Source organism: Pseudopodoces humilis, chromosome 9 (assembly GCF_049639895.1).
Source record: "Pseudopodoces humilis isolate 2021_Gansu_Grassland_sample_001 chromosome 9, ASM4963989v1, whole genome shotgun sequence".
Classification (NCBI taxonomy): Eukaryota; Metazoa; Chordata; class Aves; order Passeriformes; family Paridae; genus Pseudopodoces; species Pseudopodoces humilis.
Window position 1 is genome coordinate 29652276 of NC_142208.1, and position 144179 is coordinate 29796454.

A 144179-nucleotide genomic window follows, 5' to 3' on the forward strand; every position below is an offset into this window, starting at 1 on the left:
ATAGCTGCCTTGGTGGCTGGGAATTGTATAATAGAGTAAAAGATGCTGATATTTTTGATGCAGATATTCTATAGTCAGCACATCCTTCACCTGTGCTGTTACACAGGAAATGTGTGCACATCCTCACAATGGCTGTCAAGAGTTTGGATTCAGGTTTTTTAAGAAGGCTGCTACATTTTAGGAATTTGGATTTAAAAATCAGGGAGAAACATGCGAAAAGGAGACTGGATTGCTTTCAGAATCCTGCAACAGCAGCAGATCTCAGGAAGGACATTGGCAAGCCCAGACAGAGGAAATGCACTGAGATTAATGCATTCACACCTCAGATGATCTTTGTCCATCCAAGATTTCTTGGCTTTGAAACACAGGGCAATGAAAGTAAATGTAGGGGCTTCTTTAAATCAGTTCTGCAAAAAGCATTTGTCATATGGGCCGGGTGCAGGCACAATGAAAAAGCCACCGCCACAGGAACACGCATTTGGTTTGTTTAGAATGGCAGCATAACATTTCTTATAAAAAGAAATGCTTGACAGTGTTTATAAATAGTGAAATATGTGTAAAAATACTCTTCAAATGTATTTGACATCTCTCTTCCAAAGGACTGTATTTTTGGCTGAGTTGTATTTTCAGTCTTTTGCCTTAAGCTTGCATATGACTGCTCTGTTATTTAGAAAGTAGTGGCCTTCTTTTTACTAATATAAAGAATGGGCAATTTTAAATTGAAATGTGCAAAACTACTGCCATTAAATTATAATTTAGTGCAGTGCTCAATGCAGAAGCAGTCCTCCTCCTGGAATAGCCTTCTTCCAAAGAAATTGAAAAGAAACAATCAGAGACGACAACTTTAAATCATATCAAATGGTTCACTAACATCATTCTAGTGCTAGCATAAAAATAGGTCTTCAGATTGCATGACTTAAACAAAAATGGGTAGTAAACAAAAAAAAAAAACTATGAAGATGTGCTAAAGAAACAGAAGGAGCACATGGTGAGGAATTTACAGCGAGGAGTCATGGCCTGGAGAAGAATAAGCATGGGGAGATAAGAATAGTATTTTTGAAAACAAGGTCATTGCAGAAAACGTTTCAGATTCCAGACTATGTTTATAGCCCTTGGTGTCAAGCTGCCTAAGAACAGATTCAGAAGGACTGACTTTGTAAAAGTAAATTTTCTCTGTCATCTTTTTTCTCACCCGAGGTGCTATCTGTCAAGGCCTATAAACTTCACCGTAGATAGATTATGTTAATAAGACATGAAATAATGTATATGGCTAGAAGGAAAAGTAGGGTGCTTGTATCAAATACATTTTCCTGTTCACTGATGCAAGATCTGAGGGACACTTTCTACAGATAAATGGGCTTGGAATTATGTTAATTTAAAACTGTGTTCCCAGTTACAAACAGACCATGCAGACAATGGACATGTAAGCAATCTGAACGTGGCCATAAATAACTCTATAATTTATAGTTACCCTTCCTTCTTGGAACTATTCAATACTGGATATCTAATCCATACAAGAGCAATACACTTAACTCTCATCATCTCAATTTTGCACTTGAGGTAACTTAAACAAAAGGTTATAAAGTCAGTTTTTTCACAGGAATCTATAACTCATTTTTAATAGCACTGCATGGGAGCTGTGAGGGTTCCCCAAGACTTAATGTCAGGGCAACAATAGTTCAGAAGTGCTCACTAATTCTGAATGGTTAATTTTAGATTTTCAAAGAGCCAAACTTACTGCTGCTTCCTCTGAGCTGCAGCTGCTGAACATCAGAAAGAGCATTTAGAGTACTTGGAAAGAGCTAGATGCCTATCTTGATTTTCAAACCCACAGAGGCACCTAATCCTCTGTTAAAATCACAGGAGATAATTGTAAAATTGCTTTTCAAAGCCAGCTGTAAAGTCATCTCCATTTCCAGGTCCTTTGACAACTTTACTGCCACAAGTGTTTTTCCCTGTAATAGGTATTTCTGTGTACTCGTGTGTTTGCAAGAATTTAGAGTCTGTTAGCAATTACAAGGATTTTTGCTGGAAAGAAAATTAAGTTTGCCTTGAGGTAGCACTCTTAAATCTGTGACTTCCTACAGGCATTTGCAATTTCAAGGACCTTGAATGGCTGGATACATACAGTTATCACAGACAAAGGGAAGCAGTTGTACTTACATTTGAAATCTTGCATGTTTTGCATAAACAGGTTTTATGTGGATACATACCATAATTTCCCATCAATGTGGTAAATTTTATATGAAAAAATACAATTTTAGATGAGTAATCACCATCATTATTCCTTTCAACACTGCTAAGTCTTCTCTTTATAGACTCTTCTTTTTGTGATGTTTGTTCATACGTGGCTGGCCCTTCTCAACCGGTAGAGCTGAGCAGGAGCACTGGAGAAGAGTGATGGACTGGCCTCTTTCTAGGTCCTGGTGTTCACCAGTCAGGGACCACTCCCCTCACCAAGTGCTACTGGAGCATATTTCTAAATCTGCAGGTACCTGAATTACTGCCAGCTGGCAGATGCTGTTATTCCTGCACAGCCAATAAGCTGCCTGCAGCTTCAGCTCCAGCTGAGGCCTCAGGAATAGAAGCAGGATTTTGAAAGTGTGACTTGGTGTGTTTTCATTGCCCATGCTTTCTGATCCTTTTAGATGCTCTGAGCACACCTAAGCCAAAAGCTGTCCAGATGTGTATGGTGGGAGAGAGAGGTGCCTGTCAAACTGGTTTTCTAACACAGAGACTTGAACTTGCTATTGAGATGTGGAGGTTGAGGACCTTTCCAAATCATGCTGAGGAAATACCAGCATTCTGCAGGCATATTTACCACTTCCTTCATGTCTCCCGTTCACACACTCATGGCGTGTTCACACAATATGATTTAGATATACCCCTACTTCTAGAAAATCCCCACATATTTAGGAATCCAAATGGAAATGTCTGCTTCCTCCAAGATCATCTTAGTTCTCATCACAGTTCTTGAGGTTCCTGTCTTGTCCAGTCAGATTTTCTCTCCATGCAGCTGGCATATGTGGGGCTGCTCTGGGTTATCCAGCCCTTCCCTATAAACTGCTTGAGGGAATTCTGGAACTGAGGACTCAGTTTAGCTACAAGGCTCACTGGAGACATGGAGAAAGTCATTGCCAGGGACTGAAGTGTTCAAATACCTTTAAAGGTCTAGGCTGAAGCCAGCTGGATTTCTTTTTATCCCAGCAAGAGGTCTTTTAAATACCTTCATGTAAGTAATGTCACTTGTCACAACTAATAAATCACAACAAGAAACCTGTAAAGCATTTTAAATCTTTAAGGGAAAGATCACATAAATTCTCTAAAGTACAAAATCTAATGAGAATTCAGAAGACTTTGTTAGTGTCAATGTGAGACAACCACCCTGAATGTGAAAAGAGATGCAATAGTATGAATCCATTGAGGGATGAATTTCTGCTCAGTATCTTTGTTTGCAGGTACACCAACAGGTAGACTCCAATTTCAGACTTGTTTGCCTGACAGCCATCCCCACAAACCAGCAGGCATTCCACCCCCACTAAACTAAAAACCTACAAAATTCAGTTTAAAAGGCCCAAATTAAATTCTTTGCAGAGTTTCCCCAGCAGAGGTTCCTTGCTCTTTCCTACTGAAAACAATCATTTCTGCAGGAAAATCCATGAGAACAGAAAAATATTATGCGTAATAGCAGAAGCTCAAAAGCTGCACAACATGCAAGTTAAATGCATGCCCATTGGCTCAAAGTTCCCTAAACCCTTGTATCCAACTCCCTCAAGGTTTAAAGTAGGGAAAGGATGCACATGAGCCTCTAAGCCTGTACTCTTAATGTAAAATCAACTTCTGCAGTCAGAAGTCATCCAGACAGATAACTTCAAAATCATGCTGGATCCAAATTCTTCAGGACTTTGAACACTTAAATCACTCTTTAAATAAGGCAGCAACCACTTTCCACAGCAAAAGCTTCCAATGACTGCAGTGTGTTACTCCAGATACCATGTACTCCACTAATCTCCTCAGGAGGTGATGGAGGCACAGAAAACCCTGTAAGGCCGGCTTCTGAAAGGAAAGGTTGCAGACTCTAGGGCAAACAGAGATGATAAAAGCATTCCTGGCAGCTGTTGCTATCTAAGCATTCTGGAACAGTCAAGGACATCTTCAGAATGGCACAATATCATCTTCAGAAATCCACTCCCATTATCTATTTTGTTTGTGCAGTGCTTGTTTTGCCCCTCAGCACCCTTGCATGACCCTCTTTAAAGCTAATGGATGTTAAACATATTCAGGCAAGAACAAAATGAAAATAAACTCCTTGCAAAACATATATACATAATCTTTGGGTTGACATGCAAGCCTGAATCCAGTAACATTTTTGGATAGGCATCACTTTGGTTTGCCCCTCCAGACCCAAATATGTAACACAGAACCAAAACCACGATTGCCAACATACTGGCAGTGAACTGAACATATGCTAAAAACAGAAACAAAACCACACACAAAATCCAAATTCAAGATCAACAAAAATCTGAACAAAAATCTGAACCACTCTGAGAGAACATAAGTTTGAGACCATACCCTTACATTTCACAAAAGCCATAATGCTCAGACCAAACCCTCTTTGTCCCAAGGCCTGAATTTTACAATAAATTTGTATCCTTAGGTTACCTTTTCTTCTCAGGCATAAAGGAAGCAGCCTGGAGGTTTCATTCAGTGCTCTCTACAAAACCTGTAAGCACTCAGCCACTGACGAAAATACTCATGCTTTTTAGTGTTATTCTCACTGTATCTGCTTTTGGGCATACCCATGCATGGCATTAAACATGCCCAAAAAAACTGTTGTGACAGGAGCTCCAGAAACACAGAGCCAGAGCTTTCTTAATAGCCAATGACACTGTTCCAGCTGATTAATCTGTGCCCTATGATGTGATCTTTTTCTCTCAGCCAAGCTGATATGCAAGCTTACCTTTATGGAGGAAATCAGCCAAGTTCTGCCTACAATTCCAGCAATGTAAACCTGAAGTCAGCTCACTGTTCCATTCCCAGTGTTACATTTTAGACCTACAGCTCAGTGAAAGGTGATGCATATCTCGAATCAGACACTAGTAATGCAGAAAGATTACATTTTAGATAAGCAACCATGTCCAGTGGTGCACAAGGAAAACAAAGGCAAGGAAGTTTCAGGAAGAATAATTTCAATACATGAAGTAAATCCCAAATGAAAGGTGTTGAACTCTTCTACCACCTGCAAACTCTGAGCAGTCAGAGCCAATGAGCAAGGAGTTCTCAAATAACTCTGGTGAACAGCTTCCAGCTTCACATCAGTGGGACAAATCTGACCTTTCTTTTCCCAAACTGTCTCATGTATCTAATACATAAATATGTACATAAACACACACATGATGATTGCATCTTGTTGTCTTTTCACATAGAAAAGATTTTCAGAAGCAAAAGGACAGAGGAGCCCCAGATTTTCACCTTCTTTTGGAAAATTTCTGCTGAAACATCATCCCTGGAAAGTCTGTACTTTTATCACATATTTGTTTTTCTTATCTTGTTAACTATCCCATAGAATTAGCTTGTTGAAAATTCTTAATGTCATTTTGATGCTATGGAACACATTAGTACTGGTGTTTTCTCTGGATGGCTCCTTTAATCCTTTCCTAGTGGCCCTTCAGTTTCATTTTTCTAAAGAAGTTTACAGCTTACTCAGAATCATGCTGCTCTTTTAATCTCTTGCTGAACCTGCTGTTCTCTTTGTGATAACTATGTTATGTCTTGAGCTACATTAAGATGACTTGGAAATTGAGAAACAGGATTAAATCTATGTTGTTAATCTTTTTGACTGTAACAAAGCCTAATGGGAAATTGGAAGGGATTCAGAGAAGACTGAAAATTATTAAGGTGCTTGGGTAGTACATATTTAATTATCTTCAGAAGGCAGCAGCTCACTAATGTGGGTGTAACCAGTGTTACTCCACCTTCGACACGAATCCAGGGAATATGGGATCAGACTCACGGTAATCGGAGATCATTTCTTACTGTTAAAAAAACTGTAACGAGATAAAAGGATGTAAATTGTTTATACTAAATACCAGAAAGTATTTTAGAACTTGAAATCTGATGTTATGAGCAGATGATGTCACCTAGGAAATAGTTTGAAGATAGAAGTGGGTGGCTGTTGTCAGCTGCCCACCCAGACTGCAGCCTGTCCCTAAGGCACTCTCAAGAAAGGCATGGCCCAAGCAGCTCCTGGACTTTGTGACCTGTTCTGCTGCACAGCTGGTATCCCACTGCCTGGAAATCAGCCCTTGTGCTCACTCTAAGGTGCTGCACATACTGGCTGCACCTGCTCCAGTTCTTCTTAATGGCTGTGTTTGCACAATTGCCTGCAAACCCACAGAGCTGGGATTTTTCTACAGCTTCTAAATAAGCTGGGCTACACAACCCAGCAGAGTTTAAAGCTCAATCATTTTTCCCACCTTTGAAAATCTCAGCCAAAATGACCAGTTTGGCTTCCACAGAAACAGCCCCTCTCACCCATCTGTGTAACAACTAAGATTCATCAGCTACAACACTTCTCCATTCAGAGCTGTTTAAGGGAAAAAGAAGGAGTCTTAATTCTGGAGTTTGTTTTGCCACTAATCTAGCATAACTCAACTATCAAACCACACCGTGACACTCCTTCAATACACATTGGCAGAAAGTTAAATTTCAACAAATGTGAGAGGAGGGAGGGATGGACTGTTCCCCACTGAAAACCCTGTCACGCTTTTTACATACTCTGTTTTGCAATTGTTATAAAACCATGCTGTGGATTATGGATAAGAATATTTTAGGCCAAATAAATAAATGGGACAGAGCAATTTCGCAGTGTCATTTTCCCTGCTCTCCTTTTTTTTTGAGCTTTGAACAGCTAAGCCCATTGCAGAGAGTATTTGACTTGGCAGTTAATCACCAAGGCAAAAGGTCATGTACAAAATCTTAGCTTCCAAGAAACACTCCGTTTAGCAGTTGCCACTAATTGACACCAAGAAAAGATCAGGCTCCAAGCACTCAGACACTCCATTTCTCCCCGTCTGTCAGTAAGTTAATTGCTGCCTCTTTCTCCACCTCAGGAGGGGCACTGGCCTCTGAAGCCAGGGTGCCCAACTTTTAAAGGGAGTCACACACAACGACCCAGACTTTTGCAAATGGCCCTTCAAAAGCTATTCTCTGGTTCTTCTTACAAAACACATTAAAATTGTGATTTTTATTTGCTGTCCCTAATTATGAGGCTAATCTAATTCTCACTAAATGTTACAACAGTTTTAATATTGGCTCCAGCAGGAGTAGAAACATGGAGTTATATTTAGCATCCAAAGGTGATCTACTGCTCACAAAGTCACGGAGTCTGGAACTGAGAAGAAGCTGCCACTTCTTGAAGTTACTGTCATGCTCCAGGGTTTACTGGAAGGAAGCTTCTGGTATTTTTCAAAGAGCTTCTTTGTGGATATATTTAACCAGATCCTTGGGAAAATCCTCCTAGTGCTAAAATTAGCATTCGATGAGCCTAAAAGACAAAAGTTTCGGTAATCCTAGGTAAAAGTACATTCAGCAAAGTTGGTGTTCAGCCCGGTTTAGCAGTCCTTGTCTTTAGCCAACAGCACACTGCCATCGTGTGGTCCAGACTGCCACCGGCAACTCTGGAATACCGGGATGCCTTCACAGAGCTTTCCTAGTTCTAATTTCTATTATGTCAATAATGTACCAAGTTTATACTTTCAGGGTATTTATTGAAAGATTCTTTCTAAATGAAGCAATTAATGTGAATCCCTCTTCAGGCTAGAAGAATCAAAAATGTTCAATAACATTATTCAAGATAAACTGTGTTTTGTTTGCTGTTTGCCCACTTTAACAGTGGGCTATTTCTAATGCAGACCACTGCCATCCTTCCATTTCCTTCAACTGATCCAAAATTTGTGGGTTATTTAAATAATTACATTTTTTTTTATATATGTGTCTTTACACACATAACTTTACTGATCTGTTCAGTTGCTTCTCTAAACTGAGAAAAAAAAAAAAGAAAAAGGCTTTCTAGACATTCCCTCAATCAATTTGGATCAGTCTTCTAATAATAACTTGCCACTCCTCTCCCAATTTGTGTTCATGCCTGGTTTTACTCCATCCTACGTGCAGAATCCAGCATTTGGGATTGCAAAATTTCATCCCATTTACCATTGCCCAATGGTCCAATCTAGCAAGATCCCTCTTCAAGGTGTCTTGTCTTTCAAAAGGGACACAGCTCTTCCCAGTTTGGTATCAGCAAGTGTGCATTCCACTCTTACATCCAGATCATTAATAAACATACTGAACAGAACTGGCCCTAAAATTGAGCCCTGAGGAACACTAATGATATTCTGGTGTGCTATTTTTCAGGAATTTGACTTTGAGAGGGTAGGTTTTCACTGTTTGTCACTCATAACTGTTACTGCACAATGAACAAGCAACAGCTCACTCTAAAAGGCTGGCTTTATTTTTATTCACCAGGATTGCAACAGCACCTCCAAGGGATGCTCAGTTGTTACTATCAAATAAACAGCTTTGCTTGGAGAGGATAGAATTCAGAGCTCATTCCAGGTGTTTGTTATGGCATGTTCATGGAAAAAGGTTTTCCTGACTCAGTCACTACCATGATTACGTGACATCCCGGAATGTATCAACAAATATTTTTCTGAACTTAAGTTAATAAAAAGTCAAATTTTCTTTCCTTCTGGCACTTCTGTTAAAACTCATTTATGTGCATACAGTTATGTATATAAAAATATACACATTTACATTACCTTTATATTTTCAGTTTCCTTTTTCTATAGTGTAGCCCTTAGCTGTCGTACTGGGAGGACAGACAGACTGAAATGTCTCACAGGTTGTTCAGTATGTTATGCCGTACGCTGTGTGACATCATTTTCCATTTTGTTCCATGAAATAGCGTTTATAAAGGAGCTTTTCCCAGAGCCTGGCCCTTCCCACCTGGTGGACACGGCGATCCAGAGGAGGGCGTCCTGTGGCTTTGGAAAGTGCCCGTGTCCCTGGAGCCCAGCCCAGCCCTGGCGCAGATCCAGTCTGAGCAGCCCAAGCTCAGCAGCAGGAGCAGCACACGGCTGTGAGGGCAGGCAGGTGAGAGCAGCACACGGATGTGAGGGCAGGCAGGTGAGAGCAGCACACGGCTGTGAGGGCAGGCAGGTGAGAGCAGCACACGGATGTGAGGGCAGGCAGGTGAGAGCAGCACACGGCTGTGAGGGCAGGCAGGTGAGAGCAGCACACGGCTGTGAGGGCAGGCAGGTGAGAGCAGCACACGGCTGTGAGGGCAGGCAGGTGAGAGCAGCACACGGCTGTGAGGGCAGGCAGGTGAGAGCAGCACACGGCTGTGAGGGCAGGCAGGTGAGTGCAGGAAGGCAGGACAGTGCCCTCGGAGGGCACAGCGAGTGCTCGCTGTCCCCCGGGCTCTGCGGGATGGCTGCTCTCCGCCTGGGAGCTCTGCACTCCCAGCCTTTCCCTTGCTCTTCCTTGGGCTTCTCCAAGCAAATCATCACACAGCCACCCTCAGATTTCAAGAAGTTTTGTAGCCTGGGGGGTCTGGAGTGAAAGGCGAAGATTTTAAACCTGGTCAGTTGTCTCAGCTGCTAAATACCAATGGCTTTGCAGAATTTTAGGCAGAACTCAATGAAAACATGTATTTAATATTGAACCTGAGCCAGTTCCTGCCACAACAGAGCTCCTATAGCCCTTTACAAAAAAGACTGTTCAAAATCGGACACTCAGCCTGTCGTACAATCATTAAAAAGATCTCTATTGTAAACAGACAGCAGATGGGACATCCAGAAGAGGAGCTGAGGTGGTCAGAGCTTGGTGCTGATAACACCAAGGTTCTGGGCTCATTCCCTGTAGGGGCCATTCACTTAAGATTTGGACTTGATGATCCTTTTGGGTTGATTCCAACTCAGAATATTTTCTGTAAAATATTATGAAATTTTGAGGCAGGAACCAACATAAAAAGCTTATCAGAGGATTTGGAGCTCTGACTTCCAAAGAAAATAGTTGCACACTCTGCCCAATAATTGATGAGATTTACTTTATCAATCATATGCCTTCAGAAACCCTTAAGAATCATGAAGGAAAAAAATCCTGCCTTTGAATAAAAGCTCTCTTTTAAGTTTAATGTCTTTCCTAGAGTAAAAAAAAATATTTTTAAATGGGAGAAGCTAGACTTGTTTAAAAAGCTTCACTAACAGCTGGCAGGACCCTTTTTGTTTAAAACAGTAAATATATTTCAAATCATTCAGTGATTAAAATAAAACGTATAGGAATGGGATATTTAAAGAAAATTGTAATGTAGATGAATGTTGCATTTTTTAAAGTGTGAAGTATTTTTAACATTATCAACGTCCATATAACTACATTATGCAGAAATAACTATTATAGGCATTTTTAACATTAAAATTATATTACTTTTCAATTATTTGATTTGGTAAGGATTTTTATTAAGTGAAAGCAAGGATAGCTTTCATGTCTTGTAATGCATTCTATTGTATTACTGAAGTCAACGGCAGGTTTTCCATGGACTTGAGTAAGAATTGAACTTTACAGTTCCAGAGGGAGGGATCTTAGTTCATCTTGATGAAAGGTGGGTACTTTGAATTGCTAAACATAGTTTTTGGTAACTTTTGGACAAATTAATATCTTGAGGCACTTATCAAAAGACTAGACAATGTCATACTCTGCTGCCCTGAAAACATACACTTTTACCTTTTCAAGGTCTTTTAAACCTGAATTTCCTGTCCTGACCTGTGAACTGTTATGATAATAGCTAAACATTTACAAGCTTTTATTTCTGTGATGTTTCATTTCACAAGACCTGCATTTCAACACCTCACATGCTGCTGCTGTGTCTGCAGCACACTTTGCAAAATGCTCTGAGCTCCTTTCAAATGAAATATAGTTTGGATTTAAGATGGACAAACTGACCACTGTAACATATCAGAGAGCTGGCATAGTCCATGATATCTGACCAATGAAAAATCCTCATTCTTTCCACAATATTCAGCAGATCCTGCAATTTTTCTCTCAACGGGAGACAAAATGTTAGGTTACAGAACCCTTAAAATTCCCTGCTGGATCTCACAGAATCTGCAAGTCCCACCCCGCAGAGAATGCCACTTTGTGGCAGTCTCTGCACATTCCCTGAAAGAATTTAAATTCTTTACACCAATTGAACGCATTTCTGTCTCGTCTGAATGGCAGAGTGAATGGAGACACTTGAGAGTTCTTGGTTGCAGACATTCTAATTGATCTCTTGGCTGCAGTATACTGTAATTTGTATGGAAATATGCATTTCTCTCTGGAGGCTGTCCTGCAGTGGACTAAGCATAGCCATGTCACCTAACAAGAGCACTTTATGAACCATAATTTTCTCCATTGAAATTATATCTCTCAACTTTGGACGTGCATGAAGAACCTTTCCATATACACACACACACAGGAGAGAACCTGTCAAAACATGTAGCTTTGATAACATTGACCCAAAAGCTGGACACTTAACAAGAGCTCTCGATGAAATAAATGGAGAAGAGACTAAAAATCATGTTTGCTTAGGCTAAACTGCTCTCCACACTATCTACAAGACAGCCTCAGCTGTGGTTCCATGGTGCTAATCTCATTAGATAGGCTGGTAAGTTACGCATGCAGAAACAGACTTCTAAGGATTGCTCTGCCAAGAGGGGGAATTGGCAGCACACAGAGCACTTCCCTTCCCACTCCCCATGCTGTGGGATCTGGTGAATCCCCAGCTGTGCTCTAAAGCAGACCTGTCAGGTCTCATGCACCGATTCACGCTTTTGTATCGCACTCTCACCACCGGCACTGCACATTTCTACACGGCGGTACCGCGGCTTCTCTCCCACTTTTGGATCCCACCCATCAGATGCAGGTGGTCAGTGTGCTCGGTGATTATCTGACCAGCTGCATCTGATGTGAGGGTCAAGGAGCAGAAGAAAGGTCACAGTCCTGGCACTGCAGCTGGGGAATATGCTCTTTAGCAGGACCCAGTGCTGACAGGAGCCCTGCTAGAAGGCATGCTCCCCTCTCAGGGCTGTTTGCTGCAGGATTCTGCTCTTTAATGACTGGACAGATGCTTATCACCTAACTTTGCACTGGAATTTGTGCCCCAGCACATGGAATCTCATCTCTGAAGACCAGAGACTTCAGAGGTTTGTCTCATAGGCTTAGCTTTCCCATGAAATTTCTGCAAGAGACATGATGAGACCTCAGAGATCTGGCTGGTATTTCCACAAGAAACCTTTTGTTGACCTTACCTTTACCCTTGTGCTATTACTGATCAGCTATTGGAGACACAGAAACAACAACATGAATTCTGATTATTTTTAATTATTTTTTTTTGTTAACAGAATAAAAAGGCAATGAAGTACTTACAATGAAGGTAACAGTTGTGGACTGATTTATGCTTACTTCAGAGTCTCTATTGGTGGCAGTCAAAAGTTACATTTCATAAATACATGTTTGTATACAGTTACTTAAAATGAAAAAGGCAAATTTTTCATTCCTGAGATTTTAAATGTCATCCACCCAAAAAAAGAACTGTTAACATTTTAGCTGCCCTCAGTAGAGGAGGCCAGTGACTGACATATTAAAAGCCTCAAGGCTGTAGTTATTTACAAACTTTGATTTACTAGATTCTTCCACATGTTTAATTCTGCTCCTCACCATAAACCTTCCCACTGTATTTCATTGACTAGCATTTTAGCAATAATTCCATTTATTCCTAACATTTCTTTTTCTGGCCTCATTTTTCATCACCTTCAGTACTATGCCAAGGATGAACAAGAGCTGGGAAATATCTTTATGCAGAAAACTTCCATTTGGTCTTGTGTACCATTTATTCCACACTGATGGATGCAGCAGGTTTTCACTGCTGCACATGACCCTTTGTGGTATTTTCATAAAACCAGGAAGAGCCTAAACAGTGGTATAATAAATTAGCAGAATTTAACTGTTTTCCTCACGAATATAGCCCCAAAATCTAAGAAAATAAGACTGAGGAAAAAATTAGATAGGCTGTGCTTTACATTAGTTAGAATCTATGGTTTACTTGTCAAAAGAAATCCCTTTGGAAGAATCTCCACTGACAACCACATTTTGTTTAGGGTATCATATTTATTGGAACATAGGTATCTGTTCTTTAAGGCATTAGATCTTTCATTATACATGAAAACCACAGCCCTCGCAGATAAGGAGAACTTCTTACCTTAAAGATTAATAATTTCTATTACATTTCCTCAATTTCAATTAGTAATGTGCAATTGCATTTATTTTAGGTACTCAGCCCTAAACACCTGTGAGGCTGGAAAATCTTTGTGCATTTTTAAAATTTCATTTAATCTATAGGTGCAAACACAAAAAAAAAAAAAAACCCAAACCCATAAGAAACAATAAACAGGCCACCCTATCACAAATAATCAAATCCAATTAAAATAATTATGTTCTTTTGTATGGGACAGTGGATAAATCCCAAGGACACAATTTGTTTAAAACTTAAAAATAGTAATTCATGCTAAAAGAAGCTTTTAAATGGAACATGTAAGTTTGGTCTCCATGTAATAAGGTAATAAGCAGTGGCAAAACAACATAGAAAAGATAAAAACTAAGTGTCAAATACTTTGAGAATTTAGAGTATGTTTCAAAGACAGGTGTATTAATAACCTTCTCAGTGTGTAAGAAAACTCTATCTGTATTCAGAGGAGTCATTAATTACACTTAACCTTCAATAGCACTCTGTCCACATTACTATTTTGCAGAACTTAAGGTATATCTGCTTTCTCTAAGCACTTTCCTCTCTACTTGTAGCATTTTCAGTTACCACTATTGACTGCTATGTCTGATCAAAGTGAAACAAATATTAGCCCCTGCAGATACCGTTCACCCTCATTTTTCCTGTGGTCAAATGAATCCAGGCATTCAGGAGGAAAATCAGCAATCAGAATTCCACACAAAATCGAAATCCTCAGTTATGAGGTTCCACCCAAGAACTTCAGCCTTTCTATTCCCATACTTTTATTTGCTATATTTCACCCATTATATGCCACTTGCTGCTTTTCCATGTGCTACCACAAGCTACAAGTGGGTTTGCTATTGTCATTTCACTAACCCTAAAGAAACTTAATTCTATCTTCTAAGCTGTTGTATGGGTGGGGTCTGAGGCACCTCCCACAATGTGGCTTCAGTAAAATAAAGCAGAAATAGATGGGAACTTGCTGGGCATTTTTTCTGTGTGTAAAGTTGTAACCTGCATGCAAGAAGATCTCAAGAAACCTTAAATTCTCCAGAGCCAAGCACCTCTTTTAAAAACATTCCCACCAGTTCACTGTTTCTTTCTTAATTTTGCTCACAGTTCTAACAATAGTTGCTCTTACATCAGTGGAAGAAAGAATGGGATTTATATTTCCTGGGCATTACTCAGCTTTGAGTAATGCATCCCCCTATGCCTCCACTTAGAAAGGAAAATGTTATTGGAAAGGTTTGGCAGATGAGCCACCTTGTGCAAAAGTCAAAGTTCGAAATATCTGGTTGCCTTTTTGTTCCCTGCACTGCACAGATTGGAACGAAGCTCAAAGGAACAGCCTCACTTCCCAGTCCTCAGCAATCTTCTCTCCCCTTCCTCTCTTCTCCTCCCAATTTTCCTAGTGAGTTATTCAGTACTACCACACCTGCACAAAGGGCAGCTTTAAAAAATATCTCATTATTACACTGTGCAGTTGTGATAAAAAGGGCATCTCTATTTAGCCTTACCTGGCTTCTAGACTTCAGTCAAAAACCAGCTCAATTTTAAGGATGACTCTTGCTACCTTTTCATATTTCATAAGATTCAGATATTACACTTCTGTCTCTATTAACTGATAATGTATGTTGCTCTGGATGTCCAGTACTTTATTTACTTAGTTTCTTGAAGAGAGAACAAACAATTTAATTCCTGAAAGCTTTCTGATTTTTCCCTCCACAATTTTTTCTTTTGTTTCATTCTGCTATTGAACGTGAAACAGATGGACAAGAAAAAAAAAGGATGGAAAGAGTGTTCTAATGGCCAGGATTAATTAATCAAAGAAAGATGAGAATAATGTTTCCTACTGGAAGGTTTGCAGCTCTGTATTTTGCTTAACTGGATCCTTAGCAAAAATCTAGAAATAAACACAGGACAAGGAAATTAATAGAATGCAGAAGCTTCTCTGTGTTTGGGATTGGTTCTTCTTCCTCCTGTTCATTTCCTCCACTCTTTGAAAATAAAGAAAAGATACACACCCCATGACTTTATATTTATTTCCAGTTAAAAGAAGATTTGTGCTTTTTTTTTTTTAGATACTGTAAAGGCTGAACACTCAACTAACCCACTGTGTTTAGGTTTCCCTGAGTGCTTCGCAGAGATTTGTTAAAGATATAAAATAGCACACCAAACAATGAAAGGGCTTGTTTTCCCAGCCATTTCTGTTGAAAGCTACTTGGTATTTGTTCCTATGCAACAAAAATTAAGTTTATGTGTAGGTGTTCCATGTTTTTACAAACTCTACACTCCTTAGTTGTTATAAGATTAAAACAATTTTCTCCCTCAGTAAATGCTTCCCTTGAAAACCACTGGAAGCACATAATTCATCTGTCCATTTATAGCTTCTATTTTCTTCTAGGCACCGAGAAACTACTGATTGTGATTGTTGTTTTCCCTTTTAAGAAGCTGATGCTGAACAAGTGACAGATAAGACAATTTAATGTTTTGGTGACCATACAGATCGATTTTTCATTTATTCTGAAGTTTAAAAGACAAAAAGGACAAACAACTAAGGTATGATTGCAGAGATTTTGTTTAGCAAATTACTCTTCTATACCCAGAAAATTTAACAGGCACTCTCATTAAACCTGCAGGGAGTTTTAAGGTAGCTTTAGTACCAGTATTTTTCAAAAAATGCATTCAAAGATTTTTTCCCCTGAACCATTTTCTTCTCTATGGAATCTATCAGAACAGTTTGGAGATACAGTACAAGTCTTTAGGTGTGAATAATAGAAAAAGAGGGAAAAAAAAGAAATTTATTACCACAGGCTGCAGAAGGTCTCAATAAAAAGATAAGTGAAAAGGGAACATTGTGGGGTTTCTGAATTGGATAGAGAAATGGGAAAACCATACAAATTTGGGAAAGTGTTTATATGGAAAAGGTAAGGATTGGTATTACACTTCACATGGTTTCAAACATGAAGACACTAAAAACTGCTGAAATCTGCTGTTCTGCATGAAGAAATTCTGGGGAGAGCAGGGGGCCTTGGCTATCTGACCTGGCTGTCCTCAAGAAGTCTAAGGATGAAGAACATGTAAGCCAAAACCTTCTTTCCATTTATTCTTCAGGACACTCTACTTGGATGCCAGAACTGTTTATCTGTACCCAGTCCCAATGTCAGGTAAGGTGGCACTTACAGGAATTTGTGTCGTTTTCATGATATTACACAAAAATAAAAACTGAGATGACTAATCAACACTGAGTAGTCAACAGAGATATTTAAATTGCTTTCAGTAATATCCTAAATAGCTTTCAGTCATACTTCAGTAATATCCAATTTTTTCAGCTTATTGGATTTTTGCAAGAAATTTAAAAATTATTTCAAGGATTTGACAGTGATATCCCAAGAAATTCTAGAAACTTCCTGGAGATACTATGTTGTGTTATATTCACAAGTCTTATTGCCTTCACAATGTTAAACATCAAGGAATCACTAGAAAACCCCCAGACTTTTAGATTCAGAAATCCCAGAAGTAATGCTAGAGATAAATCTGGTTCCAGAGATAGATAGATAGATAGATAGATAGATAGATAGATAGATAGATAGATAGATAGATAGATAGATAGATAGATAGAAAAGACATGAAGCTACTAAAAATAGCAGAAAATTCCCATCTTTGTTCTTATGGAGCAATTTTTTTCTGCCTGCTCATTTTACTGATGGGAGGTAGAATTTTGCATCCCTGGGATCAATATCTGTCAGAATAATTTAGAACATGTGTCTATAGACAGTAATTTTGCACAAGTATTCACTATGAGATTTTTCCATGGGCTTGACTGTTATTCTCATTATTAAAAATATTACAGATCTTAAGCCATATTAATGAACATGGTTCTGTACAAGTTTTGCAGTACAATAGAATTACATCACTATCAGTATCTTAAAAATAACCATTGACTCTCCTAGATGCCAGAAGCAGATTTTATTGCCTCATATACTACTCTTGACCACTTAATTAACTACTACAAAAGCTAATTAATTAGACATCACAGTCTCTAATCATTCTGGAATTTGCTCTATTATGTTCAGCTGGAATATCCTCTTTCCTCAACAGACCCCCTAAAGTTTAGATGAACACAATAAAGCACTATGGGGTTTTTATTTTCATCTTTCCAGATACTCAAGATCAGGGTTGAATATTTAGACTGATTTTTTTTTTTTTATATTTTTTTCCTATTTAACTCTGTCTTTATTACAGTGGATGTTTTTGTGAGCTTGAAAGGCTTCAGCCTTTTTTACTGTTAGTGTTCTAGCATTTTAACCTAACATTGACAAAAAAATCATTCTAAAGAAGGCAAGAATTTCACCAGCTTAACTCAATGACTGCCTGCTGCTTCTCTCTCACAACATGCATGTCACATGCACAGGTATTTTATCAAGTGACGTATCAATTAAACTCAAAAGCTGTACCTCCAAGATTCTAAACTGTTTTGTCAACAAGATGCTGCCACTGTGTAGAGTCAGCCAGTGTATCGTGGTGGAATGAAAGTACCAATGAGAAACAAGCTGATAAATTGGTTTGACTAATCATTAAAACCCATCCAGTATAATCGTTTTAGCTGATCTCGTTTAAGTCATTCCGTGGAGCTGCCAAGAGAGTTCAGGGACAGGTCGATCTTCTATTCGCATCATGCAAGGATCAGGCAGATAAAATCCGATCAGTTACCTGACCATTCTTGCATTTATATGTAATTATTCCCTGTTGTTTTAAAGCTTCCATCTGGAGGAAAGAAATCTGTTCTGCTCCTGACCTTTTCAGACCTCATGTCACTGTATTTAGCTTTAACAGATGGATTTTACTGATCTGATATGAAAATAGAAATAAAAGATTGAAAACATGAAAAGAGCGGAAAAATATAGAATCATTAAAACCCTGATTCACTGCTAAGTGCAGGTCAGTGGGTGAATCTTCACTGGATTCATGGGTCATTGGTCAGGCCTCACAGCTTGTTCCTGCCCTAAACTGCAAAAGAATTAAAGAGACTCCATTAAGAAGGTGACTGGCACTACCTTCCTCTGAGTGGGAGAGAACAGGAAGGACTGCTAGCACACACTGTGTCCCCAAGGTCACGGCTACTCCTAACACACAGCTCCAGGCTGAAGTGCCAGTTCTGAACAACACTCAGATCTACCTTGTGGCAGTGGGAGCAATTGCTCTGAGCACAGCAGATTCCTGCAATTGCTCTGAGCACAGTAGATTTCTGCACAAGAATTCTTCCTGCCTGTGCATGTCTTTTCATAAATTTCTTCAATTTCTTATTCAATTTCACTGGAAGCAACAGAAAAGTATTTCTTGTCCCCAGAGTGGAGTGTTTTTTGAGTTGTCTCTTGGATCAGAGATAATGGCAAATAAAATAAATAAATAAATAAATTTAAAAAGGAAGTGTTTAACATCATTAATAAGAAGGGATGCAACTGCTTCCTATTTTAGTCTTCCTGTTGAAAAAAACCTTACACACCCTATCATTACAATATAGCTACACCTATCAAGTGATATAATTTCCTTTATTGTTTCCTGCCCTTAATATTATTAACCAGTTGTCTGTTATTATCCAACTGCTGCCTTTCACTGCAGAAGTAGTTTCATTCCATAGAGACCAAAGTAATTCCTGCACGTAGAGACTTTATGTAAAGGGGGAATGGGTAAATTCATCAGCCTAAATTTAGGAGTAACAAGTCTTGGTTTTAAGTTCTATAAACCAGAAACTTTCTGGAAATTATATTTACCTTACAATAAAGAAATGCAGTACTTTATTTCACCCTTCATCAGTCTAATGCTTTGTGCCATTTCTGGGTAAACCAGTTTGAAAATCTTACTTCTACAATGGTCATCAATGTGCTTATGTTTTAAGGGCTATTTTCTCAGTTAACATAAACTAGCATAACTCAGCCAAAGTCAAAGTGCTATTGACTAACTAAGTGAAGATTTATGTTTTAAAAAGTCAATTCTGCAATAAGTTTGTGATCCAATTTTCAAGACTATTAAAACTGGCCAACTGTTCCAAAGCATATGGCCACATATGAGGACAGTCAGTGTGCTACTAAGAAACAGGTGAGGTCAAGGGAAAACTTTTTCTCCTATTTTTCTTGCTATTTTTAAGAAACTCCTTTTTCTACAATAGGGATGAAATAAAATTTTAAACATGTTCTAGACCTTTGTGACTGCAGAAGCATTTTATGTTTTTAATTGTTACTCAGGGTGTTTATTTAATTAATTATTCATTATAATTAATAATAAGGAATAGATTTGTAACAAAGAACTGGGAGGGGTATTATTTATGCAAGGATCTACACTTACTCCTTTTCCTTTCCATAACTTGGCTGCCCAGAGCCTGGCTTCTGGAACCTGTGCTGTTTCTGCACCACTGCCTAAGGTTTATTTGGGGAGGGGAGGGAGAAGGACTGCTAATGATCTCCCAGAGATAAATGAAATTGCTGATTTAGTCAAGCTCATTCTTGACCTTGACACAAGATGGGACAGGCAAAGGGAAGAGCTCAAAATAGAGTAAGTGTAAGAAAGGAAGATCAAACGAAAGCTCAGGTCTGGCCAAGACCCCCCCTACATTCAGCTAACACCTGGCTGAGTTGGAAAACATGACCAGCCCAACCTTCCTGTAGGAGCCGATTGAAGCTGTCAGCTCCCGGCTTGTCACCCACTGCATCAGGAGGCCCCTGGGCTGCCACAAGAGCCCTAATTAGGCAGAAATGGCACTTCGGCAACTGACCCGCCAGGACCTTTGGCAAAGCATTTAACATCATTAGTTAACATTTTTATTAAAAAAAGTGTGAATGTAAATGAACAGCCAATGCATTTCAATAGGGTTTGTCGGTGGCATTGCATGCCCCCCCACTCTCCCAACCACACACACACTTTTTTGCATGAATAGTTCACTTGTTTTCTCTAAAGGGGGATGGGGACGTAGAGACTGTTTTTCAAAGGGAACGAGACATGTTCAAAGCAGAAGCAAGGTCTTAAACAATCAGACACAAACTCTTGCCTTTTGGGAAGAGTGTTGGGGAGTGAACAAACTGCTAAATGCAATCCTACCTGCAACATGCCTAAGGGGATGTCTGAGAGGGAAAGCAGGCATAACCCACACCCGAGCACAGAGATACAAAAATCACATGTTCATCTGATTGTTCTAAGGGTATTCATTGTGTTCTTGTTCTTTTCTGTTACATCCAAGAATAGGTGCCTAATCCAGTAAGCCTGCAACCCTTTGCCACAGCTATCAAATACTACAGCAACGTAAAAGAATGAACATCTAAGAATATACTGTCCTCCTCTTTCTTTGTAATTTCTTTATTCATTGCACATTACCTTTGACAGAAGATTACCAAAAAATACTACTCAAGCATATTAGCAACCTACCTTAATTAAGTCCCTACTAGCAGCAGTTTATCTGTGAAAAGTTATTTATTCATACAGAAGAGTATGCAGCCTTGAGGCAGTTTATTAGGGCTCCATTTTTTCTCCAGGTTATTTAACTGGACAGTTTCTATAAATTATCAACACCTGCCCAAAATCCTGGGACAGATTTTGGAAATAAGAAACATATGAAAATCAAATTATTACAAATATACTTCCTAATAAAGAACTGGACAGGACTTGGAACTTGTACTGACCTGTGATATTTTATGTGTGCTTCCTATGAACATCCACCAATCCAGGTAACTTTTATTTTCTTTGAACGTATTATCTCCTTCTTCCTCCAACAGAAGCTACAAAATTCATCACTAGGGCTGATTCTTTAGTCAAGATAAACATCCTATTACCCCAGATTTTGGAATTCTCTCCCTCAGTCTATAACAGACATATGTTACCAGCAACACTTTTTTTCCAACAAAGAAAAGATTTTTTTATTTGTTAGGAAATCATTACAATCTATGTACATTCCATTACATTCTATCTACATTCTAGCTACATGGCCTACCACTTATACTTTCTAAATAAAGTACAAATGTAAGAAGAGATTAAAACAGATCTCTCACAATTTAGGACTCAGGTACTGAAGATACTGATTCAAAACCCACTCATCAGTCTTTCTCTGAAGCCCATGGAAGTTTATCCTTTTTCTCAGAAGCACATTTTAAAAAATGAAATGATAATCACATTGGCCTACCCAGAGATTCCAGTCCCTGACAGTTTCCAAATAATGTACATGCCATATCAGGAAAAAAAAAAACCCAAACCCAAAACTTGGCTGTGCATCTCTCCTGGTCTGGGCCGGGCCAGAGCTCATTTTCTTCCTAGTAGCTGGCACAGTGCCGTGTTTTGGATTTAGCATGAGAATAATGCTGATAATACACTGATGTGTTTAGTTGTTGCTGAGTAGTGTTTACTCTAAGTCAAGGACTTTCAGTTTCCCATGCTCTGCCAGTGAGGAGGTGATCAAGAAGTTGTGAGGAAGCACAGCCAGGATATGAGCCCAGGTTGCCAAAGGGATACTCCACACCACAGAACTGGAGGGAGTTGGCCAGGAGCCACTGGTCACTGGAGGAGATAGGCAGGGTATGGGTCAGTGGATGGCAAGAAATTGCACTGTGTATCACTTGTTCGTCTTTCATAAATGCTCTGGGATCTATAGATTATGTCAGGTAAATTCTTACTCTCTGTGTCTGTGTATCTATACACAAACAAGTGTTTGCACTCTCTTTTTAAACAAGTGTGTGTAGCCTTTGAAACAACATGGAATTCTAGATATACATTTTTAAATCATAATACTAAGTTTAGAAATCCATTTAAGATGCTTGGCTTGATCTTTTGACTCAGCTGTTGACAGCAGGTGAGCAGGTAATTTTGGCAGCATTGAAATAACTTTTGCCAGTGAATTAACAAAACCAAAATCCATGTCTTTCTTTCTAGAGCAGAAATAAGATGAGATAGATATTTTTAAAATTTATTTGCTAATGATACTCATCTGGTGACTTGTCTAGCCTCATGATGTAGGTTTTTAGCTTGAAAGCAGTATTAGAAAAAAAATAAAATAAAATAAAAATAAATCTAAAAATCCTTGGGAATTGCTCCAAAAGCAGAATCATACAAAGCTCAGAAAGTTGGTAACTGTAAAGAGCCTATATGTGACCCCTTTTCCCATCATACGACTATTTTCCAGTCTAGTTCTTAAATATGGCTTCTCCTCTCCCGCTGGGAACTCGAGGGTTGGGTGAAGGGAGAGAGAGGTGACAGCTTATTGAAAAGCCAGTGCTCCCTGCCTAGTTTTGGCACATTTTCTGCAGGTGCCTCGCACTATAGCCACAATAGGCTCTGGAAGAGAGGATTCAGACCTGTCAACAGCTACAGGAGGCAACCGCACGGCTTTGTCTTCCAGGCTAACTTCATTGTCTGCTGCTCCGAACCCGGCAGCACAGGCACCCGTTAATGAGATGAGCCCCTTTTCCCTCCGTTTGTTCCTCCCTCTGTTTCTCTTGCCTTTCTGTAATGATTTAACTTGATCGCATTGGTTGCTTTCTAGTGCGGATTGCTCCAACAATCAGATAAGATAATTGCCTGTAGAAAACTGCACAGCAACAACTATTACTTCCTTTGCTGAAAATGTCAGAGCAATTGAAAGCTCTTAGTGAAGTTCAAGAACAAGGAGGCAAAGAGGCAGCTCCTATATAGGTACCTCTCTGTGTATATTTAGCAAGTTTGCAGTGGCCAGCTCTCCTGGGTGATCTTGCTTTGTAAGCAACATTTTGAGCATACTTTATATTTTCATGACTTTTAAAACAACCTAAGCAATGTAAACATACACACCAAGTATTTCTCACATTTACTTCAGCTTTGGACTGAATTTTATAGAATTGCCTGGTTTGCATTTTCCCTCAGTTCCTATTCAATTTCTAGAGACCAAACTAATGCAATTTCTTATTAATCTTAAAATTTAATCTTAAAATATTGTCTTCATACAAAAGTTTCTGAGGTGAAATGACAGCTGAGAGAAAAGTGACATACCAAGAGAAGGTCATTTAAATATTGCACTCCAAATATAATACAATTAAAATACCAGAAATAGTTTGGGCCACTATTTAATTCACTTCTTCACCTGAAACACACACTGTCACTGCCAAAAACCACGTGATGTTATGCCCTGATGAACAATTCAAGAGCACAGACACAATGTTTTTTATCACTAAAGTATACAGGCTTTAGAGATTTTCTATGACATCAAGATCTCCATTTATTTGAATGACAGGACAAATAAGCAAGAAAAAAAACCACACATGCAAAAATTTACTCAGAGCACAATTGGAAAAACTGCACAAAACCTCATCCTTTATCCTTTTCCATTTCCCATTTTTCCTGTACTGCATATGCACTGTCAAAAATAATACACCATCACATAGCCATAGCCATCAATTCTTTTTACTGTGAATTTCATAAAGAATAAATAGCTTTTGAAAGCTTCTTAGAGTTCTGTGAAAAGAGTAGAGAGCTGAATCAGCAGCTGGATCATTACAGGCTATTCATATGCTGAGTTGCTGAGGAGCCAACATAGGGAAATTCCTTATTCTTTGGAGAGGAATTCCAACATAGGCAGCTGTATGACAGTTGTTTTTTGTAGCATCATGGAAGTACAGCACTCAAATCAGTGACTGATACCAGGAGAGATACAGGCTCCAGTCTTGCAATTTTATTCAACCAAACTCACACTAGTTTATGTAGAGAACCAGATGTACACCACATTGGATGTTTCAGAAGCTGAACACTATTTTAGAGCCAATTTCATGGTTACATTTAGCTATGTAAAGCTATGTGCAGAAGGACTTGCTCCTCAAATACTTGAATTAATCATAGTGTGAGTATCCAATTAAACTAAGCATTGATTTCTGAAGTCCATTTTATAACTTATTCTGAATTACTTAGAGGCTTTTGCTAGATGATAAGTTTTGCAGTAGTGAAGTAAAAGGATTCTGTAGATATGAAATACAATTTCCTCTTATTTTTTTCATGACTATAGTTTGAAAACTAGATCATTGCAAGAGGCATTTTTTTTTTTTTTAAATAGTGCCATAACTTGTTTGTCAAAATTGAAGTTGAAATTTTACCTAAAACTTCAACATGAAGAACTGTCATACAGGAAACTGAGAGTAACTGATGTCTCTTTGTGTCTGAAGCTTAGGCTAGCAGTCTGACTCTGGAGCCCTTGACACAAACTCACACTTCTGTGAGTGTGTTCCAGAAAAGCTGGAAGTGGTAATTGCTACTGATGCTTGTCCTGAAACAATTTGGCCTTTGAATGAACTCCCATTACAGGGCAGACTGGTGCAGGAGCTTCACAAACACTTCATGACAGTCCTGAAAAAATGACTCTTTATAAGTAGAAAACACAAAAGAAAAGCTCTGCTATCTTCTGACAAGGAGCCAGGGAATTTAAGATGTTCCTGTGCTCTTTTTCTTGATTCTTATCCTCACAGAATATGGGTAGAATTAAAGCAAAATTGAGAGCCATGCTGTTTATTAAGATGTTTTGCTGCAAGCAGGCAGTAATCCATCTCAGATTCAAGCCTAAAACCTTTCCACTTGTAGATCATATGCTTGATATACACATGAGGTGAGGAGTAGATGATGCAATAGCCCTTTGTGGATTTAAGCTTGTAAATGCCAGGATACCATTTAACTTTTAAAATAAAGCAATAGTAAGCACTTCTCAAAATCATTTCATTGTGTCACCTACTTAGCCATAGAATGTTCTAGTTTATGTGTGATGGACTGCTTCTCTTCCTCATGCATGGAGCAGGGAACTGAGAATTAATAAACCAGCACAGTCAAAAAAACCGAAGGTTTTACACTCTGACAAAGACAACTGTGTACATTTGATACTGCTCTTGGCTTCATCACTGAACATCAGCAATTGACAAAAAAGACATCTTCTTTTTTTGCTGAGGAACATGATGAATTTTAAGATATTTGGGCACATTAGGTGTAGTGATTGTTTTCTGGTTGAAGCCTGATGAGTTTTACACACAGTCCTTCTCATTGCTTTAGGTGCATTTCACAAAACATACAAATGCAAATTTATTATCTTCTTCCTGTTCTACAGGTCTTCTGTCAAAAACCTCTTTTTCTCACTCCTCCCCTCATGTTGTTTCATTAGCTATTTGTAAGAAATGGAGATTAGAAAGCAGAAGATCTGTATAAAGTTAAAGGTACATTCCTATCTGTGCAACAGACAGCGAGTAGACAATATTTTCAGTGGATAACAAGCATATTTTCTAATAAATAATACATCCTGACAGAAATCTGACACTGAATTCTATTCTTCAGCACAATTCCAGTTACGCTCCACTGAACCATAACTTTTCTTACACTAATATAATGAAATACACCATATCAATACACCATAACCAAACAGGGTTGTACAATTCCATCAGTGCAATTAATGCAAGAAAGAGAAGGACTTACTGGAGTGAGTCCTGTGCAAGGCACAGAGATGATTAAAGGGTTGCTGTGTCTTTCATAATGGGAGAAGCTGAGACAGCTGGAACTCTTCAGTTGGGGAAAGAGAAGGCTCAGGGGGCTCTCATCAATGTGTATAAATACTTGATGGGAGGGAATGAAGAAGAGAAAGCAGACTCCTCTTGGTAGATCTCACTGGCAAAACAAGAAGCAATGGGCACAAATTTTAAAATAGCACATTCAGTGTAAGACAAGAATATAATTTTTGCCATAAGTGCAGTCAGACACTGGAGTAGGTGGCCAGAGAGGTTATGGAGTCTCCCTCTGGGGACATTCCAAACCTCACTGCACATGGTCCTGGGCAACCTGCTTGAGTGGACACTGCCTGAGCAGGTGAGACGGAGTAGATGATCTCAGAAGGACTCTTCCAACCTAAATGATTGTGACTCTGTAATTTACATCATAGGATAGCTTCAGGAAAGAAAGATCAAGTTTTGTGAAAATTCATTTGAAAGTTGTACCCTTGTGCTCTAAGAATCTGACATGCTGTGTTAATATTAGACAGCATTTTCTTCTAAAAGTCATCATGTTAATTACCCTATTTATTTAATAGAGTTTCAGTTGTTCAGTTGAACCAAAAATATTTTCCAAAACCAAGCCACATTCAGAAGTAGAATATTTCTACATTGGTCCATATGTGTTTGAATTTAGAAGAACTTTTATCAGTGTCTGAAGATAATGAATGCAGGTTTTGTATTAGAAACATTCAGTATCTCTGTATTTGTATCAGCCACTTAATTTTAGAATTATCTTTGCTTAATTTTAGAAAACAGAGATATTTGAAATCTGAACTAATCCCTTCTGTGCAAATGCACCATGCCTGGTTATTGCTTCAAGAGTCACATCTCTTCCAAAACACTACAAACCCACCAGACTGACCTCATGGTCATGGAACTCTTTAATTTCCAGCCTTTCTGTCAGAAATGCTTTGCATTTACAAGTGTCATCGATTTTCAATACAAGTCAAAGGTGCACAAGCTCACTCAAAATCTTCTGCTTTGAGACAAGCCACACAACGAGCTTCTAATGGGATTCTCTCAGTACAAAAAATTTAGAAAACCAGTATTTTATGGATGAGTACACCCCCAAGCACTAATGCCAGTCAATAGATTCTTTTCCTACAAAATAAGGTATATTTCATTGCATAAGCTGGATGTCATTCAAACATATGTCTGTCTTATATGGAACTGTTAATATTATGAATTCTTCAGAAGTCAGACTTTGAAAAGCTTTTCGGTTTTCAATCACATCTCACTTTAAAAATGTACACAGAGTATGTAAGATCATTATTTCATTTTCTTCTTTTTTTTTTTTTTTTTTTAATTAACTAAATTAAAATGAGTCTTGAAGTGAAGAAAACAAAGATAACAACAGAAATAGGGGAATGCAGGGAATTATGCCTCCACAGCTCACACAGCATTACCCTAGCCCCAGGGTAACTATTTAAAACTTGTCTGTAGCAAAGAAGGGATCAAAATGGTTATAAATGTCATATGATTTTCATAAAATATCTGAAAATTTTGCAGAGTTGCCTAAAAATACTGTAACAGGAGGCAAGTTTTTTTTAAAAAACACAAAACCAAGAAAAAAACACAAACATATTTTTGAATTAAAGAAACCTAAATTAGTGAAATGGAAGAAATGAAGTCAGTTATAAATTCATATGATCTTATGGGCTTATCATGAAATGATAGTCAAGCTTTTGCTCCAGATGGTGCAATAGTGCTTGTGACATCCACTTTGAACTGCAATCTAGTTATGTGTCAAGCAGGAGAGTCCATTATTCACTGCATCAGTGCTGGGGAAAGAAGGTTAAAAGTTCAAGACATGCCCCAAGTGATTAAGGTTGTAAAAATCAGGAGATATACCATGGGGAAAAAAATGCCACTCTTCCTTTTCTTCTATACTCAGTTTGTTCCCCACCAAAAATGTGTTTAAGCAAAAAAACCCCAAAAAAACAACAAACAAAAAACCAGGATGATGCGGGAATACCACAATTCCCTACAGTAATGTACAAATTATCTTTTTATTTGAACTCCTTAAACCATTCTGCTACCAGGTTAATTTTACCTAGAAAGAAGCACAAAGGCTTCTCTTAAAATCTGTGCACAAGTTACAGGACTTGAGAACTCAGTTAACACTTTCTCACTCATTGTGATATTCTTTTCAGCAATTACATACTTGTAACTAACTCAGATTTCAAACTTTATTTTTCATGTGCCCCACAGATCACCAGTTCATCTGCACGAGTCAGGCTCCACTTCTGAGTCATGCAAACCTTTGCTCTGCTAAGCAGTAACATAACCCAGAAATTGCTTCTCACCACCCCTGACATTTCTGCATTTGGAACTGCAAGTGCCGCTTCTCCAATACTTGTGCAAATTTAGTTTTCTAATTCAATATAAAAAGAAGATGCAAAACCTGAAAGGTGAAGTTAAAAGCGTTTCAATTAAAAAGATATCTTCTGCAAAATTCTTCATAGTGAGGGTAATAAATGGAAAATATTACAAAAATAAAGGTGCTTTACTGCTCAGAACCTTTGAAAAGGTAAGAAGTAATTCTTTTCAGGAAGGTCTCTTCTCTCAACGAATAGAAAAGAGTAATTCCATTGTAATAAATTTTCTGTCTGCCATTTTCTCTGTGTTTATCTCTGATCCTGACTGCACATTTGTATAAACTGTATTATGTATTATGAGTTATAAATGTATTATGGCCACATTGCTGCATCCTCTTTGAAATTAAGTCAATACCTCAAATGCAGTAACTGATGTATTAGCACAAATTTTCATGTAAAGAAAATACTGAATATGAATTTCACAAAGCCTGAAAACATTCAGATTCTGTATATATTTGTAAGTGTGTTAACATTTGAGTGGGATATTGACAATGCAGACAAAAATCTCTGTAATCCATCACACTGGGGTCCTTGAACTATGTAGGATTAGGAATGCCCTAAAGTTCACAACAGTTATTTCAAAATGCACACACAAAGAAATCCTGTAGCAAACTCCTAATATCCAAGACTAAACCTAGCATTCATCAATAACCTGTGCATTATATTAAAAAATCTACACATTACAAAATCCATCTATATCCCACAAATTTGAAGACAAAATTCTGTAAACTCAAAACTCAGCTCAAAAACTTGTCTTTAAATACTGTGTGTTCCAAATCACCTTTGGAGTTAGAATGATAAATCAAAGCCTGTGAGCTCTCACCCTGCAGTTCAGCGGGCTCCTTTGGCCAAGGCCAGGCTCACCCTCGCACAGCAGGAGCTGAACAGACCCACAGGAAGGATCCTCAAAGTTTAGAAAGAAATTAGTACTAAAGCCCACTCAACTTGAAGTAACCATTGGAGCGGAGAATGATTACTCAAGGCAAATGAACTCTCATATGAGTACTTGGGGAATTAAAATAATAGTGCTGGGGGAGTTGGGGGAAGTCTTAAATAATTATTAGAAATTTCCAAATATGCAATATGTAGATTACTTAAGTTCTTGCAAGTTTTATCTAGACTAAAAGTCTAATCAAAATGTTGTGTTCAGCCATGTCTAAGGACAGAATCTTTTGTTTAATCTAATACATAAAGTTATATTTTGCTTTGTTACTGGAGTTTTTTTCTTTAGAGGATATAAAATATTAAGAATAAAAAGAAACACTGCAGAAGCATTTTAGATATAAAAAGAAAAATAATTAAAAAGCCTTTTTTTAAAAAAAAAAATTAAAATGCCTCAAAAGCAATAATATATCTGTAGAAGAGAATTTGTATCACCAAGGTAAAAAGACAATCCTGATTTTATTGGAAATGTCATGCAGTTTTTATATACTGAGAGCTGACTTGTCAGTGGAATGAGCACACATTACTCCTCTGTGAAATCCTGCAAGAACACAGATGGCAGTGAGACCATGATCTTAATTGATTTAAGAGTCAAGTTTATATCTTTAAAGACGCATTTTAGAACAGCAAAAAGCAAATCCTTCATGCGACCCTTAAGCACGTGGTATTATACTTGGGTTTAGAGCATGCCTGATTAGCACTGTGTATTTATACCCAAAGGAGATGCACATGAAAAAGGGAACACACATAACACAGTATCATAAACAAGGAAAAGCTGATCATAATTTGTTTATTGGCACAAGAGTTATAATCAAGGCTCGAGGTGAGAAAAAATTCCATACACTTGCTGTCAAAAGAAACATGACCCATTTCTCTATGAAACCAAAAGAAGAGGCAATCTAGAATATTTGGGACAAAATCTGTTGAGAAGACACCAAAATGTGATGTCACCCCTAGGAATGTCGTGATTGCAACCATACAGATGGGGTTTTAATGTATATGTTGATGTAAATGAAGTATATTCACTGTTTAAAACCAAAAAAAACAACCTACTACAGGGTGTCATTTGTACCCAGTCATTTTTCAAAGGCCAGAGTTACACCAATCACAGGCTTTTTCTCACTGGGTCTGTTCCTTGGCTCTTGCTACATATACTTTGATTAAAGAGTTTTTAATTACACTTTAGCCTGTTAGCACCATGGGGCCAATAAAACTAAGAGAAATAGAACTAAATTCTTTTCATTCAACACAACTGGTAACTAAACACCAATTAATTACACCCACACAAGCCTAATGAAGATAATGGGGTTGCAGAGAGTTCATGGATGGTATGAAGTGGCTTGTGGTATCCTAACCTTAATCAGTTAACTACTTTGTAATAGGGAGGATCACAGGATAAGCCACCCTCTTTCTACATGCTTACAATTACTATTACTGTTAATGGAAATTACATGGCCATACAGATAATTCATGTAACATTCACTTGATCAGGAAACAAAAATTAAAAATACTTGAGGGGACTCCCTGCTAGTATTTCCAACAGTTTATTGAAAACAACAGTGCAGGGTTATTAAATGAGTGTCATTCTGCTTCATCTCATTGCTTCACTTAAGGCAAATCTGAAGGATTTCTTCCAGGGAGGGGGCATCCACAGCATCTCTGGGAAAGCTGTGCCAGTACTTCACAGTAAAGAATTTCTTTGTAATATTTCATCCATATCTGTTTTGGTTTAAGGCCATTGCCCTTTCTTCTATTGCTTACACCTTGTAAAAAGCATCCATCATTCTTACAGGGAGCCACTTCAGGTGCTGGCAGGGCTCTAGAGTTCCCCTGGAGCCTTCTCTTCTCTAGGCTAAACAATGACAACACTCTCAGCCTGTCTTCAAAGAAGGGGTTCTCCAACCCTCTAAGGATCACAGCTGCTCTCCTCTGAACTCATTTTAACAGGCCTACATCCTTCTTATGCTGGGGCCCCCAGACATGGATGTAGTGCTCCAGGTGGGGTCTCAAACAATGGACTAGAGGGTCACAATCAGCTCCCCTGACCTGCTGCTCCTCACTCCCTTCCATGCACCCCAGCCCTTGGGCTGGAAGCACAGATTCCCAACTCAGGCTGAGCTTCTCTTCCATCCACACCCCAAGTCCCCTGAACCCCTGCCCCGCTCAGCTTCCTGTCCCCTGCAAACACCATGCTCAGGGGGAGCCCCATCCACTCTCTGTGTCACTGGCAAAGCCATTCAAGAGTCCCGGGGCCAAGGGCAGAGCCCTGAGGGACACCCTTCATCCCTGGTCTCCACCTGAACGTGGAGCCACTGACCAAACTCCCTGGCTGTGTCCATCTGGCCAGTTCCTCGTGCCCCACATAGCCCACCCTCCAAAGCTGGGGCTTGAGGTGTCATGTGGCACCATGTCCAAAGCCTCACAGGGCTCTGGACACATCAGCAGTGTCAGAGACTGAAAAGTTACAGGTAATGACTTAAACATTGTTATGTGAAGGAGTTTTCCCCATTATGGCAAAATTGTATAAAGAGGCTAAGACCGCTCAAGACCAACCCTCCTCCACCTGACTGCAACTTTGGGCTGTGACTTAAGCTGCCTAACAGAACTCGAGATACGATAAAGATGACACTACTGTTCAATTACCTCTGGTCTAGGGACAAGGAAAAAGACTAAGGGAGAACAATATATTGACAAGAAAGTCAAACCCACCAGCTGTCCTGAAAATAAGCTTGGGCTGGGCTTGGCCTTGGGGAGGCCGTAGCCCACAGGCTCATCTGCTGAGGCCACATCTGCACATATTCCCCCAAAACCAAGGAGGGAGGAGGAGAGTTTTGGGGCTGTGGCTGCTCAGAGGCAGTGAACACCCATCCTCCCTTACACAAACTGGCTCAGCTGTCAAACCCCCCACCCTGGGAAGGCCACATGCACAGGACATTCACACGAGGGGCAGCTGAGGAGGTGTGATAATCTATCAAAGACACCCAAAGCACTCCTCAGACTCATTGCTGAGTCCTTGCAGCAGAGCACTGCATGTGATGCAAAGGGATGCAAGAGATCCAGAGTCTGTTGCAAGAGATTGTGTCAAACTTGCCCTCTGCCAGGGCAAGTACCTGGGCATTCCCACCTGGTCCAAGTATAAGTCAATATTTTGAACTCCATGTTCTCCAGGAACCTTCAAAACCAAGAAGCCCTGAGGGAGAGCATCAACAGAATGTCATTGGCATCCACAGAGTGGTGAGGTTTTCTACTTCATCGCTCTCTGTCACTCTCTTTGCCCCTACCTCTTGTCTGTTTCTTTCTATCTGTTCTCTCGGTCCTTGACTTCTCCTTTTGCAACTTCCATGGTGTAGCTGCAGCACCTGCCAGTGAGTGGAGGCTCACTGGAGCTTCACTTCCAGAGAAGTGTGACATTTTCCCTAGTCTCCCTTTTATCTCCAACATGTTCCTTCATGATGTGTTTTGTTTAGAGCCTGTGGAAGGGCAGAAGATGGGAAACTGATATAGAAGCACTTACACATATCAGAAGGCATAGTTCTCACATTGGGTGGTATTACCCAGCATATGATCATGCTCAGAGACCACCCCACCAGCACCATTTACCTCCAGAAGCCTGTTCTTCCAGGAATATTTAATTAATGAGGAGCTTTCTGGGGCAAACCTGCGCATGTGACAAATACCTAGAACTATTTGACTATTGCCACCCAGGCCTGCACAATCCCCTCTTGAAGCAGTTGTGCCCAAAGGAGCAGCCACCTACCACATCAACTCCTCCTGAAGTAAGAAAATCTAATGAGGCATTTGCTACCCACTCTCCCCTCAAGAAACAGGTAGTGTCTGTTTAGAAACTTTTTCAGAGGAAACAGCTTTTAAAAAAGAGGGTTTAAATCTCTGGAGAGGTACCATAGTATTTCTAAAGGATGTGAAAGGAAAAGAAAATGATTCCTTAGGGATTTTTCTTCATTATCACCCCACCCGGAGAAGTGAGCACACAATGAGCAAAGGTCCACACATTGATTTTAGAGCTGGGGAAGCGTGCAGCTAACAGCTTTTAAGTATCTCCATTTTCAGTTACTTCAACAAAATTACCAGTGAACAGTGTAAGAAAGTGAAAGTTTTTGTAGGAAATTGCGGGCTAAAAATGATCATTTAGGTCGCGAAATGTTTCTTTTCATTGAAAGTGGAGGGCTTTCAAACGTAGGAGTTACTGTGGGCGTTTTGCAGCGTCGTCTTCACTAGACATTTCCCAAACCACAGCCTGTCCATAGGACCATAATCTTACATAGGTTTGTTGCTCGGAGACTTTTAAAACCGAGGAGCGCTTGGTCGGGGCGTCCTGATTTGGAAAGCCGTGACCGGGCTCTGAGGGACGCGCGAGCACCGCGCTGCACAGAGGAACCAAAACGGGCCAACCCGACCCACCTCTGCTCCCACCCCGGGTGTTCCCGGGCGAGACTGAAAGAACAGAGCCGCGGCAGCGTGAGGGCCGGGCAGAGCGCCCTGAGGAGCCACCGTCCCGCCCTGGGGCTGCCGGGGAGCGGAGGAAGGGGCGGGCGCTCCCTGGCTCCGTTGCCCGGCAGCGGCCGCGGGCCCGCGATGGAGGCGGGCGAGCGGCGGGGGCGGCTGCGGCGGGAGGCGGCTGAGTATTACCGAGGGCACCGTGTGCCGGAGCGGATGGAGGAGGCGCTGAACACCCTGTTCCCGCAGTGCCCCGAGGATCTCTACGGGGAGCTGGTAGCGCGGGGCGGGGAAGCAGCAGGGCGGCCCGGAGCGGCCTCTCCTGTCCCCGCGTTCCGCGAGGGGCGGCTCGGAGGGGCCGTGAGGTGCCCGCCGGGCCCCTGCCCCCTCCCAGGCCTTGACCTCAGCGAGGGGGTGCAGCCAGGAGGTCGGCGGCTCTGTGGTGACAATTCCGTGGTTTGCCCTCTGACCCGGGCAGGCATTGCGATGGTTCTGTGTTTGTGGCCCAGTGGCACCTGGGTGCTGCTCCAAGTACATGTCTGCAGCAAGCCGGGCTTCTTGTCCTTTGCTGGTTGCTTGTCTCGACACAAAAACAAAGTAGTCCAGAGATGGACTACTGTTTGTCCCTAACAAAACTGCTGCTCAGCAGTGATGACTCCCGGGCCAGCGGCGACAAGAGACTGGGTGCTGTTCCCTCCAGCTGCTTATGAAAGGCAAATGGGCTTCTTGGAAGGGTCAAGAATCAGACCCGTTTTATCTGTTCCCATTTGACAAAATATTGTTGACAATATTTCATAATGAAACCTCAATTAGTGGTGATACTGGAATTGCCAATACTAGAATAGTGAGCAGTTCTTGAAAAAGAAATTACATCTAGTATGGTCTTTGATGGGAGAGTGACTGTGGAATTGAAACATTTCATTCCATCGTACACTTATTCCCATCTCCAAGTGTTTTGCCATCATCAGTGGAAGGGACTGGAACTGCTAACACCTTTCTTTGCTTTGCTTGGTAGTTGGCATGTTCCTCTTCTTTGTAGCCCTAAGTGTTCTGTAGTTTTCCCATTTGGTAAGCTGTGGTTTGGTGACTCTCCAATACCAGATTAAATAATGAAACTAGTAAGGAAGTATGTACGAACCTCAGGTAAAAATGTAATTCTTTTTCTAAACCAATGTTGGTGTTCGTTAACTATGGACAGAGACCCAAATGTATTGAATTATGATAGTTCATCAGGCCCATTAAAGACCATGTTGGAAGAAGGACTCTGTCTACCAGAAGTTGTGGTTTCCACCTTTCTCACAGGGCTCAAAGATTTCTGGAATGTATAAATCATAGAATGTTAGAATATGCTAAGCTGGAAGAGACCTGTAATAGAAGTGTTCAGTGGTGGATTTGATTGTAAGATATTTCATGGAATAAAAGCCTCATTGCCTGGAAATTGACTTTTAATTGAGTTTTCTCTCTTTCATTTAAGGCTAACTACTTTTCTAAATTTTCAAAAGCTCCAGTAATATGCAAATTAGTTGGAAGAAAAATTATTGGTGGAGTTGGCCAGCCAACATTAGAAGTGGAACTATACTGTACAGTTAAGAACTATGAGAAGGTATGAGCTGCTGCTTCTTGTTCTATTTATTTTAGTAGAACAATATCTGGGAGAAGTACTGTTCTTTTCACACCCCAAGGAACGTTTTATTTTCCATCTTTATGACAAGATATAAATCCCTGTGACTCAACAGCCAGGAAAAGAAAAGGTGTCGTGAAAAGTTAGACAGTGGCAGCACCTATGAAAACTTTATTTTCCAGGAATTAGACAGTATTATCCCAGTGAGTGAGATCTGATAGTGTATCTTTGTATATTAATTTTTTTTTCTGTCTTAATGATCATGTAGGTTTTCCTTACACCCCATACTAATGTTATACGTTCATTTCATGTTTTTCTTTAATTTTCAGATCTTTGTATTTCTCTTTGTGTGACACTTTCAGAAAAATACAGTACAGGTAAAAAACAGTATAGGTAGAGGCACTTCTTTCACACTGAACTAATAGGTTGATGTGGGTGACAGTGAAGTCAAACATACCCATTTAGCACCTGCAACGCAGAATTGATGGCTCATCTCTTTCCCAACCTGAAATATTCAAATTACATCTTTGCAGCTCTAGCTATTGTGAAGTAATTATTTCTATTCCCTCAGTAAAACTCTGGTTCAGTTAATTCTTGAATTACATGTAACCTCATAGATATTCACAGGATGTAAAGTTAACACTGTTAGTGCAGGCAACTATGGGAAATTTGTAAATTATGTCTTCCTTAAGTAAGTTTTCTTAATGTCCTTTGTTCTTTATCAGTACAGAAAGATAGATTTGAATTATCTAAGTAAAACAAAAGTAACTGATTATGAGGGATGGCATTAAGCATGAATTCTGATGAATCATGGTACAACAGGCTACCAACAGCTGCAATAAAAGGTGTCCTAATGACTGTATGGTCCTTAAAATAACTCCATTCTATTCTGATAGCATAATATATGTATAAGGCAGATCTGTCAGAGGGGTTTTGCCTATGTAGTTATAATTTTAGGTAAAAAAACTTGAATAATGTCTGTAATTACCAAAGTATAAGAGCCTAAAAATAAGGTGTTGGATGAGAAAAGACAAATGGAGCAAATAAGATTTGGAGATATGTACTTTTAGAGCTGGTAAGGACATACTTCTCATTCTTTCAAATGACATTTCCAAGTTAAAAATGAAATAGTGTTCTAAACCTTTTGCATTGTTTTGGTTTTGGTTTTGGCTTTTTTTGTTCGTTTTTGTTTTTGTGGGTTTTTTTCCAGAGGATTTGTTCCACTGTGATGGCTACTTATTCTCAAATACCTGAAAATGCTTTACCTGAAACAATTGAAGCTGATGAGAAAGAAAGAAATGACTCTGTTCATACTGCTGTGGAATGGGTCAATGAATCACTGAGCCCAATGTTAAGGCACTTGGATCCTACTGATCAGTGTCAAGCTGATAAGATGCTTGGGTAGGTGTTGCATATTATGAAAATTTTTGCATTTATAATATTCACCATTAATTTATATTTTAATGAAAGACATGTAGAATATTCAGTATTTTCTACTTAAAAAAAAATTTTTTTAGGATAGAATGTCTGTCTCAGACTCATTTCACTACATTGTTGCCTGCTTTTCATAATTATGATATAAAAAGCATGCTGTTTTGTGCTGCAACACTGAACAAAGGCTGTAGCAAACAGACCTAAATGTTTTCCATGCAGACTAAATTTGGGGAAACCTCGGTAAAGGGAATAAGGACTCAGTTGAAATGTGAGTCTAAATAAGATTTTAATGCATTGTTTACACTATTGTATATATATCTCATATACTCAGTTTGCCTGAATTGGCTTTCTGTGACCCATGGGTGAAGATTTCACTTCATGCATGTAATTGAAATTCAGACACTTCTGAGTTTGCAGCCACACAATAACCAGTGTACAACTCACCTACTGTCTTAACCTAGGCCAGGCTGATGGATGTCATGAAGTTATGACAGGTTCTGTTACTACCCATGCAAAGGAAATAAATCCTTCATGCTCAGACTGTCTGCTCAGAGCTGATTTTCAAACCAGAGTGATTTACAAAGCAAGTACTAAGGTTTTCAATACTTGCTTATGGTCCTTTTTGTTTAATCATTGCTGCAGATGACTACCAAAAAAGAATGATATGATAAATTTATGGACTTCTCCAGCTTCACACAGGGAATCTATGGCAGAAGCTCAAATACAAGCACTTACCTACCTCCTAACATGTTCTTTAGCCTGCATCACATCTGTCTGCTTGTCACATGTCTAACAATATTTTGACCCAGTAATTTTTATTCCTTCAGCGAATACTTTGCAAACAAGGTAGAAGAAAAAGAGGAAATTGAAAAGCTAGAAGAAGAAGCAAAAGCGGAAGAAGAGGCAGCAAAAGTCACTCCTACCTCAACACCTAAGCAAAAAAAGGGAGGAAAACCAGGTTTTATTTCATTTAATTTTAGTATTTTCTACAATACAGATATTGATAAAGGTCCTAAAAGACGCCCTGGCTCATGTTCAAAGGGTTTGGTTACTCTCTCCTAACCTTTTTCATCACAGCAGTTTCTGCAGCAAAATGAGGGAGGGGAAAATACAGTTTCTTTATCATTCGCATGCATTGGTTGAACAGAGTTTCTGCCTTTGTTTTACAGTTGGTTTAGACAGGAGGTTATTATTCTTTAGAGTGAGGAATAAGAATGGAGGAGGATGCAAATGAAGAATAAAAATGAAAATGATAAGGAAAGAAAAGCAGATCACAGAACTGAGTGGTAAAAAGGAAATAGAATTAAGATAGAAGCTGAAAACAATTGAAAGAAGAAGGGAAGTTTCCTTCTAACTCTGGGAAAAGGAGGAAACACAGAGAAAAGCAAAAGAGAAAGAAGGAAGAGGGTGAGATAGGAGTGAAGGGTAGTATAGAGTAAAAGGAACTACTAGAGAAAAAAGGAAAAAATGGTGTGAGACTAGAAAAACAAGGTAAGAATACATGGCCAAAACCAAACAACCCAAAGGAAAAAAACCACCATATGTTATTTCCATCTATACATTAAATTTGGACAAAAAAGAGTTGTTGTCACTTGTTGGAAGGGCAGAAAATTTTGGCAATTTATTATTTCTTGTCAGTTTAGTTGCAACTATCATACACTGTCAGTTAAAAACCCCAAATGTTGTAAGTGTGCACAGTAAATTCATCTTTGACCTGAAATTTAACTTCTGCAGTCATTAGATCCATCCAGATATCATCGTGGTGTATTTGATATTTAAGTCAAGCTTCTGCTGATACATCTATTATGTATTTTCACTAATTGTGACTTTGACTGTAATATTATTGTTAGACTCGGTGCCTGACTATTTGGAACCAATATCAAACAGTCCCCAGTGCAATGGTTCTTAGGAATCAGATCACTTATTGCAGCTTCAGCAGGTGCTCCCTGTAAATGTTCATGTAAGCACTATAGACAATAAATATGGTAGTGGAAGCTGCTTGGTTTAAAGCATTTTGGACAAAGTTAGTGTATCTGAAAGGGAAATATATTCTTATGGAAATTAATGTGTAATATTTAAAAGACTTTTTTTTCTCTTTGGGAATTCCAATTGTAGTAGGCCTGAATTTTTTTTTCACATTCATTATTAGAAGAAATCAAGTATTTGTATTCCCAATCAGGTTATAATGTAATCTTCCATTTTTTAATGCAAAATCTGAACATTTAAGGAGCACAATAAAGAAGACTGAAAACATGCTTTCGGAAGCAACCTGAAAAATTATATAATGTTACTGGATTCATACACAGATAAATAAAAATACATATGTCAGTGGCTGAAAGATCTCCAAAAGAAACAGACTTGAAATGCATTTGAAACCAGAGTGAGGGCAGATACTCTGCTTACTTGTGAGGTCATTCCAAATAAAACAGCTGACAAAATTAAGTTTTTATAAAGTAAATTATTGTTTTTTAGTACTTTGAGTGCACACTGAAATGACAATACTTTATTTACTGACATAACTCTGATCCACAAGCATATACTTAGAACCAAAAGAATATTTAGGTACTGCTGTCTGTGTTGTAGGAAAGGCGGTGTCAGTGGAAGCACAATCCATCCCACCTGCAGAACCTGCAGAGTCAGTGCTGCGTGGCAGCTTGGCCATTGGGGCAACATCACTTGCCATAGCAAAGGCTGGGGCCATCATTTGCCATGTCCCATTGTACTTATACACTGCACTGCTGAAACACAATCAGGTACGTGTGGCTTTTGTAATTTCATTTGTTTTGTCCCAGTTATTGTAACTATTGCAGCCAGTTGTGTCAGTGTTATTCAATTTGCCTCATAGAATACACCCTTAACACCATTGCCTGTGTACTTGCAGTTTTTGAACCCTGTACCATAACTAAAATATATAAGAAATCATTCTGATTTTTACATTTTTATTTTCACCTGACCCTCCCAATTACAGGAGTCACCTAAAGAAATTACTCTACCACTCCCAATGGTTACTCTGTTGAACTGTGAAAAAAATTCACCTTCAAAACTGAAATTAGTCAAAGAAATTATGCTTATACCACCAGTTGAGTTATCACTCAAACAGGTACTGTTTCCTTTTTTTATAAATGTATTCTATAGACATCATACTAACTACATTAGTTCATAAATATATAGGTCTTTTCAATATAATACTTACAAACTATACTTTTCATTTTTTGTTAACTTACAAGGCCAAAGTTTTAACAGATGTTAGTGCAGAATTCTAACACTAATAACATTATATTAAGTAAAAAGGTTATTTTAAAGAAGAACCATGAAGATTTAAGTTAAAAACAGATGCTTGTATAGGGGAAAAAATTAGTGCATTGAAGATGTTGAGGAGTTGTGTTACACAATAATAGATTTTGCATGAGGAGATTATAAATATTGCCAATTGTTTGATACAGCATACAAAACTACAAAACCCATAACAATTTCACAGGAAAGCATAAAATATTTGGGAATTGCTTTAAAATGAAACTGTGACACTAGGAGGGAATACAAAAAGCAAGAAGGATGGGTGAGACAGATGGGATCAGCCCTCTCTCTTTTTGTTTAGTCATGTGTTGCATTAAAGAATTTATCTGCACAAGATGCCTCCGTTAGGGCTGTGATTTCTGCTTTGTGTGCTGCTGACCTGAACAAATAGCTGAGCTTGATTCTCTTTCTTTTTGCTTTTCCTTTAACTTTTCTGGATTGTTCCCCCGAGCTGTTAACAAGGTCACTAATTCTGCCCCATTCAAAGCCAGGATGCCTCCCAGTGCCCATGGGAGAGGAGGAAGGTGTTTGCTGCAGTGCAGAACACCAAGCTGTTTGTCCTGTGTTGTTGCCAGCTGTGACTGACTTCTGCCCCCTTCAGTATTCCTTTACTGGCACAGTTTGAGAAAATCTGAAATGTCCTTGACAAAGTTTGCACTCAACATTTACTAGCTCAGCTGAAAAGGAGAAAGAGCCTTGCATTAAAAGCAATGAATTCATTTAATTGGAGTGTTCCCCAATGTTTAAAATCAAGACAGTGATTTTTTATTTTTTTTTCGTGTTTCTTGGAAGTATTCTGAAGGTAAATGCACTCAGTCTTGTCAGAGTTCAGGAAGTCTTAGGCAGATTCACAATTGGGAGCAGGGATTATCACCTTCCCCTTCACAGATATAAATGCAGACCCAGATATTTTTTACTTGTTAGATTTCTGAAGGGCTTCTTTTGGGGAGGAGACTGCTTTCCTTGACATCTCATAATAAAATATTCCTGCTCATTTCACTGGTACTACCCCTTTATCATTGGACCCTTGACTGCATTTTGTGCATGGAGAGATTGTGTTAAGGAGTCCATAATGGTTTGGGCTTTTTTGAAGGCTTTATGTTCATATTTGCATTTAGAATAAGTATTGTCTCTCTTATGATTCAAGCTGCTGAAATGAATTAATATAACTTTCTTTTGAAGATTACTGTTGTTTAATTTCAGGGCATAGACAGAGTTCTGGATATTCAGAAAGAAATGACAAGACTGTTGGAGTCTCGGGGCAAAATGGTACAATAAAAAATGTGTTCTTACAGTGAGATTTACTTCATTTGATCTCTTTACTACCACTGTCCTTTTAAACATCCCCATGGAACACTTAGCCTGTTACAGGCTCATGACACAGAATAGAGGATGTGTTTCTCTGACAGATGAATAAAACATTGGCCATTTGGTGATACTAAATTTGAAAATTTAGAACAAAACATTGTTCTAAGCATAAGGCTTTCTGTTTACCTGAAGAAATATACTGTGAATGAATGGTATCAGAGGGCACATACAATATATATTCTAACCTTGCTACACCTCTCACACACAACATATTTTATTCCAGGTACTATTTCTGTAGCAGTAAGTCAGTCTCAGTGTGTGCATGTGCTTTTTGGAAAGCAATGTTGTGTTTCTCCAAGTCTAGATTCTCATTTCTGAGATCCCCTGTATTTTTATGGGCTGGGTGAGAATGTCTTGAGAAACAAATGATGGTTGGACAGATATCCACAAAGAAATAAACATTTTAAATGAGTAACCACCACAAAATAAAACTATTAAACTATTAAATAAAGCTATTTCCTTACTGTATGTAATATTTATAATCTCTTTTGACCAAAATTCAGTCAATCTTTCCTTTTTTCTTTTTTCTTTTTTCTTTTTTCTCTTTTTTCCTTTTTCTTTCTTTTATTTTTGTTTTTTTTCTTTTCTGTCATCTGTATATTTTTCCATGAAGTTGATTTCTATCTTCTTTCACTCCAACAGTCTGGTTCACAAGCAAACAGTAAGAAAGGAAAAGCACAAAAAGCCCCGGTAAGAAAAGAGATTTTTAACTCTAAGCCTTCAACAAGGTATTAACAGCAGCAGGGAATTTAAAATGTTCTTAAGAAAGGAAGCATTAATCTACATCACCATTTTGGAAAGGTCAAGGCAAGACTTAAATATTCCAAATGCTAATATTTTACATAATAATTTAGATTCTTCTGACTATACCTTTCGTTCCTAGGGGGCAGTAGAGGAAATAGGGGGAAATTTCTGGGATCTGGTAATTTTTCTCATCTGTCTGTTGGTATTTTATCCAAATGAGCATTTTGCAGGCCTGTAGCACCAGCAGAGAACTTTTGATCATGTAGACCATAAAACTGTTACCTGTAGGACTTGTGGACTGTGCTTTTTCCTAACCCTGGAAGCAAAACTCCCCTCTTTATCCTGCTGTATTCAGTGCCCAGATCCAGTCTGAGGTTATAGATAATGGCAGATACAAACAAGTAGCTAAAGGGCAGCACTCACAATATTGCACAGGACATTATTTTATATGGCTCAAATGATCTTTTTTATCCCTTCAAAACCGGTAGTTTGTTGATGAGTTTTCCAAATAGTGGGATGGAAATGCCATGCAGGTTTTGCTCTTCATTCTGAGATGATTTAAATATCAGGTGAGAATCGTTACTGTTGTTAAATATAAAAAAGAAAGATGAACAAAAGCTTTCCTATTTTATTGTTGCTTAAACAACAAAAAACTCATCATCATTTAAGATGCTTGCCAATGTTTTTCTGGTGGGTAGTTTCCATATTAGTACCACAATATGTACTGAAGTCATAAGGTAGAATATTTCTGTAAGATATACACAAGGAAACAATGCATTAGATTCTCTGAAAGAAGAATTCCATTTATTTCAGTAGGAGAAAACTGAAGGAGACAGTAGTGAAATGGAATTTAGAACTGATATAAGCACTGTGTTAGTTTGAACATTTTTGTGAAGGAGAAAAAGGAGAAACAACAAAGTAGGCAGTGAAGAAGAACTTACTTAAGGAAGTAAAACTAGACAGAGAAAAATGTTTTTGTATAATAGAATGTGACAAGGCACAGCATATGGACATCTTGAAAACCACATGAAACTGCACATTTAACTTCTATCTGAAGGAAGACTGCAGCATATTTGGCTGTCTATTGCTGCATCTTTATAATCCAAAATTCCTAGACTTTACAGTTAAAAATTAGTATTTGGAAAACCTACAGAAAGAATGACAACAGAAGGAAATACGTGAAATATTTGCTCAATACAACTCTGCTTGTGGCTGATGTCCAGCAATACTGTCCCTGAAGCAGACAACTGTGTGCAGCTGGGCTGGAGGTATTTCCCCTCTGTAAAATTTGTTCCTTCTAGAAGTCTTGGGAGATTCTTGAGGTTTCTTGAACACTCCCCAGAGTCAATATCAATTTTGTAGTTGAGGATTAATGAGTAAAAGCTATTTAAAAGTGGAAGATACATCTTTGTGACAAAGCGTTGGTCCATAGATAGCACTAGAGCATTTATGGCAGCCCAGTGGTTGTTAAGGGTGCCTTTAAAATAATTTTTTAAACCAGTGCTAGCCATACAAGACTGAGATCTGCATGACTAGACATATTTCCAAGGACTATTGCTCTCCACTCATTAGCACTTGATAATCCCTCTTTCCTAGAGAATTTTCCTGAAAGTTGCCAAGGAGATTTCTGAGAACAAATTCATAATTTGATGACTAATGCAGATTGAAATGACAATGAAAAAAAAAAAAAATACATAAAATATATATGTGTGTAAATAAAGTGATTATTTTTGTTTTTCTTTCAGCCATCAGCCTTAAAAAGAATATCACACTTAGGCTGCCTGACTGCAGGATATGATAATCTAGAACAACTGCTACTCTTAATGCAAAGAGCTTGTAACAATATCGGTCTGGAGCTAGGAACAGATGTGTACTTAGCAATAAATTGTGCTGCTCATGAATTAATGGATTATGTAAGTTATTCTTCAGTTTTGATTTTTTGGGGTTTTAAAGTAAATGTAGCTGCTTGTTAACATTATTTATTATTATGTTGCAAACTCACCTACAAGTTCCTAACTCCATTTTTTTAAGGTAGCAATCAAGCAAACAGAAAGAATTATCTCCGCATTTATAAATTCTGGCTGAATCTGCTTGTTTTTCCATTATATTGGCAACATCTCTTGTTTTCTTCAAACTATCTTAACATTTGCATGTATTTTTACTATGGTATGTTTATATACACGTTAGTGCCCATCTCGTGCATCAACATTAATTTTTTCATTTCAGTTTTTTAATGTTTTTATTTGACAAAATCTACTTATCTCCTGACAAAGTCTTACAGTTCTTGCCCCTTATTCCAAGATCAATCAGGTTTATCTCTAAGCAGAAAAAGAAACTTCCAATTCCATTCAGTACCTCATGAGCTTTTGTGTGTTTGGGTGTTCTGTAGCACTAAAGCTTCCATTACCAATATCTTTTGTAAAAGCAGTTTCTTTCCTGGCTGTGATCTGTGTCCTATACCAGAATGTGCAAAAAACCATTGAATTACCAGTAACTCTGTAACTTTCTGTTATTGAACTGTTAAAGCCACTAAAGCAGTGGATATCCTGGCACAGTTTCACAGTATGTCCTTAAATTCCTCCCAGGCTGCAGTTTGTGCTTCCCAGAATGATGAGACTGGTTTTAAATGAGTGTATTTTTATTTTTATTTTAAAGGGGAAAGAGGCAGGGAAAGGCAGTATCTTGGTTTTGAGCACTGAGGGTGCACTCCTTGCCCCAGCAATATTTTCTTTATGAAAATGAGGGGGAAAAAAATCACCTTTTTTTGGAAGAGAAAAATGTGATTTTTTTCACATGAGGTTAAATAAAAATGTCAGATATTGCTAACTTTATGCTACAATTGTGTCAAACTGGCAGCATTGCCCAGAAAATGCTGAAATAGACCTCTCTTCCCTTGGCAGTGGCATTGTTCAGAGACTTTGGCATGAGCCCACTGGAACCCACTTCATCCTTTTAGGCAGAGTTTTCTGTAACAATGTGCTGACAACTCAGACACAGAGCGAAGCTGATGAGTGAATGTCTCCTGATTGAAGCACACACAGCCCACTGCCTTAACAGACATGTACACTCTGCTTTTCTGGGTCCTACTTTCCTTATCACTTATGCTTTTTACTTTACTTTCTAGGATAAAGGAAAGTATGAAATACTCACTGGAACATTCAAAAGTCCTGATGAAATGGCTGCCATGTATGTGGACATTATTAATAATTTTCCTTTTATTATTGCATTAATAGATCCCTTAAGAAAAGAGGTAAGATACCACAGTACAGTCCTTTAAAAACTGATGGTACTGTTCAGTGGCATATCACTGACCTTTTCTCATTTTTACAAAACATGTAAAATACAAAGCTTCTGATTTTCAAATTTTTAAGCACAAAAACAGCACTAGAAAATGCATCTAATGATTTCTTTGAATATATTTTGAATATATTTTATTGGCAACATCCAAATTTTTCATTCCTTTTGACATAATTTCTGATGGAAAATCCTGGCATGAACAGAATACAGTCAGTGTACATACCTTAAAGAATTACAAGAATTTGCTTTTTTATCTGATTCTACCTGCTAAAACACTGCTATTTTGATTATTTTCCTTTTTATGTACACTATTCAAATTATAAGGTGAAATTGTAAAATTCAAGTATATTACAAAAATTGATGTGTAATGCAATATTATATTATATTAAGCCAGAGAAGCAAAAATTTGAACATTGTTGTCTATTCAGCCAAAAAATCACCAGAATATATTGTTGCTGCAGTTCTTTGTGATGGATATTTATAACCCAAGTCCTGTCACTGGCAGCATTGCTCGGCAGAATGTTTCAAGTGGGAGTAAGACACCCTGTATTTACCTCTGTGATCAAAGTTAGAGGAGTTAATTAGTGTGGCCAATCAACTACAACAATAAAGCACAATAATATTAAGCATGTTACCAAGCTATAGATGGATAAAAGAGATTGCATAACCTTAAATATTCACATTTATAAATAAGGTTAGATTTCCATGTGTTAAAAAAAAGAATAAACTTAATTACTGCAGAACCTACAATTGTAGGCCGAGTTCTGCGGTTGCACAACTTAATAAAAATTTGCTCTTGGTGTCAAGTTTCACTTTATCTTCTTAAAAATAAATACAGGGTGATCACTTTCATGAACAAAACACAAAGACTGTGATTGAAGGGAGAGGCACAGTGATGTTGGCTCTGCAATTTTGCCCAGTGCCTGAATCAATAATTCTAAAATTGATGAACTGCAAAATCCATCTGATTTTGTCCTTAATTGAGACTTTAAAAGTTCATTTTTTTGAGTAACTGCGTTTAGTATTACCCTACTCTGGTTAGCCTTGCCTCCCTGTGTTGTTTCAGTCTGACTCTCTGAATTACCACGTTCCAAAACACCAGGTTATTCCCCACTCTTGCCAGGGCTGCAAACTTCCTTGAGAATTCCTGTGAAGGAAAATATTTACAAGATGAGAATCAGCAGGAGAATTACAGCAGACAGTGAAGTGCAGTTGGGAACAGAGTACAGAGTTCAGGGAAATGCCTCTCCTCCTCCCAGATTTCCAAGGTTTAGCTATGCCACATCTTTGCCCCTGATAATTAGATCCTTGAGGATTAGTTCTGGTACCAATTCAATAATTCATTGCCAGACACCAGACCACTTTGGTGCTTAAATTTAAACATTTGTTCGGGTGTCAAAAACTTCATTTTCTCTTATGCATGTGCTTGAAATGCATACAAGAATGGCCCCTGATTTTGATTGCAAGTAGATAAGTACAAAAAAACCTGATCCACAGACCAAAAATAACCACTGGCAGAATTATAAAGTAGAGATGATTTTAATGTGAGAACTTTGCATTCTCTGGACACAAAGCAAGCAAATTAATTCGTAAATTTCTTCTTTCAAATTCTTTACATATCCTTGTCCTTTATTTAGCCTGGACCATGTACCATGTGGACAATGCATTAAAATAAAGAAACAAAGGCCCAGAAAAATGGAGCTTTGCTAGAAAAGAGAGCATTGTATTCTGCTGTTCCCTATGGGTCCTGCCATTGAGTCTATGTCTCCTGTTCAGTATTTTATGTTCAAACAGCTATGACACTTGAAATATTAACACAAAAATGAGTCCTTTGAAAAAAACAATAAAAAATTATGTTCCATCAAAATGAAATAAATTTCAGGAGGGAAATCAAAATAGCAGACCCCTACAGTTCATTTCATTTAAATACTTTAACTATATTTAGTGCAAATAGTGTTGATTAATTTCAGATTAAAATCTTCTTGTTTTCTAACAAAACCTTAAAACCCAAGGAAAATCCAAGTGGTATGTTTTTCTTAGGCAGACAGATTTAAAATACAGTATAAATTGTAATATGTTTATATGAAGGGCATATTTAGGATTAAACCCAAATTAATATTTAATTTTTACCTCCTTAATTAGAGTTTTCATTCAGTTTAGTTTTTTAAACACCAGTTGTTTGCTCAATTTGTTTATGCAGGACAGAGACCAGTGGAGTAGCATCTGTTGTGCCCTTGGTTCCAAATGCTACCTGATTGCTGAAGATGCTGCCACGCAAATTTCCAAACTCAAAACCGACCAAAACATAAACATAGCAATGTGCAGTGGTGTTGTCCTAAAATACATCAACCAAACCAAGGTGTCAGACCTCGTAGAACTTACTGGAATTCTGGATGGTGAGTAGGGAGAGGAGAGGCTGAAACCAAACCCTACGAGCCACACCTGTAAATATTACGTTTTTATTTAATTATTGACATTTCTGATTTAGAAAGCACTTGTCAGAAGAAACTGAAATTCAAGTTTTGATTCACAAATCCCTGTCAAGGGGCTTAAAACAGCAGTCAAGGCTTCAACTATTGTCAGCTAATACACCGTGAATGTTTTGAATGTGGGTGCCCTTTGACACTGCAGCTAAGTGTCATGCAGTTAGATATCAGAAATAAAGAGAATAAAAGAGATGTGATCAATTCATCTCAATTTTGAATAATTTTAGCATTAATAATTTAAAAATGCAGGCATGTACAAACTGTTGAAAATTGCATTAAGATAGATTATTGACTACGTATTATTGTGCCTTTGTGGTATTAAGAACCTGTGCAGCTTCATATGTAAGACTTCTCTTTTTATCAGGTTTTCTTTATTCATTTATATACCCAAGGAATAGATGGACAAATTTAATATAGCTTAGTATTTTTCTTGTTCCTTAAAAACCCCCAGAATTGCTTTATCAAAGCAAGTAAATAGCAACTAAAAGATTTCAGTCAGGATGGTAAATTCTTTTTCAAAGAGAAGAAAAATCATTACTATAGTGAAGAACACATTTAAAATAAATAGCAAAGCCTGATCAGACAGATCAGTGAGAGACAGAGACCAGGACAGGATGTTGAATGTTCCCTTATCCATCTGAAAATAAAACAGAATGCTAATGTAGCAAACTAACACAGTTCACATTTTTATCGGGTGGGGTTTACTCCTCTTTGTATTTAAGCTTGGACAGCCCAAGGGTAAAAAAGGAATGAGAAGTCCAAACAATTTCTGTGTCAGATGTATAAAATATACTCTAATGAAGGTGTTCCCTCCCGTTATATATAGGTCAAAGACATATTACCATATTAGGAAGTCCAGATGGAGAATCTTCAGATGAGAGCCTCGTGGATCTGGTAAGTACCGAAAGCTGTTCAATTGCAGAATTGCAAAAATACTGCTTTCAACATGTAGTATTTTATAAGGAGAAAGCCTTTTTGTGCTTGAGAAAGAAGCATTTTACAAAATAGGCTTTTTCTAGAGGGTTGTTTTTTTTTCCCCACAGAGCATGGTTATTCTTTTGAGTTTAAAGAGAGCACACAGGAAATTTGCCAAAGCAGGGAGTATATTCAAAAGTGTGTATGATCCATTTGCTTGCATTAGTTTATAAAAAACTGAGTTACTTAAAACATTCCTGCGTAGTAACAACATTTTAAGCAAATATTCTTAACACTACAATATTTAACCTTTTGCAAATAAAATTTCATTTCATATGCCAGCGAAAATTACTGTTTGCATCCGGCAAATCTTTCACTGAGAGGTTTTATTTCCCCGTTTTTCTGTGCGGAGAGATGAGGGTGTTAAATTAGACTTAGGATACCGTGTTTAATTATTGGGAATGACTTCACTTGCCCAAGTGAGGAGTTTTACCCTCTCTCTTTGCAGGCTGTGGGCCTGGGTGCCAGGTTCCTCAAGTTGGGAGGTCTCTCCCGCGGAGAAAGGGTGGCCAAATACAACCGGCTGCTGGCTATAGAGGAGGAACTGGCCGCGAATGGAGCGCTGCGTACGAGCTTCTTTCTTACTTTGTTTTCAGCCTGCCATGAATACGGGCACAAAGATTGGAGGGAGAATGATTGAAACTGCACCCCAGGAGGGAAGCGGAATCAAAAGGCTATAAATAAGGGCTGACAAAAAAAACCTAGGATAGCACTTGCCACAATGTATATTGTTGTCCTAATGGATTATCTGTTTACTGAATGTTAAAATAGACCCCTTCTTGAAGAGTAGCCTACATTAAGCTTTTTTTTCCCCCAGAATTAATTGGTTGGAGTCTTGAAGCCCACGGTGAAAAAGGAACAAAACAAAAAACCATGCATATAATGTGTCGAAAAGCTGCCAAAATGGAATTTTAGGCCAAATACCCCACCTCCCTCGAGGCCCGAAACATATATTGCTAACAAAACTTCATTTCACAACCCTCTTTTGTATGTTACATTTCCAGCAAAAATGTGTTTGGAAAGCTACAATTCCGTGGACAAGCCTTAAATAAAACCCAGGAAAACCCCAAGTTGACGATGCACATTCAGCCTTAGCCACTTGTATGCATCTGCCTGCCTGTTTCAGGATCTGCAGCTTGTTTTTACACTGTACCAAGGCTGTACTGTTAAATGCTTAACTGTTCATTAGAGCCACTTCTCACTTATCAGGTATCAATCAAGCCAGAATAAAGACATGCAGTCTGAAGGGGAGGGAGAGAGACAAGGAGAGGAAGAAAGGAAGGAAAGGGTTTGCAGGAATTGTATTATGCCTAAGAAAAGGAAACACAAAGCAGAATTAAGTCATTTTACCCTCTTGTTTGTAATAATTTCCAATGTTCTACACATAGGGTGGCAGCACTTGACATGCACACTAAAGAACAAAGTTTTTAGTTGGTTTTTTTTATTGAAAAGATTTTGAACTTTTTGAAATCTCCCCCTTGCTCATAAAAAATCATTGTAAAACACAGAAACAGAAATTCTTTTTTTTTGCTAATAAAGTAGTTTCACATAATGCATTTTTCAAAAATAAGATAATTATAGAACTATGAATTTTAACTGCCTCAGCAGTATTAATATATTATAACTCCTCAAATAGTATAGTCTAAACAAAGGCTCTCCAGTCTGACAAATATTTAGACCTATATCTGATGAAATGAAACAGCAACAATCCCCGGCACCGTTAATCATTTGGCAGAAACAAGACCCAGAACCTAAATCAACAGCAGGGCAGGAGTGAGAGCAGGTCTGAGCTGCATACCAAGCTCTTCATTTGGCCGGGCTGGAGCTGGGAATACCCAGGAGAGCCGGGAGTGCCACTCTGCGTGTGGCTGCTGCCTGCGAGGTGACACGGGGCCATCGGGAGAGCCCCGGGGCCATCGGGAGAGCCCCGGGGCCATCGGGAGAGCCCCGGGCTCAGGAGCGAGGAGCCGGCTCTGCATTGCCCGGCCCCTGTGCCGTGGCTGGTTCCGAGCAGCCCCGCTGGCCACGCTGGGCCAGCACAGCTGGGGCACAGCAGCCGCCCGCAGCTGGCACCGACACCGCGCTCAGACTCCGCTGGGGCGGGCAGCGCGTGTGGGGCACAACAGGGAGCTGCTGCTGGGGACCGGGGTGCAGAAAGAGTCACAGAGCTGGGAAAAACCACTGAGAACTGCTGGTGATGGGATCAGCACCGGGACTGGGGCTTTCATGAGGCAGTCAGCTGATGGGAACTCCGGTAACAGCACCAGTGCAGGGGGAAAAGAATCAGATCAGTGAAGAAAAGAGTGCAATAAATATCCCAGCTCAGACTGCTGTGCACCATGTCCCGATCCTGTAATCAAAGTGTTCCTTTCTAACGAAGGAGGGGACTTTTAAAGGTGTTTCAAGTCTTGTAAGCATCATGTGGCATTTCCAAAACATGTGTGCACCAGTGGACATTACAACAAACCCCATTACAGCAAACATGAGCTGCTTTTTTTTCCTTTTCTATTTCAGGTGAAGCAAAACTTGAATTCGTTGATTTTGCTGAAGAATCACAGCCAGAACAACTTTCCAATGTGCTTCCTGCCCCAGAGCAGGGTTAGTTGCCTCCACAGCTCCCAGCCAGCCTTGCAGATTCACAGCCTGCCTGCTCAGCTCCTAGAGAACAGCACGCTAACCTAGGCTGTCAACATTAACTTTGGGATAATTTCTAAGAAAAAGCATTTTACTATGAAACTCATATATTAACTATTCCTAAATCCATTTATTTTCAAGCAGTTCAGCCAAATATCTTTAAGAGATTTCAAATACTGGCTTCTCTTTTCCCAGGGACCATTGCCTTCAGTTGAAACCAAATTAACTGAGCAGTAACTATAGTCTAAAAATACCACAAAATTCTGTGCTGCATTTACAAACTGGCAAAACAAATACTGCTGTGTTAAGTCCAAAACTAAATGTGTGTTTTGGGAAAATCAGAATCTCCCTCCATACAAAGAGCAAGCTGTTGACAAACAGTAAAAAACAACCAAAAACCCAAACACAAACAGAACACCACATTTTACACAAAAACAAAGGCCTTGACTGTTACGCTGCTCCATCCCCCCACATCCCCTCAATGCTGCTCTGAGATCCAGCCTGCAGAGGAGATTTTGCTCCAGTTGTAGCCCTCAAGACAAGTGCATCAGTGCAAACCCCAAATGTTGGGCAGAGAGCTGCAACTGCCATCAGTAGGAAACCTGCTCCAGTCACCAGCAGTGAGTAACAAGTCAATTCCACAAGGTCTGGGAAACTTGTCAGGAGTCTTTTTAATAAGCAACAATGAAAAGTTAAAGAAATCATTTATGTTCTAGGTAACAAAACAGTTTTAAGTAAAAGAAATGCTTCTTGAAAAACTTCTGGGTTTTGTATCATTTGAAAATCTGAACATATAATACAGCAGCAATAATCTGAGGAAAAAATACATATATGAAATTTTGCATTTTAAGTTCAGTGTAACAGACAACTAAGTGAAAAATTAACAGCCAGAACCAACTGCCCCCAAGAAATGAAAATATCGATGAGAGACAAATTTCCGCAAGTTTATGAACTGTATGTAATTGAGTAATTAGATCAAGTCCAAGATTTCCGTAGCAAACATGCAAAAACCACCAAAATAGATAGGAAACCACCACACTCATTACTATCATTTTATTTTTAGGAAAAGCACCAGACAGTTGCATGCAGAGCCAAACCAACAAACTCAGAACATTCATCCTTCAATGCTATCACTGTTTCAAATAATTAAATAAAAAAAAAAATCCAAGTGCATTCAAGTACGTGCCCACCCAATTTCAGATACACCAATCTTTAGGTAAATCCCTGATTCCATTTGTTCATTATAAAAGAATGAGATACTGTGTTGAATTTAAAGAGACTACAATGGAATGTGAATTGGCAGTGGAGCAAATCAATGATGTTTCTGTCTCACCGTCATCATAGGAAATAAGGGCTGAGGGAAACTGGGATTTGTGTTATCAAATACAGACACCTGAAGTGTCACCTAATAAAGAAATTAATGCCACCAGTGTGTGCCAGGTTCAAAGCAAGGGCTCATTTGTTAGCACTGTGAGCTCTCAGCTGGGAGTTCTCAGAATGTTGATGATTCCCAATAACTTGCAGTCCTAGGATGAATCCCAAACGCTGCCCATACCCACCGGAGCCTAAGGCAAAGTTATTTTTGTGCAGCAGTAACAACAGGCTCCAGCTGCAGCAGTTCCAAAAGCTGCTATGTAACACTGAAACAAAACCCAGGAGCAAGTCCTCCTTTGCAAAGCTTTTAACCCAAATGAGAGCACTTGTCCCAGTCCACAAACCCCTGACGCTGGCTATCACTGCCAGAAATCTCGGTGCCACAATGAGATGCTGCACTGCCTCTGCATTTCAGTCTCCGTCCCCTGACAATCTGAGACAGAAGGGTTGTGCTTGTGCTTTTCATTTCCTCCCTATGTGGGGACAGCAGGCAGGGGACCAACAAGATCTTGGTTTAAGCAGATATCAAAACGTTTTTAGAGCAATGTGTCTAAACACATTTTTATTAATAATTAGTAACACCCCCCATACTGAAGCTGATGAGGGAGTAATCACTTACAGGTTCTAACCCAAACCTGTCCAGCTCAAGACGGATGCAAGGGGCTTCTGGCAAGCTTTGGAACAGACCTTTAACAAGGCATTTTCTCAATAAAAGAAGAGTTAAAAAAGCCTCTTCAAATCTATTTTTAAAGGTAACGGACGCTATCTAAGAAATTAATAACCATACCTGCAAAATTAAATTGGGAAAGGGATTTTGAGTGACACACAGTTATTTAACACTCCAGTGCATGTAACAAAAACTGCATACAGAAGACCATTTCAATCTGTATTATTTCTCTCTGGAGGTACAGACCATGGCCCATAGTAACACACCTAAGCAATTAACATGTCCAGATAATGATTCCCAAAAGGTACAGCCTTGCAGAGTAACAATTAACAGCTAGAACTATCTGTTTCTTTTATTTTCCCAACGTTAGTTTCTTTATGCAGTGGCTTGCTTTCTTCCTCTTTCACTTTGTTCTGGTTCAGGGCGTTTTCAGACATTTGATCCCCACTGGTGGACAGAGGATCTAAAACTACCACGGATTCTGTCTCTTTTTCGCTGCTAGAAACTTTTCTTGTCAATTCCGTGTGACTAGTTGATCTAGAGGAAAAATAATAAATACATAAATACAAATGACACTTCACATATTCAGAAGAGCATAAAAACAAAAAAAACATTTCTATTAGTAGCACATATGACCAAGACAGGTCTGCTAAGCTAATAAATAGATTTATGGATTTAGCAGCTGTTATGTATAGCAGCACACAAAATGCAACAGTCACATTCCCCCTCCTGGATCATTTGTTGAGCCAGGCCTGGAATATGAAAAATTAACTCAATGAAAAATGGCTTCTCCACACCTCTATCCCAGAGCCACCTGCCTGGGGGCTGCACTGCATAGCTGAGGCACAGCCTAACCAGGTGTTCCCTTGGCTGCTGCTGGTCTCACTGGGAGCAAGTGCTAACGACTTCTGGAAATTCACTACTGGCTTAGCTGAACTACCAAGGGCGTTTGACCCACACTCCGTGCTGCAGAAATGGGGTTACACCACCACTGTCTGCAGTGCAGGGATTCGTGTGGATAAAAAGCCTCCAAGTGGGGAGGAAGAAAAGGTCAGAGACACCTGGATTATTTGTCAAAGCTGGCATCAGCCTATGAACACTAAAAGCACTTGTCTGTATTCAGAAGCTTTGCAGTGGTGTTGAAAACGTGCAGGCAAATCCTTAGATTAGCTGGAATGCACCAGCAGAGAACATGGAAAACACTGGGAATGCTCGACCAGAACAAGGGGCAGACTGGGGTGTTCCCACTGCCACCCAAACCCTGCTGGGTGGGCAGACAGAGAGCCAGAGAGCACAGGCTTGTTCCTCCTGCACCCTGCATTCCAGAGCCTGAGCCCCCAGAACCCGAGCCCTGTAGAGCCTTTTCCACTCCCCTTTTCCCCTTCGTTTTTTTTATTTTTATTAAATTTTCATGCTTATTTATAAGGAACAGTCTTCCATACTGGTAAGGTAACACCCTTGAGAGGAAAAGGTAGAATCAAATGGAGGTCAAAGAAAGAAATTTAGCTACAGGATCCATCTGCCATGAACTGCCCTTTATTGTGACAGTCTTTGTCCTAAAAAAATGACAAAGAAGAGGTCACCCCACTCAACAATTACAACATTGGGTGGGGACCACACCAGTTCCCACCTGATGGGGAGAGAGTAAATGAACAGGTTAAAACCAAAAAATAATCACAGAAACAATAGTTGCTGCACTTTCCATTTCAGGAAGAATTTACTCAGCTTGCTGCTGCAGTGATGGATAGAGAAAATGAAATTCCATGTTCAAGCTTTAATTACAAGAATTGTCTCCAACATTAGAATTTTGGTATAAGTTAATTAATGCAGAAATTGGCACTAATAGATACAGTTTCAGACTCATTTGATTATCATCAGAAGCTAGTGATTTCAAAAGGAAAATAATGCTTATTTTATGCAAAAGTTGTCAATCATTCCAGAAAAATACAAGATGGGGTATTTTGAATGTTACAGCAAATTAAACTTTTTAAAGCAGTGTAACCAGAAGAGGGTTATTTTAAAAAGTGCTACTTTTGAAAAGCTGATTGCCCAACACTATAAAAATGGTCAAAGCCATAAATGCCAAGTTCATTTTTATTTCACTTTGGAGGTAAGTATCTTTCAAATCCCAACAGCTGGACTATTTAATACAATCTGGTGAATCAAAGTATAATTCTTCACTGGGCTCACAGCAGGGAGTCTGCATTAGTGTATGGCAGCATTCCAACAACTGATGCACAGCCAAACGCGCTGAAGTCTGTTTCATTTATAACAAAAATGGATAAAATGGCAATCATATTTACCACCTTCAAAGGACAGAAAAATGAAAGATGTCGATATAAAGTAGTTTAATGGAGAAAACCGGTGATTAAATCAGTGTTTGCAGCATAAAAATAAGAATTACTATCCGACTTTGTTGTACCAGTATTGCCTTCTTCAAATCCTTCACACTGGTGCAGCACCAGCCTGACAATGCTGCTGTTATAGCTGAGGCATTGTTAAAAATTATTAACCCTATTTATCAGTTATTCACAGCTTACTTTCAACAGTTTGTCAAGAGCAGAATGTTTCAGTGTGAAGAATGAATATAATTTTGGGGCTCCTTTCCAAAATATACCGTCTACTTGTACAAATAAAGCTGGGAAAAGCAATGAGTGAAGACAGAGTTTCACACAGTTCTGAAAAACTCAATTTTGTCCAGCCAAGGTATTTGCATTTAGTTCTATGCAAAGCTCTTCCCTAATTGCGATTGTTAATGCTGTTATCAATATTCTCGTTATTTGTCCAACTATATATATTTAAACCAGAAATTGAGACCCTTGTTCTATTGTACTCACACACAGTTGTTCACAAGTCTGCATGTACTTTTTTAATGACTAAACACATCAAATCTGCGCTGTGATATATGAATTTAGATGATAAATGCATTTGAGATTAATTCTATGGGATATGCAGTGTTCCATGCTTTGTTATGTCAGAGTATCAGAAGCAATCTGTTCTGTTTATATAGTTACAGAACCTACAGAAGGTGTAAATACTAAAGGGTTACTAAAGTCTGAAGTAGCACTGCTGTGACCTTTGCATGAAATTTACAGTAGGAGTACAAAAGGACAAACTAAGGATCAGATTGTCAACTGAGATGTGCATATTCTTTGTTTCCTCTGGTAATATTAGAACCTTGGCATTATTTAACCTGGGTCAGTGTTCTATTCATGAAATCATTGTAAGTCATTGTAATATGTATCCATTAGAAAACAGAATTTTATGTCAGTATTCATTGAGAATAAAAGCAAAAACTGCAGAGGTGTCTATTATTTCAGAATTCTTAACAAGGCAGGAGAATGAACCAGAGAAGACCACAGGCTAATACTGAGCAACAGTAAAAAATACATCAATTCCAAGTTTTGAAAGTCTGAGATGAACAAAGAATTCCACCACAGTACTACCAGTATTTGTCCAACAGTGATTACAGGGAATATAAACAGTGACACTGGTGAATTAGCCCTCTGTTCCCTGCTGATAGCACCAGTGCTACCTGCAACACCAGACATCTGTGAAGGAAGTGCAAGAAACCTTCTGCATTTCAGAATGCCCCTGCTAAACCCAGCTGGGTACAGAGATGGTCAGCATAGCAGCCAGCAGAACAGAACTGCACACAATCTTTAGCATGGAGACTGTTTCCATTTTCAGGTGATTATTTTGAAAAAGTTCAAAAACATCAGAAAATTTACATGAATGAAGAATCTTGGAGAGCTTCTACCTGCACTGAGAGGGCACACAAAGAGTAAAAGCTAAGAAAAATGTCTCAGTAGCTTTTAAAATAGTTAAAACTGAGGAGACCTCCAACTTCCAAAACATCCCATTGTTTTCTTTATCTGTTGTTTAAACTAAATTGCCCATGTTCAAGCTGCACTGGGAAACCTTTATAGTTCATTCCAGCTGAGGCTGAGCTGCTCCCTGCAGAGCTGGTAGATGATTTGGGGTACTAAGATTACAGCCAGGAGAGGAAGGACAAATCCTTTAATTGTATAAAATCATCAGATTAAGACTAACCCTCTCTGTAGTGCACTCTGTCAGCAGAGAACTCTGCACCCCAGAAACACAATATTTACCAAATGCCCAAAAAAACCCCCACCAAACGACCAAAAACCCTGGGCAGAGCCAGACACACCTTTCCCTTCTGTGCCTAAACAATGCAGGGGGTCACAGGAACTCTCTTTGTTCCCATGGAAAATAAATTGTCACCTCTTCTAAGCAGTTGTCCCAGAATTACACTTATGCTGGGTTAAACACTGGGGAAGAGACCTGCAGAGGAAGTTACCTGCACACTGAGCTAAGGCCTCAGTTTCTCTGCAGGACACACATTACTGATATCTCCTGCCCAAGTACCACCTCAGCAAAATTTCACACATTCCACACCATTTCCTTAATAGCTTCAGACACACAAGAACCTCTTGCACTGAAATAACACCTCACCTAGGGGTTCTAAACTCAGGTTTGTTATAACAAGCTGTACATTAAAATCTAGGTGAAGGTAAAAGAATAAATCCTGCCCTACAAGAGACACCTGGCAATTATGAGACATGCAGTCCTCCCCTGGGATGTGAAAGGTTTGCTTGGCTGCTGCAAACAGATTAAGAAGTCACAGTTTGGTTAGATTTTGAGGAATTGCAAATGATAAGAGAGCTGCATCCTTTAACATCAGGTGGGAATAATAAGAAGAGGATTTCTCAGGCAGGGTATCCAGTCCAGGCAGGGCACTGTTGGTTCAGTTAGCACAGGCTCCTTTAGGGAATGGAGTGGTGCAAACAGGAGCAGGGTGGAGGGAAGCAGTCCCTGCTGCAGAGCACACGGTTCAGGGTGATTCACTGAACCAGCTCTGGGGGGGCCCCCCCAGAACATCCAAAAAAGCTGGATCACATGCCCTGATTTAGCTTCATTCATGCAATGAATCCAGGGATCCAGGATGCACTCCAGAATACAAATCAAAGCATAGCTAATGCAGACAACAATAGTGGGATTTGCTTCAGAAGTGCTCTGCTGATCCAAACTAAGCTGATTCCAGGGAAGCACAGAAAACTGCCTAATTACAGAGCCAAGTTGTCAGACCTGCTGGCCAGATGAACTCCCCTCTGCTTCCAAGCAGCCCTGTTCCCAACAGTGCTTTCACACCTCAGTCTGGAGGCTGCTTCTACCAACCTCTGCTGCAAACAGGACCCAGGAGAGAAAAGAAAAGCAGCTGCTCTTTGGTGGTGTGGGGCCTGCAGGTTATCCCTGCTCCTCCTGCCAGCCTGGCCACACAAGAGTAGGAGAGCCCCAGCACCTTCTCTCTCGCTGGAATCCATCCCTAAGGATGAGTGCTCCCAATTTAGCAGGTTTACACCAGTGCCTCGGTGCAAGGAAGCCCTGCAGCACTAAGGAGTCTGGCCCACCACATTTGTTTTAATGCTTTAAACAGATAAATTAAAGTGAAATGTGTCTTTCGGGATGTCACTGAATAGGCAAGCTGAGAAATAAATTGAGCTTCACATATGCTTTTATAGCACGTAACAACTGTGACTGTCAACACAAGATCCTTTTCACTGTCAATTTAGCACGCATTCTGCGAGACCTTGGGGCCTGCAATTATTTCATTTCCTTTCTTGTAAATGCAATTTCCACTTAGTTCAGTGGCATGAAGATACACAAAAGGTGGCAGGAGTTGCTTGTATTTTCTGGTTTGTTCAAAATCGTAGAACTCCATAAACTACAAACACAATTTTCAGGAACAACCTCACCTTTCTGTCAGAGTAGGCATTCCAGAAAATGCAATGGCATTATTCATGTCAAAACAACTGTTGAAAATATCTTCATCTATCTGATTAAATTAAAATGAAGATAATTTTTCTTCTAAGGATACTTAAATGAAATAAAAGGGGAAAATACATATGATTGAAAATGGCATTCTGCTTTTAATTCTCTGTGGGAATTAAATACAACTGCAGAGCACAAAAGGAAACTGGGCTCTTCATCCACTCAAAAAAAAAAATGATGAAAGCACCTGCATAAGAGTGAAGTATCAGTTCATAAAAATAGATGCAAACTGAATACTCAGCTCATTTGTCATGTCTTCCTCCTCTGAACAAAGCAATGAAGACTTGTTAGAATTGGTACTGGTGGTATTTTCTAACTGACAGAGCAGGAAATCAGAAGTTTAATTAGCCATAACTACAATATTTTTCCAATCTGATTTGTCTCATCTCTCTCCTTTACTTGAAATGACGAACTGACAAGCAACTTGGCAAAGCAACCAAAGCAAGAGCACAGCCCAATTCCAAAAGGAGCCTGGTACTGTCAGAGAACAAACCAAGCACCCAGGGAACCTGAAATAAATACTGCTGAAGTAGATTTAACTCTGATGCTGGCTTCAAGTCTTCAATTTGCTGTCATGGAAGATCCTGCTGCCCATCTGTGCAAATGCAGCACTATGTTTTTGGGTTTTTTTTAACTTGAGATTTCAAGGTAATTCAAAATTTTTACCAACAATAAGAGTAATAGTTAGGACTTGTTTTGGATCAACAGAAACTGCCTTGCACACCAGCATATAGACCAAGATGATTCACATGACTGTATTTTTTAAAGTGTTTGCCAGAACTACTTCTAATCAAGAGTTAATAATACAACTACCATTCTTCAGGATATGGAAAAAAAAAAACCCAACCTTGTTAATCTTCCAGAATCTCTTGAGGGCTTTTTTTTGACAGAGAAGATGAATGCTTTCTTGAAGAATGTTCACAGGTTTTAGAAGAATGTTATTACAGAGAATTTAATTTCTCCTTTCATATGAGACTGCAAATTATTTGGGGAGTCAGTGGTAAACAGCTGCAGACTGTACAATTATCTTGCTAACCAAAACTGATATTAAATCACTTTCTAAACACATCTTGTACCACAATATATCTAGATATCTATATTCTACTTACTGTAAAGTAGGCTTGGAGCCCGTAGCACCCTTAGGCTGGCTGGGGACAGGACCTGAGTTGGATACTTTGGAAGTGAATTCTGTCTCCACGTCTTTCTTGTTCAACACTGCCTGTGGGGCACTGGCTCCTGAACCCAGCACAGGCAGAGACTTTGATTCTGATGTGGCCAAGATTCCAGTGGGACCTAAAATCCAAAGAAAGTTTAATGCTTCTGTTATCCTGATTGCAAGAGCAGAGCAGAACTCAAGCTAACTGCAGAAATCAAAATGGAATTTTTAACAAACAGCATCCAGTGCAAGAGAATGTCAAAATACTGCATTTGCAGCTTCTGCTCTCCCCACCAAGATTTTCCCTTTCTTGTACCACAGGCAGCACTTGCTGTGTTGGTTCTCCTGCCTTTTGGGGTGGTAAGTCCTGCTGCCCACACAGCCCTACCCAGGCACAACTTTGGTGCTCTTCCAGGCTGACTGCAGAAAAGCCTGGTCTCAATACTGATGAGGAATCAATGAACTGTCTGCAAAGTCCAAGATGAAAGTCTACAGTGACATTCAAATAAGCCACACCTGCATCAGTGATGGCATGGACCTACACTCGCACAAACTGTGTTTGCAGCCAAGCAGAATATCAAAAGTTTCTTAAAGAAGATGGCAGTAATGCACAGTGTAAAAACTGCAGACCCCTGGTCTGCAGAGGAGGTTAATTCAAATCACCAGTCCTTGATCTCATTTCTCTGGCTAGCATTACTTTCAAGAGTATTTTCACAGTAGGTTCAAGCAGTAACTCCAGCAATAACATCTGAGCTCCAGGCTGGAAAGAGGAATCTGTGTGTGCAGAAAATCCTGACAGAAGCATCTCTTGGAGAAAATGGGATGAAAAGCAACAGGTGAGAGAGGGAAGGGAGTCACTGTAGAAGAAGGTGAAGTTCTCCATAATGGCTGCAATGGCAGTGGTCTGGAAGGGAATGTAAAGCTTCAAGAGTCAATGCAGGGAGAGGAAGAGGACTCTTCTGAAGCCCAGCACTTACTGCCACTGTCCTGGTCAGTGGTCACTTTCCGGCGCCGCAGGACTCGTTCCAGCTCTGTTTCACCACTGTCTGTTTCAAGGGACTTCAAGCTTCGGGAACTGGTGGATTTATTCAGTGTTTCCTACAGCAAGAAAAAGGCATGAGGAACTCTCTGAGGACAGATTATGCCTTGCCAAGCAGCTCATGTGCACAACTTCAGCATCTTTCACACTGCAGTACTAGAGCAGCGTGCCAAGCCCTTCCATCGGCACAGCACGAGCATCTGGGAGCCGCTCACCATCCCACTCTTACTCAGATTAATGATGAAGGTATAAACCACTTATTACACATTAGGGGGTTGATATCAGGCTTAAGAGAGATGCCCTGGCCCTGCCACTAATAAACAAATCCTGATGTTTGCAGGAAACTGCCAACTTCCTCCATCTTAACATCTGAAGGATCTTAAGAAACTGCTAGAGTTCTCATGCACATAATTAAGCTCTGTTAGCAAAATGCCAAGGATCCATCTTCTACTTCTCCAGTGGTTTTTGTATTTTAGCATGGTCCTGTGTTGCTGCATCCTGGTGTATACATGTATCTGCACAAGTCACTATTTATCAGCTACAACTGCAGCATATTACATCCTGTAATGTAGCTGACCTGCCATAAACCTGACCCTGTGTCTATATACTTCAAGGTTTCTCTTTTGCACAGAGTTAGATCTCAAGCTGAAACAGTTTTTTATACATACAGAACAAAAAAAAAAAGTTATTACTGACTTATGCCATGGCTAGCATGTGGTATCAGTGAAACTGCAAATCCAGGAGCATTTTTTTTTTAAGTGGGAGGAAAAGAGGCTTTAAGCAAAGCCTGAAACCTCACAAACTTGCCTACAGGAATTTAAATACACATTTCGTGCATATTGCACACATTTCCCAACTCACAACAATCAACCTGCAACATCAGAACCTACCTGATGGTAAAATTTACCCAAAATGTTTATAATGCAACTGGAAATTTGGTACCCATATACTATTTCCTCCTCCCTCTGAGTCTTCCCATAAATCTTGTTTATTCAGCCTTCCAAAACATGTCAGACTCATACAGCATTTTTCCAGACAATAAATAACATCCTATTGACATCTTTTGTTGGTAAGTACGTAACTTTTGAGCAGAAATAGCCAAGGACAAAAGGAAATAACCCTGCAAGTTGCAAAAGCTATGCTATTTTCAGGACCCCTTCAAATAAGCTCTTAATTCTTCACTCCTGCCTAGAAGTTAAAAAAATTTCTTTCAAAACTATTTTAAATTTAACCAAGCAGGTTATTCATTAGTAGTATGCTCCAGATCTGTACAAATGTACATGCAAAAAAGTAACTTAAAAAAGGGAGTCACTCAAACTCTGGAATTTGCACAACATAAATGTGTTTTGTTTGCAACAATTATATGGAGGTCTACACAAAATGCATAATTAGCATAGTAACAACAAATGTTTACTCCATCACATTCCACCCCCATGTTTGTTGTCTGACTGTGCATAATCACTGCTCTCAAGAATAGACTGGAGTTGCATTTTATACAGTTTGTCTTGCACTGCAAATACCCTGAAAGGCTCAAAAGCAACGAGCCTGACACAGAAGTGCAGTGCCTGCAGGTTTCTCTCTGCTCCCTCTGAAGTGCACAATCGTCTCCCCTGATGTCAGTGACACTGTGCTGAAGAAATAAAACAGCTATTAGAGAACGAAAGGACCCTGGGCAGGATAGCTCTGTCCAACCCTCACTGGTCCAAACAGCACACCACATCCCACTATTCCTGTAATTATGGAATTCTGAATAAAGCACAGGCTCAGTGCTGTGTTTTATTCCTTTCCTATTTACCATCGCATTTAATTATGTGTCACTCTAATTAGGGCTCAGCATTAGGGTCTGGTGACTCTCTAGACCATTTCTTCCCTTCTTCCCCTGCTTTCACATGACTGGAGAACAGCAACCTTAACACAGTGCTGGTGCCCCACTGGTGATTTTAAATCACAGCAGAGGCTGTGGCCACACTCTGCTGTACTGTCTTGCATCCCCCAAAACACCAGTGAACTGTGTTTTGTAAGGGCTGTTTAACCACTGGATGATGAGAATGATTAGCTTCACCTTCTGTAGAGTGCAAGTGAAGCATTTTGCTTCAATACTGCCAGAATTCCACCTGACATGCCAAAGTGGCACTTCAAAAGCTTCAGGGTTACAGAAGTCAGGGAGCAAGAACTACAGCTCCTTCTGACTGACACAATTTAGCTCTTGTGCAAAAGAAGCAACCAGTTAAAAACAACAAATGCTACACATGAGTAAAGGACACAACAAACCTAGCACACTGCTCTCAGCGGGACCAAACATGCCTAATGGTTTTATTTTGTGATAAGGGGTTATGTGGACAGCTTCAGAATCCACTTTTTCTACACATAAACCCAGACAGACCAGAGCTATTGCTTTATTTAAACTTCACATATGCTAACAAGAAATGTGGTGGCACAGGAAAGAGACCAGTTGATAAGGACAGCTCTACACCAATTTTATGTGCAGTCCAGAGGCTTTACTTTGGACTAGATACAGCTACTCAGCTGCCTCTCCATCCCTAAGCATCCCCACTGGGAGTATTTGGAAAGTTTCCAAAGAATCTATGGCAGACATAGACCACAAAATCCCCTCTAGTGGCAAAGCACACAAACCCAGTACAGAGCACAAAACCTAATTCTCCCAGCAAGACCAAAACCAATCCTTAAGTCAAACCAAAGTCAAAGGTGGAATTGGGTTTTTTTTTCCCAAAACTGCTCTACGGCTTCAAACCAAAATGCAGAAATTTCACAGTTTGCACAGAAGGCCCTGTCAGCTCAATGAGAAGAAAATGAAATATAATATGAAAGTTCTCTTACCAGAATCCCTTTTAGTTCTTTCATTGCACTTTCAGAGGGCTTTGGTGTTTCTGGCTGTTAACAAACACAACACACAAATGTTAAAAGCCACACGAAATGGCCCAGGACAGACTGTAGCTGCAGACAGACCTCACACAGGGACCCAGGCCTGTGAGTGTGTGACATTGCTCTGAACCCTCCTCCCCTGGGCACAGGGCTAACATTCCATCCATTTCCTTACTCAGATGAAGAGAAGAGCCTCAGCTCTTGCGTCTGAATCACAGACTTCACATAAAGATTATGCTTTTATGAAGGAGGTAAGCAATATTCTACAGAAGCCACACTCAGGTGTAAGTGTTGCAGGAAAGAAAGTGCTAATGCAGTCGACTTGTTGATCATCCCCTTTAACCACTTCAGGTATTCTCTCTGTGCTTTCTGCTTCTTAGTAGCTATTTGTTTACAAGCTTCTTTTCTGTGTCAAAGAAACTGGCCTTTACTTACTGCTGCCTTCATTTTTTTTCTTTTCTTCAGGTATATGCTGCTCTAATTAATTTTATCCAAAATCAAGCAAAGTAAATGAGGGGAGGAAAATGTATTCTTCTGAATATTTAACAGAAAAGTTTATTTTTAGTGTAAATTACTGTACTTAGCTAAAATTATTAGACTGCTACTTATTCCAAACCTTTGTTTTAGGCCTGCTTGACTGGTTGACTGGTCTCAGGTGAACTCCCTTTTTAATCCTGTCCATCATCTCTTCCACAGCTTGTCTCTTCAGATCCGTAACTTCTTCACCTGCTAAAGAAGGCAAAGAGCAGACCACACTTCAGAAAGGAACTGCAGAGAAATGGCACAAAGTAAAATCCGTGTTCTTGCTCTGGATACAGGGATCTTTGCTATCAGCTCAGCTGCCCAAGCTCCTCAAGCATAAAATGTCATTTCACACTGAGGATCTTGACTTTGCAAATACCCAGCTGCAGAAGTTTGGACAACAGCAGGGCCCACATCCTGAAAAACACAAAGCTGCTGGAACAGTTTGGGAATTGCAAAAGCTCAGTGCTCTAGGCTGAAGCACCAGGGTCTAAAAGAACACAGCTCTGCCCCCACTGTGGCTCAGCAGAAATTTCCACAGCTCCACTGACACGGGAGGAGCTGATAGTGGCCTGTGACAGTGACTCCCAACCACTCTCCCATTTCACATGGGTTTGAGGACCTGGCTGGAAAAACACACCAACACCTCAGTCTGAACTAAACCCAACCCTTCAAAAAACACTGCATCAAGTTAAAGGCAAAAACTGAAATACCATGAAAGGAAATGGCTGCTTTTTCAAGAGTTTTGGTATCAGGACTGCAAAATATTCAGATGACATGGGGAACTCTGTGATGAACCTAAATAATACCTGTTAACTTATCAGCATTCTGGATAACAAAAGAAAAGACCCTTAACATTCCAGAAAGGGGAGGGGGGGAAGAGCACTTAAAGCAAATACTTGGAAAAATAGGGTTGATGCTATTCAAAGCTGCAACCTTGTACCTTATGTAACAGGAATTTTAAAAAGACTTCTGCTCTCTCACTTGTCAGGGTACTATTGATGATTCATAGAAATGTGGTTTCTGCATTCTAAGCCGATTTAATGTCAGGCTTTAATTTCACAAACAGGCTGTTTCAAATATAAAAGCTTAATTGGTGGTATGGGATAGAAACCACTCATTCTAAGTCCTTAACAGGGGTCAAAACAAGCCTCAAGTTTGATATAATAACTAGATCAAGAAAGAACTTTCTCCCTTTTTTTTTATTTTAAGAACAGCTCAACTATTAAGAGGAAAAGCACTTTATATGTAATTGAAGGAAGGTCAGAACTGTTCGTTTACTAATAAGTAATGAAAGACTGGGGAGTAGAGAACTTGGAGTGAATTTCATAGTATTTCCTGCAATCACTGTTTGTGACAGTCTCAACAAAAAGGCATAATCAAAACATCTAGGATGCTTCAAGGTAAGGAACCCTGACAAATCAAGGCACTATAATTAGACTTCTACTGAAAGGTAAGATTGACTCTTCATGAGAGATCTCAGTACAAGGTCATCTCCCTAACTCTCCCATCCAGACCAAAAGCCTTGTTTCTCTCAGACTGGTAACCAGTTCCCAGAAATTCCCCCAGGGACCTGCCCAAGTCACTCCATTCTTCATTTCCTCACCTGAAAATGGGAGGAGTAATGTACTTTCTTTTCCCCCACTTCCTGCCTGTTGGTTCCATGCAACAATCCAGCCTGACTTACATACCATTAGTCTGCTAACAGCAGGGGTTTTTTTAACAGTTATATCCTATAATTTCAGCCAGGTTCCCTTCTTTGTTTAAGTGGCAGCAAATGAGTTAAGCAATTCACTACAAACAAACTCCTGCTGTTTCAGAAGGAAGAGAGAAACAGCAAGAAAACCCTTGGTTATTTAACTGGCAATGCCTGTCTAACTAGCTCTGACTCTTCAGGCACTCACAGCATTTGTAAATCTGTACTTAACTCCTGTTCTCAACCTACTAAGTTTCCAGCTTCCATTAACAACAATAAAATGCAATTTCAGCTCTTACTCTGCATGCAGAGCCACCTTAGTGCAAGACTTGTTTTGTTTTAGGTTTTCAGTGTTATTAAAGGATTAGAATTACAGTCAACTCTGAGTGGTAATTTCACAAGATATGAATTGAGGGATGAAAACTGAAGTATTTAACAAACAAGCTCTGTGGAGAGGCTCTGGACAGAAGAAATTATGTGTGGAAGTTCATAAATTTCCCTGTATTATGCTGAGTATCACCTGCTCTCTGTTTAATGCTCATAGGTTTGGTCTTCTGCCTCTTCCAAGTAACCTGTGGAAGCACAAAGCCCTGCACATGCTGCAGCTCAAGCAAGAAGATAACTTTTCTCCAGTTACAGAAAGTGCTAGGTCTTCCCTTGAAGTTTTTGACCTGCAGCCTCAAAGATTGTTTATACTCAAATCCTTTTGGAAAAAGTAAATTGGATGCTGATGACCAGCTCAGTGGAGGCAGAGATGGCTATGAGTGCCACACAAATTTACTTGGGATCTCAAGGAAGTCTGCAGTAGAGTACAACAGAATGTTTCAGTTGGAAGGGCCCTGCAGTGACCATCTGGTCTGACAGCCTGACCACTTCAGGGTTACAGCATATTCTTAAGGGCCTAAAAACTTACAAGCTTGGGGCATCAACCACCTCTCTGGGAAGCCTGTGCTAGTGTCTGACCATTCTCACCATAAATAAATTCTTCCTTACGTCCAGTCTAAGCATTCCTTGATGCAGTTTTAAACACTCCCATGTGTTCTATCACTGGATCCCAGGGTGAAGAGCTCAGCACCAGCCTCTCCCTGTCCCCTCCTCAGGAGCTGTAGAGAGCAATAAATCCTCTCCTCAGCCTTCTTTTCTCTGAATCAGACAAGCCCAGAGTCCTCAGCCACCCCTCACAGGAATGCCAAAGATACCACTTCTCATCTTGGTGCACATATTCCTGGGCTGCAATCCCATTTCTGGGCTGCAGGGCAGAGGAATGTGCTGGGACATGGACAGCTGGAGCTTATGCTGACAATCAAAGGCATCTGCACCACCATCTTTAGCCCCAGCTCCTTTCCAGCAGCTTTTCCTGCAGTACCAGTGGATAAGGCCCATGGCTTGAGAAGGGATGAGCTGTACCTGACTCCTGCTGAGGAGGTTTCTCCTTCTTGCTCACGTTGGTGTTGGAGTGAGATCTCTTGCGAATCATTGACATGAGAGACCTTGGGGGGAAATGAAACTGCAGATTGTCATTTGTCCTGGGTCACCCACTGTCAGAATGAGCCTGAACATGACACACCACCAGCCTGCTTATACCTGATTATACAGCCACTTACAGAAGACTCATTTAATGGTTCTTGAATGCAGATGCACTGAATTACCCCCCACAATGCCTCCCATCAAAATTCACCAGAGAAATTTATTTCTTTATAACAGACATTAGGCACAAATCAAAACACTCCAGATTTGAATATTAAAAGCCAGTGTCTCATTGTGACACATGACAAACAGAAGCTGTTTCAGCATAATAAACAGAAAGAAGAGCCTGTAGATGTTGAAGTATTGTTCTCCAGAGGACACTTAAATATGGTGATCAGTATCTCCTCACCATTTCCAAGTCTGCAATCTTCTTACAGTGTCAAATAATTATCCCCTCACTATATTCAAAAGGTAGAAGTCCACACCAGCAAATGATTCATCTTCAAGAACAAGTACAAGCTCCTCTGCACTTCTGATGTGTCAGCAAGGCCAGTCAGTCCCTACTGATCATCCTTCCTTACACAGCACAGTGACATCCCTGCCTAGAAGGTCAAAACTCTGTCCCAAAAAAATGCAGCATCCAGTGCCCATGTCCTAAAACAATTTCTATCCACATACACATCACAGTGCATGAGGAAATAGTCTGATTTTGCTACAGGACTTAAAATTAGTAGTTTCACCTATTCCAAACAGTAAAGTGCACAAATTTAAACCAGAAAATCCCACAGCACTCCTACACAGTTAATTCATGCTATCCATCAGTGAGAAAGGAGCAAGCAGGCAAAATGAGTTAATGGACATAAAAGAAGCAGAAGGCCAAAGACAATCTTTCTGAACATGTTTGGTTTCTAAAAACAATGCAAGATGCACAAAGGGATGAATTCTCCCCAACAATCACATCTATTCATATGTTTAACACAGTAGTTAACAAGACTCCTGGATGTCATTTCTATTACAGAAGGCTGCAAACTGTCATCAAAGTCAATTTATTTTTAAAACCAAGCAGACAGCATGAAGAGATTACCTGAGTTTTTAAAATTAACGAAGCACCCTTTAGTGTTTAGGTGATTCATCTGGGTCTAATGCGTGATACAGCAGCATAGACAAGTCATTCTCTTTTATAGTGTTTTGCAGAAATCAAGCCAAATTTTGGTAATTTTGTCCAAAATTGCTTGATGACTGGGTGGTGATTTTCTTTTTTTTTTTTTTTCTTCTCCTTTTTAACTTATGAAAATAATTGTGGGAACTCAATGGAGTCTGCATTTTTATCATCATCAGTATCTGACATGAAGGGACACACAATAATCTAACATATCCTTTGGTTCAAAGGAGTTTTCTTGGCAAAAGAAAGCATTTCACAAGTCTATAATTACAGCTATCAGGTGAATAGAAAAAAAAAAATCTCCTAAATTTAGAGGAGACAGGTATCCCTCCTCCTCCAAAGGCACAGTCTAGACAATCTGTCAGGCTCGGCAAGGCAGGCACTGATCAGAATTGGTCAGGGTGTTAAGTCTGGGGGCAGGTGGGGCACTGAGCGTGTCCTGCTGCTCAGGAGCCCCAGACAGGTGGAGAAAGCCTTTTTTCCTTTAAAGACACTTTTCCTGCTTGGATACCAGCTGATGTGAGGAGTTCTGCTCCTGCAGAGCTGCACTGCTGTGCCCGGGCTGGGAGCACTCACCGGATGGGGTTGGGAGGAGGAGGAGGAGGGAGAGGCGGCGGCGGAGGCGGCGGCGGAGGCGGGGCAGGGTTTTCAGACTGCTGGATTCGCTTCTGAAGTTCATCAACTGCACAGGAGCAATGAAACAAACCACAGTGAGCTCCTGGGCGCTCTCATCTCCTCTGAAAACCAACTTTGATGGTTTAAAGAAAAAACTCTACTAATTAACTAAAGAACAAAAAAAACTGCACCACACAACTGCCAGAAGTCCATTTTTTGACATTTTCTACCAAGAACAATACACTGGATTCCCATTAGAACAGCAACCTCCAACCTGAGTTACTAGTGAAACTCTCCCTCACACAGGATTCTTCATATGAAATGACAGAGCAGGGAAAACTTGATCCCATTTCTGCAGTGGTCTGAGGTTGTATATGAGAATGAACTAGCAAGAGATGAAAGAAATGGACAATTTCAACCTCCAGACTATCTCTGTCTTACTGATGTAGTGGGCTTGCCCCATAAAAATAGTTGAAATTGGGCTGTGACAGAATGGATTTTTTTTCTCTCCTGTTTTCATGTCAGACCTAAAATGTGGAAATTACTTTTCTGCACTTGAAATGCTGTCAAATATAATTAATTGGGGAAGGGCAGAAACAGAGAAAAAAAAAGCCTTGAATTTCTTTTAGTTACAAAAATTCTTAGCAATTGTTCTATGTACAGTAAGTTACAGCAGAGGTAAGAATATGAAAGTGGATATGGTTCTTTGTTCTTGCAATGATAGATTCAAATTAAAATTAAAGTATTTTAAACTTGCTTTTAAATTTTAAAAGGTAAAAAAATTAAAAATCAACTGAGTGACTGTAAAGTCCAGGTATCATCTTTTGTGTCCTTCACACAGATATCCATTCCCATATATTTATCCATGTGTAAGACTCAGGGCAACCTAACAACAGGATTTTTATTCCTTACAGAAGTTTTACAAGGTTATTCCTTCACACATTTTGGACACAGCTGTTCTGCAGCTGAAGGCAGTTGCTGTACTTTGTCTAGTGAAGCAAAGGTCTGGATCACAGCTACTCAAAAGCTTCTGGAGTCTCAAACGCAGATATGCACCAACTAACCCACATACACACACACTTTACCCCTAAAATGAGTTATTACACAATTTTACCCGAATGCTTTAGGTCTCTAGCTTTTTCTTCTGCGTGCTGACACTTCAGCTCCAGTTCTTTCTTATCTTCTTCCAAAAGCTCTAGTTGCTGTTTAAGGCGACTAATCTCCTTATGCAGTGACTGATTCTCTAGCTGCTCTTCCAATTCTTTAATCTGCAGTTGGCAAACAAGAGGATTCATCACAATAAAAAGCATTTTCTGTCCCTCCTGTTGGCAAATAATCCACTAGCTATGGTTGTGCCTGAAAACATCATGTTATAATACAAGAGTGAAGCACAAGTCCCAGAAAAAGGAAAATTTTTGAATGAGAGCTGGAAAGATTCTTCTGAGAGATGTCAGAATATTCTGTTATGACCCCAAATTGCTTTATCTCTTCTTTAAAATATGTCTTTAGCTCCAAAGTACTTAAGCTTTAGGTTGTTCCCTTTTCTTTTTATACCGTTTTTATCACATAATTAGAATTTAATTTCAGAACATTTCCTCATTTGAAGCGCAAGAACATTGACATTTTTTTTTCTCTTACTGCTTCCACTGACAGGCTCATTATTTAAACTCCCTTGTCTCAACTCATGCAGATGCCAGTGGGGGAATTATGGAATATCTGATTCAGAGGCAGCATTCAGATGGCAGAGTAGCAGTAACTTCATAGCTCCCTAAACACATACCTTTTGCTCTAGACTTTTAAGTAGCCAAAGATGCAGAGGTTTTCTTTGAACTGGCAATTATTCTTCCAAAATAATCATTCAGAGCATTTGAGATTGCACAGTCTCAGCATTGCTGCATTGATGAAAGGACAGGAATTGTTTACCTATCCCTAGGATTACTCAGCTAACAGAGTTTTAGGAACAGGCCTCAGGGCTAAAGCAAAGCTCATTTTCAAAGCTTTCCTTGGAAGCAATGGCAATTTCTTCCAGTAAAGACAGTGACCTAGTCCAGCTTTAGAGAATATATTTGTTTATATCCTACCAGTTTAGGTCCTCTCTCTGCAGATTCACTTTCCTCCTCCAGTATGTCTGGCTTGCCCCCATCCATTTGTTCAGCAAGACCCAGATCATTAATGTGCACTGCCTACCTCTCACCTCATGTTCTTTCCTTATACCCCCAAGACACCCTTTGTATTACTCAATGTCCAAAACATTCTCTTGTCATCTCTTCACTTAACAGAACCTGACTCACTGCTTGTAACTGCACTTACTGGCACCCAGAATAAAATACCTGCCTAAACCAGAGCCTTCAGGCTCAGGAGCCTTCGAGTTCTGTGCTTATATCTGAACAGTGACTCAGAAGGGAATCACAACCTTCTCTGAAATTTAGTTCTTAAAAGCTCTTACAGGGGATATGATCTCAAAAAATTCTGAATGTAATTAAGACACAGCACTCCTTAAATTCAGGAGGTTTTCAAAGACTTTCACATGAGATGAAAAGAAATTCTCTTTTACCTTTTGCTGGTGTTGAAGCCTCTCTTCTTCTAATGTGTGGGTTAGCTTAGCATTGTCATCCAAAGCCTTCAAAAGCTGTTGATCAGGAGCAGAATTTTGCAGAAGCAACTGACTCTGCCTTTTCATCTTGTTTTGTTCAATAAACATCTGCCAAAACAAGCCCAACCCCAACAAAAACAAGTCAGGCAGGCATAGTCTAATACTAAAATGGCTATTGGAAAGAAAATGAGATATTAACATCATGTTAATGTGGCAGGAATAATGAGGAAGAAGCTGAGAAGGAAGGGGAAAGGAAGTTTGAGAGCAAAATTCACAAGAGCTAAGCTCACGCTGAAAGGAACCAGGTGTTTGCTCAGAACCACCCACTGCTACACCTCAATTACCCACATGTTGGCAGCATTCAGAATTTAAACATCTCAATTCTCTTTCCTGGAAATGGGAACAATCTGAGCCCCATTTTGGGAGCTCTGCAAAGACTAAAAGAACTCTAGGTGGAAGGTAAAATATCTATGAATTCACAGGCTATCTCCTCAAACACATCTGCAAGCCTTGGCATAAAGCCACTTACTGGAGGGTTAGCTGGATATGTGAATGATGGAAATTCATTTCTTCAGGAAATGAATTTCAGTCCATGTCTGTGTAATCAGTGTGGGCACTTGCCCTGGGAAAAGGCTTTTCAGGACAAATTCAGCCTTTTAGTTCTGATCTTTGTGTTCCTTCCTCTTCCCAAGTTATATTTTTCATGTGGCAAATGAATACATTGTGGGGGGCAGGAAAAATTAAAAGGTCTAGAGACCTGACATTGATAAAAATATCACACACATCTCTAGCCTTCACTTAAGAGATGTTGTCAGCATATGCAGTTTCCCTAAGAGATATGTTCCTCCTACACTGTTTAGGAGCTAGGAAAATAAAAAAGACTGCCTCACAACATAAAAAAAATTCTAGTGAATTTATTCTCCACCTTGACATCTCTTTCAGGTAGAGGTTTGCCCCCAGGCAACACGGGCTTCCACTTGACAAACTGAGCTGTGCCTGCTCTCAGAGCAGAAACAGGGACTGGGTCATGCTGAGGTTTCACGTGAGTGTGCACAGGTCAGCAGAGCCACTTCTGGCAGTAGAACAGAGAACAGCCTGAGAATGCAGGTACTCCCTCAGACTGCAAAAACACCGTTGCAGAGCTCAGCAAAAGCAAGGGGATATTTTAAGAATAAAGTATTAGAAATACAAAAGTGCCATGACACCTTTTCAGATTTCCATCCTGTTTATTGACAAACCAGAATTACGGATACAAGATACGGTTTCTTCCCCTCTGGCACCACTGCAATACTCTGTGATTTATTTCTTTTAATACAACTAGATATTAAATATGAGCTGATGCTTGTGGCAAGCATTCTTTACAGAGACACTTCAGCTGAGCTTTCCCAGCAAGCAGCTCCCAGCGCAGCTGTGCAGACAGACAGAGTAAAGCACTGACCGTGCTGAACTTTTACCTCCCCTGGCAGCCTGTCTGACCCTGCATGCCAGGAGGAGTCAATTGATGCAGCCCTAACACCAATAAAACCTGCAGTGAACACTCCACTGGGCAAAGCTATGCCATGGGGGCAGGCAGCAAAGGACTGGAAGCATTTGATGGAGAGGAAATGATGAACGTAGGCGCTGGTGCTGCACTTTGCTATAAAGCAAACAGGAACAAATTGCTGGCAGTGCAAAGTCAAATGTGCACTGGACATCAGCCCCCTGTCCCCAAATTCTGCCAGTCAAACCAATTCATGCTTATGTTAACCTTACACTAGTAGGGCTGTGGCAAAAACAATTCAAGGGCAAGAGAATTTCAGAATTAAAGCTACCCACAACAAACCATAAAGGTTTGCCTTTGTATTGCAACTCATTCATGTAACACCTCATATTCTTAAAATAAACAGCATCTTTGAACATTACAATTGAGAAAGACCTCTAAATCACCGCAAAACAACTCAATATTGTCTCTAAGTTTTCTGTGTTCCTGTTAAGTCACTCACAGAAGTTATTTAACCCTGACAGAAAACAACCTCTCTCCAGAAGCCAGCTTCAGTAAACATCACAGTTTACCCACTGTGAACTTTCAAAGCAAACTGAAAACCTGGATTTTTTTACTTTTTTTTCGGAATCTGAAAAATAGTTTAAGGTGATCAGTTCCAGATTTTTATTCACCAAGTTTCTGCCACTAAATCCAACCAGAGTTGTTCCAGCCTGAGGGAGCAGAAAGTTGCCAAAACAAGAAGAAATCAAGTAAAGCAACTTGATTCCTTCAACTAGAGCAGATACTTCACCAAGTGTAGAAAATTCATATTCACTTTGTTTCATGTTCTTCTGCAACAAAATGATAAAAATCCTTTTGAAGAGCGGGATGAAAACCTTTTCATTCAGAAGCTTTCACATCAAGTCCTGCATTTTCAATTAGCTTTATAAATTGCTTTTGTGATATATTCCTGCTCACAAATATGAAAGTGTCTTCAACATCACAGAAAAAAAAAATTGATTATAAGGTAATGCTGCAATCAGACACCTGGGAACCAAATTCTCACAGGGAGTCCCATCCATCTCAGATGTTACTTACACAATTTCTCTAAATGCCAACACTAAATGGAAGGGATAAAACCAGACAGGACAGTTGTGTCAAGCAAGCTGGTGGTACTGATGCCAAGTTTTTGAGAGGCTGCACTGTTCAATACAGGACAAAAAAGACCCTTGCAAATTAATTGTAACTTAAAATTTAAAAAAATCAACTCCTGCTTCAGCAGGGCGGAGACCCGTCTGCACAACCCCAAATATTAATTAAAGTGACTGTTGAAAGGGCAAAACAGTTACTAACAAGATTATTTGGACTAGGTGGAATTTAACCAATTGATGGATTAGTTCCGACTTTGCCACCTGCTAGACAATTATCTGCAGAGCATCCCAATCAATGCTGGAAACACAAGTCGATAGTGCAGGAATCTACTGAAAACCACGCCTGCAGCTGAAGGCAGATCACAAAGAAAAGCAGTTTGCTTACAGTCTAACCAGTCTCATTTTTAAAATCACTCGTTGTGCCAACCAGTTACGTATCTTCCTCTCCCTGAGTTTAGGAAGAGAAGCTGCAAAGTACAGAAAATCTGTGAGCTGGCCACTTTCCACCAGCAGAGTTTTCACAAGAACTGGGGAGGTGGAAAGAAGGGGGTGAAAATAATAGAAGTTTTTCCCTTGACCTCAGTGAGGCTGTACCTCGTTCTCAGCCCCTTGCTCCAGCCCCTTACCCGACAGAGCGTTCACTGCAGCTGTTTTTTGTTTACAGCAGGGCTGAAAAAGGAATTCTTCCTCATTAAAAAAGTTAGAAAGCAACTCCGTTAGTGTCAAATCCCTGGGAACACCAACCCGTGTTCAAGTAAGGTTCAGGATAAAACTGGATGCTTTCCAACCAACCCTCCTCCCAGGAGCAAAACAGTGACAAAGGAAGTTCTTTAATATCCATGTGTGCCTACACTTCCATGTACATGTCCTTTGGGGATTTGCTGTGAGCAATAACTTTTTTGTCTTAGTTACAGCTTGAAGGGAGAAAAATGTCCCAGTACAGCAGAGGTTGTTCTAGTAAGGTTATCAACGCTTGCATAAAGTAAAATAAAAATCAGTGGGACTCTGTCCATTATAAATAAAATAACAAAAGCTAAGTAGCAAGGCAGAGTCAAACTTGGGAAGTGTCAAATAGAAGAGAAGATCACTCAACAGAGCACCTGGTCCTTTTTTCCATCCTCAGCAGCACTGCCCCATTCCCTCCACAACCTAGAGAGGAATCAGTGAGTCACAGAGGGGTAACCCATTCACATTTGTCACGTTTTACAGGAGCTGATGCCTTTTGCATTATGTGTACCCCAAAGCCTTACAGCTTGTGTTCAGATCTCAAATAAGTCCCAAGAGAGGTAGGATCAAGGTATTTCTATCTCCCCAAAAGAACAGGCTGTTTGAAGGATTTTGTGTGAGGGGGAGGACACAGTGATCATGTCTAATTATGGCTTGACAGGGCACTAAGTAGCTTTAAAGTTAGGGTTAAAATACGGCTGGTATGGTTTTTAGTTCAGTGGCTAATCAGGAAAAAAATTTATATATATAAAATCTCCTTTAGTGGAGTCAAAGTCTAATCTAGTTGTGTTAAGTGAGCAGTGTGACCATGAAAAAGGACATATGCATAATATGGACAGCCAAGAGTCGCTCATAGATGATTAATAATATTTCTGACCAGTAAAGATACAATTCAATTGGATTTAGTTACCTGGCTAATTGCCAGACAGCTTCTGAAGGGGTGGTTTCTGAAGAACCACAAGCTGAAGCATTAGTAAGTTTTGTGGCTCAAAAGAAGAGGTCTAACTCAGTCAGAATGGAAGAACTGGAGTAGATGTGTTAAGCCAATGTTTTGTCCATCATTTGCTTCTCACCATGGAGGTGTTTGGAGCATGTACTTTTGAGTGTGAGCAGACTGTATTCCCACAAACAATGTGACGTCCTTAAAAACAGAGCATTATTTATTTTACCAGCCTGTTCTGTACAAAAATACAGTAGTTTCTCCAACTACAGCACTCATTCTTCACTTATGAGGCATAACTGCACAAAATTCAGAGGAAAAAATAATCTCTACTGTTATTTATTTCTTCATTTCCTGCAGTTTTATTTTTGCCATGGTAGAAGCACAGTGATACATTCTATAATGCTCACAGCCTTACAGCATTTAGACATCATCTAATAGATTCAGAAGTAGATCATACACCACATGAAAAAGGAGGAAACATTTTCACTTCCCCCCCCCCCCCCAGACTAATTGCCTGAACAAAAAGAGATGGGGGGGGAGAGAAAGAGACCAAAGAGTTTCCCAGTGCATCCATCTGTTACCATTCCCCAAGCTTCTTCCTGGGAAAAGGCTTGATGAAACATACTAGCATTACATCATGCTTCAAAAGCGGTAACATCCAAGCTCAGGAGAATTCAAGTACTAACTACTTATGTCTCTTTAATTATTAAATCCAGTTCAGTCAGCTAGACTGCACATTAATTATCTTCAGATACCAGCTGCAGTTGAACTAGCCTCAGTAAAGCACAGAGCAAGCACAGAGTTGCTTCTCCAGTGCTGGTTTTGCACTATCCACTCAAGTCCTCATAAATTAACCCAAAAGGTCACAAATGTGTCTGAGGAAGAGGTCTTTGGGAGCTTATGCCATCAAGATAACCAAACCCATTGCATGCAACCTCGTAAGAAGTACAGACACCTGCTAAGAGTGACAGTGGTTTTCCAAGTTGACAGCCACCTTCTATCTTTCAACATAGGAAGATTCAGTCCCAGAGTGTAAAGTCAGCTGTGTGCTAGACCAGGTATGGGATGCAGGTATTTTGAGGAAAAACAAGTTAAATACACACATTTTGTTGTGCAATAGTAACTTAAAAGTACAAACAGCTGTAAGATGGAAGAAGCATTGAGGAAGGAAAGTCAATGGAAAGATGAACAATGAACATTAGAGATTCACTGAATTGTTTTAATTCATCTGAATCATAGTTCCTTTGAATGCAGCCTTTCAACTTCTTAACTGCAAACTGTTTTACAGATAACCATAAACATTTGGGAAACCTTTCTTTTTATTTTTCTTGTGCATTTTGAGCAAAAGCCTGCATAAGCCTCAGAAGTGAAAGGAACCCCAACAAACTGCTCAGAAGTTAGACACTTCATTTCTATTTGTCCAAGATACAGAGGGCAAGAAAAAAATCAGCTCAATGTCAACTTTGAGAGCACAGTGCTTCTTCTCCATGAGGTTTCCAGAGCACTTCAGGTGCAGGGTTTGTCTCTCCACCAGCATACACTAATAATAAACTGTTCACTTATGCTGGTTTTTGCTGGAAGAGTTAATTTTCTTCACAGTAGCTGGTATGGGGCTGTGTTTTGGATTTGTGCTGAAAACAGCATTGAAAATAGAAAGATATTTTCATTACTCAGAGCAGTGCTTGCATGGAGTCAAGGCCTTTTCTGCTCCTCACCATACCCACAGTGAGTGAGCTGGGGGTGCACAAGGAGCTGGGAGGGGACACAGCCAGGGCAGATGACCCCAACTGCCCACAGGGATAGTCCAGACCACATGGCATCATGCTCTGCATGTAAAGCTGGGGGAAGAAGAAAGAAGAGTAGACCATTCAGAGTGATGGTGTTTGTCTTCCCAAGTGGCTGTTGTACCTAATAGAGCCTGGCTTTCCTGGAGAAGGCTGAGCATCTGTCTGCCCAAGGGAAGCAGTGCATGAATTTCTCGTTTTGCCCTGCTTGTAAGTGCAGCTTTAGCTTTACTTAGGAAACTGTCACAATCCGTGAGTTATCTCATTTAACTCCCAATTTTCTCCCCCTCCTGTTGGGGGAAGGTGAGCAACCGGCTGTGTGGGGCTGAGCTGCCAAGCTGGGCTTAAACCCTGACATCACTTTACAAAATATTGTTGCAAGGCAACAAACATGTATGTTTAATAAACCACTTATGCAAGATTATTTTGTTAAACTCATGAGATTTTCATATCGCTAAGAGTTCCAACTTGCTCCTCCCAACATATTCTGCTTTTGGCTTGCTCTGGCTGCATGTATGGTATTTTGTTCATCTTTGTGGAAGAGTGCTTTTCAGGGCTACCTCTATATTATTGCAATGGCCTTCAAGATACCCCCTGCCTTCTCTGTCTTCCTTTGTTTTCTTATAAACTGCTCCACGAACAGCTGAGAGATCTTAAAGTGTCTCTTAAAACCTGACACTAGAATTCTGGTTAAGCTTGCCAAGATTCCTGCGTTAACAACCCTGTTTTATTCAGGTAGGTACAGATTTTTCCATGCCTCCGCCCCTTACACACTCTATTTATTTAGCTCTTTTATGCAGATTCCTGTTCCTTTCACAATGGATTGTGACTCACTTCAAAACCTCTCTCCTCTTCCTTCCCCCTCTCCACACCACGGCTGACAATATTTACTCATTTTCTTTAGAACCTCTAAAAAGCATGAATTCTAATGTTTGAAGTTGGATCACTTTTGATTAATTAAATATATATTATGGTGGTGCCAGCAGCATGACTATAATTAAAGCTGTATTGCAGTTTTTTTTTAAATTTTAATCAAAAGCTCTGATCTTCAAGTGATCCCCCACTCCTATATGTGCCTGCTCCCTCCCTCTCTTGCTCCATGTCTCTCCTCTCCCCCATCTGTGCTCACTTCTGCACACATGCTCACCTGCCCATTTTCTCTCACACCTGCACTCCCAAGTGCTCCTGCTCTGTGGAAAATCCTCCCCACTTGCCAGAAGGGCAGGAGGCCAAGGGCATCCCTTTGAAAAGCAGCCCCCAGCAGCCACTTCCCTGGTCCCTCCCAGGGCAGCCGTAATGCCAAGACAGAAGATGAAACCACGCTATGGAGAGAGGGAAAGGGCTGAGTCTGAACACATGGGCTAACCACACCATGAAGGCAAACTTAGAGTGCTTCAGCCCCTTGGACAGACAACGTGCCCATCACCAAACAGGCACCTCCACAGGCAGCAGTTCTGTATTTTACTGACCTAAAATACACACACTTGGCTGTTTGAGACATCACAAACACTAATACACAAAACACTAAGATGTGCCATTTTTCAGCTGTAGTGACAGCCACATTACTTGGAGCCTCCTTCCTTTCTCCAAGGGCTCCAAACAAATCAAGAACAAAGTACTGAACATTAAGTGCTGCCCTTTACTCAAAGCTCTTCCTTCTCCTGACACTGCACAGCTTACCACAACCAACTACCATGCCTTTTGCAAAATCCAAGAGAAAATCCAGCAGAAATTTTGAGGTTTAAAAGAAACATTTTATAGAGACAGAGTAAACAGGTGGCTAATGAAAGCAAGCAGAAAATCCCTGAACATCCTTAGCATAATCCAAACACGGCTAGCTACTGTAAACACATCCTAGAAAACTTAGCTCTCCAAACACGATTCCTGTGAGAGGTGCTCACACAGCCTCACTCGAGCAGAAAGCTACTCTGCTGTGGATGCAGCTGTGGGCCAGAGCCTGTCTAATGTCTCAGGTCACTCAAGGGACACCATCAGCATCAAACCAAGCCAACGATAACAGGTTTTTAAAGTAATTTTAAATATTGGTTCCCCAAACATGAATCAGCAATGCCTTTGTTGTCACATGGTCATGTACTTTAGAAACTGTTCTAAAAATCTTTCTGAACAGCACACCACAGGAAGACAAGCAGGTAGAGAAAGGGAAGAATAATGCAGGCCTGAAGTTGATTGTTGTAGTGATTCCATTTTGGATAGAAGAACTCTATAGAATGAAAACCTTCAGGTAAATAGCTACTCTTGACAGTCTGCACCAACAGGGGCCCATATTCTGGAAGAGGCAACAACTAAATAATGAAAAAACCCAAGAAATACTTGTTTGCAAATAATCAGCATTTCATTGGCACTGTAGGTAAGTTACCTGTTAGTCAATTACAAAAAGTACCTTCAATATAATCTTTCAAAATGTGTCCCTCAATTTTTACTGTAGTTTTGCAACACGTTTTTTAGAAGTCCACACATATTTTTCAGGAAAAAACAGAGCCCTTAAAATTGTATCACTAGAAAGACAGCTAATCCCTCCAGGTTCCAACCACGACATCTTCCACATTGGGATGTTGTAGCAAACTAAGCCCATGATAAATTTAAAGCCTTGCCTTGAAAGGGGACCTTGGTAAGACTACATGAATAATTCCAAAGTGCTTTATAAATGCTTGTTGAAACAGTAAATTCATTTTTATGGATGAAATACAGATGTTACCCAAGTAGTATCTAGGGCTGGACGAGAGCTGGGAATTGAAATCAAGTCATCTAAACTGGTAAGGTTTTCCCACTTGCAATACCTTAATTTTTTCCTTGACTACTCACCTCTTGAGCAAATGACTCTGCTTTCTTCCGCAGGTTCTTTTCCAGCTCAAAGTTTTCATGAAGCTCTTCATATTCCTCTACTGCCAGCACAGACACTGCTCATAAGAATAAAACAAGATCAGAAGGAAAAGTGGAACAGATCAAAAGAAGGAAGTACTGTTTGATTTACCCAGATAAGCTGCTATTCCCTAGTACCATGAATCCTTGACTGACAGCATGACCTAGTTTTACATTTCCATGTAAAGTCATCTTTGCAATATTTGTCCTAAACCTCACCATATATACGCACAATTAATAATCTTCTGAACAGAGTAATACTTCTCCTCTTCAGACTCAAAATCTCCAGTAATAGGCATCAAGTGCCACAGACCATACTTTGTCTCTCTTTGCCTCAGAAGAGCTTTGCTGAATCTATCAAAGATTATGTTACTCTTGAGGAATCAGTATTTGTTTACCTGCTTTGGAGATGAGCAGAACAGTATTTAAAGGTAGGTACAGTAAGCAGTAATTCAGACAGTGGGATATACATCCCAGCATACCTGACTCTCAAAGTGATGCTAACTTAACAAAGCAAATTAAAAAAAAAAACAAAACAACCACACACACAAAAACTACCCAACAAACAACCCACATACTTAGAAAGACTTCATATAAATTCATCAGCTCTGACTGAAATGCACTGAGTGCACAGCTCCAGCACAGTGCCACATAAACAAAAGATACAGGAGATATTGCATTCTTTGGTAGCTCATTTCAAGCATACAAAAAAATCTTGCTTTAATTTAACTCTTCCTTCCAATAAACAGGCAAATGGGAAATGAGGGGTTGTTCTTTCAATGCTTAGAAAAAAGAAAAAAATTTCAGAAAATTTTCATCTGCCATATTATCCCATCAGAAGTTTCAAGCTAATCTGTTTAATCAACTGTTCTGAAGCTTGGTGTTGTAAGAGCCTTCGAGTACTGCCTGCCATAGGTTTAAGAAATGAAGACATGAGGAAAGGGTAAGGGATGGGCACCTGGAGAAAGCTTCCAGGAGATGCCCTACTATATCTCAGCCAGACCCATCGTCTTCCACTTCAGGAAAATGGGAATGAGGCTTTTTGCCAAACAATTTTTAGTTTCTTAAGGCTTAGTAAGCAACAAGAGGAAAGGGCAGAGTAATCCAAGGCAGTAAAATCTTTTCCCTCTCCTCTGAATTTCTTTGGGATCAACTATTATTCATGTAGAAGCACTCACATTCATTAAGCAAAAGCTTTCCTTTTTGGAGACAGATCTCTTTTTAGACTTTCCCTGCCTGGTTTTACCTCTCTTCTCTTTCCAGTAAAGGAAAATTTCTGATTTTCTTCCATAGCTTGGAAATCTTATTTCTCACATTCTAGCACTCCTGCCTTTCTCATCATCCTCTGAACATAAAGCAAGTTGTATGCAAGACCTTGGACACTCAAAATTAGAAGCTGCTTATCAGCTAAAAGAAGACTGGTGTAATGATTTAGGAAATCAGGAGATTAAGGTTCAAACCCCACCTCTATAAAGGACTATGCCCCTGCCCTAGTTTGTCACTTGTGCCACACAGGAAAATGTTTTCCTGTTCTCAGCTAACACCTGCTATTTACATTGCCACATTTTCCTGGTGTACAGAGAGTCTGGAACAGCCCATGAGTTGATGCAGTGCCTGCAGCACTAAGGTTGAGTGTCAGATCTGGACCACAGTCACTGATCTGTAACCTACTCCTTGTACTGCAACAGAAAAGCTCTGCAGCTTCTGCAAAGGGTGGTAGAGAACCTGCTGAGACTACACACCTCTGTTACATTTCTCCAACAGTTTTTGCTGCTTATTAACTTCAGTTGTCAAAACAGCCTTTTCTTCTTTCAACTTATTTACCTAGAAAAGTATAAAGAACACATCAAAACCAAGAGCATTTTAGTTAATGGCATAAGGCATACAGCACATACATAATGCAAGCAGTATCTTGCTGTCAGTAGCTCTGTTTCCTAGGCTTGGCTTGATGCTGGGGTTTCCAGTGGGATGGAAAACATTTTTACTCCACCTTACAGATGTTATAACAGATGTCATAAAAGAGTTATGAACTAATCCTCCCACAACATGTTTCAGTCACAGCTGCAAATATATGATCTTCAGAACCTTTAAGGATCAGATGCCATAGCACCTGGTTGGAAAGTTACTTGACTGTTTGTATTTTAATATAGTCAGACTCCTGTTTTGTTTGGCTTTTTCCCTGGGCTCTGTTTATTGTCCAAGTGCTGTCAGCTGTGTCTTTCTGAATGCAAGTGCTGCTTACACAGGAAGAGCCACTAAGTCCTGATCTGCATCAGTACATGGCTTATCCAGTTCTCAAGCAGGAATGAATCTCTGCTGGCTTGAAAAGCCAATTTGCTGGTCTAATTATCATGACACAGCACTGCCAATGGCTAAACTTAAGGATACACTCAATGAAGTAGCACCAATGATTAAACTACATGTCCTACAAAAGTACTTCTTACTTATCTGTGGGTTTAAGGAAATCCAAAAAAAATCTGCAGGCTGTGATGGATGAGGGGCTGTCAGGAAGGGGAGGTGACAGCTGTAATATGGGCGCTAGAACAGCTCAAACAGCTAAGGAGAAATCATGTACCAGGGGGAGATTGGACTGTGACACAGAGGGTCCCTTCCAGGAGGGGACCCTGCCCTAAGAGATCCATCCCTAGCAGGACTTGAGATTAGACAATATTCAATTAACTTCACAACTGAGTGTTTTCAGCAAAATAAGCTACAGAAAGTACCAACTCCACGCTAACATGGTCTCGCCCTCCATGGTACAATACATACTTCTTCAATTATTTCTGCAAGTTTGCACCTCAGGTTTTCCAGTTCAATGGCCAAGGTCTTCTTTTCCTCATGAACAGACACGATTTGATCTCTCAGCTCTACAGTTTGAGGAAGGAAATGAAGAATATATTTTATTTGAAAAACAACAACAAAGGAAATGTCATAGCAATGCAAGCTGAGTATGAAACACCTGAACTACATATCAAGCATCAGTTGTAATCAAGGAACATCCTCAATAATTTATGAGCTTTGCATAAGTGTCAAGTAGCAGATCTATAACTGGGCCACAGTTTCGGATTTACTCTATTGAGGTAAGCTCCTTGTTCAGTCCTGCTGTCTTTATTTGCATTTTGAATGATTCATTTCCTGATATAACAGGGCCAATCCTGCCACCACAGAGGGTCCTCAGCCCTGCTCTTGAGACTGTCACATCACAGAGACTCTGGGATAGAGCAGTGGAAAGCAATTTTTAAGAAGCATCCTTTAAAACAAATTAATGCACTTCAATTCTTTTTGGATCATGAGTTTTTGTCACTAGGGAAATAAACAAAACAACAGGCAGTTAATACTTGGGAGGTTTTCACAGAAGAAATTGTCCTGAACAGCTGCCAATTTATACTCTTTGTAACATTATGTGAACAGAGTCAGAATATAACCTTTACTGATGGAAGAGCTAATGCTTGTAATTTTCCCCTCAGAATTTTTGCTCCTTAATTATTAAAATATGAAATAAATTAAATTCACAATGGAATAAAACATTTGATTATAATCACTTCTTAACAGGAGATCAGTTTGCATACATAATATATCAAGGTTTAGGTTAACATAAAATCACCAAAAAAATCAAAATTTATTGATAACATATTAGCTTTCAGTAAGTGCCCTCATTCCCCACCTGCTTCCCGTATTTCACAGCACTGCTGTTCATTGAATACCAGCCATGAGTTGAAAAAATTGTGGCTAATCAATTGCAGATGATGACGACATGCTGGATGTCATTATGTTTGGTCTCACATCTTGAAAATGTCCATTCTACACCAGCATCCCCCCTCTCAGTTCTGGAGCCTCAGATTTATTGTCCTCTAAATTAAAAACATACACTTTCCAAAGTAAATAGAAAGACCTGTTTTCACAGAATACTCTTGATACACATTGTCCATTTTACAGATTTGTGCTCTCCAGAGAAATCAATGCAGAAAAAGTCTCACTGAAATTTATTGAACTTGGATTAATTCTGGTTTTACAACACATGTATCAACCTCGCTATGCACAGAAGAAAGCATATCCACATACCACAGAGTACTTAAACATCATTTGTTGCTCCAAGTCAGAATAAAAAAAAAAAAGTGAAAGCCTTCTTTATAAGAAGTTAAACACTTAATCTCTCTTTCCACAAAATCCAGAATGTAGGCATTCCCCTTTTTTGGATACTATGACACAACAATACAAAAAAACCATGATGATTTCATCACTGGGATGAGAAGTAAGGCTGATTTTGGACAATGGAAATATTAACTGCCTTTCAAAAAAGAACCAGAAATTTCTGACCAAAAAAAAAAAAAAAAAAAAGAAAAGCCCAGATCTCTCTTATCAATCTATTTCCATGTTCTTCAGCTTTGCTGTTTTACCCAGTACAACAGTCTCTCTCTAGGCTGCTTGCTTGGTAACAGCTCTGGAACATGAATGAAGTTTGTGCATACAAAGGTACATAACAGAGAGTTTTGTCTGACAAGCTCTGAAATAATGACACTGCAGTTGTAGATGACCTTGTCCTTCTGCTCAACTTTCATTTTGTTAGGGGTTTTAGGAAATGTTTCCTTTACTGATTCGGTAACATTGAACTCTCTTAGCTGGGTAGATCTCATTTTCCTATTGCATTTAATTTCCTCTGCATGCTGTATATCCCCCATCATTTATGTTACACACTACCAGCCCACCATATTTTCACTCATTCCTGGAAATCCTTTGATTCTGGCCACTCCCAGAAGCTGACTTGGAACCAGATCAATCTCTGCTCCAAACCAACACTGCTGTTCTTCAGACAACTTCTGCCTTGCATGGTGGTGTAGGATCAGCAACAATGCTCACCTTTTATTTGCTGCTGACAGTGCACAGAACTGCATGATCCAGAGGTAGCTTCTGTATCCGTGGATGATTCATCCTCATCAATGTTAATCTCTTCAGTGATAATTTCTGGCCCCAGCTTGGCCATACAAAGCATACTAATTCTTTTCAAGGTTTTATTTTCTTTGTTCAGCTGAAAGGTGAGAAGTACAAACAGTAAGAAGCCAGTTAGTTCTGTCTTTAAGATACTGGACAAAGGAAAAAAGTCAACTGTTTTTTGTCCTTTATCATTAAAAGGTCTATAAAACAAAGAAGACAAAAGTAACATTAGATTAAGTTCCATTCAACATTAGAATGGATTGAAGATGGGGTGCTTGTCCACTTTTTCCTCTGAAAGGCTTGAATTCAACATGATGCTTTATCCATGACCTTTTTTCCTCTCTAGTACTTCTGTTTAATAAATACTGTGTAGGTTTAAATCAATCAACTATCAAGCTAACTTAATGCTACACAGGCTTTGTGATAGCTGTTTCAGCCCCCCACCTTTACACATGCACAAGGGGTCCCAACTGAAATGACCTGAAGAAGAGTTTGTGCCCCTGAAAGCTCATATGGTTTTCCAAGCTGGATCAATTGGTTAAATAAAAATTCTTACCTTCTCCTATACCCTATTTTGCTTATAAACTATAAATACAACACTACTACATTCTTAGTCACAACATAATTATCTCAAAATTCTTTTATTACTGTAGAGTCAACATGCACAAGATGAGAGCCATCTCATGAACCAAATCTTTATGGGTCAGAAACCGCTTTGGGCTGGATGCTTAAACACATGACTGGTTGGTGGATGGTACAGAAGAGATTCTAGAAGGCATCTCTGTCTTGATCAGGAAAAACTGGAGTCACTGCAAATGTTTAATTCTCATCATTTCTTTCACTGTCCTGCATCCAGACACCCCACAGCAGCAGTTCTCTGCAGGTGCAGCACAGCCCCAGGCTGTTCAGCTAAATGTCAGGGTGACTGCCCACCCACAAGCCAAGCATTCCTTGTGCTCAGGTTTAAGAATGAGACTCAATTTTCTACTAATGACACACCACATGCCCAAGTCAACACGGATGTCAGAAGCCCAATATCAAAGAAAACACACACTGTACAGTTCATCTGACCCCGAATTTTTAACTAAGCAATCTTTGATCCCCCTTATCCTCAGCCCTTCAACTAGGGGAGATTAGCCAAGAATTTCTTGTCTTGTTCCCAAAGAATGAAAGTGAACAAGTGGGGAGAGTGGTGTGAGGACCCCTACATGGTGCAGTGAGCTCACAGCCAAACAGCCCCGGGGAGCAAAGCGAGTCTTTGAACTGCCCTTGTACGCGCATTACAGGCAAAGTGCAGGGAAGACAAGTCGCATAAATGTGTTCATTTTCTTACTTATATGCTGATTGTCTATCTTATGAATTCTAATATAGTGTCATTATGCAAACAATTAAGTAAATACCTCCAGAAAGTACATTGCTAATGCATCTAAATTAAAGTGATTTCTTGCGGGTGTGATTTTTACCATATCTAAGGATGTACTTTGGGCAGAGAATGGGGAGGGAGGGGAAAAAAAAAAAGAAAAAAAAAAAGGCAGTCAGCATTGCTAATGAAATTTGGTTCAAAATTGCTGTAATCCATTTTCTGATGAAGTGGCTCAGATGCATTTTACACAACCAAAAATATATAAGAGAGATAAAAACATTCTTTAATAATAATGCACTTCTGATGAGATGGAATATAGAAAATTACACACTTGCTAAATTCATCAGACTAGACGCAATCAACAGAGCAGTGGAGGTCACCTTTCCCCTGCCCTTGCTTTGCTTTCATAAACAATCACCTGAAATGTAATGCAGTGGTTGACTTTTTCCATTTGATTTAGACACTGAAATGCTCATTATTGTTTTCACACAGAGGAGTTCTGAAACTTATTTTCCATTTAACCTAAATGCATATGAAAACTAGAGATCAGGATGCTAGTCCATGAAAATAGAAACTACATTAAAATGGGTATTTATTTTCTTCAAAGGCAGGAATGGTATTTTGCATCTCGCATCTGGCTATTAGTGTTTTGCCACTTCCAAACTACTTCACAGCTCCACAAGATTATACAGGAACATATATGGGTCATGCATACAATCTCAAGTTTGAAATAAATAAATAGATAAACAGGTGAATAAATAGATCAGAAAAACAGCATCACCATAATTCCTCTCACCTTAGAAGCCAAAGCCTCAGCACTTTCACGGCATGTCTTCTCGATTTCAAGATGGTTCTGAATACAGTTCACTTCCTCAATAACCATGTGAGAAACTAAGGGAAGAGTTCAAAAATTAGTCAATATTTTCCTGAGATTGACACATGCCTCCCATGATCAGAAATAGCATCTCTTCTTCTGCTAACTTTCATTGCAAGCATTTCAAACACAGGGAAGGACACAGATAATCTCCATAGACAGGAATTGTTCTGAGCATTGAATATTTGGGTTGTTCCTTTAAGAAATTCTCTCAAACCATGTTTGCAGCATTAGAGGAGCAACTGTAGAACTGAGTATAAACCTAGGAAGTAGAAGACCAGCAGTAGCCTTCTTGACCATCCTCATTCATCATCTTTGTTTCATCAACACTTGAGGAATCAGAATGACACCTTTAGGATAATCCCCTAAGATTGCCATCACGACATCTTCAGAAGTCTGGAACCCCTGTATTTTCAAACAGCAAGATTAACTCGGATGTATTACCAAGTTTCTTTTCACTTTCTGGGCTGTTTCTTATTGGAAACTTCTCCGTGCTTGAGCAGGCCCTAAAATGAGCACCAGAGTCTCACCTACCTTCATTGCTCACAACACAGATTCCAAAACACTCACAAAACGTTCCCTGAGACCAGGGCCAAGACTGGGCTGACTGCAGCTGGAATGCATGGCCGTACATGTGATGTCACAGCTGGAGGAACAGGAGACACATCTGTCCTCTGCACTTAGAGAATCCCTGTTACAATTGTGGATACACACCACTCTATCAAAAACAGGAAAAAGAGCAACCAAAAAGTTCTGGGAAAAATCTTGTTTTGTAACATAGGAGACCAAGGTGAATCAGGAAGAATTTAAAAGTACGGATACATTTTGTCTTGCAATTCCACTCAACTTCCAGCAGTATCTATGTACTTTAGTAGTGTTCAAAGTCTAAGGGACAGGTTTAAGGTTGCACAGTGGAGCAAAGCAGAGAACCCAAGAATAGTTTTCCATTTCTCAGGCTCATCAGTGCAATTCCCCCTTGGCTCCTGTCACCCTCATCCAATCCTGAACAGCAGCCTGGACCCTAATTCTGCAAATGACTGCATGGCACAAATTCCTCCTCAGCCCAGTGTCAGGATTTCAATGCACAGAAAGGAACTACTTGGCAGCTGAACAACACTTTGGGGCAGGAACAAGGCTGGAAAATACAGAGTATTTTTTTCTAGCATTTCCCTTCCCTTCCATCAAGGTAAGCTTTAAAACCTAGGGATTTTATACCACTGGGTAGAGTGGTACAAAATTTCCCACTTCCAAGAGTTTTGACCAAAGACTGAAAAGAGAGATTTAAGCTCTCTTTGATATACAGAGGTCATTTTATTGTCTACAAAACAGGACTTCATGATAGAAAAAAGAAGGCCATTAACAAATGTTATTTATGCAGCTTTATACTTAATATCAACTGAATTTTTCATTATTAAAGTCTTGTTGTAGAGGAAACCAGCAACACATTGGTTTGCTGAGGAGCTGCAGGAAACATACAAAATCTACAAAAACAGAAAAGGCACGGCATTGAATTGGTAAATCTTGGTCTAGAAACTATATCCACATGAAGTCTTCCACCAGCAGAGCAACCAGACCTCTTTCTTTGATTGTCTTTTTATTTCCATTTCTCCTGACTAAGGAGAAATTACCTGCTCCAAATGTGCCGTACCAGCTGCTACATTTAATTTGAGAGGAAAAGTTTCAGGTAGTATATCTCCCTATGTCTTTCTGGTATTATTCTACGGAGCCCTAGAAGCTTTGAGCAGTGATGGATGGAATGTTTTGGGCTGGATGAAGGAGCAGTGGAGATGCAGAGCTGCTCTCATTTTGCAGACAGGAATCTGAGGGCCTCAAGCAAGGCTAAAGTTAGGAAACAAGGATCGGGCTCTCATGGCAGAACTAGGGATTACTCTTGGTTCATTTAAACTTAATTAACCTGCAATTATGATTAACTCAGGGGAAAAAAGTCTTCCCAAATTAAATACAAAAAATATATTATTTCCTAAGTCTGTCTAAAGTTCTTATTATGTTAATATTAATATTCATAAAGAAGCACTAAGTGGCCTGAAACGTCTCTAACCTTGACAGTTTTTTTCAGGGGTAATAATAATCCGCAGCAAATGCAGGCCAACCAAAAACCACTTAACTAATTAGTAGTTGCAGTCACCGAGAAAACATGAATCAACACTGTTATTACAAGTGGCACATTTGAGTGGCATCTAATTATGACTTGATGAGCACGATACTTGCATTATCAACATTACTACTGCATCCCATCAGGGACTAAAAGCCGCTGATGGCATTGACTGCGAGAAACTCCCCCTCAATGGTACTGCAGCACCCAACAATCTCCTTGGCAGGGGCACCCTCACTAAATGACATGTTAAGCATAATTACTGGTAGACATTGTAAATAAACAGGATTGGAAGTGAAAATTGTACCAAGTGCATAAGACACAATCTGACACATTGGAAGTGGCAGCCTTAATTGAGAGTTTCTTTGACTGCTCAAGATCATTTCAACTGCATTTCTCGGAGGACAGTGATTATAACTGTGGAGACAGACGGCATAATGGTATCAGCACTGCTGACAGAGCAGTGAATTAAATTGTATCTGCTGTTGTGTGAAAGCCTTGATGAGAGGTACAGATCCTTAGTGGTCTTATCATTATAACACAATGGTCATGTTGTCATCAACCTTGCTGGCTCCAATTGAAAAGAAATGATTGTGTGTTGAAGCTTTCCCCCCCACCACCACCTTCTATCTCTTGTGCTCAATAGAACCAATTTTCAGAGAGCTATGAAATCACGCAATAGGGCCTAAAATGCAGCTGCTTGGCATACAAACGGGGCCCCATTAAACTGGAATCACACACAATATGTGTTTATGCCAGGAGAACAAATAGAAGCTGAGTACAGGCCAAGTTTATTCACAGACACAAAGCCAATGTAGCTCTTCATCAATATAATTGCCTTTTATATTGTCGTTTAAATAATGGGCTCTATTATTGCTTTAAAATCCTAATATTCCTGGCATTTTATCACTATGTTTACAAGGTATGTCCTTTAAAAATGTGAAAGGAAGATAAAAGAAACCTATAAAATCTTACAACATCAAATACTACCTCAAATTTTAAGTCTTAACTACTTGACATTTTCTGCCACACTCCAGTATTCCTCATATCATAACAAAAACAAAACAGGCAGCCATTTTTCCAGAGGAATTATACTTCTTAGAGAACATTCTTCCCTCACAGAACAGTTACCCAAGATCATTCAAGGCAGTAGACAACTCCTGTTGATTTCAGATTATCCTCCATAACTGTATCACACAAACTATTATAAAACAGAAGTGAGCAAATTCCTCTATTAACACAGTCACACAAAAGTACAGACCATGTGATTTCCTTCTCCTGCATTAACTTCATCCACATTTCTGATGCTTCATCGTGCAGTTCACTGTACTGGCACAAACCAGACATAACAGACCACAATCCCATTGTAATTGTCTCTTCTAAGGAGCTATTCCACTAGGATACTTCCATTCCCATTAGATGTGCTTTGTTGCTTCCAGACACCATACGGTTTCAATAGAACCATTACATAAAAGTGTAAAACTGAATATTGATGTTCTCACAGCCCAGACGAGATAGAACTCGCTCTATAAATTACCAATGAGAACAGTTCATCCTAAAAATCTTTCCAGGTGTGTCTGTGCTTAAAATAGTATTAATCCTTCATGAAAAAAAAAAAAAATCCCATTATCATTATTATTATTATTATAAGGAAACAAAGCAACAGCATCAAATCCCACTCACTTCAAGCATGCATCATTCCAAAAGTCACTTGCAGAATCCAGGTGAGAAAGAGCCACATTTGCACCACTTTATTTTCACCTCTTTGCACCTTGAGTACAGCATTTGTACTCTCTACCTGTGCCAGAGAGTACAAATGCTGTGACAGTATTTATTCTGACTGTGGGCAAAGTCTCACTGGATTTAGCTCCTTAAACTCAGCTTTCAAGGAGAAACAGCAAGTGGACCTGATTCTCAGCATTTTTAACACTGTTGTAGAGTGTGCAGAACTATGTTCATAATTGTCTACATCAAGAAAACCCCACTGACATTATCAGCTTACTTTTCTGAAACTCCTCCAGCTTTTTGACAGCCTCATCTCGTTCTTGCTTGATTTTGTCACACTGTAGGAGAAAAGAAAATTGAAATGAAACACTGATCCCAGTTATTTAATTAGCAGTCACAACATGCAAAATCAACCAAGATCAATTGCAGCACAATGATGTACAGAAGCCTATCAAAGCATTTCTTTTTCCTTTCAGCCATGTAAGATTGATGGAAATTATGCATAAAAAATTCATTACTCAGAATATTTCCTAGCCAAACTGGCATGCTGTACTTGATTTAGGTTCTGATTCAGAGCTACTCTGGAAATATTTTAAAGAGACATATCATCCAAAACTGATATAAACAGTTATCCATGTTACACCAACAGTAGAACCAATACTTTGCATGCCAAAAATAGGCTTTAAGTCTAGTTTCTTTAACAGAAATGGACTCAGAAAAGAGGCCTACATTTCTATACCCACCATGTGCAAGGAAAACCTCAAAGCCAATCATCAGGGACATGCTGTTTGATTTCATTACATCATGAGCAAAGTTTCAGCTTTGTAGAGAGAAAGGCACTCCTTTTCATGCTTTAAGGAGTTCCCATCACCCCACTTTTATTAATTTTGTGGTTATTGCTAACACTACACAGGCCCGCAATCACTGATCTTATGATGGAACGGTTTCTTCAAAAAGAAAGAATAAAACATATGTTAAATAGAGTTCTCTAAGAAAACCCATTCTTTAAGTCAATGAAAGAACTCAAAGAAATGAGTAAAATTCACAAGAGACACAGTCAGTGATTAACCACAGTGTGAAAAACACATGACCAAGGGGGAAGTATGACAGGCACACAAGGTGCCTTACACACACATCCTTCCTCACATGCGGCTGAGCATGTTCACAGCAATAAATCAACCCAAGACCATGAGTTAACTTCTGGAAGAGATCTGTGTGACTGAGCTCCTTACAGTGCAATTCTAATTACAAGGATGCTGGCCACTGGAACAGAACTGGGTTTAAAAAAAAAAAAAAAACAATCCTGAAATGATTTTGCTCGATTTTCAGTTTTTCCACATGAGGAGCCACTTTGAGTTAGCTGGGAAAGGAGCCTGCTGTTAAGCAACAAGAAGGGAGAGAGTCTGATTCAAAGGCAGCCAAATTCAAGAGAATTCTTCTATCAGCTACAGAGGATCTTGGACGAGACCCAAAGAAGGATCTGCTCTTGGGCAAGGCGAGGACGCCACTGCTGTTGGCTCAGGGGCAGCTGATGGCTATCCGTGGGAGCAAAAGGAGCTGCACTCAACAAGCAATCTCTCTTCTCATGGCGCTGGGGTGATGAGTCTTCAAGGGACAGGGGCTGAGGAGGGGGACAGGTCAGTCACCAGCTGCTGTAAGGACTGTTAAACAAGGCAGAGCTGCAGAAGGAGCAAAGCCGTGCTGAGCAAGCAGCACCAGACGAGGACTCACCGTTTCCTGGGCCCTGTTAACAAAGAACCTGTCAAGAGAATCTTGCAGAGGAAAGGTGGGGAAGGGAAATCTGTGCATGAATCTTGCTGCTCTGTGCCCTCCCTGTTTCCTCAGTGAAAGTTTGCATTACCTTCATGGCAGAAGTGCAGCCTAAGAGCAGGAGGTAGTGAAAGACACAGAAAGCGTTTCTGGCTGTTCTGCAGAGCGCAGCTCTGCCGCGAAAGGGGAATTGGTGAGAGCTGCTTCCTCCTCGGACCTCCCCAGAAAGACACTGGAGCCACACTGACATACTTCACCCACGGACATTGCTGCACACTGAAAGCTTTCAGCCCACTGCACATTAAGTGAGCAAATGCCTTTAGTGTTCAGTTTAAAAACCAGGAACATTAGCATTTTAAGGATCTCATCTGTTGCCTGTTAAAGTCAACAACCTCCCTACTGATGGAAACCTTGATGTAGAGGACACAGCACACTCCCTTATCCCAACAGCAGGAAAAACGCCTTTTAAAATCCTCCAGGCAGCACGCTGTAAGGCAAAGCAGCTTTCCCTGTGCAGTGAAAAGGAGAAGTTAAATGACCTATTCCACTTCACCTCGAGTGCTATTTGCAGAGAGAGCTCCATTTGGACCACGGCAAGCTGACTATTCTCCTCCTAACTGCGACATTTCTCTGCACAATCAGGGTCTCTAGGCTTGGGTCTCTGCAGAGCAATTCCTGTTCCCAGTTGCAGTTTTCTCAATACCTTCCTTTTGCTGCTACTGTGCTTCAGAATGAAAGAGGAGGAAGAAAAGGAGAGCAGGAGATTGCTGCCCTTGCTGAAATGATCAATGGAAAGCACTTTGCCTTCTGTCTTGCAATCAGAGCCATGCAAGCAGAGCTGTTACAGGTCCTTCCAAAAAAATACCCTAGTTAATCTTCTAAAAACTAAAAAAATTTGAGATTTTAACTACTTAAACAGTTTCAAATTTGAAATTACACAAAGATAAAAAGCCTATAAACTATGTTTCATAATAAAAAATACTGTCACTCTTCAAAATAAATTGACCTTACCTTTAAAACTGAAAAGTTAAAAAATCAAAATTTAGACATATGAGCTGCTCATAAAATGCTCCACAGAAGTCTTAGAAGTTCATAACCATCTCGCTTTTCAAAAAAAGCAATTTGAGGCATACACAATAGAATAATTAATGGGCAAAAGTATCACTATTCCTAAAGATTAAAAGGCAAATAGCATAACATTTCTATAAAATTTACTGTTCACCTTCCACATTCAAGCACATGCAACTGCTGAGGAGAAACAGTTTTCATGTATTTACTAAGCTTCCCCTTTTCAGTGTTAAGAGATAGCTCCAAACTAAAGAGTACCCTTAAATAAAAATTAAAAAGTTTGTAGCTCCTTGATTGCCAGTCATTTTCTGTTTTTAACTTGAGTTCCAGTTTCTCTGCAAAGTAAAATAAGCATTTATTCTGTTTTATTTAATGTATCTAGTATTAGTAATCTAATATTTATACCACGATTATCTCACTTATAAAAACCCCAGCAATATAAACAGACAATACTGCAGTCCTGAACTGGCTACAGGAGTCAGTGAGAATATCCTAGCAGTAAAAATGCATTGCATCTGTATTTTTAGAAATTAAAAGTCCAGTTGCAAAAATTAATTTTGTGAATAATTCCATACATTCTTCATCTTTGCAGGCACTAGTTCAGAAGGTTTGTTGATTCCACTTCTTTCAGATTTTAGCCTTCTAGGTACCCAATACACAAGACGATACTTTAATTTCTAGTTTCTTGTCTATTCTCTACTAACAGGTTTCTTTTTTGCCAACTATTTTGCACATAAGCTCCTACAGACTTCTGTAAAAGGCCTTCAAAGGGCAAAAACAACAGGGAGATTGTTCAGTCCAGATATTAAGATGCAAGAAGTTCACGTAGTAGTCATACAGTCAATTAAACCATTGCTAAGCAACACAAGACACAATTCTTACCCATTTACACAGACTGTGAAATGTATGCAGATTTAATGCTTGCTCTAAAATTATGAGTTTGGTGCAGTGCTCAAAAGTATCCAATGACATCTGTAATAGTCAGAGAAACAATGAGCAGGTCATCAAGGCAGAACCCCTTCCCCATTCCTACTTGGTGACAAAACATAGAATCCACTCCATCCGTGTGCTTTAACAGAGCAAACACCATGAATGATGTATCAGAGATACACTATTACACCTACTGTTTGGGATAGCTGTCTTGGTTTTTTTTTCCCCTACTGGCAGCATGACAAAACACTGTCAAAACCAGCGTTCAGAGTCATTTCTGTCTGATTAGCAAGTAGTCAAATATTTATTCATGATCTGACTCTTGAATATGTCAGAACTGCATATTAAGTTACCCACATTTGTGTGCAGCTGAACAGTTATCCATTTTTGGGGGGTTGATATGAATGTTTTGTTGGCTACATCAATAAAAAAAGGTGACCTAAGAGATGTAATCTGCCAAAATAATTTTGGCTCCATTGTTTCTAAAAGTATTTAAAAACATGAACAAAAAATGTCTGGGGAAATGTTGTTAGAAGCTTCACCAGTGATCTCCAAATTGGCAGCTTGGCAAGGCAATGAGGAAGAGACACTGTGGATCAAAGATCTTGTATTTTGCTGTTGAATTTTCATGGTTATTAGCATCCCTTTAAAGCAGCAGTGCTTTGAACAAAGTAACCCATATAAAAGTCAATTTACTTCCTAATTTTAAGAAAAAATATGGAACAAAGAGCATAGATTTTCAAAAATTTAAATTATATCTTAAGTTAGCTGCCCATTATCCACTAAGTTCCACATGTCTAATGGAAATTAGGACAATTTCTGCATGAACAGCTCATCTTTCAGAGCCATACAAGTACAGTAGTGACTTAGAAAAGTTTTCCATCAAGTGTACCAAAAGCACGTACACACAAGACTGCTATTTAATTCTTCTGTGGCACCTTCCACACACAGTCTGCAAGACACCTGCTAAAAAAATCAACTTCTCATTCTCCTGTTGATGTAATTACGTGACCACAATTGATACAGAGGCCATTTGCTGACATTCACAGTGACAGAGAGTGGCAGAAACTGGAACAGAAATCACCCACAACTTCCCAGACCCACAGGCAGATAAAGCCTGTGCTACATTTTTCCAGTAGCAGGTTTGATCCTGCAAAGCACAAACTAAGATACAAAGCAAGAGATGGTATAGACCTTTAGGATTACTCTGCCCTGCCATAACACAAGAATAGTTTCTTCCAGTATTGGCACTGGAAAAAAATATAACCATGAACTCTGTATCAGTAGATTTTTTTTTTTAATTTTTTTGTGGAAGAAATGCACTTAAAGCCTCACACTTAACCACTTGAATCCAAACGCTTGAACAATGAACCGTGAACTGCTTACAACAAGCACATCAATTTGCAGGATGGAGTTTATGAAGGGAGAAAACTTGCAGAACGACTGAAAATCCAACTCTGAGCACATGGCTAACTGATTTGCTCAGCTGGGAACACAATTCTCAAGCACTCAGGCTTGGAGGACTTTCGGGTGTTACGCAAGTATTCTGAAAAAGTTCAAAGCAGCCTCCAGATGAAACGCACAGGAGTAGCTAGAGATATGCAGCTGTAGGAAAGAAGTCTTGTGAGAGGAGCAAGGAGGCAAGAAGAGAAGAATGGAAGAAACAAGCTCAGAACATCTCATTCCATCTCAATTTCAGAAATAAAATTTTTCATTTAAATTCCCTTTGAAGAAAAAAAACTTTAATAAAAATGTAGCTCAGGGAAGTCTCCCCATTCCTCCCTTCCCAAGCTAAACAAAGCTTTGCCGAAGAAACACCAAAGCTGGTATGACTAGGGTTCAGGGCAAAGCTGGGAGCCTGTTTTTCATGGGATGTACTCATGCCCTAGCAGGGCACTCTCCACGTGTGATAGAAGCTAACAGCCAGCACGGGACAAACTAAAGGAAGAGAGCAGTGCAGGACAGGATGCTGAAATCACTCCCTGCAATCACAGGCTGCAAATGGTTTGGAGACTGCAAGAGAAACCTGCCCAGGTGTCAAACATGCTCCTACACAACCCTCCCTTTCTGCTGTCAGAGACAGCATTCTGGGCCAGATGGAATCTTGGTGTAACTCAGTTTTATTCTCATTTTCTTCTGAGCATTTCTTCCAAACAGCAAAGACAAAGGACAGATTTCCTGGGATATCCAAGACATTGGTGAAGGACAGCAGAACAGGAATGCAACAACAACCGAAGTGAAAAGGACAAAGAGGTTGAAAGATAGGAGGGAATGAAGCACAATATGCTGACCTCAGTAGAAATACACATAATCTTTGCCAAATCATAAGTGAACATAAGTTTCAAATTTTCTTTAACAATAAGAAGAGAGTTAAGGACAAGATCTTCTCAATACAGACTTGAATTGAAACATTTGTATCTAAAAATAACCCTTCCAAAAAGATTTCAGAAGAAGCTGAATTAAACCTACAGTCTTGGCAGCTAACAGGAATTTGAAAAACTAACAGGTTTCTTACATCTTCAGCTCACACTCGAGAAAGGAGAATTTTGGTTACAATACAGTGTAGCACTGACTCCCCTGCATTCCTCCCTACCTTCAGAAACCATATTCCTACACTCTGAATGTTCAGAAGCTGAGGGAAGTTCTCTTTTTTTCATTTCAGCAATTAAGTCCCCTGTGCAAATGAAGGCATAATAAAACAAGACTTAAAGAGAAACAATTTTATCTGAACACATGACTTGGTCTATGCTCCCACTGTAATCACAGGCAAACTTGGTAGAGCAGCAATCACTTAAAATATATTTACAGGAACTCTTCTGGAGTGGGACAGACAGAACAGTTGTGAGAGCTGCATTCACTGCTCCTTAAAACATATAGGTATAAGTAATATTTAGTATTAGCATGTAACAGTGAACTCAAAAAAGCAGTCAACAATCTGCCACAGTCCACAAGGTATCTAGTATTTAGCATTTCAATATTAAATGAATTATTGATATATACAAACCTCTTCTTTTTTTTTCTTATTTTCTGCTCTAAGCTCTTCATATTCGCCAATAGCTACACAAGAAAAAAAAAAGAAAAAAGTTAATATAGCAGTACCTCTTTGCAAATTAGCTCTCCATTTGATTAAATTGAAAACACTTCTGTTTGTCTACATGGACTTCTTAAATAACATGGGTCATAAATTTCATTAATAGCCTATTAATATCCTATGAACTGGATAGCCTTCTAGAATTGAAGCAATTAGGAAGTGTCTGAAAAAGATGGTAGCTCCCAAAACAATCAATTTTTGGTCAATGTAGAGTTAAACAACCTTATTGATTGAGTTCAAAAATTACAAGGTGAATATACTGGTTTGCAGTGACCCTTTTAAACCCACACTGGCTCAGGTTACAGATCAATCCTAGAAAGAATGGTTGGTGCAATATATGGGTACCTGCAGAGTAGCTGATCTGTGCACCAGTAAAACCAGGATCTCCTATCCATCCCTTTCCTTTGTCCCCACTTCTCCTTATGAACCCAAAATTCCTATCCACCACCCATGCACAAAAAGCAAGAAAAAAAAACAACCAAAAAGCCAACAGATTAACAACCAAGAGACCACACTGATGCACCAAATTTATTTCCTACACAGGAGCTCAAAGGCTGTCTACACCTCTTGGTCACTGCTCCACTGTCAAGCTATTCCCTGCTCCCTTCAGGAAAATAAGGCAAGAGACTTCTACCATCCAGATGCAAGAAAGGGAATGAAAACTGTACCAACAGACACAACTCGAGTTTCTTCATACTTGAAAACTGCTTGTGTTTGCTCACCTTTAAAGCAAAGTCATTCTTGCCATTGGATACTTTACAAATGACTGAAAAATGTAAATAGAGATTTGCCCCACCCTCGGCAGCTCTCTTCACACACTCCATGAATGGAGAACTCTGAATAATTAGCCCTGAAGGAAAAAATATCAGAATATTCTGGGCTAGAGCTCTCAACCCACCCAAAACATTTTCTCAGCCAACCCTGCTCTTACTTAAAAGAGTAAAACCCCAAAACAGCCAACATGAGTGAACACAGCATGTTCCTTCACAACAGTGACCTGGCTTATTAACCAACTACTCACTCCACAGCTCAGCTGGCCAGAAGGGACTGTCCTGGAAACATATCAAGGCCTTTTATCAGTATTAAATTAAGTAGGTAACTTCGTATGCAGAAGCTCCTTTAATTATAACTTAGTCTTTTGACTTTCAGTTGTGAACCTGTGTCTCCTGAACCTGAATTTGCTAACAAAATGTAAGTATTATCTAAATTAGATGTTTTATATATTAGGTACTTACCATGTCTAAAAAGCACTTATTACTAAAACAAGGCCGTAAGGGTAAAAGTATATAATGACTATAATTCACAATGAACAACAGGAAAGACACCTTCATTTACATAGAGTGGGGTGGTGACTCTTCTTACTTTTTCATTAAAAAAAATAATCGACCCCTTTCCTAAAGCTGCTTATCAAAAAACACAAATTAAAGAAAAAATCCCCAAACTTTAAAAATGCTACATGCATATACTTTAGTATTTATATTGCAAACCAGGGTGGCCTTCAAGTCAACTGAGAGCCATTCCATGACAAATCAGTAAGTAATGCCACTTGAGGATTTCAAATCTACTTATTTACTCAAAAAATAAGTAGAGCTGTCAAAGGAAGCAAGTGTCACTCCACTGCTTCTGCTTCCATACCTCGGACCAGGCAAGTCTTTACTGGTACAGGCAAGAGAAAGAGCTGATGGTGCAAGAAGTCCTCTGCTCTGGATGAAAGAAGCTATCCTGATTAAGTCATATTTTGTTGGTAGTAAACTAACACCTGGCTTTTTGGATATGTCATTAGAGACAGAATTACCACTGTCAGCACCAGAAGCTTTAATGGAATTGCTGCCACCACATTGCTCCTCCCAGTGTACAGGGAATAGGAAGAATCAGGCCAAGAATGTGGTAAAAAACTCCTGAACAACAATGGCCTCCTACATGTACAGAACACACAAGACTGTGAAGTGCTGTCAAAAGGATAAAAAAAAAAAAAGCCAAAAAGGATCCATTTTTCCCTTGTTCACTGTTTTAGGATCAAAGATCCCTTCAGCTAAATCCAACTAATCATATTTCAACAGGATACAAGTAAGGCACCAGCCAGGTGTAAATTATTTTCAAGTAGTGCCTGGGTAGCATTTTGAACACCTCCTTTTGTTAGGGGGAATGTATGGGACAGCATTACACTCATCACTTCACAATGACTCCAAATCTTGACTCACAATACACAAACCTATTAGCAGACCTAAAGTTTACTTGGGCAAACCAAGCTTTTGGTCAGATATCAGTTGCATTAGCTGAAACCTACACGGCTCAATTACCTAACAGTTGTTAAAAAAATAAACAAATAAAAATCACCTGTGTAAGTATACAAAGATAAGGTACAAATACTGTAAGTCACCTCCTGCATCTATGTTCCCATATGCCTTGATTTTACTCAGATCTGTGAAAGTGTGTACAAGTAAATTTAATTAAACCCCAAATTTACATCTTGCAGTCTTACAGCTTCCTTGAAAAAACAGGCCAGGAAAACTAAACACACCACTGCCTGATAAAGACCAACCACTAAGTTCACACCAAAAGATTTGCCTTCAAAAGTTTCTGAAAAAAAAATAAAAGATAGGGTTCAACACAAGAAATTGTACTGGGAGAAACATCTGAACTCTTAATACGCTCAAGCAGGATGGGTTCTGCTGGGGAATAATGGCTGCTGTGTATGAAGATATCCACAAAGGAACATGGGGAAAAATAAATAATAGACAACTATAAATTAAAAAATAAATTATAGGTGACTATAGAGGGGAAGACAGCAGCCAACAAGGTGCCCTAAGAAATTCCTCTGCCCATAAAAATTACCCATCTGCCACAAAGTAAAATAAATTTGTCAGACCACATTAGGAGCTTGTCAATAGCTTACATTTAAAAGGTACTGCTCTGAGATTTTGCTGTCAGATTGGCAGTATATTCTGCTCCTCAGAAGATACATGTATGATGTTCCCTTACTCAAAGGCGCTGACATTAAAAGAAAAAAGTTTTAAGAGATCAAATAGATCATAATTTAAAAAAAAGTATACAGCGTCATAGTGCTTGGGACTAGAGACTGGAAATATCACACTTCATCAAATCCAGCCAACAAACTCAGAGCGAAGTTAGACCTTTCGAAAATGAGGAAAAAAATCCAGGCAATATTAATACCTTTAATATATGTGTGGTTAACAGCAGTTGTTAACCACTGTAATTTACCAAAGTGACCAGAAATGTGGCTGTGACAGTGGCAGTGCTGAAGTGTAATTTTACCCAGCTTATAATTCCAGACACTTTGATCACTGACTCCTTTTTCCAACTGAACAAAAAAGGGACTATTGCAGAAGATGACTCTGTCTTTAAGGGCAAGGTACCAGCAGTGCCAATAAAACTAAAGACAAACAAGGCAATCTTCCAGGCAGGTAATCAGCTACTGTTATGATTCAGCTGATAGTCATGCTTGCTACCATTCCTCAGGTTCTACAACCAACCACTAACAACACAAAGTTTTGACAAAGTGCTTTTTTTTTTTTTTTAAAGTCTTACCCACAAGAATATAAGGGTCAGCTGAATAGAAGTGTGCATCACTGGATACATCACTTAAAGTACAGTCAGGTGATAGCAATATTTATGGTGAAACTGCTTTATTAAACCATGACATTTCAGAAAACTATTTGAGGATTAAAACTCAAACAACACTTTAAAGTCCCAAATATCATCAATACAGAGATCTTGTTTCTCCATGATGCTCACCTTAAACCTGGTAATGGAGCAAGCTGAAGAATGATCAGTATCAGGTATCTGAGTCTAACACACAGGACTTGGAAAATTCAGCATGGCTGAAAGATAAGAGTATCTCGCACACAGACGGCTTCAGTGTCCTTGCTGCTGCTCAGATCTCTGCCAAACAGCCAAGCAAATTTGCCCAAGCCCCAGAGAGCTTCACAGCTGCCACTGAGAATCGAGTGGGTAGCTACAAAACACCTGCCTCAGGTTCAATCTCCTGCCCTTGCTCAAGAGAAATATAAGCAGCAGTTGAAATGTGACAGCAGCCAGCCACAGACGCTGCTGCCTGCCTTCCCCTCTACCTATGGCACCACTGCTCAGACAGTTCATTTACCTGCTGCCAGGCAAGTCTCTCAAGACTAGAAAAACACATCCTGAAAATGAAACCAAGGCAATGGCTACTGAATGAATGTTTCCTGAAACCTCTCCAAATCCATTTGCATTTTTCAGAAATCTGACTACACAGCAAAATGTTACAAGAACCTGAAGCCGTACACCAGTCTGAACAAAATAAACATAGGACAAGTCTGTGTACCCATTACCCCAAATATTCAGATCCAGAAAATCCTTCCACCAACTGCATTTATTTCCAAAATAATACTGATATTTATATTTGGAAACAATAAATAAGAAAATTAAGAGACTCTCTTTAACAGACCATCCTAAAACTACTTGAGGGAAGTTGATAGTATCAAAAATAGTCTTGTTTTGTTATCAATAAGAATGGAGGGGCCACTATCTATTCCAAATTACAGTATATGAAGAGTAAGCAAATTTACTTTTCTACAGTAACAATATATTTTATTTTACTATTAGAACAATTTATCTCATTACCTTTTCACTGGTTGAGTTTTCACTCTAGGCACCAGACTCATCAGTTAACACAACTTAACTACTGATTCAACTATGGGTGCTACCATATGTTTTGCATAGTTTTAGATGTAAAACAGAAAAGTATTTTAATTTTTTTTCCACTGACTAACTTTTTGCCTACATAAAACAACTTTCTCACCAGCCACATAATCACAGAAGTATGTTAGCCTAACAACAAACTCCTGTGTTTAAGGATGAACAGCCACCAAGAAGAGAGCCATACAGGACTGGGTCTGCCAAGTACAGCTTCTATTTCAGCAGCTCAGGTGGATCTGGGACAGCCAGTCCTCAAGTTACAGTAACTTTCCCTTGAACTAATTCCTCTGGTCCTGTAAAATTTCCTTAGACATTAAAGGATACCCAGCTCACTGCAGGAGAAGACTTTCAGAGAGCAGAACTGAAACTCCGCTCTAAACAACTTCAACAGGCTTGGTTTCCTCTAAAGAATAACACAAACACATTTTTTGCAACTGATTATTTTCGTTTCAACAAATATACTCTTGGAGGCAACAGTATTGGAGGGAAGCAGTCAGCAAGAAAACCAGATTCTGAGCCTTGTTTTTTTGGCTCAGATTATCGAAACATACAGCTGTAAGATTATCATTTTACACCTAATGAATCCTTCCAAGGCAGAGTCTATCTTGTGCTGATGGTAATCATGAATTTCTAAAGCTGAGCATACAGGAAAAACCCAAAAAAATGACAAAGCAGGTCATAAATAGTCTGTTAATATCCAAATGAAACTTGCTTAAGAAAAGCTTCTACTATACACCAAAACTGATGGAGTGCATTTATGGTCAAAATGAATGACAGAAAAACGGCCACTGATCACACCCCTGTAATTTCACTCTTTTACACAAGTTTGTCCAATAGGTCCTTTCCAAATTACCCCTCCCTGGCTCGCAGGAGACCAGGAGAGCTCAGCTCTGGGAATTACCAGATGTGAATTCCAGAGTGGTTCCTTCGCACCTCCTGCACCTGAAGCTGTGGCACAGGAGGCAACACCGACCGCTTGGTGTGCAGGAAGACGTTCACAATTCAAACACATCTTCCAAGGTTTGAATGTGCCTACCTGACTAACTAAAGCTGCAACTTCGCTGGATCAGCCTGGCTCAGGGACAGACACACTACAGGGGAGTTAAAAAATGGCTTATGAGCACCCAAACTCTTCCATGCGCCTTCTTGCAGAAGATTAAATATTACAGTGTTCTAGTTTCTGAGTCAGACCATGCCCTCATGAAACTGAACACGCTGAAGTTCTGGCCTTTTCTACTACAGCACCTAAAGTGACTCACACACGGCACCAAACCAGCCCAGGATGGAACTACTGAAGTGCTACAGAGACCGATAGTGCATCAGGACGAGCCCTGAGCTATCAGCGGCAAGCCTGCTGGCTGGTGGGGACCGGGCTGGCCGTTCGATGGGTCGGGTTAGGATAGGACCCTGCAGCACGGAGCGGGAGATGGGACACGCTGGCAGGTTAGGCACAGCCTGGCTCAGCTCCACGTGAGGCTCAGCTCCTCGGAGGGCCAGCGAGGGCAGACTGGCACGCCTGGAGCTGTCCGGCCGTGCGGGCTCTGAGGCGCCAGCTCCCCGCCAGGGCAGCACGGAGCGGGGCCGAGGCACCCCCGGCCATGTGCTGAGGCACCGCCGCCTCCCGCCTCCGCCATCGGCCCCCGCGACGGCCGCGCTCGCAGAGCCACTCGTCAGCTGGGCTGGAAAAGCCCTCTGAGACCTTCCAGTCCAGCCCATCTTCAGCCAGAGCGGGCACCTGCGGGGCGGCGAGGCAGCCGCGGGGGCGCCCACACGGGGAAGAGCCAACACGTTCCACTCCCCTGCTTTATTTCATTAAGGCTTTTATTATTTCCCTCTGCACGGGCAGAGCGAGGGGCCTGGGAGCGAGGCCGGGGGACGCCCAGGCCGCGCCCGCCCCGCCGCGCCCCGTCCCCCCGCCGGGCGCGGAGCCCTCGCCCCGCGGCTGCCGCTCCCGCCGGCCGAGCCCGGGCCCGCGGCGGAGCGGGGGGAGCCGCTTTCTCCAGCGCCGGAGGCGGCGCCGCCCGCCCCTACCTTGGTCCTTCAGGCTGGCGAGGAGCTCCAGCTGCTTCTCCTCGTCGGAGCTGTTCATCCTGCCCCGCCGCCGCCGCCACGGGCCGGCGGCTGCCCCGCTGCGCTCCGCCCCAGCGAGCGCGGCTTCACCTGGCAGCGGGCGGGCGGCGGCGGCCGCAGCCCCGGGGCGCGGCGGGCGCGGCGGGGGGGCCGGCCCGCTCCCCCCCGCACATGCCCCGCCTCCCCCGGCGCCCCAGTGAGCATGTGCGGGTGCGGGCACGGCCGCCCGGCCCGCGGGCAGCTCCGCCGGCCGGGATGCCCTCGGAGCCGGGGGTCCCGGCCGCACCCGGCCCGCGCCCGGCCGGCCTGGCTGCCCACGGAGTCGCAGATCAGTTCGGCTGCAATAGACTTCTGAGGTCATCGAGCCCAACCTGTGGTCGAACGCATCCATGCCAACCGCACCAAGGCATCAAGTGCCGCGTTCAGACTTCCCTTGAACACCTCCAGGGATGGTGACTCCACCACATCCCTGGGCAGCCCATTCCAGGGTCTAACGACCCTTTCCGTGAAAAAATTCTTCCTAATGTCCAACCTAAACCTCCCGTGCCTTAAGACTGTGCCCCCTTGTCCTGTCGCTGGTTTTCTGGGAGTAGAACCTGACCCCATCTGGCTCCAACCTCTTTCCAGGGACTTGTAGAGTGACAAGCTCTCCCTGGAGCATCTTCCAGGCTGAACACCTCCAGCTCCCACAACTTCTCTTCACAGGACACGTACTCCAGACCCTCCACCAGCTTTGTTGGCCTTTCCTGGACTTACTCCAGCACCTCAGTGTCCTTCCCGATTTGAGGGGCCCAGAACTGGACACAACACTTACAAGGTGTGGTCTCACTAGAGCCGAGTACAGGGGAAGTCCCTGGTCCTGCTGCCACGCTATTCCTGATACAGACCAGGATGCCTTCTTGGCTGTTGACCAGCACCCCCAGGTCCATTTCCACTGGGCCGCTTTCCAGCCACTCTTCCCCAGCGTGCTCTGCTGCAGGAGTTGGTGTAACCAAAGTACACTAGTCTGCACTTGGCCTGGTTGAACCTCATGCTGTCGGTCTTGCTCCATCAATCAGCCTGTCCAGGTCCCTCTGCAGACCCTGGAGAGGGTTTCCCACAGTGTCAGACCCACATGAGCTGGGATTAAGCCCTCCTGCTCTGCTCCCCACACAGCTGCTGGTGTTCTGCTGCATTCTTAATACACCCTTTTGCACAGCTTGCATAGCACAGCTTTCCACTGAGCATCCCTTGCCCAGAGGAGTGGTGGGGACGTAAAACTGCTGTTTGAGTGCTGTGGTACGAAGAAAGCTAAAAGGTTTTTAAAAAATCCTGGAAGGTTGCCTTAGTGCTTGTGAGGATCCAAGGGAAACAACTGCATGCCAGTGTCCAGCACTTAAAGGAAACTTTGGAACAACATTAGGGCAGAGGGCTTGCACAGAGACCTGCTGTGTTCAGCTCAGAAGAACACACTTCTCTCTGCTATTCTCTGATGACTCCTTTCTGAAAAAGGAGGGGATCCAGTGATAATCCCTGTATTAAAATGGTTACCTTACCCAGTTTACCCCAAGGCTGACGGTAAGTGCTGTGCAGAGTTTGTTTCTGTTTATACATTTTGCTGAGCTCCAGCAGCAGTCAGCTGAGCAGCAGCTATCTCCAGACTGGCATGGGCAAAGTACAGTTCATAAGCCTCCCTCCCTCCTTCTTTGGCAAACACCCATCAGTCCCTGTGGCAGGCAGGTCAGAACACACAGATGAGGCAACATTAGTTAGAAACACCAGGGAGTGAAAGGAGAGAGACCCTTCTTTTCTACAAACAGTTGCTCAGTCCTCCTGCCTTCCTTCCTCCCATACAGTATCCTCTAGTTTTCCTATTTTCACCTAGTAAACCTTTAAAACACAAGGAGACTCTGTATTGGTTCTTTACAGCATTTTCTGACCTTCAGGTAGTTAATGACACGTGTAGCACCCTGGAAAGAAGCCATAAGAGCCATGTGAGCTGGGCTGATGTCTCAGAAGCGTGGTATGCCCCAGGTAAAGCAAAGGAGGCAGCTTATTTTGGACTAGTCAGCACAAAACACCTTTAACTGTACCAAATGCAAAGTTATGAATTCATGCTCCTAGTCATATGAAAAGAATGGGAAATGGCCTTGGAAAACGAAGGCTCTGTAGAGGAAGTAGGAGGCAAAGTGCAAGTTACTATGCAAGTGCTGTCAGTAAGGTACTGCAGCAAAAGAATAAGGGTATGCTGACAGCAGGGTAACAGGTTTCTTCTGTAACACTGACAAAACCAAAATAAATTTTCTGTATCCAGTTCTTCAAAAAATGGTACAAAAAATTTACAGAGAAAACACGAAAGAAAAAAGATGACCTAAGGTTTGAGGAGAGTGCTTTGCAATGAAAGACCTCAAACCCTTATTGAGCAAAAAGGAAGAAAAATTATTTGGTTATGGCAATTTCAATACTTGAGGACTTTTCAGCCTAGTGGAAAAGAGTCAAGCAGAATCTGTGTCTGTAACCAGAAGCTGAACATAAAAGCTACAGACAAAGCCACATATCAAGAAATGCCTCCATTTGAAGGAACACAGAGGTCCTATTTAGGTCCTTGGAGTTCTGGGATGACCTTGGTTTTGAATAGCCCCCACTCTAAGGCAGAGCAGTTTTGCCAGTGTTTTACTTTTTAGTGTCCTTTCTTGGGCTGCCTTGTTGGCTTCCCTTCAGCCACAGGTCTCATTCCAAGTCTCTCTTCCCAGTGCCGATATCATTCACTTTCACTTCCAAACCAATTTCCTTTATGCAGTGTAATAGCAGGATTTGCAAAAGAGTCATTGTAGGGTTGCTTATCCCTGCACGGTGCCAAGGCACCAGACATTTTCATCCTCCAACAATGTTCTGTCTGTTGTGTGCAGCCAGAACAGGACATAAAATCCCTTTGATATCTGCAAAGACAGCAAGTCAATTCTTCCATTATTTTATTTATTTACTCAATGTAATATGTCCACATCAAAATAATTCACTTCCATAATTTCTGTATTAGGGCTTTGTAATTTTTCTTTAGTTTTTATTCACTTACATTTACATCCAGTTACAATACCTTAAAAAGTCAGCATTTAGAACAAGGATCTCCTCGTTACAGACCATGCTGGTTGCAAGAATAGGGTGGCTGTCACTGCAATAGTACTATTTATTATTATTATAGTAATAATAGTAATAGTAATAGTAATAGTAATAGTAATAGTAATAGTAATAGTAATAGTAGTAGTAATAATAATAATAATAATATCCATTGTTGCTAATATATTTCTAAGTTAGGAGATAGCTGAAAAGTTAACTCTATTACTAGAGTTATTATTAGAGTTAACTCTATTACTAATAATCTATGTCCTTTGGGAGACCAAAATTCAGATGGATTCATTATACTTCTAGATTCCACCAACTCATAGCTGCAATGGATGAGAATCATCCTGGTATTCTCAATTACACAGTAGCCATCAATCATATAAAGCAGGATAATTACAGAAAGAAAAAAAATACTGGAAGTTCCAACTTTGTCTTACTTTGGGATAGATCTTAGTGAGATGCTGGACATCTGTTATTCTGATTAATGCTTAAACCTGATGCAAATGATCAGTTCCCAACATGTGTGTGTAACTCAGGCTGTTGTACCTGCTTGCATATTGTTTTTTCAACTTTTTTCATGGTTCATCTCTTGGATGGGACTTTGATGAGCAGTCAAATGATGGACTTGACAAGCTGAAAATATCACAGAAAGACAAACTGGGGCAGGTTGCAGTGATTAGTCACATAACTCCTAAATTCATAGGATCTAGAGTGAAGACTTAGAAATTCATAGCATAATAGAATTTTTGAATTTAGAATTTTGAAATTTTGGATAATAAAATTTAAAACAATTATCATGTGTATAAAAATTTTTTTCCTGGGACCATCTAAGAGACAGTAAAATGTGACCTCTATCTATAAATACTTAGATTTTTTTTCATAAATTAATTTCTTTTTCATAAATTTAGCATAACAGCACTCATAACTGGGCATACAGAAGTAAAATTTTGGTGCCCTGTCAAATAGGTACGACAGTTAGGAATTCAATGTGGTTTTTATCTATCTATCTGTCTATCTATCTATCTGTCTATCTATCTAAAATATGCATATTCCCATTCCTCATCTTGGGATAAAATTTACTTGGACCTTTTAATGGATAGCAAGGCAGCCTTACCTCTCCCACCTAAGCAAACCCCCAACATCTCCAATAACAAAGAGCAAGGAAGGGAGCAGTGGACCCCTCTGGCTGGGAGAGAAAGGTGTTCCCTTCGGAAGCAGTGCAGTCCCAGTCCCTGCAAAGCCTGAATTGACTCCAGTTGAGGGTGAGGATTCATCACCCTCCTGTTGAGGAGAGCTACCTGGTGGAAAGAGCTGTGACTGCAGGCTGAGCAAACCCTCAGGGCACGGCTACAGCCATATGTTTACTACTTTCAGAAGAGACAGATTTTATGAGGAGTGGGGGGACAAGATAAAATAAACTCCATAATCACTGCACAGATAAACAACTATCAATAAACTGAAAAAAAAATGGCAATAGCTATTTGAGCATCTAATTAACACAATAAGACTAAGCAGCTTGTCTTGCTGAGGTAATGTATATTTTTCCATCAAACCAATCAGTGCTGAATAATGACCAGCATAATGTATCAGAGTAAATATAAGCACTTCTTGTCTCCCTAGGATGGAAACTAACTAATCAGCACACATTCAAACTGGAGTATAAGTATGATTAAAGATATAAAAACTCAGATAATACAGATTCATTTGAAAAACTATTTTAACCATTTGATTAGAGATACTAGCATGATCTTTGCTCATCATCTCCATCTAGAATGGCAAGCATGTCTGTCTCCCTGCACAGCAAAAAGGCACAAATTGATTTGGGGATAAATCAGAGGAAGATGAAGTATTTATCATGTCATTTTTAAATGCTCTAATTGTACCATAATTGACAATTCTGAATATTAAATTTACAACTGTAAAATATGACTAGGCAAATTAAATCTACTCGCCCTTCCTAGCAGTTCATCGTACTTTATGGATGCTCACCTCATATAATTTGATTGAAATGGGTGCCTCCTCTATCTTCAAGCACAGTCAGGTGGTGGGTTTCCCCCACTGAGGTGTGAACATCTGCCAACACCTGCAAGGACAGATATTTAGAGATAACAAATAACTCACTAGTGAGATCTCCCATGCTTCCAGCCTGTCAGACAAATACCATGCTTTTGGAGAGTTAGAAATTGAGTCACTTTCCAGACCCCTTTCCTGAAGTGGGGACCCTGTTTCATTGGTATCAGTGGGGAGGCTGTTGTTGCCATGGCTTTTATGTGGCTCCTCTGGAGTTCTTTGTTTTGTTCTGCAGCAATTTGGATAACTGGCCTACCAGAGCAAAAAGAGAAGAGAGGTTGCATAGGAATCTTTAAACAACTAGGTGTTATGTGATGGTAAATTACAATAGCAAAAAAAGTCTTCTATTTTTTTTATTTTTTTTTCCTAGGGGGAAGGGATGATCTATTAAAAAAAGAGAAACAACAACAACAAAAAAACACTTTAGCCAATATAGGATCAAATATGTCTGTGCTCCTAATTTCATGGTGAAACATGGACATGATCTGATTTTGGTGTGGACAGTTGTTTATGATGGGAGAAATCTTCGGGAAACAGCACATTGCAAGCTGATGAAGTGTCACTGAACACAAAAACTTACTCCTTGGTAAGTTACTCCTGGATCCTGCAGTGCTATTTCGCATCTTGTTCTTTGATAAACAACTAACATCGTGTCGAAGTAAATAATAAAATCAGTTAGTTAGGAACTTAAATACATTATTATACAACAGTCAAGGTCTTTTGGTACTGATCATAAGCATCCTAATAGACCATTCATTATGCATAGCTTTTGAATTCAATGCCACTGGTATTTTGCCTACATCTTTATTATGCTGCTCTGCAAAGTTGCCGTCATAATTAATTTCTACAGAAAGGGCAAGTCAATTCACTTTTATTAAGCAATTTTGCAGCTTATGAAAAATAACCCATTGCCCTGCTTCCTCAACACACTTTCCATCTAGTACTTATGTGCAACTGGAGCCACTTTGTCTGTCTCTCTCTCCCTCTCAGTTGAACTTTGCATACAGCTCAACAGCAGTTGATGCTTTTGTTCCTGTTGCAGACTTGTCCCTTTTCTGGTGCTTGCACTACCTCAATTTTTCCACATAATTAGGGTCAGATGCTAGTTCCCTGAATTAAAAGGCATTTGGGCTCTCCTTCCAACAAGCCTTTCTACCCCCTTCTTGCAAAACAAAGCTGTCACATGCATTCTTTAGCTGGTGTTGGATTACATTACACCACTTGACCACGCTTACTACACTAAGATAATTATGCCAGGTATTTTGCTGATAAAAATTGCCATGGTGTTATTGTGTGCTGTGGAACTCTATCAGTTCACGTCAGCAGAAAATTGGGTTCTTTGTAAGAATTTAGGGACAAACCTCACAGTTGGCATAAGGATTCTCACCAGCTTAACCAGCATTTCTGGAAGCCCTTCAACGATGCAGAAGTAAAGGGACCAAGGAGTAAGTAAATTTATTTCCATAAAAATATCACACAAACTTTCTGCCACTTGCCCAACTGTACATCATCAGGTAGCAGAGAAATACATCCTTTGCAGCACTTGCTTTTGCTGATTTGCAGTGCCACAGGCCAGCTCCTACAGCTCACATAAGCGCTGCTCCTGACTGTGCTATAAACAGAGATCAAGAAATTGTGTAATGAATCTTGAACTAGAAAGTCTGAGGAGCTTATAAAGGGCTGCTCAGGAAGGATAAAAAACTGCTCTCAGTGGAGTTTTACTGGTACTAAACTTGGTCCAAAATGTTAAAATTTAAGAGAACTCCCTGCTCTTGGAGCCCACGCAGGACAACTCATTTGTGTGAGACCGAGCCATGGGTCAGCTGGAGCTGGGGTTTGCCCTGTGGCTTCTCAGCATTGAATGGCCTTTCAAAAAGCTGCAAGTTCCCACCAGAGTTTGAAATCAAGAATCACAGGCAGTGAAAATGGAATACAGTGTACCCACAAGGGATTTCTCCCACAGAGCTTTTTGGTCAACAGGACACTCCAGTGTGTCTTCTCTATCAAAGGTCATACAATACCTCCTAAGAGTGACACTGAGGGTAAAAATCCTGCTTGTCATGCTGGCTCCCAGTTACCATCTTGAGTTTAAAATTATTCTCAGTTCACCCCATTTTAACAAAACAAATTCCTTGAATGAGAGTATGTGCTATTTCACCAGAAGTAGTATATATGATATTCTCACCCTGCCAGTGCTTTTGATTTGTGTTATTTTTCTACATTAAGGTTTTTTAATTAAAATAGATGATGACAAATCAGGCATTAGCCACATCTCTGGGTCTGATCAGTCAGTTATGTGGTGGCTTAATTGCATTACTTTTAACTGACCTCCTTCACATTCCAAATATCAAGCATATCATTACTCATCCATAATAAACATGCAATAAATATATAATAAGTATAATAAAGCGCCCTAAAATTATACGAAAATACTACTTTTATGCAAAAAAATGGAGGAAGTCTCAGAGAATGAAGTTGTTTCCTACATTGTACAAAACTAGTGCACTAAAACAATCTAATAAATCAGAGTGTTCTCACAAGGTGAGTTGTTTTGTCAGTTGAGTGCTTGAAATGCTATCTAATGTCTCTGTGGAAATGGCTGAAAGAAACAACAGACGTCTCAGGTTTTTGCCTTTCATGTCTTATTAAAATCAAGAGAAGATGGAAAGGCAGACAAAGGGTTACTCATCATTTTCTCCCCCTGGAAGAAGTTCCTATGAACACCGCCTACAAGGAGAGGCAGTGATAACTGAAAGACAAAAAGCAATTTAGATAATGATGAACATTTATAAAAGAAAAGATTCATTAAGAGCACTATTCCCAAGGATAAAAGGTGGAAAGGAGACAAAAAATTCTGCAAGCAGCTCGTGTGAATAATGTGGCAGTGCCACTGCAGCCTTCAGCAGAGCCATCTTGTGTTGTTCCCTGCCACTCGCATTCAGCCGAGGAACCCTGAATGAGAGGCTTGTGATCTGATTTGTGCTGGGTATTTTTGACTTCACTCCCTCATTCAGACTTGCAGCTCTGGCCTCTGAGCCACATCCCTGTTCTGCAGGGACTGAGAAGCTCTTACCCAAGTATGGCTCAAGTGATTTAGAGCAGTTCGCTGGATGTTTACATCAGGCTTCTCCACTGTCATCGCCTCAGATATCTCCAACTCCTACATCCATCAGCTCCCCACGCTGCCTTACATGTGAAGCAGCAATGTTTGCCATTGTTGATTATCTGCTGCACTACAAGAAATATTAAAATCTGCTTCACATTGCTATGGTAGCCACTTACACTTTGCACTAGAAGCCAAAGTAAACACCCAATCCTTTATTCTGTTATTTTTTCCTTCTGTTCCTGCAGGAAGATGAGTATGTCATTTGCATTGGCTCTACCAAGCATCTCCTGATAAGATGAAAATCTTACCAGGCTATCTTAGAGAGAAAATGCATATGCAGAATGTGACCCAATCAGTATTTCTGAGCCCGTGTTTCAGCACAGCCTGGGGAGCACATGTCCAACCACCAGGCCCTGTGTGTGTCACTGGGTGCTGGTGTGACACAGCCCACCAGGATGGCTGCAGTTCCCAACATTCCTGGGAAGACACCTCTCCTGCCACTCCCACACCTCCACAGGCAAAGTTCTGAATCAGCCCAGGCTGTGAATAGCAGCACCTGATGAAGCTTTAGAGAAAAGGTGCCAGAGAAGAGATCAGACTGTTCTGCAGTAAAAGCCACTTATAGGAGGTGTGCAGAAATCCAGCCGAGATACTTAAAAAAATAAAATAATAATCCTGCTTTTGCATTCCTGAGCCAAAGTACCATGGAGGAGTTCACACAGAATAGGTTTGCTTTGTTCATAAAAATTTTACACTTCAAATAAGGAAACTGAAGAGACGGTGTTTTTTTCTTTATTATTTTCATTTAAGGCCTGAATCCCAAGGTGTTGATGCCAATGGGATGTGCTGATGCTAAGTGCCACTGAAAACTGACAAGAAACAGTTTTTAAACCATTCAGTGGATCATCTTGTATGTAATGCCAAAGGCTTCAGGCACAGGAAAAAATTGGGCTGATAGGTGGTATATGTGAACTTGTCTTTAGGGAAGGCTGTCCTCAATTAGAGAGCCATAGAAGAATTTTAAAAACCCCAAACCTGCAATTAACTAATTTTTGGACATTCCCTGCAAGGAGTCAGACCTTTTATTTGTATACATGCATGAGAATCAAAACACTTCTGTACCTACTGTGAAAGTTTTTAGACTAACTGTAAAGCTGTATCACATACATGTATTTATAAGGTTTACTTTTGTTTATAGAATTGCTCAAAATATAATTATGTGTACTAAAGCATTCAGTGGTAAGTTTCTGAGTAAAACTAAATTCTGGGTTTGTTTCAGTGGTTACACTGACACTAATTTTTGGTTCCTTAAGGTAAAAAACAACCAAACCTAAACCAAAACAAATTATTGCTGCTTGGTTGGGAAGCTGTAGCACCTCACCACCTTGTGGCAGCTCTAAAATCCCAGCCAGGGATCCCTGTGGTGGCCAGGAGACTTCTTACCACACAGTTTGGTTTTGCCAAGGCAGAACACCGGGAGAGATGGGGCAGGGGCATCCTGGAGAGCACAGCCTCTGCACTGCCTGAGTCAGAGTAACCCAGAGGTGGGCTCTGGAAAATTCATCCTAAATGATCACTCGTGTTGGGGGGGAGCTGAAGACTGTCCTTACCTGCCTCCTGTCCATCCCCTCCCTAGGTTTTGATATGCTGTAAATTAGGAAATACCTCTAGGTGATGTTACAAGACAAACCCCAAACAACTACCCTTTTGAAGATGACCTGTCAGGTGCTCCACTTTCCAAAGAAAAGATTTGGGCATGTGTGCCCTAAACAAAGGTTCTAATCTTGACAATTCTTCGCTGGAGCAGGAATTTACAGCTGCAGGTGCAGGATGAAGGAAGGGAAAAGGGAATGCTGTGAAGGGGGCACTAACCCCTCTATTAGGCCAGGCTGCTGTAACATGCATTCCTGTCTCAGGACAGGATTACAGCCACAAGCCCAAGCAGCTGCATCACCTCCAGAGAGGGGAAGATACACAGGCATTTCACTCCCTGCTGTTAATTGAAATCAAGTCTCCCGTGGCTATGGCACTGTGCACGTGAGACAAGAGATTCATCCCCACAGTTTATGCAACACCACCAGCTCCAAGATGTGTCCAGACTAGCTGCTGAAATAGGTATAGAATGGCTTTGTTGCAAAAATGTCACATCAGCACACTTCCCACCCTGGCTCCGGGTCCTTGCCCTAAATGAACTGACCTACAGCCAAAGCAGCATTTGGGGAAACCACCCTCCCTTCCACCAAACACATCCACAGGCCTGCAAGCCACTCCAGAGGCATCAGGATAGCCAAACCCAGACAGCCTGTATTGAACAGCAGATTTCTTTGGAACAAATGCTTGGCAAAAAAACGCTTTTACATTTTTGCTTCCTACGGTGCCTCAGGTCTGTTTAACTAGCATGTGCTTATTAATCTGGTAAGGAAGGCATTCTGGTGTGGTTAGTGAAAAACACAGACAATTGTGTTTTGCGTGGGAGACAGTCCAGCTTGCCAAGCTTGTCTGAACAGCCTGTTCTGCCTTATCATTTATGAATAACTATTTTACTTCTATAAAGGAACCAGCTCTAATTTATGGAAGTAAGGGTGAGCCTCTGACCAAAACCATTGGTAGAAAGGGTGTGAAAATGAAGGCAGCTTGCAGAAGTGAGAATTTCTGCCCATCTGGGGAGAGCTGGCACTGGAGGTCTATGAGATCTCCAGTCCTGGCTCTGGTGCAAGCATCAGAGTCAGTAATGAGTCTCAGGCCCATCCAGATCTGATAAAGTGCTTGGCAAGCACCAGTGGTGATTTAGTCTCCCTTCTTATTGCTGAAGAACAACAGACTGCAGTCAAAAAACACTCTAAATTGTCCCAAGTCATTCATACAATTTACAAGTGCTGACAGATGCTAATATCTTTCTGTCTCTTTCTAGAGGCTAGATTTATTTTATCAACAAATAAATCTCGACCCAGTCTGAATTGGCAACCTAAAGATGAACAATTTGAATTTCAATTTCCTCTCTTATGCAGTTTCACCAGAACACATTCCTGTGTATCCTGAGCTACTGAAAGTCAGCCACACTTCCAGTAAATATAAATTTCTAACTCTATTCCTTTCTAATGCTCTACTGTCTTTGTCTTTGGCCTCTTAGTATCTTTTGAAATGTCTTAGCCTTGAGTTCCAGGTTAAGAACCAAGTGGATTTTGTCACAGACAGAAAATCATCCTCCCATCAGGAGCTCAGGAGGAAATATCTTCAAAATACCAATTGCTTTCCAGTTCTCTGATGTGTGGGAGGCAGCCAACTGCCTCAATGGAGCTGCAGCAAGTTCAGGTCATGTGCAAATGGTCAAGTAATGCAAGTTGGACAGAAGAGTATGAGAAAGGGAGTATCAGGGGAAATATCAAACAAACAAAAGACTAGGTCAAATCCCAGTAGGAATGAGGGTTCAATGAGGCAGGCAGTATTTAGCATAGGAAATCAACCTTCTGTTGTGTACTTTGTCTCCCCCTGCCTTTCTGCCCTTTTCAATTCTTTCAGCTGCTCAGCCAATGGAAAACATTGCACTGATCAAGTATTTTCCAGGTCCCTTCAAGTTCCAGTTTCCCTCTGTTGATAAAGCCCACCACCACTCTTTGGAGCTATGGAATTACATACCTGGAATTGCTCAGGGTTGTGTTCAGTCTGTTTGCACTGCTATGGCACCTGACCAGCTCCAGCTGAACCCTGTGCTCATCATCCTAACTGCTGTAAAAAACTCTTGCAAACACTATACCAGCTAAACCTCTCCACCCTAATCCCCCCCTAAAAAATAGTCAGCTTCAAAATATAATGCAGAGACTGGTATAAAGGAAGCAACACCAGTGCTGTCACTACTCTGCCTCTGTTGCTGTTTTTTCCATTTCCTTTTGCCTGTCAGCAGACCTTGAGCTCATGACTCTTTTGTCCTTGCTTTGGCACATTCAACATGTGGGATTCATCACCCTCATAAGGGTTAGCTTCTGCTTTTAACTATGCAGGAATTCTATAAAGCATTGTTATCAATGGTGCAAGAGAAAAAAGCTATCAGCACAAATATCACAGATGAACTGAAAGATTTTCAGGATGTATAAGTCTGAAATATTTCTGACAGGTCAGCTAAAAGATGCATTAAGGCAGAATATAACACTCATCAATCTCAAGAAATGCTTTTCTTTCCTTGACTTCTACCCATTGGAGCAAATCCTGAGCCTCTAAGTCAGCTTGTTGACATACTGGGGCAGAAAAACACGTGTTAAAAAACATTGCAAAAGCTCTGTAATAAACCTCTGTGTCTTAACATTACTGATATACACGGCAGTCATTCTTCATAGGGCTGCTCAGCGTCCTCGGCAGCCAGGAACCACACTCATTTTAGATTATTCTTACTTTAAGTACAAGTGCATCTCTATTGACATAAACTTGGAGAACCATATCCAAGGAACAAAAGTCAGGTCTTACCTCCCATGAAAGTAAATCAAGAGACGTGAGTGTAGTAAAGGACAGTGACAGCCTGCTGTTGAAATACTGGTGTTACAACCAGTTCGATTGCCTTCTCTCTTGGTTTTGAAGTAGGTCAGGAGAGAACCTAACACTGTGCTTTCAAGTGGTTAGTGGACACCTTGGAGGAGCCACCAAGAAGTCAAACACGGCCAGCAGTAGCAGAGGAGCTGTTCACAGCTCCCAGCCATTGTGTGGATCAGGGAGGTTTGGGCTCTCAGCACCTGAGCTGCCTAAAAAGGCTGGAGCAAAGCAGCCCCAGGAGAGGCTTCTGGGCTGGTGGAGTCTTGGAGTCAGGTTTGTGGTCTGATTGATTAAATAAAGGGCATTTTTATGTCTGTAGATCTGCAGGGATGATCTGAATGGGAGATCTTTCTACCTGGGGACAGGGAATGACCCAAAAATGCCTTAACTAAGACACTGTGTCTTAGCAACTCAGAGCTCCTCAGATCAGGAGCCAGCTGTTAGTGGGCATCTCTAGGTGGGCAGGGACACTGCAGTGCTCCATCCTGCCTTTGCTCATAGACAAACCACACTGAAGTTCTCAATACTTCAGCTGCCCTAAATCCCATTTCTCCCATGCAGCTGAGTTTACTGTTAAGGAATTATGGAATTATGGAACCTTGGACATTTATAAATATGAAGACTGCATTGACTAATGCCTCAGCCAATATTACATGAATATAGTTTAAAGTTAACTTCATATTCATAATTCATACTGAAGGATGGCCTAACCCATCCTGGGGATGAATGTAAGTTTTGCATAAACTCACTTAGCTGCCAAATACAAGCTGGCATATGGCTTTATTCTTATATGAATAAAATAACAACTATCTTCCATGATGGTAAACAGGAACAATATTTTAAGGACCTAAAGTACATGATGAGCAGTATCAACCATTTTACAAAAGCAAATGTAATAATAGAGGAAGAGAGGGGTCTTATAAAAATATTATAATGAAAATGGCATTCAGAAATCCATTAGCAAGTGGCTGTGTTTCATCGCAGCACCAGGAAAGTATTTCAAATGTAAGCAAGGATCTGTGCTTTTAAAATCCTTAATGAAGATGTAAAGTACTAAAAGCCACTGGGAAATCTTAAAAAATGAAAGCAAGACCGTGCAGCAAAGCTAACACCTTGTTTCATAATGGGTTACAAGTTGATACTGTTGGTCTTGCATACATTACTGCAGACTACCATTATCTGAGTGAATGAAACTGCAAGACTCACCTACTTTTTTTCCTTGGCCTCCTTATTTCAGCTAAGATTTGCTTCATTTATTGATCTCCCTGATGGATACCATAGCAATGGATGAAACAGGGCCATTTATTGAAACTTCCTTTTATTAGGTTAAACAAAATGCATTCAGGTGAAAACTGAATGGAAAGATAAAACAGGCATTGAAAACAGGTAAGGGGAGTACTTGTGGAGGATTGGGTTTTGAAACATAGCTTAAAGTTTGTTCTTTTGGTAGGAAATTTGGTGTATATTGCAAAGATCCCAATGGTTTTTAAGGAGAATATTAAGATTTATTAGGTGCAGAAGCTCCTAGTTGCTGTATCCTGCAGCAACATCTAGAGATCAGAGCCTCCCAAAGCCAATGGTTAAGACCCTACTAAAGACCTCTTCAAAATGTCCTGCACTAAAAGGGACCTTTTTCCTGTAGATGGACACTTCAGACAAAACCTGTGATTTTTTTTTTTATGACCACATTTTTTCCAAGTGCTCACCCCCTGTCATTCTGTTGTCAGGTATGGCTACAGCAGGATGTGTTGTGCAGCCACTGAGTGTCTCTGAGGAATGCAAGGGCAGTTTATAAAGGCATAATTTTACTGCAAACAAGTCATTCAGTAGTACATTACTTTGCCACATCAAGGAAGAGAAAATTCCCTGGAAGTTGCAAACCCCTGGAGTTTATCCTTTGCCAGTAAATTAGTTGAGGAAAACCAACCTGATATCTCATATTTTTTAATGTAAACCACAATTAAAGGAATCCTGGCTTCTGAGGTAGGTGGTATCTAAGAAAAGGATAATTGGAGTGTCTTCTTCAGCAAGAACAAATGTTGTGCCTGGGCTAGTAATGCTGGGCAGCTCTTCTCAGTGAGCTGGTGCCCACTGCTGTGCTTCAAGCAGTGCATTTGTGCTGCAGGCCCTGTTTAACCCATGCTGTGCCACATGGGGAGCCCTGGGAGTGTCCCATGGCTGGTCAGCAAGGCACACCCCTCCACATGGGCCAGTACTTCTGGTGTATGACAAATTCCAACTCTCATCATTGTGGTTCCGACTACAACAAACTTATCAATTCAATGGGAGTCTTGTATTCACTTACAGATTCAGGGGCATGGCCTCAGCTCCTCTGGAAACTCTGTGTTTGCTTCCAGGCATGCTCACCTTGCAGTACTCTATAGAGAAAAGCACCATGCAGCCAGTAACTGAGAATTAACTGCTTGGCTAGGACTGAACTCCAGCACCTTTATAATAAGCAAAAAACCCCAAATTCCTGAATATAACCAGTTGTAGAACCATCCCCAAGGTCTCACCTTTAGCTGTCATTCCATCAGAAGTCACACACACCCTGGACTTGCTGGTCACTTTCTGCTACAGGCAGCATCTGCTCCTGGTTTGCACTTTCTGAGTAGCTCTGTGAGTAGCACAGCCTCCTTGCATCCGCTTTGCAGTGCAGGAAAGGTTAATGTTCAACCCTAGATTGAAAGAACCAGGCTTTGAGCTCTCAAAGTACACTTTTTTTAAAAAAGATGCTGTAAGAGCACACAGCTGCATAAAGGATGAATGATTCACTTCCTTATGCCTGATGGGCAAGAGAAGTCAATGTCTTAAGTGTAATAAAGTTGATGAATTATGGGCTTTAAGAGGCAGATCTTGCATTGGAATAAAGAGAATGCAGCAGGCAATCGGTGCTGTGAAACTACTGTTTACGCACTTCACAGCTTAACAAAAACCATAACAGTATATAGAGATTGATTTTATAATATAACATAATGATTTCATGCACAGTAGCTATTATAAAGTGATCTATTGTTTATTTGTTCTGTCGATGCCCAGCAGTAACTGGTTGTCTCCCTGTGCAAGAAGGGAGCTGGCAGAACATTACCTCGAAGTCAGTGCTGGTTTCTAATGGTTGACCATTCAGAAGGTGTTACAAAGGCTGAATCTATGCTGATAAACAAAGGAAATCCAGGAATAAATGACTGTCCCCAGGGTCAACAGGCTCAGCTTGGCTTATAACCTTGTGCTTAGGGCTAGGTGGTCATGATGGGCCACGCTTGCACTACACTGGAGGTGGCCCTTGGTATTTCTTAGGTACATTGTGGCTTGAGACAGAAATAATTGCAGTTTTCAGGCTTCTCTTTAACTTTCAAAATACATGAAATAACACACTGTGTTGCATCTCGCTAGTTTGGTGGTTTTGGGGTTTTATTTAGTTTGGTTTGGTCTGGTTTATCAATTAGCATATACCAGCCGGTGTGTTGGGCAGTGGGATGGAGACATGGGTGTCACCCAGCTGTCACCCAGCCCCCTGCTCTCTCCTGCACTGAGATTTTAGGCATTCAGTACTACTTTGCTGACACAGGTTTTTCAAGTGGCTGTGCCTGATGATTTGGGGCCAGAAGTGAGAAAGAAGTTTCTCCCAGCAAAATCAAGGTGGGTGCTGAGGGAATGCAAAGCAAAGTTCATTCTTAGCACGTCTGAGAGTCTGGACACACGTCTTTTGACTCCTTCACGGGCCTTCACAGGGTCTTATCACACTGCCATATGTTCAGGCCTGGTGAGGTAGCTGCTTGTTTCTCATGGGTCATGGATATCAGACCCAGTTCTCTCCTGAGCTGGGTTATGCAAAGTCCCAGTATGTATGTGCAGCTCTCTGAGGACAGTGGATGTGTGGTGGGACAAAGAAAAGGGAGAGATGTTAAGACAAACATCCAAATAGTAAGATGTCTTGTGCAGACTGATGCAGTGAGCATGTGTGTGCAGGTGTGTGCAGCACCACTGTGGGCACATGCACTGCTTGGGTTCTCTTGGTGCATTTGGTGGTTTGAGTTATACTTGTCCAACCCCAGGCCTGAACCTCCTTCCTTCTTTGGACAATCTATTTCCTTTTTCTTTTAGTTTTTCAAAACCCCCCTACTAGTCCTGGACAGTGGCAGAGAGGACTCACTGTTCCAAAGCATCTTTATTTGTATGATTTACTCTATTTCATATCCAGCTACCTACTCTTGTTGGCACTGGAAGAATCAGAGCTGTGTCTGTGCTTCTTCTGTAGTACCAGGGAATTAGGATTTCTATGTAAGATCTCAGTGCCAAAAGGCTTTTAGCCATGCTGGTAGCAGTGGAGATATTCTGTCTTGTAGCTACTGAATTTTTGGTCAGGTGTTGCTGGGTCAGCAAAGAGTTTGATGTTGCATCTTCAATGGACCCTTTTTATTCTCATTATTTTTTCTGTGAGAAAATAAAGCTTTGAAACTGCTCAAATGTTGTTGGCCTTGCCTTATTGCATGTAATTTTGAAGCATTTGTTCCAGGCACACTACACTTTTTGCCATTTAGTGATTACCTTTAAATTCCACGAAGCCTTTTCTCATGTGCCCTTGTGCAGTGCTTTGGGAGATTGTCTGATGTGAAAGGCACTATTACACATTGAACTGATTATTGTTGTTTGTTGCTGTTAACACAGACAAGAAACCCTCCTGGCAGGGAAACAACTTCTTTGCTAATAAGTATTCATAATTTGTATCTCAGCAAAAGATGTAAACATATATTATCATTAAATAGGCTGTAATTTTAATTGCCTATAAATGTTATTAATTCTGATTGTGATTATTCAATAGGTAATAAAGATAAAGGCTGTCAAAATTAATTAAGTACATATTCATTAAATTCAAGGTAGCTTCAGTTTCTTTATTGCACAAATACAATTAACACTTAATCTGAATCTCAGTAAGTTACATAATCATGTGACTCAAAATAAAGGGAGGATACAACCTTGGCCTTTTACTTTTTACATGGGAAAACATTAATGATGCTGACATTGGAGACAATTAGACAGTGTCGGCCAATTGTTTTTAGTCAGCTTTCTCTCACATCTGTGGTGTCTACAAGCAAGAAGGGCCATTGTTTCTGCAGGCCTCCGTCGCGCTTTGGCTCTTTGTGCTAACCGTCAATCTCTTGCTGAATATCAAAGCTGTGAGGAAATTAGAACAGACCAGCTCTACTGCACCACACTAAAGCTTAGCAGGGTGCATCCACTATGCTACTAATTAGGCAGTGGCCAACAAAATAACCTGTCAATGTGTGCTTGCCATTTCCCACACACCTGCATTTCATACACTAATAAGCGTACAGCCGTGGAGAGAAAGGGGTAACTGCTGAAGTGTGAAAAATGAACAAAATATAACAATGTTTCTCTCCCCACCTATACTACTGCCAATTACCATTTAACATTAGGTAGAATCAACATGTCGGAAGAAATACAATACAGTATCTGAAACTAAAGAGGGGGTAGGAAGGAGCAAAGCCACACATAGCGAGTGTATTAATGTTTGCTGCAGAATGCCGCACTAAGTGGAATCTCTCTTTATTTGTAAAAACCAGGAGGCTGAAAATGATCGTGATTAGGGTTTTTCTATTCACGTCAGCCCAGAGAGAAATCCATATTTTCGTTGCTTACCAAAAATATGTGAATAAAAGCAGTGGCCAGTGACTACTCCAGTGCTGTTCTAGCAGAATGCATCTTTCATGTGCGCCAGTGCAGCCAAGCCAGCGCAGGCTGACCGAAGTTCTCATCTCTGATTTACTTTCAGCCAGTCAGTTGCAGGCCTCTCTAAAGCTTCTGTGCACCATCCTTCCACCTTACAATTCCTTCATTTGAAATCATATCCATCAGGATGCCAGAACCCACTTGCCTGGTGAACTTACTACGTTTGTGGTGTTATTTCCTGTCACGAATCCCTCCCCTGCTATACGCAGTTAGAAAACTCCTAGAAATTACTTTTCTATCCGAGTGATAAAAGTACACAGAAGTGTCCTGTTATTACTGTTATGAAAGTGGGAGGAGGAATGCTTATGCAGTGATTAGAAATATTGTGTTTGAAAGCGGCTCATCCTCAAAACACAGAAATCAGTTTTATTACAAGCGTTACGGCATCACTGCGAGTTCACACAACTCCCACTTACAAGCCCTTGTAAATTGCTGGGTTTTGTACCATAGTAATTCTCACACCATATATTTCTTTCCCTTTCCCTTTGCTTTAATGCCTGATCAGATTGCAGGAGTGATGATTTAGAAGTGATATGCACTGAAAACAAAGCAGAGCAGAAGTAAAGATATTAAGTCAGGTGTAAAGCACCCAGGGCCAAGCTGCTAAGGCCATTACCTTTGCCAAAGGTCTGACTCAGCTGAATTCAGCATTTCAGACTTGGAGCTTTTTATTTTTTCCCTCTTTGCACAAACCCAAGGGTTATAAATGCAAATCTACTCATATGAAACACTGTGAACCCCTGTAGAACTCCCTCCCCCTCCATCCTGATGCATATACTTAAATTCTCTTTTTTTTTTTCTTCCATGGACTTGAGCTTTGGTGGATCGGGTAAATGAAGGGCAGAATTCCCTTCAGAAACAGATTTATGGAAATATATCACTCCTGAGTAGCCATCCTACCAGGCATCTTCAATATAAAGCTGAATTTAAAACATGAAATGAAAACCAGAAGGGCCGATGCTATGTGCGGATGAAGCTGTTTTCCTCTACAAGAAAAATCACTTCATGTCAATATGTAGGAGAAATGACTATATTGTTATGCCATCCTTGATGGAAATCATACAATAAAGGCCAATATTCAAATGGTATTTGTTAGATACTTTTGAACACCACTCTGCCTTTCATTAGACTTTATCCAGGAGCAGCATTTTCAATTATAAATAAAAACTTTCTCCGCCTCTTCCCACTTGAGCTCAAGTACAGAAGGCCCCTATTTAAAATGCAGCTCCCGAGCAGGCCACCAGGCCGCCTGTTCAGCTGCCAGTGGCTTTTGTGTACAAAGATGTTAATTGGTCCTAATCCCCTCCTAGAAGCTGTTTTGGTAGCCTGACCTGGCACCCCAAAGGACACCTTGGTGTGAAAAACTAAAGGGCCCATTGAAAAGAGAGTGAAAAGCAGCACTGAGCATTCCAACACATTTTAATTTCAGGAATTAAAAAAAAAAAAAAAAAAAAGAAAAAAAAAAAGGGGAAAAAAAAAAAAAAGGAAAAGCGAGGGGAGGGGAGGGTGTAGCCAGAGGGGTGATGGCAGAGGGGGGGATGGCACACATCAACTTGCTGATTCTGAATTGGTCGTACAAAGCTTTAGTAACCATGAAGTAAACTCTATGAACACCATTTACAACACACACACATCCAAAAATGGAAAAAAAAAGCCAAGATCTCCATATATTTCAGCTTTGGATTTGGATCTTTCTTCCATTTTGTTGTTTCCGATGCACAAACTCTGTTTTGGAGAGCTGAAGGAACCCAAATGCAACCCAAGGGTCTGACATCCCTTTCTCTGTCCTCCTCGGGAGGAGCTGGGTAAATCCAGACCAAAATTAGTTTCCCTGCAGATTCTGCTGGCCCATTATGTGGCACAAAAAAAGCATCCAGGACCTGAAGTAAAGAGGACATTTTTTATTAGGTACTTACAGAGCAACCGGGGCGGGGGCTGGGGCGGAGGGGGAAGACAGGAAGGACGGGAAAAGGGAAAAAAAGGCAGCTATTATGGCAAACTTATAATCAAATGTACACAAGAAATGTTAGATATAAACACTCCCCCTTAGGAAGTTGTAAAATGCTATCTGTTCAGCACGCCATTGTGCAAAATGTACATTTACAGCTTGGGTGGTAAATTATGCTAATAGAATGCACAAACCTCAACCGTGAGGTTTTGAATTTTTTGACACAGTTCACAGATCAACTTCATAGGTCAAAGGAGTTTGCCTCCCACAGCCTGATAGAGAGATATACAGTCTGCGTGTATTATTATAATTTTGCTGAATACAAGTTTTTGAGTAGGATACATTTGGTATATTTTCATCTCCAAATTTGCTCATAATGATTATTTTTCATTAGAAACTGCTCTAGGCAAGGACAAAACACTTAGGAGACTCTTTTCATGGAAGTATTTCAAGGTGTTGAATGCAAAAACCCAGTAATAAAAGCTTCCATAGCACACCAATGTACACAGAAAGGAAGCTACACTAGCAATTCTTTCACCAAAGAACAACTACTCAGATGTACTTTTTCATGAGCTTTTGCAGTACAAGGAGAAAGAAATAAAGGGCATATAAAATGTTAGATTCCTTAATCAGCAGAGATTTTCTTCTCAAAGAACAGGGGCCCATGGTTAGAGTTGGAAGGTAAGACAAAGACACGATTCTTGCACAATTACTGTAAAACAAACAAACCAACCCCCTCCCCCGAACACAAAGCGCCTAAGAAATGCAGAGTATCCATTTGGAGAGAACAGCAAAAAGTGTTGCATTCTCCTCCCGATCTCCTAAAGCACTTCTGGGCATCTAAAGTTTGCAAATCACATTGTTAGCGTTTTCCAGACTCTTATAAAAATATAGCTATATTTTAATGCCAAGTTAAGAAAGGGTAGCTATCAGAATTTAATCTTGTTCTGTTATCTCAAGGTGCCTTTTTGATTTGAATGCTTGATTCACTACTCTCATCATGATAAAATTACTCTGTCTCCGGCATGGCATTTTCTGAATCAGCTGCTTAAAAATGTTATGGTAAGGTATGTCTCAGAAATGAGGTGGGACTCACCTTAAAAATGGATGAAAATTACGATTATCAAACTAAAAAAATTTTCCTTGGAAGCTGAAAAGTTAAATGAAGGGAAACGTTAAAACTTCAATGTCGAGTAAAAAGGCTGATAACATTCCATTTCCCAGAATGTATTTGTCTTTTTAAAGTATACAAACATATTTTAATAATTCTGGATGTTTCATGGGTTTATTTCTGTTTCAAATAACTTCTTTGCAGTGAAAGCAAAGGCAGGAAAGAACTCAAAGTGACGCAGGGAGACAGGGTTTGGGTGAATGTTTCCATGTGCACCCCCTAAAATATGCTGGAGGAGGTGCTCAGCAAGCACAGAGCATCTGCTGCTTAGAAAAGTGGCATGTTTGAGGAATTTAATTAAAACAATCAAAATCAGTTCTGTAGACCCAGACCTCAGTCTGAGTCATCTGCAGGTGAATCATGCTCTGTCTCCTGAACTGAACTGATTATTCACATGAGTAAGGTGAGCAGGGCTTGTTCCAGGGTCATCCATGTAAGTCCTCATTATAGAACAGCCCTGAAGTTGCCTGAACTGAGGCAGCAGAAGAGAATGAACAAATTAACCCAAAAAATCCTGCTTCAAACTCCACTGTGTGTCCCCCAGCTCTGCAAGCTTCTCTGGCACTGCGCAGGGTCAGAGCAGAAGACAAACCTGTCCTCAAAGCAAGGGCTGTCCCTGGAAACCCCAGCAGATCATTTGAAATGCAAAAAAAAAAATAGTATTTCTTTTCAAGGGGATTGAAAAGTAACTTCTCCAGAGCCCAAATGGTTCTTGTTTTCCACTGGGCTGCCCAGAGAAAGCTTTCAGATGAAGCCTTGCTTATGAGCTGCTGCTGGTGTGTGTGGATCTGTACTTTCCCCTCAGTATTCCTGCACATTAAAAAAAAAAAATAGCAGGGAGAGAAGCAGCCTCTGAAAACCACTCCTTCCTCTTTTGGGAGGTGAGTGTATAGTGAATATGTCAAACTTTTTTTTCTCCCCATTCCAATCATTTTCCTCCACTCCCCCTCACATTTACAGCTCTAGTGGTATTTCAATCCAGTTAATGTTGTAATCCAGAGTTGTAAATGTCACAGGGGTTAATCTCTACCAAGCTTTTAAGAAAATAAATCAGCATTTTGACTGATTTGATACTTTTAAAAGTTTCCACCCACTCCTCCTTTCTTTTTCTGATGTGGCAGGAGGGGTATTAAACTCTGGGTGAGCCTATAAGAAACTGTTGGATATTTTCTGTTATCCCTGCCAGGTGGCAGAGAACGACAAGAGTATACAACTCCTTTTTGCAGGAGATTAGTAAAATAGAAGGATTCCTAAATGAAGGCCTGATCCTGATGGGGTCCCTTCTGTCCCCCTTGAATTCTGGGAGAAAAAAAAAAGACGAAGCAAAGAATTTGAACAAAAGGGGAAAAATTAAAAAATAATTGAGAGCACTCAGTGGCATTCCTTGCCCCTGTTGGTGCACCCACAAAACTTTGAGCTGTCTGGTGCAAAGCCTCCAGGAGTTTACAAAGTTACAGCTTTTACTTTTGAATTTATATCCCAGGCTTTTGAGGGGCATTGGTGGAAACCACAGCCACGCTCACACCTGGTTACACCGGCACTCGGAGGATGCTGCTCACTCTGAACCTCCCTCTGGCATCGGGGCTGGCTGGAGGCAGAGCCGAGCTGGGGAGGGCAGCGCATTTCCAGGGTGCCAGAAATGTCCTTGTTCCTCTTTTTGTGAATGTCAGCAGCCAGCAAACGCAGGCGGCTGGGAAGGAGGGGCCGTGCTGTGCCAGCTGCTGTGCTGGGGGAAGAAAGGCACACCAGGAGCAGCAGGCAGAGAGAGAGAATCAGCAAGCACAGAGCACCGAGGGTCCTCCCCAAAGCCAGCCAGGTACGCAGGGACCCCCAGTGCCCCCATCCCTCCTGAGGGGGCCAGCTCTGGAGAGCAATGGCAGGGATCAAAACGGAGGCAGCAGCACTGCAAAGCTAACCTGATCTCCTCAGGAGGATGCAGAATATTACTGCCGTGATTTTATTGTCAGAAATGCCTAGGCAGATGAAGCAATTAAATGTTACAGGTGTTCTCCGAGCACTCTGGGTGTATCAATGAGATAAACTTCTGCTCCAAATGGAAAACACTGGTATCTGTGTTTTAGAAATGAGGAGGCTTAATACAAAAGCTAGCACATGGCTTTCAGAGATAATCTGTCACATAATCAGGAGCAGAATATAAACATAATGTTTAAAATCTTGCAGGGGTTTTGGGGGGGTGTCTTGGCCCTACTGCACACCCTCTGAAACCTGCTGGCCTTAAACCCAGGTCTAAGAAACCTCCTAAAGGAGGTCTTGCAAAACTCCAGAATGTTTAACCTTTCACATGGAATACACCATCCCCCAGCTCAGATTCAGATGATAACAGTGCTTTTGTGAATAGATTAATTCCTTCTCCAAAAATCTCCATTCACTTTACCTTTTTCTACAAAAGTCTGGCAGTATCAAAATGTGTAGTTTTTCTAAAACTGCTTAACAATGAAATACCAAAAATCCCACCCTTTTTCTCTCTAAATAACCTACATGCCTTGAAAACAGTGAATACACAATTTAAGGAAAATCAGTCTACATCTGTCCCCAAAAGCACAGCAAAGGTAGCGGATGTGGATTGGCTTCCTGTATTTGCATTTCCTTCACACAATGAGTGGATCTAGTTACATTTGTTTCACCTTTCAGCTATTTCTCCAATTTTCCTTCCTGAATGGAGGAATTTATCCTTTTTTTTTCTCCCAGAGTCAATGCTGGGGAGGGAAGCAAGGAAGTTATCAAAGGGGGGAGGGTGGGGAGAACAACCTAGCCAGAGCTAAGGCTGTAATTACCTTAGAAACATAAAGGTCTATTCTCTCATTGCTGAAAAAGGGGAATTACACACATAACTTCCATTAACATTAATGGGGCTCACCTACATAAATCCCTGGCACATCAATGGCAGAATAGATCCTGTATAACTATAGGTACTGTTTACTCAAAGGAAGTGTGTACCAAAGCATACTGCCTAAATCAGGATAGAGTGGGTGAAAGCTCTACCTTACTCATTTCATTGTCATTTCCTCTTGAAGGGCAATTATCAAGAAATTATTGGGTAGTGGCATCTTAATATCATGCTCTCCTGCCTTTTTACTTCTTCCCTGACAAAGGCAAAAGCTGACAGAATGTAAAATATTTTCATAATGGATTTTTTCCTAGTTGTTTTTCTGGTACTCCCCCTTTTCTACAAACAGAGACACACATCACTTGTGTTTATCCCTCTCTGCTCTGTCTCTATGTGCGCTTATGAAGGCTGGGCCAGTTTATAGCCAGTAACATAAAATAAAAGCACTTTATCTCTCTTTCTTTTCATGGATATAGGAAAGAAAGTAGTTGCCTTTCTTTTTTTTTCAAGTTGATCTGCTGTTCAGAATGGCTATTGCATGAATGTCACTCCAGATGCTGCATGTAGCAAGGGATTTAGTGTTCACCATTACTGTTAAACACAGTGCAACAACATCTCATTGAGTCAGTGCAATCATAAGGAAGAAAACTGGGAGCTCCAGCTACCCGCAATGCTTTGAATTGCTCCAGATTTTGGAGTGGTAAGACAAGAATAAAGAATATTTATAGCAATCCTGGAACTGCAAATCACCATCTGACACTTTATGGCTATAAAAGTTAAGCTCCAGTAATTGTGCAGGCTTACCTTGGCAGGCTGTCTCGAGGCACTGCCAGCACCAGCACGGTGACAGGGGGCTAAATGCCCAGTCCAGGCAGTCTTGTTGCTGAACACAATGTCCCATTCCTTATATTCCTAAAATACAGGCCTCAAAGTACCAAAAGGTTAGTTCTTATGTAAATCTCACATAATTTACTGTTGGTTCTGGGAGGTTTTTCTGCTTGGTTGGTTTTTTGTTTTGTTTTGGTTTTTGTTTTGGTTTTGTTTGGTTTGGTTTTGTTTTTGTTTGTTGTTGGGTTTTTTGTTTTGGTTTGGTTTCTTTTGGAGTTTTTTTTTTTGTTTGTTTTTATTTTAATTCAGAAAGTGTAAAATTCATCCACAGGAAAGCACTGATCTTTGGACGAGGCAGAGATGGCCCTCATGGAGGAACTGAGTGAAAGGAAAATATCCTCCAGGCCATGCAGAGCAGGACCCCAGACCCTCCCTACCAGTGAGCTGCTGGTCTGATCCACTCCTCTCCTTCCTTGTTTGCTCTTCCCTGGTCTATAGGAGGCTGTCTGACTGCTCAGAGGCTGTATGGGCTTGGGAGGGAATGCTTTCCCCTACTGTTCCAAGAGGAATTTCTCTCTTTAAGGGGCTCTTTAGCCAGCCTGTGGTGCCCTGCATCCCCTGCATTGCCAACAAAAAATCTACAATGAAAGCAAAATATTGTGCAGCAGAATATAACTGAGAAAAATGTAGATGGTGTTTAATCAGAACCCCCAGCTTAATGTCTGGAAGCGCTGTCTCAAAGTCATCCTTCAGTCTGGGAGTTATCAGGGTCTATTCTAAATGAAAGGATAAAAGGAGGAACAGAAAATAAAATCCAGACCTATTCAGAAAACCCAGACCTGATATATATGAGGGACATAAAATGGGAAGATTAGATTTGTGAAGAAACACAGCTAATGTGAGTGGCATGAGTCTGCTCCATATATCATATTCAAAGAGGGAAATCATTTGTGATGGTCTTGCAGCTCTTCTAGGCATCTGCAGAGATCATATCAAATCTATTTAAAATGTGAAGTTTCTGGTTCTATATGTCAAAGTCAATTATGACCCTGGCTTTGAAGAGGGCAGAGTTTCACTCCCTATAAACACAGAGGGATAGAAGTTATTATTGTTGGCTTTTTGGAGCAGCTCCTCCAGTGATTCCCCTTTTAATGAGACATGTTACTGTGGCTGTGAGGGAAGGCCAGGTTCTGCAGACCCCATTTCTATGAAGTGTGGGTGAGCCAAATATGAGTTTTGCTTGAGTAGGGGCTGCAGATGTGATCCTGTGTTTTCATAAGCCCCTAAGAGAATTGCTTTATAAGCAGCAAAGGCAGGCAGAGCAGGACCAGCCAGTCAGGATCGGGGAATAACTTTGGAAAACTTGTAAAAGCAGGGGAGAGACTTTAAAACCAAAAAGCTATTTAAAACAGGTGTCCTGTAAAGCTCTTAAAATTTACCTGCTCAGTACAGTATGCAACTTGTTGAAGTAAAATGTATTGACTTTTCTTGGAAAAAATTAACTTCTCTTTTCTACTTAGCTGCCAATTTTTATGCTGAACTTTTGCCTTTCCTGGAAGTTCCTCGTATGAGCACTTGTAACAAGAATTTACCTACCTGAGTAGTGATCAGGCAGGAAGAATACACTAGGCATGCTGTTTTCACCTTCTCATATCTTAAGCATGACTTGTGTACCAGTCAAGCCTGATAATAGACCCTGAGTACAAAATAAACTAAAGTAACTAACTCAGCATCATCTAAATGTACTTCCTCATAAAAAAGCAGCACTGCCCTGGACCACTTGGTCTTCCTGACCTGCTGCCATCTATCAAATCCTATTGATAGAAATAAACCTTGAATAGAACTGCTAATATATCTCTTCTCTGAGAATGGCTCCTGATACCATGCTTATTAAAAGCTTGGGGTTTTTGATCCCTCCTCAAATGCTTCTCACTTCTTAATCTTCCTTCCAAGAGGGCACAACCACCTTGATTTGGGGGTTTAACTTGTGCAGGCAAAGAAATGCTGCCACATTTCAGCAATATTTCTCAGTCAACTGAGACTGTGATGCCAGTTGCTGATCTCAGCCATAATTATTGAACAATTTTTTTTCTTTGGAAACACACAATTATCGAATTCATTGTAGACATACTGTATGCACTAACTTAATTTTAGCTGTATAATCTTATAATGGACATCATTGAATAGAGGATTAGTCAAAACCTATTAATAAAAAGATAAAAGAGGCCCTCAGATATTTTCTTTCAAAAGGCACAGTAAGATTCAAGTTCTGCTTCTAGAGCCAAGCCCAAGTACCCAGCTTGCACAGTGGGCAGCACAGTAGGGGCAAGAGGGAGAAATCACTCCCTTTAAATTGTGGATTAGAAGCAAATCTACCTTGCAGGTCTGACTTTAATTTTCATTTAGCAGTAAATTCCCTGTCCCAGAGAACCTGAGAACCCCTCAAAAGGGGTGGTAGTCTGAGCAGTGTCTCAAGCCCATGAGTGTTTCTGTTTGCTTTTGCATAAAAATCTCGGCTCTATAAGGCTGAAAGGACTGTGATGGCAGGGGGCTGAGCTGGGGCTAGCAAAGCATACCACCAGCAAAGGGAGCAGCAGGACAACCTCCATCCCACACTGCTTCAGCTCTGAGCCTTCACTGCTAATTGAAGCAGAGCCAGGATACCCCAGTGTGCAACATATCCAAATGTGATCTGTTCTCAGGTGGATCAGACAGAGCAAAGGTTACTTTTTTCTGCATGTGTGAACACACACTTATGTGTTTCAACCTTTGGAGGAGGAAAAGCTTCAAGTGGTTCACATTCCATGCATCTGAAGTTGACAGAAACTTTCTGCTGCCAGCAGTGGAGGCTGAAGTTTAGATGAGCTGTATTTAAAAATTTATTTCAACACACATTGGAAAATTGTTTGGAAAATGTGGAGTAGGAGCAGAGAATTAACTAGGAGAGGTTAGGTGAACATCATCTCTGTGCCACTGGGAGTATTTTCGCTGGCTGGCTTTCAGAAATTTGGTAAGGAGAGAGTGATACATCCTGAGAACTATCCAGTTCAATAGATCATTGTCATTTCTTTCACTGTCTGGAGAGCAGACTATCCCAAGGCTGTTCCTGCAGGGTTTGTAATTTCTTTCTCAGAACCCAGAGAGGTAATGGACAATGTCACCAAAAAGAAAAACTATATTATCATTCTCCCCAAAATACACCAAAATCATGAGATGGCTGGGATATAATGCTACCATGGTAGTCCTATCCCTGTATTGTCTGAGGCTTTCTCAGCTGAAAAGTTTCAAGGACATGTTTCAGGACACCCAAATACACTTTTTAGCACCATTTTCAGTTTCAAAGCTCTGTCAAAGTATTTCTCTCCTGAAAAAGGTACGAGCACACCAAGGCTGTACTGTTACTGCTGCTGATGTTGCTTTCCTGTTACAACAGCTCATAGTGACACTGGAGACAGGAATCTTAAGAACACCCTCCAGGGTGTTAGAGCAGAGGGACTGGGCTGTTCCCTGGAGACCAGTGGCAGTGTAGCACCAAGAAGTGCTGGATGGACCTCAAGAACTGTTGGCAGAGCTGAGGGGCGATAGCTGTCACTTTATTCTGCACACTTAACTCCTATTAGTATTAATGGAGCAATACATAACAGTTGAGAGCAGATCACGGCCTGCAGCTATTTATGTATTTCTGCCTCATGTGCTGCATTTTCTGGCATTGTTCAGTGGTATCACCCATAAGCTTGCAGTCATTGTGTTTCTATTTTGACATATATAGGAGTGCACATGTGAAATTTATAAAGGCAAAAAGGAGGCATGCATTTTGAATGGAAGTGTATCTTTCAACAAGGGAAGTGGATTTCCTTATGTAAATGCTCTTGCTGCACAACCCCCCACTCCAAGCCTTCGTGTGGCCCCCAAGAGCTGCTTTTTGTAGGCTGCTGGTGCCCTCACCATCTTGTGCAGGACTTGTTTATTTGTATTTCAGTGGCACTTAGAGCTTCCCGAGGAGTGAGGTCCATTGTGTTATGTGCTGGGCACACAGCTGAATTGGAGCGAGCACAGCTTTCCCTGTGAGTGCTCTAGAGAGAGAATAGATCATTAAGGTCACTTGTTTTCCTTACAGAGGCCAAGGCAGGATTGATTCCTACATTATATTCTATCCGTGTATGTATTTTTCCTTCCCAGTTTCAAACAGCCAAGGTGCCAAGATATTACTCACTTCCCTTAGGAGAGTCTTCTGCAACCCAGACATCTTGTTCAGACGAAGTTATGCCTGAATTTTTTAAGCCCACATTTTTAAAAATTTCATTCTATTATTTCCAGATGGGGATTATTCATGTAGAGAAGGGCACTTGTCACAGAGGAAAGGGGAAGGAAACCATGGCCCCTGCCAGGGCAAAGAAAGGATTGGAGGAGGCAGCCTGAGTCAACCACAAGAAGAGTCCCACTAGCTCTTTCTACCTCCACCCACTTCCAGACACTCCTGGCCATGTTTGAGACTGCACTATTGAATCCATTCAGCACTACAGCATTGTATCTGTTCAGAGAAATGCACTTCAACAGGCCAACCACCCTTAAAACCAGCCCCATTGTTTCTCCCAAAAGCCTCATTGAAATCTGTATGTATAACTGGCTGCTGTTTTGTGAGTTAGCCATACTTGTGTATTACTGATTTGAAAATGAATGCTCCTTGGAGGGTTATTTTCCTTGAAATACCTCTTCTCCAAAACATGTTCCCCCTTCCTTCAACAATATCATTGGGGAAATTCCACCCTTTAGAAAGATGATCAATACTGCTTTGTGGACTGGGTATGGGATAGGAATTGGTGTTGGCAAGGGCATCAGAGCAGTGGTTTAACAAATCTGTGTCTCTATTTGCTGAGGAGCAGTGTTACCTGCCTTGCCCACCAGAGAGAGACACAATCACTCACACACACCTCAAAGTGCTTCTCTTTCATGCTGTCAATGAAGCAGGAAAAGCAGCTGGGCTAGAAGGAGCTAGGAGGAATTATTCTACAGACTGCATTTTTCACTCTCAAGGTATCTTGCAGTAGCAGATTCATTTGAATTCTTAACAACACAAGCACAGACGTGGAGCACTGGCAGATCCAGCAAGCAGACCCAGTGATACCTGTTCCTCCAGGTGATAGTGCAAGGGTGAAAAGCATGATAGATCTGTGAAGCACCATTCACATCTGGGTTTGACAAAATTCTGCTTTGTTTCATTAATCACACCTCAAAACTATAAAAATGCATTGTCAGATGTTCTAGATGAAAACCAGCAAATACATCTGATGACTAAATATCCAAAACGGTGTGCCAGCTTTCCTCCCTTTTGTGAGCTCCATACTGGTGATCAGCAACTGAGCAGCTTGCTCAGAGCTTTGTTGGTGCAGGCGCCTCTTTCAGGATACAGCTGCAGTCACCTGCCCACCAATGCACCCACCACCCAGCAGCCCTGGAATCACAGACTGCTTTGGGTTGGAAGGGCTCTTCAAAGGCCATCTAGTCCAACCCCCTTGGGATAAACAGGAACACTTTCCATTGGACCAGTTTGCTCAAAGCCTCAGCCAACCTGGCCTTGGATGTTTCCAGGGACAGGGCATCCACCGTCCCCGTGGGCAGCATGTTTGACCACTCTCATTGTAAAGAATTAAGTCAGTATATTTAAAATAATTACCCCTTGCTGTATCTCTACCAGCACTATGGAAAACTCTGTCCTCACCTCTCTTTTAAACCCCCTTTAAGATCAGGTGCACCTGCAACCCCACTTCATTCAGCTCCTGGCTGGATGAGGTTTTTTTCTGCAGTTGCAGCACTGAGGTGCATGCTAAGACTGGCTTTCAGGTGCATTAAGAAAGACACATGCAGCTCTGGGTGAGGGGGGAAAAAATCTCCATCTCCACTTCAAAATGAGGGGTTAAACAAACCTGTGGCAAACTGGACTGCTTCACAGAGTGTGGTAATGGAGTTGATGCCATGCGGATGGCAGAAAGTGTACACGATATTGGCCAGTTGTTTGATACTGCCACTCTAAAGGCCCCAAGAATTAGACCAATTTCACACTAGAAGAGGTGCTTGTTTCTCACATTTTCTTTCACAGTTGGAGTCCTGGTCACTTGTTGATCTTCTGTCCTCATAAAATCTTTCCAGTTCATTTAAAAGTTGGCTCTCTTGTGCATTTCTTAAATTCTTTCTGAAGCTCAAGGTTTGAAATGCTTCCTTACTTCTGAGACTCCAAGGGAAAAACTGTAAAGTGAGCACCCTGACCCCAAAGGCCTTATGCTGCCAAATACAGTCAGCAAGAATTTGTGGTAGATGGGGCACAGGGATCATGCTCCAGTATTAAGTACTGACTAAGTGGTATCTTGTACTTGAAGGCTTCAAAACCCTTTGCTTTGTCTCCAGCCTTCTCCAATGCATCTCTGTGATACAGGGTGGAAGTTCTCCACTGAGAGATTTTCAAACTTCTCTTTTTAAAATTTTACTCTCCCCATAAAAAAATAGGTGGTCATATAAGGCTGGTAAGTTATTTCCTTGAAGTTAAGGACATCTCTTCTTTCCCTATAATTTTAGAAAATACTGCTATTGAGTCCTTTCAACATGGTTGTTTGCAAGATAACTCATGAAAACGTGGTGCTGCCTGTGCTACTCCCTTTCCCTCTCTCAAAGCACACTATGTACATGAAGATGAATATTTCTTACATAACAACATAGACCAAGTAGCATTATAATAATTAACAATCGTACACAGCTCTAGCTATGGAAAGAACTGAATTCAAGTCCTGCATTGTTTTGTGATGCAAAACTCACTAGTTCTAGAAAATTACTGCAGGAGTTCACCAGTAGATTAACTCTTGAATTAATCAAGACTGAAAGTGAGAATTGTTGGAAACATATTTTTGGTTTGTCTCCAATCCCAAACTACCAAGAGTTAATAGACTCAGTATTAACCCATACACACTTGGGTAATCCCCACAATACTACCACCCACCAAAGCCTTGAAAATACCTTGTCCTGTTATTATAATGCAGATGTATTTATTTTAGGTAAATTGAACTAGGTTTTCTGCTTTTTCTGGTACTTGTAACCTCTTGATTTTTACACATCAAGAACTTGCAATGAAACACCTGATAGTTCTTTATGAAAATGTCATAAAACCCCTGATTTGGATATTTACATTAGTCTCTTCTTTTAAATCTTATGCAATAAATTTCACAGTAACAAAGCAAAAAAAGATTCAGCTTTACACCAAAGCTTGTTTCCTGGATTTGCTCTTCTTTTGGGATACTTGTTATTTTAACCTGCACAAACAGACATTGCAAAATCTTCTCTGCCACTGACTTTTTTTCTGTGTTATCTGCATATCCACACTAATTACCTATGGAGTTCAGGCTATTTCAAGGGTTGTTCTTAGCAGAAGCATCCTTGTGTTTACATATAGCCAGATATTAAACTTGGAAGCTCTCAGATAGGTGAACTCTGGAAATTTCTTTTCAATAGTCACACAGGTATTTAGCAGGAGTATTTTATAGTGCTAATGTACTCACGTGCATTTAGAGAAGAGTATATCTGCCCTCTAAACTGTGAAAACAAATTATCAGATAGAAAATTATCATTTATTTTGAGTTTAATATAAACTATCATTGCAGTTCTTTAAAGAGTTTGAACTTGTGGCTGCAGACTTTCCACTGTTTGCTGTATTCTTAAGGACTGAAAAAGCTATTTATTTTTGTTATTCATATAATAAATATGATAATATTTAATAATATAATAAAAGAAGTGCTTATTGACTGGCCTAATTATGCAAGTGCACAGCAGGGGAGAATTTCTACCTGCAAATCTTAAAATATAAACTAAATTAGAGTGGGAGCAGAATGGAAAGGGAAAGCAAGTGAACAAAGTGGTAGAACTGGAGCTCTCTGATTCCCAGCCAAGCTCTGCACATTCTGTACCCACTGAATTTCTGCAATGTTGTACTTTCTCACAGAAGTTTCCCAGACACACATCCATAGTTCTGGAAAGAGCATTTAATGCTTTTAAGTAAGGATCCTGATCACCTACAGATCGTAGAAATATTGCTTAAGTGATGTCAAGGAAATAATCTTGCTCCTGTTAACTGTGACAAGACAACATTGTGTTTCATGTACATTTGGATTATAGGGAGGTTATGAAACATGGTGTGCTGATTTTGGCTGTGGTAGACTCAATTTTCTTCACAGTAGCTGCTGTGGGACTGTGTTTTGGATGTGTGATGAAAACAGTAATTCAAGGATGTGTTTGTTATTGCTGAGCAGCATTTCCACAGCATCAGGGCCTTTCCCGCTCCCCACACCACAGGTGAGCTGGCTGGGGGACAGCTGGGACAGCTGGGACAGTGGTCAGGGGTATTTCCTACCCTGTGGCATCATGCTCAGCAAAGAGCTGCAGGAGGAATATCACTCTGTGGTTAGACTTGGAGGGCTGAACCGAGCAGGAAAACCTGCCAAATGAAGATGTGCACTGTGGAACCAAAAGACAGTTGCAGCAACCAAGTCTTTAATTTGAAACAATTTTGCCTTTCCTGAATTTTCTTTCCTGATCGACGCAATTCATGACGTGGCAACTCATCCCTGACCCGTCATTTTGGTTTTACAAAAAAAAAAAAAAAAAACACATTTTTTTTGAGAGCCGCCTTAAAATTCCAGACGCCTTTGGCGAGACGTCAGTATCTTTGGATGTAAGCTCCTTGGTGTGGCAGTGCCGGTGGCGGAGCTGCTGTGCAGCGGTGGGAGCGCTCCGCTCTCGGTGCCCGGCCCCGCGGAGGAGCCGCCGCTGTCCGCGGTGCTGAGCGGCCCCCGGCTCTCAGCCCTGCCTCGGGGAAAGGCTCTGCCTTCCTCAGGAACACTGTGGAGACGAGGTGAGCTCCCACATCAGCCCACCGGGAGCAGGTTGCTCTCTGAACGTCAGCGGTTACACGTAAAGGATGTATAGGAATAGGATCGGTATTTCTATTAATTCGTTTTTGTAGCACCACTGGCGCTTAGGGTGCTCTTGCAGAAAAAAGATCATTTGTCTGAAATTGTTATGCCTTGAGGCCTCTTTGGCTGAGCTGGTGCTCTGGAGCATTGCGTTGTATTTTTCCTCTTCGATTCATATGTCTGATTGTCCAAAAACAACATGCTGAAATTTAGCTAGAACATTAGAATAATTGCCTTAACTGTGGATAAAAATACAGAGATAAAGCTAACATCTTTTGTTTAATACTAATTATATCCAGAGGGATGCAAGGTTTGGGTCATGAAGAAGTTTTGAGACAGTAACACCATCTCAGTCACAGAAACAGTACTTGTTTGCCCACAGAGCCCATAGAAGGTAAATACATTCTCAAAACTCCTATTTGCAGGCAGAGATTTCCATAGACATATTCTGGGCAGCTGGATTTGAGCACCTTCCAGCAGAATGAAAATATTTCTTGTTTACTTGGTTCCTTTTTTATAACTGTGTTTCATAATAAGTACTATGTTCATTGATTTTTCATCTTTTTCCCATTTATCCACCGTTCTCAAATAACCCTCATATATTTGTCCTCAGCACTGAACATACTTCTAAGGAACTTAGATGTGCCAGAGAAGAGTTCTTACTATGTGATTAGGTGGCATTTCTTCTTTTATATACACAGCTTAGCCCTTGCTTCTATGGAAGTCTGTGCACAGAGTACAAGGCATTTCCCTGAGGAGCACTAAGTCAAGCTGCCACATTTCTACTTAGAAACTTCAGGAGCTCAAATCTGTAATGAAACACAGACTAACAGATGAAATGCAATTTACAAGTCTGGTGCTTCCCCTTTGCAACAGACAAATTCCATGTATAAAAGTTTAAATCTATTCTTCTGGGTTTTTCCTCACTTGGCTCTTCTGATAAAAGATAAAACTTATTTTGAGCACAAATGGCCTATACTAAGACTGAAGGCAGCCTCTCTGTGGTCATCATCTTCTCACAAAATACCATTTAAACTTTAAATTTTGTGAGGTAAAGACAGTAGAACACTTGGCAAGTGGAGGAGAAGCAAACTCACCAAGTTTCTTAGGATCTTAACAACAATTCATATAACTATGAGGGCAACTATTTCATGCATCTCATGCTATTTTCCCTACAACTACATTCAAATTACACCAATGGAAGCAAGTACGAAATATACACGTGAACATGGTTAGGCGTGTGTGTGTATCAATTAACTTGATATGTAATAATAATGACAGTAAAAATATCTAAGAAAACACAGTGCACTAAGAAATAATAAGCATAATCCCTTCCATTAAAAATGTTTCACTCCATGGGGCCAGTAATCCAAGACTGTTTCCATAAGGCTCTGCTGTTTTAACAGCTGTGACATGGTATAAAGTTTCCTATTTGGAGCCTGAGCACAATTAAAGTCCTCCTCAACACCTGATGTAATGGGCACTTATTTGCTAATTCATCTCAGTAATCAGCTGATCTTGAGGATGTTCACAATGCTGTGTCCAGAGAAATATAGAGATTATCTTGGAGCATGCACTCAGGATGCCTTGGATTGCCTATTTACCCCTCCTTAGCTCTTTATGGCAACAGACACTTCACTCTCCTGCCTGCTTCCAATTTCCATTTAGGATTTGGTTTATGAAATTGTTTAGAGGCCTCAAGGAGATTATGACCATCTTATTGTAGACACCCTTTAGAGCCTTAAATTAGAGACCAGACAAGAAAATAAAGAAAGGAAGAAAGATCAGGGCTAACAAGAGGCAATAACTGCAAACATTGAATTGGAGTAAACTATGGTGATTGTTAAATTTTTGATCACTATTTTGCCTCAGCTTTATTTCAGTAAAAACAGACACTCCTTCTGAATAGGTTTAGATGAGCATCAGCATCCCCATTTCAGAGGAAAAGGAGGGAGAAACTCACTGACCAATGACTAACAGTGCTCTCAGAATCAGACAAATTCTGGCAAAAATGAGAATTTGTCTTCTTAATTTTATTCTTAATTTTTCTTCTTAAACTTAATGGCTTTTTAATTAAGCCATGAGGACATCCTTCTATGCTTCTGTACACACAGCAAGTTGTCTTTCACTTGCTTCTCTCTCTAACAGCATTTCTGTAGCCAGGTGTGACCTCAGTAACCTTTTCTTCTCTTTTGTGTCCTGTCTGGCTTTCTTCCCAGTATCCAGTCTGAATCCCTGGAGCCACAGCCCATGACTTGACAACTTGTTGCTTGCCAGGATGAATTTCTTCCTACTTTTTGTCCGCTAAAATAAGAAAAAAAAAATAAAAATCTGGAGGGGAATTTAAAAGAGCAGGAGCTCCAAGAGCTTTCCCTTGCAAATTTTTTTGCTGGATTGATCCCCGTGTAGCTAGAATAATAGAAAATCTTCCAGTATGTAAAGGATACCAACCTTAGGAAAAATTTAAATTCATGTTAGCATTCATCTTTTTTATAATTTTTTGAGACAAAATTAGAAAACCAGTTTCCCTTTGGTTTTCCATCCATCTCACAGACTACTTTTCATGCACCTTCAGTGACGTGCTTCTGGATTGTTGTGGTGCTGCTTCTGCCGTCCTCCTCATCCTTGGGCCAGCTCTGTGATCTCAGAAGCTCCTGATGAACCTTGATGGGACCAGCTGAGTGGTGAAGTGTCCCTTGACCACACCAGTCCAGCCATAAGACACTCCCTGGTTGTACCAGGAGTTCCTGCATGGTAGAGGTGGAAAGTACCAGAAAAATCATCTTCCCAAGCAAAGTGGGAAACAAAGGATAAGCAATTCTCCTTTGTAACCTTGGCAAACCACTTACCTGAACTGTGGCGTGAACGGCACCATTGTGAATTGTAGAATGGTACCATTGACACAGCTACAAAAAAACCCAGTAATTATAAGCTTGGGTTATGGTCAGGAGGGAAACTTACTGATGGCCAGAGTCAATCATCTTGTGACCCTATAAATGGTGGTCCTAAGTGACACCATCTGAGTTCTCCTGGACTGCAGCAGCTGCAGCAGAACCTCCCTGATGGTGCCACCTCTCAGGCCTTCCAAGCCAAGGCTGTGATACTCAAGGAACTGTCTCTGACAGCAAGGCTGAGGCTGATTCCCCCCCACATCTCAACATTCCTCAAAGTGAAACCCCAGCCTGTGGGGAAATGCAAAGGGATTTGGTGTATTTCACTGAACCTGAGGGGAATTTTTGATGGGTACCTTTACACCCATAGAAATAGGTGTACACATCATTTTATCTGTGTACCTGTGAATTGATTGTGGTATGAATGTTACTATCTCAAATCTATGGTTAAGTCATTGTTATAATTCTAGTGAGGCCTACTGAATCACTTTGTAAATGTTAGAGAATTCAATGGTTAAGTGCTGCTAAACCCTTTTGCACCCTTATCTTTGCATCCATATCCTTTACACCTTTACCTGTTTTTGCAGTCCCAGATTCCATACAAATAATTTCAAATTGCTTCTAAGTTGATCTTCCTTTTTATGCTTTAACCTGTGTAGTAAATAGTAGAGTGAACCTTGCCATCAAAATCTGTCAAGTTGCATCTCCACAAATTCATATTAAACCCCACTTTTGCCCATACATTTGATGGTGTTTCTTTAAGCAGCCAAACCACTCATTTGTGAGTGCTGGAAGAGGTTTCTACCAAGTAGATGTGCCTGGTTCTGTGATAGACTTTGTGGACTCACCTTGTGTGGATTGAACTGTTTTATTTGCCCTCTGTTACATGCGGTTCCTTGGTTTTCTGCTTCA

General features: G+C 40.4%; 2 protein-coding genes across 2 annotated transcripts; one reads left to right on the forward strand and one right to left on the reverse strand.

Annotated features, from left to right (window-relative positions):
* The first annotated feature begins 33758 nt into the window (after positions 1 to 33758).
* ENO4 (enolase 4) lies at positions 33759 to 51981 on the forward strand. The gene is made up of 14 exons (XM_005520773.3): positions 33759 to 33896; positions 35095 to 35223; positions 36452 to 36642; positions 37503 to 37633; positions 39259 to 39428; positions 39644 to 39775; positions 41173 to 41238; positions 41980 to 42027; positions 43827 to 43994; positions 45206 to 45331; positions 47579 to 47774; positions 48691 to 48758; positions 49288 to 49405; positions 51354 to 51981. Exons 1-14 carry the CDS (start codon positions 33759 to 33761, stop codon positions 51440 to 51442), a joined length of 1770 nt encoding a protein of 589 aa, XP_005520830.3. The 3' UTR covers positions 51443 to 51981.
* A 138-nt stretch (positions 51982 to 52119) lies between these two features.
* On the reverse strand, positions 52120 to 106136 carry SHTN1 (shootin 1). The gene is made up of 17 exons (XM_005520774.3): positions 106042 to 106136; positions 99226 to 99278; positions 92731 to 92791; positions 88538 to 88632; positions 86304 to 86472; positions 84216 to 84313; positions 83189 to 83270; positions 81390 to 81484; positions 72462 to 72608; positions 71022 to 71175; positions 69869 to 69974; positions 68071 to 68153; positions 65062 to 65174; positions 64401 to 64454; positions 61501 to 61621; positions 60477 to 60660; positions 52120 to 54051 (listed from the first exon to the last, which is right to left on the reverse strand). The coding sequence occupies exons 1-17, from the start codon at positions 106097 to 106099 to the stop codon at positions 53841 to 53843; spliced, it is 1884 nt and encodes a 627-aa protein (XP_005520831.1). The 5' UTR covers positions 106100 to 106136; the 3' UTR covers positions 52120 to 53840.
* Positions 106137 to 144179: the final 38043 nt, after the last annotated feature.

Excerpts from the sequence above, each read along its gene's own strand:
- SHTN1 (XM_005520774.3), bottom strand. The coding sequence starts at position 106,099 with ATGAACAGCTCCGACGAGGAGAAGCAGCTGGAGCTCCTCGCCAGCCTG. Across the intron at positions 71,176-72,461 it reads GGCTTCAACACCAGCAAAAG|ATTAAAGAATTGGAAGAGCA; the intron begins GTAAAAGAGAAT and ends TGCCAACTGCAG. Across the intron at positions 68,154-69,868 it reads CCTCCTCCCAACCCCATCCG|GTCTCTCATGTCAATGATTC; the intron begins GTGAGTGCTCCC and ends TTTCCCCCCAAG.
- ENO4 (XM_005520773.3), top strand. The coding sequence starts at position 33,759 with ATGGAGGCGGGCGAGCGGCGGGGGCGGCTGCGGCGGGAGGCGGCTGAG. Across the intron at positions 33,897-35,094 it reads AGGATCTCTACGGGGAGCTG|GCTAACTACTTTTCTAAATT; the intron begins GTAGCGCGGGGC and ends CTTTCATTTAAG. Across the intron at positions 42,028-43,826 it reads GAAAAGCACAAAAAGCCCCG|CCATCAGCCTTAAAAAGAAT; the intron begins GTAAGAAAAGAG and ends TTTTTCTTTCAG.